The following is a 130781-nucleotide window of genomic DNA, read 5'->3' as shown; positions in this document are numbered from 1 at the left end:
CACTCAAGCAGCTACTGCATCATCATTATTTATCCCAGGGGTTTGGTTTGTACTTCATTCTCCTCAGAATAAAGCAATCTTCCTAATTGTACCATTCGCATGTCCATATCATATACCTGAAAAGGGGAATTCGAGGAAAATGGAGATTTTCTGAAAAATTCCTTTTTCAAAAGTTTAGGCCTCTGTGGACCGTCCGGGGGAGGAGGGAGAAAAAGGAGTAAAGAAGCGATAATATGTGTGTACTCTTATGGTCATGTCGTCGACATATATAGAAAAAACATATGTGTTCTTGAATTCCATAAAACCTTTTAGACAGCATTTGCCAGAGAACAAAATAGGTCTTTTGCGTTGTACTCTTGAAGGTCAAACGGATGACGTTATGACCTCCACCAAATTGGCGGGCTCCTTCTCAAACCACATGTGACCTGTTGCGCAATGCATGTACGAATGAATAATAAAAAAATTCCAGCAGTAATAGATGTTAAATGAGCATTTTAAAACAATACTTACGTATGGTATATATTAGGGATGGCCATTTCCGGAAAAAGAGTTTTCCGGTTTCCGGAAATCACATTTTCCGTTTTCCGTTGTTCCGGAAAATTTTCCGTCTTCCGATTTTCCGGAAAATTTTCCGTTTCCGTTTTTTCCGGAAAATTTTCCGTCTTCTGTTTTCCGGAAAATTTTCCGTTTTCCGGAAAATTTTCCGTTTCCGTTTTTCCGGAAAATTTTCCGTTTTCCGTTTTTCCGGAAAATTTTCCGTTTTCCGATTTTCCGAAAAATTTTCCGTTTCCGTTTTTCCGGAAAATTTTCCGTTTTCGTTTATCCGGAAAATTTTCCGTCTTCCGTTTTCCGGAAAATTTTCCGTTTTCGTTTTTCCGGAAAATTTTCCGTCTTTCCTTTCTAATTATCCAGTTTCGGGAAGAATTATATTTCGTTTTCCCTGAAAATGTGGTCATCCCTAGTCTGTAGGAAGTTTAACCTTTTAAAGAGTTCTGGTATATTTATATACAATGGCGTACTATCGTCTTTGACCGCTTATTTAGGTTCTATAACAGGTATTTAAGCCGGGATTTTTTAAATTATTATTTTTCAAGTCAAGGATAGACCAAAGAACACCGCAGATGCGTTTTGGAACCGGATGGTCAACTTGGCGGCGCCAAGTGGTGCGAAGGGACGTGACTTTTTTTCTTAAGGCAAATTTCAAAATTTTTTCACGCCTTTAGTTTTCAAGATATCAGATTGAAACTTGCATAAGGATTGTGTGTAGACCTACCTTTGGATATTTATCATTTTTTTTTAGATTCCTACGTGAAACCGGGGACGGGCCCGAGGGGCCCAAGTGTTACGAAGGGGTGATTTTTTCAGAAAAATTCCTTTTTTTTCGATTTTCCGGTTAAGGTTTATGATACCGACACGTGGTACCGTTGGTAAGTATGCCCTATCGTGAGAAAAACGAGGTATGAACCATGATCCTACGATAAATAGTAAGGAAGCAGTAGCTGCTTGAGTGAAAGTCTAAAATTTTGGACATCCTTAAAGGGTTAAACTTCTTGCAATCTGACGTCTTTGCTACATTTCTATCTGATAATACATTGTTAAGAGCTCTTCTTTGTTCTATCAATCTCTCAAGCTTTTCATGTATGCTGTTCCACCGAGTTTTAACTTGCTGTATAAGGAAATGTACTTCCAATCCTAATAACCTTTACTGTTTTTCCAGTTCTGACGTTGCCAACGTACTATATTTAAAGTGGAAAACAATCCGACTAACAACACTTAATATTTTCTCGATTTTGTCTATCGCAATCCCTTATTTATAGAGAGTTGTAGGGTCTGAGCAAAACAACATATGCTTGCATATGGAAGTTATCGTACTGCACTTGTGATATTACTAGCATTGTCATAGACAATTGCATGTATTTTATCTAAAATGTTCCACTACTCTGCAACATGTGCTAAGTGCTGAGTTGGGTTTACCCTTGTGTGCCTCACTTCTATTTCAATTATTTGAAGGACTGAACTTATTGAACTTAGATGGAAGCATATAGTGGGCTGTGATTGTAATATAACTTACCGTAGCCTGCGAAGCCCAGCTATCTGTTGTCAAATCAATCGATTCCGCAGCCACACTTCTCCTTAGACAACAAGGCCTCAATATGGCGAGTTACAGTTTGCCTGGATGGTGAGTGGTAACTTGGTTCTACTTCATTCATAAATTCAAGAAACCGAATTGCTTCAACGAAAGGCAAAGGAAGAAGATCCTTTGGTACCATATTACTTATTTTACTATGAAGCATCTCTGCTCTTGCGGAAGAACAAGGTTTAGGGTCTCTGAGATAATACAGAATTCTTTTCTGTTTCTTACGTACTACTATGTTCCCTTATTTGTAAAACATTTTTTCTGGGATCTTTCTGTTACTTTAGATGCATTTGAGCGTGCGCCAGGTGAAGCGATAATCTGAGATATAGAAGTAGCAGCACCTAGATTATCATCTACGTTTATGAAATAATAATAATAATAATAATAATAATAATAATAATAATAATAATAATAATAATAATAATAATAATAATAATAATAATAATAATAATAAAACACTTTGATTGCATTAGGAGTTCACAATTTAGTAACAAAACATGAATGTAGAATAATAAGTAGAGCAACCCACATTATGCTTTATTTTTTTCAAATTATGCTTTATTATGCTTTATTATTAATTTCAATCATCGTTTTACATTAATCGTGTTTAACGTATAATATTTACTATACATTAAATATTCTAAATATCTTGATCTATTTATTAATATTTTATGCAACCAGTTTCTTTCATATTTAATAAACTTTCTACCTAATGCACTGTAAAGAGAGGCTTTACTCGAGTCAGTTTTTTTTAATCACTTGTGTGCGCCTTAGAGGTGCATATATACAGAAAGGGAAAGTAAAAGATGCCACCAATAAGTATAGAAAGTGCTCGACTTCAAGAGGTACAGATAACAGTATAGTGTGGAGTTCTTGTGTACTATTCATTGTTGGTGGAAGTTTTCTTCTTTTTGCCCTTTATTCTTTTCTCCACGTTAAAAGATTAGACCAAAAAGTTTACAAAAATAAAAATAAGCTTTTCATTGTTGCATTGTTATGTTCTCAATGATTTTGCATTGTAAATATTGTTTCTTAAAAATATTAATACAGTATGTTAAACTTGAAGTTAAAGAGATTTTTTAAAGAATTGTGCTATATCTTTTAAATTATGCTTTATGCTTTATTTTCTAAAGTTATGCTTTTAAAATTAGTTTCTTCTGGACCCTTAGACAGCCACAAGCATGTTCAAGGTACCAACCATATGTGTAAATAGCTATTATGCTTTTTATGCTTTGTATGCTTTTGGGTTGCTCTACTAATAAGTAAAACTTTCAAGTGCATACAGAAACATAGATAATAAGTCAGCATTGAGAACTGAATTGATGTATCGATAACTAGGTGGAATCGTCCTTCAGTTTAAGAGAAATTAGAGGAAAAAGTTACGAAGAGAATTATGTGGAATAGATCATTATATGAATAGCTGGCGCTAGTTTCAAGTAGTGCTACATACTATGGTATTTATAGTCAATAGTACCGGTATTTGGAATTCGTGACGCTTATAGTTGCAAGATGGTAACACTAGGGTAAAGTGTAAAATTGAATTACATCAGTAGAATTGAATTTATCTTACAGTTAAAAGTCTATGGCACAGGTCGGATGTAACTGAGTAATAAACTTACAACAACAACAACAACAACAACAAATCGGGACGATAGGGTGCTCGAATCGAACATCGGCCTTCTGAATGTTAATCCGATGTTCTAACGCCTGAGCTCAGTTGGAATACGTAGTGTACTCCCGCCAATACCAAAGTGGCCAGAACTTTTACTTTCAAAAACGGGACGCATAGGAATCGGCGACGGGGGGGGGGGGTAACTTCCACATTGCATTTTGGGACTCAGTAGTGTTTTCACTTTACAAAATACACAAGTAAGAATGATAACACAACGTTTCTAACTTAAGTACTACCCAAAAATACTTTTAACTACTTCAACTCTCAGAATTACCACTCGATTCCCACTTGAACCACAGAATACTCAATTCTCATTTGAATATTCAGAAGTTCTAGGCACGGCTGAACCTTCCCAATGAGTGTCGGTACAGAAGAGCGTAGAATTTGGATTGACCATTTATATTTTGAATAATAATTACGGGACATCTGGTTCATTTTTGCTTAAAAACGGGACATTTAGGCGTCCCGTTTGAGAATCAGAAAGAAACGAGACAACGGTTGAAAATAAGGGACTGTCCCGGCTAAAACGGGACGTCTGGTCACTTTGGCCAATACTACTGCGTGTGGATTCTATAGAATCAATCTAGGGCGCCGATTTCTCTGTAACTTTGGGGATCCATTCAGATGCAGAAGGTATATATGAGGGTTTTAAGACAAACTGAATTCAAATTGTGCAAAATATTGTATATTTATAAATAGATTGCGGGGTCCATATGAACTTTGAGGGGGCTGCCCACGGCTCCCCAGGATCTGTGACCTTGACAGGTCACCGTGATCACGATAAGCAATGAAGAAATGGTTGGAATATAAACATACAAGTTGTATTAATAGCACACTGCCAGCTCTACTGCCAGAGTTCTGCCCTCAGGTACACGCGTAATCGGGGATTCCCCGAAACACACGCGTGATGGGAATTTCCCGGTGCAAACGAATGATCTGCAAGCCCTCACGCAAACAAAAAAAGTACATGATTAAGCAAGTGTACAAATAGATGTAGGAGGAAGGAATCTTTCGTCGCTGATTTACTCGATCTTTTCTCTCCTGTCCAATGTTAAGTTTGAGTTGCGTTTCTTTAGCACTAGATGGTGAAGAGCATTGCCTCATTTACAGGTTGTTTTCGCGTAGCATTTTTCGTTATATTTCTTAATGTAAGACGACCAATGTCACTATTCCAAGTGAACATTTTCATTTTCCGGAAAATTTTCCGTCTTCCGTTTTCCGGAAAATTTCCGTTTCCGTTTTTCCGGAAAATTTTCCGTTTCCGTTTTTCCGGAAAATTTTCCGTTTCCGTTTTTCCGGAAAATTTTCCGCCTTCCGATTTTCCGGAAAATTTTCCGTTTCCGATTTTCCGGAAAATTTTCCGTTTTCCGATTTTCCGGAAAATTTTCCGTTTTCCGATTTTCCGGAAAATTTTCCGTTTTCCGTTTTTAATTTTCCGCTTTCCGGAAAAAATATTTTCCGTTTTCCGTTTTTCCGGAAAATGTGGCCATCCCTAGTATATATACCAAAATAAATGCCGAAAGGGTTAAGGGTTAATGAATTATTTTAGAGTTTTTAAACTTGTATAGGAAAAAGTGAAACGTCAGATGAAATTGTTCTTTTTAATGGTTAAATCTTGTCGTACGTAAATGACTGGGATTTTGTACTTGTGCCGCAATACTAACTAGACCTCTGCAATGTTGTACAGACGCTTAAATCTCGCGACAATACAATATTTTCAGAGCTTATTGTTTAAAAATATAATAAGTTGTTACTCTACTAACTATATATCCTATTCTATTAGGCAACCAAAAATGCTCTTGAGTTGGCATGTACAGAATAAAATCTTGGAGATCGTGAGGATCTTTTTAAAATTGTATCTCTCTCTCTCTCTCTCTCTCTCTAATTGTGAAACTATATGATAGACTTCAAGAACTGATTGAATATGGAAAGTTTTATATAAAAAAAGTAATAACTATTAAAAAATAAAATAAAACACGACGTTTTTTAACATACACTAAAAAGAAAATTTTGGTGGGATAGGATGAATTTGAAGTAATGCTGAAACCACTGGTGCGATTTAATATTTAAGTATTTTCTTTAGTATGCATAAAAACTTTAGCCACATGGCACTTCTTCATTTTACCACACCATACACACATACAAAATATTTCCTCCTTTCCTAGTGCATTTGCAGTTTTACTTCAGTTAGCCTATTATTTACGTTCTGATTGTTCGAGATCAAATTCAACCAACAGTGTTCGTCATACGAAAAATTGTTTTTTTTTTTTTAATAAATTCTTTGAACAATTATGGTAATAATTCTTGGTTCGAACATCTTTTGTGATCTATTCGCATGTGAAATTATTCGTATTTTGTAACTATATATTATTAAAGGGATATCGGAACCACGACTAAAATTTGGTAGCCTCCAATCAGTAGCAAAACTGCATTCTTCCTCCTACATGTCATATTATAAACAACTTCGTGACCTCAGTGGCTCAGAGATAGAGTGCTCACCTTTGATGCGTTGGGTCTCTGATTCGATCCTTGCTCACGCTAAGTAAGCTTAGTGCTGGACAAACACTGTGTACGTGGGTTTTCCCGAGGTTCTCCGGTTTCCTTCCATTTTGTCTTTAAATCATTTCATTCATTCTCATCGCCATTATCTCCCTTAGCCTCGGTGCATAATTGTGCGACGTAAAACTAGAAATGTTGTTTCATTTCATTTCGTAACAAAAATATTAATTTGAATTCAGGTTTTTCGTACGTAGAAGGGTCTTAATTTTCTCTACGTTAATGAAGAATTGCACTCATAATGAATAATTTTATTTGAAATACACATTTCTTGGAATAATTCTATTTAGTATGTTTTCTTTGCAATTCTTTGATTCGTGCACCAAAAGATGATTAAAAACATATTCATTTCACTTTTACAATATTCGTTATTAGATTGTTTTATTTATTTATTTATTTATTTATTTATTTTTGTTATATTCAGTGTCTTATCGTTTACTGTAAAACTGTTGTTCTCAACTAACTACCTGTATATCCTAGTCCGTTATGCAACCAAAAATTCTCTGTAGTTGGTGCAGGTATTATAGGCTACATCCAAGATATCCATTTCAAGAATGCTTAAATTTGAAAACACGTACAACAAAAGTAAAAGAAAATAACGATAAGAAGACTTCTATAAACAATGTATTTTATAAAAGGCGTAAATAAGAAGAAAATATCTGTTTAAGAAAGAAATGGGACCAACATTAAAGAAGAATTGGGCGATGGATTATAGCGAATCACTTAGAACGCTCAACATTTTTATAGTTTTAGTCTCACTTCTTGATTTTACTCCAGAAAAAATCTTTTTTATACATTTCATAAAAACATTGCCTTTAAAGTATTAACTTTCTTTCTTTTCTTTTCTTTTTTTTAAGGTTATTATTTCTAAATTATGTACTTGCAATTACTTGAGTATTCATTGATAACGTAGAAATGCAAACACTTTTGGAAGAGAAGTATTATAAATGAACCATTCCCGAATTGAATGTATAGAATTTGTTTTAAAATATGAGTTGTTCCATAGCATTTTAGTCTTGTCTTGTTGAAATAGTCTATCCAAAGCAGGTACTAATTCAAGTTACCCAACTTGCAGAAACTAGTAATGTCAAGAGAACCGGGGTACTTATTATGGCTAACTCTTTGCCTTATCGTTCAAAAATATTAGGAATATCATGTATACAAAAACTGAGTAGTTATGGCTTTATTGCACAGATATTCATTTTCACAATTCAATTAAAATTCTTTTGATGTAAAGCACTCTGATTTGTTTGAAATAAATGCAGGTGTAAAGAGACTTTCTGGCCACCTTGTAGTTGTGCAAATATTCAAATCAATATGGATAAGTAATTGGTTATTTGTAAATTGATGTAAATAGATTTGGATCACAACTTATCACAAATGACAATATTTCTTTAATATTCTGATGGAGTATAAAATAACAGTTACATAAGAAAAGTTACGGTACTATAGTTTTAAACAGGTAAAATTACAATAGTGATTATTAACAATTATGAAAGTATGCCTTGAAACGGTATCAAATTCAACCTCAAAAACAAATTACAGAGTTTGACACTAGGGATGCAGGCCGGTAGCCAGTTCAAAAATGTAGGGGGTGCCCGATCCAACCATATTATAGTTCTTTTCCAAGCCTATCGTGAAAATTTTAGGGAGGCAGTAAAAATTTAGGGGACTGACCCCCTTAGATCCCCTTGGTTACGGGCCTGTAGGGAAGTAGAAAAGAAAGACTGCAAAAATACAAATGAGTTTATTTACTCAACTCTATATAAAATACTCATTGAACTGACGAGTGAGTGATATAAAAGAATACTGAAGTACCTTTATAATAACAAAGAATATGTTTGTACAAATTATCGGGAGATTGACTATGATCGCTTGGATTACCAATAGATATATTAATATTTTTAATGTATCATATACTTTACAATTTCAGCTAAATTTACTAAGGTTGTGGACTGTCTTCAAATCTTCAAGTTAACATTTTAACGGTCTATGCTCAATGTTGTTTCCATTTTTCTGCTGTCGTCCTGGAAACGAAGAGTGGATTTAAAATTCATATACAAATTGAGATTGTGATCTGGATAACTTCTCCGAAATTCTTAGAGCTTATATACTGTATTTTCGATTTTAGGCCTGTCTTGATCTTGCTTATAGTTTTCCATAAACAAAAAAATACTGAACTTATTATTTCTCTTGCTTTTCTGTTTTTAACTGCGTCACTAAGTAAACTATGAAATATTTTTCCACCTGTATGTTTTTCTTTCCATTATTATTTTATTTTCCTGCTAAATTTTAGCTGAGAGCAAGCTTTAAGTGATTAATTAAAATTTTTCTTTTTCGTTATTTAAAACCCTAGATTACAAAGCCTTCGTAAATTTTACGACGCGCCATTTGCAAAAACGATAGAACTTAAAAACCACATTTCCGAGCATTGCCATTTCCCCAGTACCTTCCTACCATAGTCGATAGATCTCATTTCAAGTTTGGCAGTCGCGTAGATCGGATGTATGTGTCTCATTTCAGCAGTGCGTCGTAAAATTTACTAAGGCTTTGTGATTACGTTACTTTTTTATTTTACGTTAGAATTTTACTCTACAAGTTGTTCTAATTGTAGTTAGTACATAGTGGTGGCTCTTTGGGTTGATATATATTGTCAATGTCATGGCAGATGCAGAAGAGCGGGAAAAAGACCGCATAAGACAGTTATTGAATGAGGATTTGTCAGATTATGATGACAACGAAGATGACAACGACATCAAGCATTATTTGTTGAAAGTGATGAAGGAGAGGAACATGAAGTAGAGCAAGATAAAGTAGAAGATGACGAAGTAGAAGATATGGATGACACAATCGCCGACCCTGATTATACATTAGATGGTAGTGAAAGTGCATTGGATTCTAAAGAGTCTTGAAAACTCGCTTGCAAACACCGTCACTGCTGAGAAACTTACGTACTATGATCTCCGAGAATCTGGGAATACCTGTAAATGCGAATGGTCGCTGCCCCGCAGGTGCAAGGAAAATCTGTTCCTTTTGTCCTTCTGCCAAGAGAAGAATGACTACCAATTACTGCAACCATTGTTACAATGCAATTTGTGGGGAACATAAGAGCATTGTGCTGTGTAAACTGCTATACAGACTAAAGATATGCAAATGCTCATGGTCGGAATAGTGTTATTTGAACAATATTATGTGAACAGTTTTATATGAACATTGTAATCAAACTGAAAAAAAACTTTCTTAACTTTTACTGTGAAATATTTAAAATTTTCCGTTTTTCAGTGTTGAAACCTCACAATATTTACGGTTCCACCTAAACATGTTTTCTTGCTCCATACTCAAGTGTAATATTTTTTAATTTTACCTTATATATTCTAGTTTACAAAATATAGTTAGAAAGTAAAAAAAAAAAAGTTCATATTCATTATTTTCTCCCCCATCTCCAGGCATCATATTTTTTAAATTTCCAAATACACATGTGGCGAAAATATTTTTTTATTTTCCCCGTACTGGACGTAAACAAACAATTTATATATATTTGTGATATAGACATACAACTGAATCCTAGATAATTTTTAAATTTTAAAAATATACAAAAATCAAGTAGATATATATAAGAAACCATTGCGTCGTAAAAATTACGAAGGCTTTGTGACGACGTGACAAAAAATGAGGCTTTGTAATCTAGGGTTAATATTAGAGTTGCCAAGTTTTGCAAGCATAAGATGGAGTTGATATTTTGCAATTCTATAGACCCTAATGTGATTATTTATTTATTTATTTGTAAAACAAGAGTATCAACCATGTAGCAGCAGAAGATATTTTCTTAAAATATTCTTGCTGCTAACTGATATATTCAAATTTATCCGGATATATTAGTCTTTTATCTTTTCCGGCTTCTATCTGTGTTCACAAGTGCACTGGCATCTATTCTATCCTATAACTGTTGGAATTACTAGTTAAACTCGGTAGATGGCTCTACAGGTAATACATTGATACTGAAATTCACAACTAGTCCGTTAGATGTCACTGTAAGTCTACAGTTAGGCTAGTTTTATACGGAAGCATTTATCGTAGCATTTCTCGTAAATGTACTGCCAAAAATCTCGTATAATATTCTATGGCATCAAAAGTATATGGCGCTTTTACACGGTAGCATTTTGATAAGCATCTTATCGTGACGTAACAAACATATCACTGGAGAAGAGCGCAATTATGGCCCCGAAACTAAAAACAGAATTCAGTCGCTATTTCCTCTAAAGCCCTTTGTCGCATATGATACAAAAGACTTTTAACTTTGTACAAACAAGGACGCTCCTCATAATTTTCAATCAGCATAATAATAGCATCCCTACTCCAACTTATTTTTCTTTACTACAATTCAATTTCCCATACAAAACAAACAGCATGGATATTTGGCACAAAATATTTCGCTTCCTTTTAAAACACCACGGCGCTGCAATTGGACCAGAAATGCTGGGGAAATGCTACGAAATAGAGCAGGATCTATCGACAAGAAATGCCATAGGATATGCCATGACATGGGAAATGCTATAGCATTTGCTACTTTACACGCAGGATATCGATGATACGATTTTTGCTACGAGAAATCTACGATAAATGCTTCGGTCTGAAACTAGTCTAAGAGTTCCATTTCTTACTGTAATTAACAAATCCCACAGGACCGTGACCAATACTACCATTTTGTGTCCCCTTCGCAGCCGCAAACCTTTCTTTCCCGCTTCACATATCTGAATTTGTGTAACTGAATGATAAATTAATGTTTTCTAAACAAGAAGTAATATTTTTAAGTTCAAAAATTTAAGAAAAACGTACAGTAATGATACAATTCCCATTGATTCCCTTCGGCCTGAAATATTCCAATGTAAGTTTATGATAGATTAGTAACGTTTTCTGAGTTACCATTTCTTTATACTTTATTTCTAGATATTTAAATTATACGTTAACTTTGATTTTAATTTGGTACTCTCGAATTTCTGGCCTGCATCACGACAGGGACGAAAACTTAAAAATACTGAAATTTCATTGTACTTTCATTCGGAGTTCGAACCAAGCTTTTCACGAGGGGGGAAAGTTTTCGATATATATATATATATATATATATATCCTTTTCCTTTACTGAGTGGTGTAATATACATTAAATGGGGGAAATATTTCCCTGGCAAGTAAGATTATCTTTGACGAACAGGGAAATTACTTGACAAGAGAGGAAAGTCTTTCTCATCATATCGTTGATTCAAACTCTATATATATGTTATCTAGGAATGCGCACGAGGCAAGAATTGAAAGTCCCTCGTATCGAAATTATGTCATAGCTATGGGCGGAGGCTAAGGGAGACGGTGACAATAAGATGGATGATGAAGGTAGAATGAAATACGTGAAAGAAAATGGGAAAACCTGTATCAAACCACGCACATGGTGTCTGAGCATTACAAAGCTCACTTGGCGCGAGCTGGAATCCAACCATGGACTCTATGCACCAGAGATGATTGCTGTACCACTTAGCCACCGCGTCCCTCTCGCGAAAGTTATGATTTGTCCCGAAAATACATCTGTATCTGTTGGAAGAACTGTGTCTCGTCTTGGAACCCTAATATTATCTGTGTAAAGAAGGTGTGTTCGTGTTCATTTTAATCCACCACAACAGTTTTTCTCCTTTGCAATTATTTTTATTTCATATTTAATTGACAACAATTATTAGTATTTTTAAAAATTTCAATAATCGTCACACTAAAAATACTTTTCCATTTAATTCATAGTGTTTGGTTTGAATTAAACAGATTTGTCCATTATTGAGCAGATTTGTTTTGTCTTTCGAAATTAGCCTAAATTTCCGATTTTATCGATTGACAAATTCAGCAATACGTCATAAATGAAATTTTTAAAATAATATCAGAAAACAAAAGAAATATAAGTATTTAAATGTGGCTTTAAACAAATTAAAGTTGTGAGTGTTTTAATCCACTTAAAACCATGACAACCAGTTAATTTGATATTATTATTATTATTATTATTATTATTATTATTATTATTATTATTATTATTATTATTATTATTATTATTACTATTATTATTATTATTATTATTATTATTATTATTATTATTAACAATAATAATAATAATATTTACGAATTCCGTTGAAAATTAAGAGAATTTTCCCAATTTTTCAAATAAATAAATATATTATCAAAACCGTAAGCTGAATTATTCTTGTTTTGAATTTTTTATCCCGAAAATACATCTGTGTCTATTGGAAAAAATGTGTGTTGCCTCGAGAATCTAATGCTATCTATATGTAAAAAGCTGTGTCCGTGTTCCTGTATATCCATAGCAACAGCTTCCCCCCTTTGCAATTATTTTTATTTCATATTTAATTGACAACAATTATTATTTAAAAAAATGTTTCAATAATCGTCACACTACAAACTTTTCCATTTTATTTATAGAGCTTGATTTGAATTGAGCCAATTTGTTTATTAGTTTTGCTTTTTAGTGTTTACTTTTAGTTTCGTTTACATTTTACTGGCAACTATGAAACTTTTTGCACGAAATCCTATACTATTATATAACAGCATAGTATAATATAATAGCATAATATCCAGTGGTAAAATGCATTTTCCACCATTAATCTATTACTTATCATTGCTTTTGTTCTCATTTGTTAGCACATCACCCTAATAGGGGATATTTAAATGTATTTACCTCTTCTAAATTTATTTGATTACAATAAATACGTACTACACTGAAAACATTAATTAAAAGATATTTCTAATTAAATTTAAGACTTACTGATAATTTTAGTCATTTTTTTCTAATTAACCATAGTGTGTACTCCCCTCTTGCTAATGTTTATAATGAAAGGCTTGATAGAGTATGTTTAGTAGTACCAATCAAACCTTTAAGGTGACGTTCTATAAAGTATGTTTTTATTATTGGCCACAAACGATATATATCGCCGCGATGGCTCAGTGGTAGAGCGTTCACCTCTGGTCCTCGGAGTCCCGGGTTAGATCCCAGCCCCCGCCACGTGAACTTTGTGGTGGACAAACACTGTGTGCGTGGGTTTCCTCGGGGTTTTCCTTTTTCCTCCCACTTTTTTCATTCCACCATTTCATTCATTACTCATCATCACCGTCTCCTTTAGCCTAACCGGCATAACCGTGGGACTTTAACGATTTTATATAGATATATATTTAGTACTACAAAAATTCGTTTTTGTCGATTTTCTCGAAAATCGTGCATGAGGGTTTACCTTCAAGGAATGTGATTTTGTTCAGCCCAATGGAATCTATCAATTGACATGTCAAACCTTAAGATTTTTCTTTTTTATGTTTTCTTTTTCTTTTTTTTCTTTTTTTACATATCATTATACTAAAACTATCGTACAATTTATGACATGTTCATTAATTTTGTGCCGGTTTCCCATCATAAACTTTACCTTGTCTATATTACTCCCAGACCCATTTTCTTACATCTAGCGCCATAAATACTGAGAGAGGCTGGCTATTCGTAACAGTGGACTGCCCGCCAGACAACCGAGAAAATGCCCTGTCCTCTCTCTTTTTATGGCACATCCCAAATATCTACTTAATAAACGAACATAAAATGAATAAATTATTGTGAAATATTTACATTATTTTTCTGGAATGATACTAAAAGACAATAATAATAATTCGAATATTTTGTGAATTTTTGTTGGCAATAACTTTTGAAGACGTGTGGAAGGTTGACTAAATGGCCCGATATCTGTAATCCTTTTCATCGAACCATTTTACTCTAGGCCACTCGCGTTTTCTTGTACTGCTCTAAATAGTTTCTTTTTTAAGACCACATTGTCCATGTGCACAAGTATATTTCAAAGATACTGATTATTCATGACAATTGGAAAATTTCAAATTACATATATTGCAATTTTGCAGTAATTTTTAAATGTACGTATTTCAAACAAGGGGAGTGTTTCATTTAATCTATTGCTGTATTTCGTCATTATCGTATGACATCTTTTTCAGAACTTACTTTTAAAATATCAATTCTGTAATTTTAGACCCACAACCTATATTAGAATGCCAGTTTTATAGGCCACATCACTATTTTAATCTTCCTTTGTTGCATTTTACTTTCAGTTTCCGTGATTCATAATTAGCCTACGTTTTAAACAAGAAATTACTTTGTATTATGCAAATTAGCTATGTTCTTTATGGGAATCACGGAAAACTTGAATATATCGACCATAGGCCTATTTAAAAGGAAAGTTTTTATTTATTTATTTATTCCATCCCGGTAGAGCACATACGCCTGTCTTGTATCATCGTTTAAAGGCATTAGCATGTGTGCTTGACATTATGCTATCGTCAAATATAAAATAAAAAAAAATACATATATCTAAAAGTGGGAAAATTTCTCTAGATGAAGTAGGATATTCAGACATTCAAATATAAGGGCGAATAAAGTTAGTAAAGTTTCAAGTACATACTTAACGAAAATCAGAACACTACACAGTTATACCTTCAAATCCAAACTTAATCCGTTATAGAAGCCGGTTCGAATTTAAAGACATTTTTTCCCCTTTAAACTCACAGAAACTGGATTAATTCTTTCCTAGGTCTACGAACTCCATTTTCAAAATAATTTTAACAGTAATTACACTGAATTTTAAGGTAAATTATTTAAAATAATAATGATAATATTTGAATAAACATGTAAATTTATAAAAAAATAAAACTATAAAAGTAGCAGAGAAAATCACAAGAAATGATTTCACAATAGTTTCCGACGACGAACTGAATGTCAAAGCGTATGAGTGGCCCAAAGGCTAGAAAAACGCACACGAACAAGATGCTGGAGTTCGGACACCAACCCACATTTCGAGTTCCAAAGGAGAGTTCGGATTCCAACGCAGCGTGCAGATTCCGGATTAAAACATCTTGAATTTTTTCGTTTTTATTTCAAGTAGATCGATTTCTAGATGTGTTCGGATTTTGGAGGCATTACAGTATTGTAATTACACTTCACATTAAAAATAATTTCTTTAACGTTTGTTTGAATGAATGTTTGCTTAGATTTGAAAAGTAATACTTCATTAAATTAAACTAAACTAAATGTTAGCGATATGATTCTTTAAACCTAAAAATACATAATAATAATAATAATAATAATAATAATAATAATAATAATAATAATAATAATAATAATAATAATAATAATAATAATATAGAAGAAATGATTAATTAAAAGCGACATAGCCTAGTCATGGGAAATTACTAATTTGTGTTACTATTATATTTATTTGTTTACTTCTAGATAGGTCCAACTTGCTATTTTATATTGGAAACATTAACAGTGGAAATGGAAGAAAAATTTGGAGGAACTTGATCAGGGTATACATATTACAGGTACAATTCCGACATTCTGCTAGTTAAAATAAGGAAAAGCAAATAAAAAATGACAGGACCAAACATTTGAACTTCGGACTACCCGATTACCAGACAAAAACGCAATAATAATAATAATAATAATAATAATAATAATAATAATAATAATAATAATAATAATAATAATAATAATAATAATAATAATAGATTGCTAAGAGGTTTACCGTCCCGTTTAGCAGCGAAGTTATATGAGATCGTGGACCTATATATTAATGGAGGATCTGAACCAAATGGGCTCCTGTCGGAAATCAAACCCAGTTCTCCCGCAGCAAAGACGCGTACGCTAACCATATAACAATAACAATAATACTGTATATTGTAAGCTGTACGGACTGTACAAAAACGTGTCCGTACCCCCTTCTTATATTCATCTACTCACATTATATATTCCTGGGTTATTTTAGTAAGGAAGACCAATAACCAGTATACAGTTTTTCTGTTCACATTATTTATTCCTGAGCATAATACACATACACAATATGTCGTAAGTTATCGTGCAAGAAACCAAGTTAAATAAAGGTTTTAATGAGACGATATTTCAATAGTAGGAAGAAAAATAAGGTGAAAATGTATGTCCATCTGGCTCACTTGATTTTTGAACGCGCTACTGGATCTATTTTATGGATTTTGTGAACTTTTATGTTTCCTGAAATGTGTTTTCTTCAAAGGTTCCTTCGGTAGCCTATTATACTGCACGTTCGTATATAAAGAAAAAAGAAGAACCATAGAAATTTTGGAAAAGTACTAAGAAACATCTTTGTCCAGAGGTTGTTGTTTTTCTGGAAATCTCCCGAAAAGAGGTACCGAACGAAGAAATCAATAGAAAACGTATACAATAGCATTGAAAGATGAGTGGTATACAAAAAGCTTTTCCCCCTGTTGTTCCAAGAGGTCTCATGACACCTGTGTCTAATGAACTCGACCGACGAAGTACTTTTCCACGGTTCAATCCGGTTTAGGTCAGATTATGCATTGATGTGTGTAGAAGCTTATTGTAGACCTCGGTGGGGAAGGAGACCTTGTGTTGTAAATCTTTTTGTTGTTAAAGGAAAAGAAAAGGAAAGTTTTGTAGGCTCCTATTGTCGATTCCTATCTGGGGTTCCTTTTTCTTGGTTGAAGGATTCAGGTAGTTGAAGCAGTGTGAAGCCAGGTGGCAAAATCACGGATTTGCGTCGCCTTTTCGATTCTAACAACTCTAATGAAGACGTATTTTATCCTTGTTCCAGTTTTTTTTTCTTTTTTTTTAGGTGTACACAAACGATTTCTCCATCGTTCTCTTTTCAATAGCACCTTAAAATTAAGCAAACCAGGCACGATTTATATTTAGTTACTCCCCCTTTAAAATTAATTCCCATATAACAAAACATAATACACAGTATAGGAATGGCTAATTATAGCTTGTAGAACTATGTCCAAAAATCAAACATATCTCAATCCATAGATGTAATTGTGATGAACAAAATGATGTAGGGTGAGTTTGTCACATCCTTCTCATGTCTTAAAAGATGTTTTCTTTTAAGTGTTTTCTTTTAAATGATGAATAAAGTGACTCACTAAAATGTTAAGTTATTGAGCTACATTGAACTAAGTTATATGCATTTCAATACAATGGAGTCACTGAAAATAATGTTTGTTTCTACACTCTGTTTAAGTGTTTACCCTCAAATAAAATAGAAAATTCTCTGAAACTGAAAAAGAAATGCCAAAAGCAGAATGAGCAAAACAAATAATTAGGAATAAAACTTAGACAAGATTCATTTTAGTTATGGATATGTGTATTACATCTCGCAAAAGATATGAGCTGGAAAACGTAATGTAACGCGTTATAATTAATGAAATTGATTTTTTTTTCTGAAACTCCGAAAGTTGGAAAAGTTTAAATTCAGCATGGATTCTGCTAGTATGGAGTCTCTAGCCTTCGCATTAAATGTTCGCTGCCCTACAAATTTTACCGATGGAAAGATAACTACTCATTTAGTTTGTACGTACGTATTTATATTATTCAAAATTCGGTTCTTGAACACGTAAAAGTTCATTCTATCTTTCAGCAGATAACAAAAGACTCCTGTAAGATCCACTCTTGGTATGCCAAGAAAAAAATATCTACATGGAGAGCAGAATATTTGAAACACAGATGAGGATTACAATAATTACCCCCAGTCTTCTTTGTGTTTTAACAGAAGCTCATCGTAGGAAGATAACATCACAAAAGAACGAAAGAAAGAAAGAAACTTCTGAATCTGATCTAGCAGTGAATCAAACCTGAACATGTGCTTTAGTTGATCGTATCTTTCTCTTGGGTTGTTGAAGTTGCATGAATATGCTGGTAGGATTATGTTACCTATTTTCATCCATACATGATACACAGGTCTGATATAAATATGTTATCAAACTTGATAGACACAATAGCAACTGGCATATGATGATCATTACATCGCCACTCAGCACACTCAAGAGCTTCGACAGATGTTGTTGAGGCACGCACAGAGGAAATACTATCACAAAAGGACCATTAAAAGGAAGGAAATCAATCATTTCAATACATATTTATATCAAAATATAGTATGAACTATGACACTCTGATGGCGTGTCTCGTCTGGGCGCATGTAACTTTCATTCGGAAAAAAATTTACTGACACCAAAATATTGCTGAAAACGATGTTGGAAGCATTGATACTTCAGAGGCAACCATAAAAAGGAGGGAGGAGGAAATAAATCACAGCTGTTTGTTACTATTACGGTACTAGTAATGGTACCAACACCTTAGTCAAATTCGAATACTGCTTCTTGCAAGATTAGCGAAGTGAAGCTGATATGCTGACCACACATCACGCAGAAGGCTTGAGTGTCCCATACCTTCTAGTAGATCCTGACTCCTAAGGATTGTTGCCCCAGTTTATTTTTGCAATAACAATAGAGTAATTGTTGGACTATTTGAAGTTCTGGAAGGTCGGACGCTAATAATCACTCTTTACTTATCATCTCCAACTTTCTGTTTGGCTACTTTGGCTTGAATATCAATGAAACGTGACTTCTCTTACAACCTTTCTATAAAGAAATGTAATTATATGTATACGCTGAGTAATAATCCAAAAGAATCATATATTTTGTTTGTAGCATTATTCAACATGTAAAAAGTTATTCAAGTAACACTAAAAAAAAATAAAATCTGGAATGATTTAGATGTAGAACGAAATCTGTGCACGCTTATGGAATCAATTTTTTGCAAGAGTTAAAAGAAATAAAGATATATATACACACACATATTTTCCAGACCCTTAAAGATTTTTAAAATAATCTTAACTTCAAAACGTATGCTAACTATTAGTAAGTATCGTAACGTAACGTAAATATCACGTTACAAGTAACAAGTTAGTTTTATGAAATAGCTTTTCTTACGTTTGTGTTACTTTCAACGTTACCTTTTAGAGTTTGAACTGCGGACAAAGAGGAGAAGATTTCCTTCGGAAGAATAATAGTCGTTTCTCAGAACTTACCCGAGTCTTCCAAGATTAATTATTTGTTGATGAAATGCCAGTCATATTTTCTGTTTTTTAAGTTGATATATAAGCATTAGATATATACTATGAAATTCTTGCTGTTTCAGAGAATTTGTCATCAATTTAAGACTAACGTTTATAGAAACAGACAGATTTAGAAACATATGCACTTTCTGAGACAAGATAGAATTTTCACGATGACATCTTTTCGAAAGGAGACAGTTTCCACTCTTGCCTTTGTAGGCATGGTCCTTTCAGAACATTTTGCCCGGGAAGAATCAAAATCAAAATGTGAAGGACTGTACTTGTACAGCACTCGCTAAATGACGTATCCTGTACATGAGTTACATGCAATCGTAACTTCTCTTAGTTCCAGGCGGCTGTTGACCAATTTCTTGGGTGAACCGCCGATCGGAACTATACTCTGTTCAAAATAAGAACCGAATTGACATTTAGAGAAAAACTGTTATTCTGTTGCCACATCATGAGTATGCCGCTAAGGCATCCTCTATAACTCTACCCTCTCTAATGAAAAAGAGTTATACAGGACACTTCAGCGGTATACTCATTATGTGGCAGCAGAGTAATAGTTTTTGTCTAAATGTCAATTCGTTTCTTATTTTGAACAGAGTATAATATAAAGCTCTTCGCCCCAGAAGTATGCCAGGAAGAAACACTGCTCGTAGGCAATCTTATTCATACCATAGAGTACAATATCCCCCAAAACAATTTCCTTTTCTCCCCAAATGGAGTTCGTCTGTTATATATGAAGAACAAAAATTTTAGAAATGATTAAAAAATGCATAAAATGATCGCGATATTGACCATTAATTAGTTTTTAGATCAGAGGCCACAAAATTTTTGAACGGTCCCTAAATTGAGTTTTCGTACTTTTTACGGAATAAGCACGTCATACTGAGTTAAATGATAGTTTGGGTTTGGCTACACTTTGTGTAGTTTTCCAGATATAGAGCTTACAAGAAAATTTTTGATTGAAATATATTGGATCTTTTACTCCAAAAATATTTTTTTTTAATAAAATACGTGCTAAACTACGTCACCATGTTATAATAATTAAAACAACTAAAATTAATCATCCACTTCGTACTCTCCTTTGCCTAATTGAATGCGCACAATTACGAATTTCTTAATATAATATTGCATAACAGTATCTGCATTTGATCTTAGCCCTCCCTTCTGGCTTAGTGGTTAGCGTATGTGTCTTTGGTCCCGAGCGTGATTTCGGTGGGAGAGCACAAAGTAATTAATTTCATGATCATTCACTTTCATTAATCATCCATTAACGTAAAAGGGATAACCGTGGGACGTTGAAATATATATATATATATATATATATATATATATATATATATATATATATATATATATATATATATATATATATATATATATATATTCTTTTTTAATCATTTATTCCGATATGAACGAAATTAAACAAATAAATGTCCATAAACAAGTGCATTTAATTGAATTTGTGATTCTAGTTTCGCGCTTTCTCAAATTTAGACTTATATAATAATAATAATAATAATAATAATAATAATAATAATAATAATAATAATAATAATAATAATAATAATAATAATAATAATAATAATAATATACGCATGTTTGTGTGTAATGTGTATGTATGTATGTTGGATTATATTCTGCTAGAAGACTTTTAATTTGGTTTTAATATACAAAAAGATACATACTCCTGAAAAAGTCATGTCTCCCTATCGCAACTTTCTGCCTATACCATTGAATTTACCCAAGGTTAGGACAAGAGTGATCAAAATAAAGGCGTATACATGTTGAATTTATTTTATAACATAACTGTACGTACCTATGATATTTCAACCACTCGATCAAATAATTATAAATATTTAAAGCCTCTCACAATATATATGTATAGAACTGTTTGAAATGAAATATTGTAGATGACGGTTGAATTCTGTTTTTGGAGTCACTGAAGAATTTCTCGTTGCAAATGCACGTGTTTAAGTATGTTGTTTATTTTATTTATTCCCATGTTCGTTTCAACACCCTGCATCATTCGTCTAAAATACGAACCAGAACAAAAACAAGTATAAAGAGATAGATCTTCCAGCCAACTGGTCTGTTGAGTTGTCAGAGAAGTAAGGTAGAAAATGGAACCTGCTTCTTTTCCTATCGCGCGTTCATCTCTTCCAGAATTGGCCCAACCCAAAGAGAACCATCTCTTCACTAGACGACGCTTGTCGGCTCTTTTGGGCATATGAAGTTGTGAAAGAAAACAATGAAGGCGTCTTTTTCTCCCCTTTGTTTCACTACTACTGTTTATTATTATACAAGCTTACTTTTGTTTTTTTCTCTTTCTAATTTTTATTTTCACTCTTATCAAATTGCGACAGACAAATACTGTTGAGGAACAAGTTGTGTGCTATTTACTCATTCTGCGATGAAGACAAATCAATACAGGAGACAAATTTTACAGCTAAAATTAAACCACTTCGTAGAATATTAATGAACTCTTACAAACTCTCAGCGTTTAAAGATTCAGAAAAATTAAGACAGTAAGTATGTGCGTATCTCATTTATATTCCGAGGGTTTCTGTACCAAAGTTTTTCTTACATGTTTCTTAAATAAACAACTTTTTTCTTGCAAGGTTTAATCATAGTTCTAATATAATGTACATCGTGTGTCACGTCTTTACACTAGTTTAGGATTAAGATATCCTGAGAAATATAGTAGAGAAAATTTTTAATTTATTTTTTCTGCTCCTGTAATTCAGAATATTTATTCGAAAAAACCGAATTTTTGATCGTTCTGTTGTGTCACAGAAAAGCGCTCTGTGATATTTTAATATATCGATCAATCGATCAACATTTCCAAGTATCAAACTATTGATATAAAAAGATAACTAATCAATATCGGTATTTCGACATTTTTCAGTACTTCAGTATTCACTTTCTCCACAATTTTCGATATTCTATTTGATACTCAAATTTTTAATATTTCAAGTTTTCGATATTTTCTAATATTTCGATGTTTTTCTATGTGTCAATATATCTATCCAATTTCGATGTTTAATCGATACTGATTTACGCTATCCAAATCTGAGTACTGCATGGCATTATAAATATATAGCTTTTAATCAAGTAAATTATGTACAATCTGCAACAAAATAACACAATGTAACATTTTATATAGCTGTATATAAAATATTCTACTTTGTTATGTCAATGACTGTATCATGACTTCATAAGACTTGTCTTACCACTAGACAGACCACATGAAGTTGAATAAAAAGACAGCAAGAGGATGAATTTTCATGCGTAGTTTTCGGGAACATCCACACTGAGAAAAAAAATTGTAGGTGACATACTTAAAAAGATAGGTTACATGCATAATTCCTGTAGTTTTTGGACTTAACGTACAGCAGACGTATAACTGAAAACGCATGTTTTATAATACTTTCTGTATAAGTGTTCCATCAATACGTACTTTCCGTATGAAACAATATAGACGGTCAGCATCTCACATACAAATATACGTATATAACATACAGCTGAGGAATGTAACATAAGTATATGCATGTGAACTACGGAAAACTGTTACATGTCAGACATCCTGCAACCGCATCATGTAACATCGAAGGGCAGTGCCTATGTAGCATATGGATAACGTGTGCTCCGTACTGATTTCTGTAGTAAGCAAGAGGATAACGTATATTTGTACAATATACCGCTGTCCGGAGAACGGATTTTTCTCTGTGCATACAAACAAATTTTTATTGGATTAAAAGTTGCCATTTGCTGTCAGCCTGTGCAGTAAATAATATTTTATTTTATTGTAATATATTATCAGACGTACCTTAAAGGGGATATTGGTGATCAGAAGCCTGAGGTAGTTTAGAACTAAATCGTGATTTTTTTTTTTTTTTTTTTTTTTGAGAACATGCAGCTACAGTTAAAAGAAGGTGCATCATAGACTTTGAGAGGAGTGTGCAATTCTGAAATAGGGGGCAACAAAATAAACAAAATTTCCTATATGGCGCACAAAGAATGTATCAAGTATCGATATTAATGTAGGATTTATAATTATGATAGCAAATGCTTTACTTAAGATTAAACAGCTTAAAACAGGAAGACGGAAAATTAGTTTCCACCATATTTCTTCATCATCCATAATTTTCATCAATTCTCACATAAAAATTACAATATTACAAAATAATTATGGACGATATTACAATGGATATCTGGGATCTGGATCTGTACCTGAAGATGTTAAACTTCAATCGAAGTCAGGAACAAACAAACCAAAAAAAAAAAAATGAGTTGGGAGATGCATTCTTTCTGTTGTAAAGTAATTACGATATACATGTTGATTCAAGAATTTAGGCAATAAATAACACTACACAAGTAGAAACCAACTGTAAGGTTATTTTAACTAATCATGCTTATGAGATTATGGAATATACGGTATTTGATGGAAATGCAATAAATCTGAATTATTAAATACGGGTAAATCTGTTAAGGAAAGAGGTTGGTTGACCACAGTTGCTTGATACATGAACTCTGATATGCTTTAATACTCTCTATAGCAGGCGCACACCCAGGAATTTTTGTTGGGGGTCCAAGCTTTGGAGGTATCTAATACTACAAACCATTATATCTACGCATTATTGAACGGGTATTTTTCTGCACCCGGAAAGACAATAAGTAATTGTAAAATACTTCTACCTATATTTTCAGGGGAAAAAATGATAGAACTAGAATGTTTTTGTAAGAGAACGAGTACAGATGAAGTGTAAGATCAAATTTTCATGCTACGTCAACCATTTCTCTGTTAAACAATTATAGTTTTATTGAAAAAGTGTACAAACGAACGTTGAGCTAGGAACTTATGGGAGGGGGTCCGGAACTGATGGATACCCCGTAGGTGCGCCCCTCCTCCATAGGAACAATTAAGATATTATGACGTTATTTAGTTTATTGGCTTATCATGCGATCGTAAGGGGCTAAGATAAAACACTACTGTAGTACCATAGATAATAGCGAAACATTTTACAGCTATAGAAAATAATAATTCGTCACTGACAGTAGCGTACGCAGAAATTCATCAATGGGGAGGAGGTTCAAGGTCACAGTTCAAATCGTTTCAAGATTTTTGTATGTAAATCTTAATATGGTAAATGTTTATTTTTACATAATATCTTGTTCAAGGGAGTTCAAGCCCTAAGTCCTTGTGCGTACACCGCTGATCACTGAAGATACTAACTTCACTTGAAATAGAGTTGAGTTGATTTTAGTTTAGCGTCCCTTTCAGCAGCGAGACTATATGAGACGTGGACCTGCTGATTAACGTGGAATGCGAACCACATGAGTTCCCGCCAGGAATCGAACCAGGGTCTCCCACACCAAAGGCGTGTATGCTAAACGCTTAGCCACGAAGGAGCTCTCCACTGTAAATAGAATAAATCGAAATTGAAAAAAAAAAAAAATAAGTTTCATGTTAGTACCAAACTCCTGATACATTCCCATCTTGTAGCAATATTTTCTTCTTCTTCTTCTTCTTCTTCTTATTATTATTATTATTATTATTATTATTATTATTATTATTATTATTATTATTATTATTATTATTATTATTATTATTATTATTACAAGGAGGATATTACTAATATTTTTTTAAGAGCTTGCTAATCTTCTACTTGGAAGGCTATATAATGAACTCAGCTGTTGTCATTACTTGTTTTTCACTCCCATCAACCACTTAGCGTAATGCTAAATAAACGAAATTTTCAGTTCACGCACCTCTTGCTACTGTTTTACTCTTTCTGTGCTAATGTGTAAATAAACATCAAATATACACACTTCAGTTATTCTAAAACAATATTTCTAAGACTTTTTCTTTCAAATGGAGCTCAAAACGTTCTACGGATTATTCTATTCTTGTCTCTCTCGAAAGCAAATTAATTATTATTATTATATTAATGTTTTAAGCATGGGCGGCGATTAGGGGGGGCAAAGGGGGGCAGTTGCCCCCGCACTTTTTTTAAGTAACCAATTAATGTATATAGTTTCATTTGGAAATGTAACGATTTTGTATGTGTTACTGATTAATAGGAAAAAATGCTGCCATATAATATTTGCTGTTGCGTGAATACGTATTGGTTGTCTTTCCGTGGAGTAAAGAAAGCTACAGTAATTGCGTTTTAATCGCCACAGAAAATAACCCCAAAAAATAACCTATTGGAGCACAATTTCAGCATACTTTCATTTCTTCTTACAAGGGCTCGATATGTTAGTGAGCCGCTTTGAAGCTAATCGAAAGAACATTATGCAAAAAAGTAGGGCCTATTTCACAAGTTATTCTTTAATTGCACGAAAATTGACAGTTCCTAAAATGTCTTTTCTTCTTTCTAAAGTAAGGAATATCGATTAAAAAGAGCGTGATAAGAAACAACTTCTACCTTTTCCATTGTTTTGTAGTGTAATATACAGTAGAAATGGAGCGACTTCTACACTTGAATAGCTTTTATTGCCCTCTTAATTGCTTTTATTGCTTTTATGACTGTGTAGATTTGATGTCAATATGGCCGTGTCGGCCTTGGGGAGACCGGCCCCGGGCTTGGGGAGGTTTCTGGGGGAAGTGGTTTTATTACTTGTGCAATAGAGGTTGTTTGGAAAAGTGGAATGACCTTCTTTCTTGTTGAAACACGCTCCTATACGATTCTTGAATCGAAATTATAATCAAATTAGAATTAAAACCATGATTTTGATAATTAGAGCATTGGTATACGTCATTGAACGCGATCCTTAGCTTCAAACATGAAACAACACGATATTTGATTGAGGATACGGCTTTGAACGCTGTTTCTAGCTTCAAACATGATTTAATACGTTTATTGAATCGAAATTATAATCAAATTAGAATTAAAACTACGATTTAGATAATTAGAGCAATGGTATACGGCTTTGAATGCGATCCAACACGATTTTGATTGCGGATACGGCTTTGAACGCTGTTCCTAGCTTTAAACATGATTTAATACGTTTATTGAATCGAAATTATAATTAAATTAGAATTAAAACTATGATTTAGATAATTAGAGCAATGGTATACGTTATTGAACGCGTTCCTTAGCTCCCACAAGTTTTTTCCCCATTAATTTAATTATGATCTGACTTGTAAAGCTCGTAACTAATTGAACACCCTTATTTGAACTAGAAAATTATGAATAATGAATATGATTACACCCTTTAAGCTCCAATGTTTAGCAACGATTTTTAATGGTGCGTTGTTTTACGGAGTAAAGTATTAAGATGGGAGGGAAAAAGGAAGGATAGGAAGAAATATTTATTTATTTTCATCTATTTTTTCTTGTTGCGAACTGCACTTCTTTCGTTTAGCTTGCTTGGCTCTTAAATGACAGACTTAACTCTGCTATTTTTCAGCGTTGCTCAGTACGAAATTCGCAGATACGCAAGGTTCTGTGTTCTCTCCAAGCGTCATTGTAATACTGAGGGTGAAGATTGAAGTTCAGTTTCTCACACCCTATGCAAACAACCTTGCGATATGATTGGCCAGGAAAAAACCAGTTTGCTCCGCCTGCAATGTTTAACCATGGGGACCAATCACTCCCTCTAGTTTGAGTGAACGGGAGAACCAACCCTTCCCCCGCTTCTCTTTCCATCATCAATGTCTTGTGTGAACAAGTTTCTACCCGCTCCCCACCCTTCCCCCGCATCTCTTGACCGCATTCTGTGTGATCAGGTTTCTACCCTGCGACAAGTGACACACATTTTTCCCCACCCCTCACTGCCACTCTTTGGCTGCATCCTGTGTGAACATGCTTATACCTTCTCTCCCCCCAACGGCGATAACTGACACATTTTTCCTCACAAAGGGTGTTTTTCAAACCAGTTCTGGTGGATGGTTTGCGGACAACAACCTCTTCCCCGCCCACTAACCTGATGGACAAACAAGTAGGATGTCCTTGTGCTCATTGCCAATAACCTGATGAATAAATGGTTGTCCTTCATTTTGACATTGCAAAACAACACACACACACAAAAAAGAACCTGTAGAATTACAACATACAATAATTATGCTGTTCTTTTCGGCAAGATACAAGTTATTGAAACAGTTGTTGAAATGATAGCTATATAGCTTACTGAATAAAGCCGGAATTTTAAAATTTAGGAACATTGTTGCCTGAACCCAACTAACGAATTTTATTGCTTGGTAAACAACTATTTGCTGTGAAAAATACGACAATTTGGCGTCTTTAAGGTATGAATTGAGACATGATGGCGATGTTTTTCAAACTTTAGGCATTGTGTGAAAATTCCTTGGTATTACCTCTATAGAAAAGAAATATTTGCTTCGATTCGGCAAGAGACCGACAAAGGAATTCTTTTTGATTCTTTGCAGAGCGAGGCAATGCTGTATTACAAGGCAAATTCATTTACTTTATTTTTTCTCCCCCTATTCCATTCCCCTTATGTTAATGAATAAATAAAAAAATATATTATATAAATGGAGTACACATTTCCTGTATTAACAATTTTGCTCGTGAAGTCTTCTGCCTTGCTTCTGCATTGTTTCTTTAAAGTGATTTTCTGGATTTTTTGTGTTTGTTCAAAGAAGAAGATAATATATTCAAGTAAGTTTTATATCATTATAATTGATTAGATATATTTGCATAAGTATCGAATGGTGGGACTCCTCCTAGAAAATTAACACATATTGTTTTTTCTTATGAAAATAATTAACACGGTGTAGAAACGAGCTATGAGTTTGCCAATATGTTTCAACTTGTGGGGAGCATAGCCCCCCAAACCTGAGGGAACCGCGTTTGACTTATAACAGCTTCTGTGTTTGCCAAACAGGGGAAACCATACATGGGGGCATAGCCCCCCAAACCTGAGGGAACCGCGTGTGACTTATAACAGCTTCTGTGTTTACCGAAAACCGAGGGGAAGCATACATGGGTGCATAGCCCCCCAAACCTTAGGGATCCGCGTGTGACTTATAACAGCTTCTGTGTTTACCGAAAACCGAGGGGAAGCATACATGGGTGCATAGCCCCCCAAACCTTAGGGATCCGCGTGTGACTTATAACGCCTTATGTGTTTACCGAAAACCGAGGGGAAGCATACATGGGTGCATAACCCCCCAAACCTTAGGGATCCGCGTGTGACTTATAACGCCTTATGTGTTTATCGAAAACCGAGGGGAAGCATACATGGGTGCATAGCCCCCCAAACCTGAGGGAACCGCGTTTGACTTATATTGCTTTTCGTGTTTACCAAACAGTGGGTTTACCAACACCGGAAAAGCTAGCTTCCTGAACGGTCAGCACGAAGGAACGAAATATTTTTATTTTTTATTTTTTTTTTAAATTGTTTGAAGACTATGTTTGAGTTTTGATTCCGTTTTGGTTGTGTTTTTGGACAAGTTAACCACAGGAAAGAGTGAAGAATGGAACTAGCATTATTATCATAGTTAAGAATATGTGGGGACAGGAAAAATATCTTGGCAGTGTTAATCTTTTTAGAGAAAAAATGCGTGGTGACATCCCTTAAGAAAACGCCAATGACGGATGGACTTATAGTTTTAGAAATGCGTGGTGACATCCCTTAAGAACCGCCAATGACGGTTGGACTTATAGTTTTATAAATGCGTGGTGACATCCGTTAAGACCTGCCACTGACGGACTTTATAGTTTTAGAAAATGCGTGGTGACGTCCCTTAAGAACCGCCAATGACGGTTGGACTTATAGTTTTAGAAATGTATGGTGATGTCCCTTAAGACCCGTCAATGAGATACTTTACATAATAGCTGGTATTTTAGAAATGTTTGACAATCTACCTTAAGACCCGCCACTGATGGACTTTACGGCAAAATCAAGTGTGCAATTTCTTTGAATCTTTATAACTGAAATTGTGATTAAACAGAATTGCGTACTGTCCAATATTTTTGATGGTAGATTTTATATAAATACATTGTGTCTGAATGATTTGTCATGAATCTGTATTCATATTGGGATGTCTATTCGGAAAATAAGCAATTTACACATAAAGAACACTTTTAGAACACATACATATTCAATATTTACTACAGATAATGTTCAAAATATATTGTTTAGTGTAAAATAATTAAGTTCAACAGAAAAGATAGACATTTGTCTTGCTTGTATCCCTAATATTTAGAAAATCAGTCAGTATTAAGTGTACAGATGTATTCACAAAGTGTTCAGAAGTGAACAAAAAGTGTTTAGATCCGCGAAAAAGTGTTTTAATGTGTTTTCACACTGAAAAATGTACTTATATAAAGAGTTCTTAGTTGTAGTGGATGCAATTTCCAAGATACATGTGAATATTACAATTTTTACGTAAATGTGTAGACTTTTCTTTCCCACAGTTAGACTCGAAAGAAAAGAACTACGTTCATTGATTCATTTTTCCCTTTGAATTCGTGTTAGAATAGCTTGTTTATCACGAAACGTAGTGAATACTCAAACGGTTCTCTTTTCCAAGACATGACAAATGAAAGAATGTAATTAAGTGAGAGAAATTTAAGCTAGATGTTCTTTTATTTCTGAATAAGTCTTGGGAATATATTTGAAAAATATATAAAATATGAACTTGCGTATTTAAACATGTGATACAGTATTCAGAATCTTAATCATATGGTACTCACATGGTTTTTGTACATACTAACTTTATATTAAGCAAGGTAATGAGTGAGAAAAATGAAATGAAATACGAAATATTTTGTTAGGGGTTGCAGAAAGAGAATCCAATGCAGTGTGAACGCGCTCGTTTGCGTGGAGGAAGAGGGACTATACCTGGAGTGAATTCCCCCTCATAACTTTTCCAATTACTGAATGCACTCTTTTGCGTTGGGGAATAGGGGGCACTATGGCCGGACTGAATTCCCCCTCATAACTTTTAATTACTGAATGCACTCTTTTTTGCGTAGAGAAAAGGGGGTATACCAGTCTTTAAGAGTAATGCCTCCCTTTACTGAATGTTACTTGTTTTATATATGGATTTCGCAGTGAGGCACTAGGATTTCAATGTAAATGTATGCAGCAGTACTAGTAGAGGGGGTTATCCCCCTGAAATGATGAGGTAGTGATCCCTCACTGAAAGACTGGGGGTCATATCCCAGAAATGATGAGGTACTGCACCACTTAAGTAAATATTTGCTCTGTCACTGAAAGACATGGGTTTATATTCCTTATTTAACCCAATAGTTTTACTTATACTTGCTTGATCTTCAATACTTTGATAGAATATTAAGACCAACAGAATATACAAGCATGTGCAATGGTTTATTACACAATGAAAACATATATACTATACTCACCTGAGAAATATACGGAACTTTGTCGCACACGCGTCAGCACTGCGGGACTTTCAACGCACAACTAATCTTTAATTATGACTTTTGCCGATAGGTGTCACTAGTAGTAGTGGTTGTGCAATACATGATAGGACACGATATAACATGCATTTGGTGTGTAGGGGTATCATTTCCTTTCACGGCAGCGTACGTGTAAGATCAAGGACAAGCTTTAGCACATCTTAATTAATTAACTATATAGTTTTAATACTATTAAATAAAGTATAAAGAAATTGATTCAAGCCTATTGTATTCCAGACATTGAAGCTTTGCCGAACCTTGAGTGGTGGTAGCAGCACAAATAGAACACCCAAACATTTTTGTTTAGCCTTACAGCGACGCAGAGTCGACATTTTTCTTCTATTTCTGGTGTTGTGAACGAACAACTGAGGCTTGAAAGGTGTGTATTTCTTCACTTATTGTTTTTAAAAGAAAGAAATTATACATATTTGAGCTGTATTTAACCAATATTAATGAACAGAGAGAGACTTATTGTGTCTGGATATTTTAAAAGAATAGATTACAACTCAATATTTTTTTATTGATTTTTTTTTCATAAATTGAACAAATTGTTTTCTATTTACATATCATTATTTGACTATAGATTGAAAATAAGTGTTTGCTTTTTATGTACATATTATTAAAATATAACTATAGGTTGAAAGTAATTGAATGTGCTCTCTCTCTCTTTTATATTCAAGTGATATATTAACGTCAACTTGATAACTCAAAATAGTTTTTTCTTTGTCTTATTTCTTTCAGATGGATTTCTTCTGCCCATCCGAAGAATTGAATATGGTTGATGAAATTTATCTCCAGGAATTGGTGCGCGGTTTCAACGAGTACCCGAGGGTCTTCAGTACCTGGAAAGCCATCATGGAATTGAACAGGCTGGGATATCGGGGCTCGGGGAGATGCGATGCACTCCTACGCGCCCTTCGTGCCTTCGAAGGTAATGATACATTACTTCTCCAGCACTGCGTAAGCAGTGCTGATATATTAGATTTATTTTTGTATGGATTTTTCCGTACATGTGATACTTACGAATCGGCGCAGTCAAAACTCTTTTATTTATTATCATGTGGGGAAGGTCAGGTGGATAGGATAAAAGATACAGAGTTATCTGACTTTTTTGATTTTGGCACGCGCTTTGTTTCGGAACCGTGCTTAATCCCATCCACAAATAATGCCATAGTCATGCCCCCTCAAGAAAATCATAACTTGAGTCCTAATAATCTATATCAATTAACAAGTGAAGATTTAGCTTTCTTGGATGAAGTAAATGGGATTGGCACTCAAAATTCCGATGAAATACCAGCTGAAGAAATGAGGAGTTTGGTTCAAAACGAGGACAATGCTGTGGATATACCCACGCAACAAGTCCAGGGAGAAAATCCTGTATACAATCCGCCTGAATACTGTGTACAGGATAATCATGACTATGGGGACCAAATGATTTTTACTCCTCAGCCTAACCTGTCATATGCCAATGTTCCAGCAATGGTTGGACATGGTAACATAAACAACAATAGTACAACTGGTACTACTAGTAGTCCTAATAGTGGTAGTACAGGTGGTAGTGGTAGTGATAATAATAATGGCGGGGATAATCAAAGAAATAGTAATTTCGAAGTTGTAAGAGAAAGCAGACAAAGGTTTCGTAAGTTCCATCTTACGGGACATGAAATTGCCGTCAGACCTGTGGGTGATGAAAGGAATATTAATAACCCAGAGGCTTATATCGAAAGCTTAGTTAATTTTGCGTTGGAACATGTGATCTCCAATGCACGCCCCTCGGACTACATTGGCTTATACATAGAGAGTAGTAATAGTACCAACAACAAACCAGTGTACGTTCCGTTTAGAAGAAAGGGCAATTTCACTGCTAGGACAGTCCTCACTTCAATCGAACGTGTATTAAATTCGAATGAAGTGTTCCTTTTGGGGCAAGAACTATTGTTTCGATTCCATATCGCTGAGAGTATGCACGGCCAGGGAAGAAATAATGCAACGAGTGCCGTTGACAAATATGCAAAATATCAAGATTACTTAGAAAAACGATTAATTCGTATTGAAAATAGAAATATTTACTGTCTCCCTATGGCCATTGTATACTGGATAACCAAGCATACATCAAGCAGTCAGACTTTGTGTAATTTAAGAACAAGAAACCATGATACATGGCTTCTTAAAGCAGAAGTTCTCTGCGAGATGGCAGGGGTTAACGTTGAAAGTAAACAAGGTTGTGACTTTTCCGATCTGATCCTCTTTCAAGCATATTTGAAAGGGGAATATCAAATCGTAGTTTATGAGGAGCATGAAAAGAATAACCGGGAATATATAGTACGTTACCCGGGAGAACCGGCAGAAAATAAGATTTTTATCCTTTATCGAAGAGGTAACACTATTGGTCATTTCGAACCTATTCGTAACATTAGAACTTTCCTCAAGGCACGAAAGTATTGTTATTATTGTTTGGAAGCTTATGATGAAAGGTCACGTGCACACAAGTGTAAAACTCGTTGTACTTTTTGCGAACATACTCACGAACGGGACTATACTGCAAACAAAATTAAATGCAATGCATGCAATAGAGAGTTTGCTGAAGGTGAATGCTTTAATAACCATCTGACATGTAATAAATCGGCTAGATCTGTATGTGATAATGTAAAGCTCTGCATCAATTGTGGCGTCATCTTTGATAAGAGAAGTCGAAAATCTGATCACATGTGTGGTGAACATTTTTGTTCAACGTGCCGAGCCTATGTTGATACAAACCATACATGTTTTGTTCAGAGACAGCGACCTGTTCATACGAAAAGGTTTATGTACATCACCTATGATGTAGAGACGATGTTGAAGGCACCGAATGATCGCGGTGAAAGGGAACACGAAGTTGTACTGGTGTGCTGTCGTCATGTTTGTCACGCCTGTATAAGAAAAGGTATCGATGAGCCTTGTAAAACGTGCGGTGACAATGTTGGAAATCGTTCGTTTTCTTTTAAGACAATGACGGCTTTTATTAACCATGTGTTAGTAGAGCGTCCTGTCTTTCAGAAAATCGTGGCAATCGCCCATAATGGTAGTCGCTACGATGGTCTCTTCTGTCTTAGAACTCTAATAGAAGACCAGCATATTGTACCCAGTGTCCTTATTCAGGGTCAAAAGATTTTTAATATCAGCATAGGTAATCGTATCTTTTTCCGCGACTCTTACCTTTATATTGGCGTCAAATTATCCAAATTACCAAAAACGTTAGGCCTTAGTCAAAATTTAAAGAAGGGAGATTTCCCATATTTATTCAATACTGAAGAAAATCAAAATTATGTTGGTCCCTACCCTCCGATTGAGTACTATGACCCTGAAGGGCGAAGCACAGAAGAAAGAAAACAACTGGAAGCCTGGCACCAAGAACGTGCGGAAAGTGGCGAGGAGTTTAACCTGCAGAGGGATATGCTGGCATATTGTGAGAATGATGTTAGAATTCTAACAGAAGCGGTCATTAAGTTTAGCGCTATCATCGAAGAGAAAACGGAGGGTTTGCAATGTTTCATAACATCATCTACCATTGCAAGTCTTGCGATGCGGACATATCGTACCTTGCACTTACCGGAGAATACTATTCCTATCATTCCCGCGTTGGGATTTCATCATAAGACCAAGTATAGTACAAAAGCTATGCAATGGCTTATGTATATGGAAGACCAATTAGGGATAGAAATCCAGCATGCTAGGAGAGGTGGGGAAAAGTATATTGGTAGGTACAAGGTCGATGGATGGCACGAAGGACTCAACGCTGCCTTCGACTTTTACGGGTGTTATTTCCATGCCTGCCGCCTTTGCTTCCCCTTTAACCGTGACGCGGTTTTGCACGATGCCCAGGACTCGTACAATACGATGGAGAAACGATATGAGCAAACCATGCGCCGCCGTAGGTACCTGAAAAGTATAGGTGTAAACCTATACGAAATATGGGAATGTTCTTGGGACAATAAGGTAAAGATGGATAAGGAAGTGCAAAAGTTTGTTCAAGAACGTTGTACTAATCTACCTGATTTTCTTATTCCTAAGAACTGTTACAACGGTGGTCGCACGGAGGTCTTTCGTTCCTACGTCAATTGTGCGAGTGATGAGCGAATTTCCTACGCCGATGTAACATCGTTATACCCTTGGGTGATGGCACGTAAACCTATGCCGGTTAAATCACCTAAGATTCACACGGGACCGGACTTTCCAGATGTGGAAAGTATTCACGGTGTAGTCAAATGCACAATCGTCCCTCCAAAGGACCTCTACTTTCCGATCTTACCATACGTTGCGGGAGATCGATTACTTTTCGGCCTCTGCCGCACATGCATGGAAGAAGAAAACACTAACGAATGTACCCATAGCGATGCTGAGTGTGCTCTCACAGGAACATTTTGTACACCAGAGTTACACCTTGCTCTTAAAAAAGGTTACAAAATAATCGATATACATGAGATATGGGAATTTGAACTTTTAGATCCTGAAGAGGGGAATTCAGGAGGGCTGTTCGGGACCTACGTGAATTCCTTCCTTCAGATGAAGCAGGAAGCCTCTGGTTTTCCTGCTTACTGTACCACTGAAGAAGACAAACAAAAATATATCGATGAATATTATGCCCATGAAGGCATACGATTAAATTATGACAATATAAGGATGAACCCGGGATTGAGGCAATGTGCAAAGCTATACCTCAATTCATTGTATGGTAAGTGGGGGCAACGCACAGACATGTCGCAGAGTATAATCGTTAGTGATGAGGTTACCTTTCTTAGGTATTTAACTACGGCAAGGTATGAAATTCAAAGTGTGGTGCCAATTGATGATGACCATCTCATTCTCACGTACAGAGACATTGAAAATGAAAACGTTCCGTTGGAGTTTTCCAATGTGATACTAGCCGCATTTATTACTTCGTGGGCTAGACTTAGACTTTACGAACTACTGACGACTGTAGGACCTGACAGAGTAATCTACTGTGACACTGACAGTATCATGTACTTACAGAAAAAAGATGAGGAACCCTTGTTACCGCTCGGAAACTATTTGGGTGATCTAACGAATGAAATTCCTGAAGGTTGGGAGTTTACAACCTTTATTGGTCTTGGCTGTAAAAATTATGCTATGCGGCTAACAAATGCCCAAGGGGATGTTCGGCATATATACAAAATTAGGGGGATAACACTAAATGATAGGACCTCTCAGAAAATTAACTTTGAGAGTTTCTATAAATTAGTGTCTGGACAATTAGAGTCCACAGTAATAGAAAACCCAAATAGCATCGTTCGTAGACCGGGGTTCCGTATCTTTAGCTGTAGAGAGACAAAGACACACCGTGAGGTCAACAAAAAACGAAAACGGATTGACGAACCTGACATAACCGACGATGAACCAATACGAAAACGTGCAAGTGTACCTTACGGTTATAGGCCCACGAATGAGTGAATGTGACTTGTATGAATGTCTCTTTCATGTAATAAAACCCCGAACCATCATCATATGTGAAAATATTTATTCTTAATTTATTCCTAATTTATTTAATTTATTCTTAATTTATTTAATTTATTCTTAATTTATTTAATTTATTCTTAATTTATTTTATTCTTTTTTATATTTTCGTTTGCTGTGCAAACAATGTATAAACTAGTCACTTCAGCTTTAATCTTATATCCCAGTGATTTTTTTATCCATTTCATTACTATGTATACTCCGAACAATCAATGATTGTGAAAATATTAAAATTCAATGTGTGAGTGTGAGTGTGTATATAAAGCAGAGTCTCTATTGTATGCATTCATTTGATTACAAGATGTTAAAGTTTCAACATCCCTCTACTATTTTAATCGCTGGTCCTTCAAGGGCTGGTAAAACTTGTTTTGTAAATCGTTTACTTAATGAACATGATCAAATGTTTAGTATAAAGTTTAATGATATTGTTTGGTGTTATGGTGCAGTAATACCAAAATTAGATGCAAATGCAAAAATACGTTTTGTAGAGGGAATACCTGACATGAATAATTTTGAAATCAAAGAAAATTCATTATTAATACTTGATGATTTAATGTCAGAAACTAATGGTGATGTTGCTAATTTATTTACAAAGTATGCACATCACAAAAAGTTAACTGTAATATTTATTATTCAAAATTTATTTCCAAAAGGAAAACATGCACGTGATATTAGTTTAAATGCACATTATATTATAGTATTTAAAAATCCACGTGATAAATTACAAATACAATATTTAGCAAGGCAAATTATGCCTCGGTATAGTAAAGAAGTCGTGAGTGTGTTCGAAGAAGTAACACGAGAGCCTCACACTTATTTATTATTTGACTTGACACAAAAAACAAACGATGCATTGCGAATACGTACAAATATTTTTCCGAATGAAATCATGTATGTGTACGCTAACGTAAAAGACATGCATACAGAAATTTTTGTTTAGTCTGCATCAAGATGTTGAAGGTGAAACAACACTACAGCACGCTCCGTGCGCTGTGCAAATGCAAGAATACGAAACGAAAACAAATTTTACAAAATGCTTCAGGGGATTTAATAAGAACAATATCTCAAGTAGCTAAGAACACAATAAAAGGAAACATCCCTTTAAATTCTCGTCAGAAGCAACGTTTACGTAGACATAAAAAGATCTTACGTGCTCTATCTCAGCAACGTACTGCATTGAATAAAAAGAAAAAGTTGTTACTACAGAAAGGTGGTGCTCTTTTACCGTTAATCTTGGGACCACTTCTTGCAGCAGTGGGAAGCAGTATTTTTAGTCGTTAAATATGTCAGAATTACGTAAAATGATTTTAGTTCCTGAAAATGCTGTACATGAAATTCAATCGAATCTTAAATCCATAGATTCACATCAGTCACGTTTAGATGAAGAAATGAATAACATCTTAAAACGTCGTGATCTTAGTGTACAACAAAAGTGGAAATTATATCAACAAGCTTTGCATCGTTATTTACAGTATACATCTTCTTCACATAAACCTATTACTTTACCTATCATTCAAGAAGAAGAAGAAAAATCATCATCATCAACAACTTCCAAACAAGATAGCAATACTTCTATTTTACCATTTGTATCAGACATTTTACAATCAGTACCGAAAACACTTCGTAGGAAAACAGATCTATTATTAAAACAGTTGACAAGTTGTAATAAAATTCAGTGGGATAAGTCTGGTACAGTACGTATTCATGAAAAAACAATACCAGGTTCAAATATTATAGATTTAGTAAATGATGTTGTTCGTACAAGAAAATATTCAAGAAATCCTATAGGTATTCATGAATTTAAAAATTTATTAGAAGATCTTAATGTTCCTAAAGAATTTATTGGTACACCTATTAGCACGCCAGCATCAAAAGTGAAAAGTAGTAGTAGTAGTAGTAGACAACGTATTCGTAAAGTAAGAAAATCTCCTAGTCCTGCAGTAGTAGCTAATTTATTTAAACATTGGAAAGAATATAGTATGTAAAATGACAAAATTATCAAAAATATATTATGATTATTCAAATCCTGATTCTTTATCAAGTATACAAACATTACAACGCAAAACAAAGTTATCTAAAAAGAAAATTAAAAAATGGTTAGCTTCTCAAGATGCTTATACATTACATGCACCAGCTCGTAAAGTTTTTGAACGTAAAAAGTATTATGTTAGTGCACCAAATGAAACATTACAAATGGATTTAGCAGATATGCAAAATATTGCAAAGTATAATAATAATTATAAATATATATTATGTTGTATTGACATTTTTTCACGTTATGCATATTGTGTTCCGTTAAAAACAAAGAAAGGTCCTGAAATGGTAAAAGCAATAACAAAAATTTTTAAAAATTTCAAGTTACCTGTGTTTAACGTACAAACAGATTTAGGTGGTGAATTTTATAATCGGCATGTAAAACAATTGTTTAAAGAATATGAAATTAATCATTATAGTGTTCATTCCGAAATTAAGTGTGCGTTAGCAGAACGCTTTATACGTACATTAAAAGAAAGATTGTATCGTTATTTTACTGCAAAGAATACTTATCGTTATATTAATGTATTAGATCAAATTGTAAAAAATTATAATCATTCATACCATTCAAGTATTAAAATGGCACCTGCACAAGTAAATGATTCCAATGTGAATCAAGTGTGGGAAACATTATACGGAAATAAAAAGAATAAGAAAAATATAACTTGTAAATTTAGTTCGGGTGATTATGTTCGTGTTAGTAAGTATAAACATAAATTAGAAAAAGGATATTTACCTAAATGGTCACAAGAAATATTTATTGTTGACAAATGTATAAAGTCAGATCCTGTCACTTACAAATTAAAAGATTGGAACGGTGAAGAAATTAAAGGAATATTTTATGCAGAAGAATTACAAAAAGTAATTATAAATTCAAAGAAAACATATCTTATTGAAAAAGTATTGAAACGTAAAAATGGGTGGATGTATGTAAAATGGTTAGGATATCCATCAAGTATGAATTCGTGGATTAGATCAGATTCTATTCAGTCTGCAAAATGAATTCGAACTTTACACACGACTTTTACGTTACTCTTCCTTCAAATGCAAGTAGCAATCTTTTTGATAATAATACAACATCATCATTTCGAGTTAAATTGGCACAACCTATTGATTTACGTGATGGGGAATGGGGTGTTGCATTAACACAAATTAATATTCCGTGGAGTTTTTACAATGTTGGTGAAAATGAAGAAATTATAATTACTAGTGTTATCGATGGTAAAGTTGAACGCCACCATGTTCCAATTACACCTGGATATTATTCATCAATTGAATCTATTCTACAATTAATTCCTGAAAATGCTCGTATGTTACACTATTTAAAAAATAAAAATCAAATTGTTATTAAACATTCTTTGAAATTAGAAGATCAATGTATGATTGGTGTTACACCAGGATTACAACACATTTTTGGATTTATTAATGAAAATACGTATGATGTTAAAAAAGTTATATACACAAAAGTTAGAAATGTTGATTTAATATTAGCACGTGGAAAATTTCCATGTGATTTAGATTATAATATTCCCAATACAATTAATGTTTGCATTGATATTGTAAAACAACAACAAAATATAGGACCATTAGTTCGAAAACTTAGTGTATATAATGTACAACACGGTCATGTAAAATCTTTTGTGTTTCACTCACCACATTATGTTAAAGTTGAAAAGAAATATTTTGATACGATAGAAGTAAACTTAAAAGATGAACACGGGTTAAAATTACCATTTCGTTTTGGAACTTCAAACCTAACACTTCACTTTAAACGAAAATGATTTCTGAAAGTATTGATGATAGTTTTTACATTACACTAGTTTCAAATGCTAGTACAGATGTATATCCTACAAATAGTCCAACACATTTTATTAATCAATTAAAAAATAATATTCGTTTATCAGAATCCGATTGGTATGTAGGATTAAGTGAAGTACATATTCCATTAACATGTTATAATGTTACCGATGGTGAAAATGTTATATGGTACAAATTTAAAAATGCAGAACCTATGAAAAGTAAAATTCTTGTTGGATATTATCCATCCATTCATCATTTACTAGAGGAATTAAACGCAATATCAAGTTTTATAAAATTTAGTTTTTCAAATGTTGTGCATGTTGAATGTGATGAACGTGTAGAATCAGTGACATTGTCGCCTACATTAGCTTTACAATTAGGTTTTTCTGAAAAATCAGATCTTGTTAAAGAATCTCGTGGATTCAAACAACCATATGTAGATATCGGATATCCACATCAAATTTTTATATATACAGATATTATACAATATCAATTTTTAGGTGATACAAAAGCACCATTATTACGTATAGCAACAATCTCTGATATTAAATACGGAAAAGTTCAAACAATTACCTTTGAAGATATTCATTATATGCCACTTGCAAAATTTTGTTTTAACACAATTGAAATACTATTAAAAGATCATGCAGGGCGAAATTTGCCATTTCGTTCTGGGACACTGACCGTAACACTACATTTTAAACGCTCTCCTGCATCTGCTAAATAATAATTATAGAAAAAAAAAGATGAGAGCAAGACGTGTTACTTATCACCGTGGGCGCGGAATACCATATTTTTCAGGACCTGTATATCAAAGGGGACATGGTATAGGTAGTTTCTTTAAAGGATTATTTCGTTTTGCTTTACCATTTCTTAAACAAGGTGCAAAAACTGTAGGGCGTCAAGCATTACAAACCGGTATGCAAGTTGCGGGTGATGTATTAGAAAATCGACCATTTAAAGAATCTGTTCGTGCGCGTGTAAAAGAAGCTGGTAATAGTTTAAAGACAAAAGCAATTAATAAAGTTGGGCAGTTGCTAACTGGTAACGGCAAGAGACGGTCACGCAAGAGGAAAGCTCCTGCAATTGTAAAGTTTGGACCACCAACAAAACGTAAACATATACACGACATCTTTTCATAATGGCGCTCCTAAATTCAAGTAGTTTTGAATGTTGTACCAATGAATTTGATTTCTTTTCTATACCAATGACACAAACAGCTATTGAAGCAACTACAAATGCTGAATATCGTCCTATTTCCACATTAACCTCAGAAGGACCTATTGAATTTGTTATTCCAGGAGAAACAGGGGAATTTATTCATCCTGCATATCTATATCTTTATGTACGTTGTAAAATTACTAAAGCTGATGGTACAACTTTAGCTAATGATGATACTGTTGCACCAGTAAATAATTTCTTACATTCTTTATTTAGTCAAATTGATATTTCGTTAAATGATAAATTAATTAGTTCTTCATCAGGATCTTATCCTTATCGTGCATACATTGAAACATTATTAAATTATTCTTATGATGCTTCTCAAACACATTTAGCATGTGGGTTGTGGCATAAAGATACTGCAAAAAATTTTAATAAATTAGATAATACAAATGCTGGTTTTCAAAAACGTGCTAATAAGGTGAAAAATAGTAAATCTTTTGAAATGTATGGACGTCTTCATACTGATATTGTAAGTTTAGATCGTATGCTTCCTAACAAAGTAAGTTTACGTGTAAAACTACATCGTAGTAAAGATAATTTTTGCTTAATGTCTCCTGAAAATACAAGTTATAAAGTTGCACTTGAGGAAGTTATTCTTCATGTACGACGTATTGATGTAGCTGCAGATTTAGCTATGCAATTAAATACACGAATGGGTTCGGAAACGGCCAAGTTACCTCTGACGAGAGTGGAGACAAGATCTTATACTATACCTGCACAAGTAAAGTCTTACAACATTGATAATCTTTTCCTGGGTAATGTTCCTAAAGGCCTGGTTATTGGTTTCATCTCCAACACAGCCTTCAATGGGAAATCACATCTTAATCCCTTTGAATTTCGAAACTTTAACGTTAACAAACTGCAATTACAAGTCGGCTCAAAATCATTTCCTCCCAACCCCCTCACTCCTGATTTTAATAACAATTTATATCTTCTAAGTTACTATACTTTGATTTCAGGTACTGGTATATATTATCAAAATTATTCACATACTGTTACTCTTGATGAGTATCCAAACGGATATGCTCTGTATGCTTTTATTCTATCTCCAACAGGAACTTTAGACGACAACACGTGGGATGTGGTACGCGATTCCCCTGTAAATTTAAAAGTATCATTTTCAGAAACTTTAACTGAACCTGTTACATGCATTGTGTATGCACAATTCGATTCTTTAGCACAAGTAGACAAAGATAGAAATATTTATACTGATAACACCTTCTAATTTATTCAGTTGAGTAGGATGAGGGTTGTTGTACACTTCTCGGCGTATCATGATAACGAAGATGACTTTATTGTAAAAGAATTAGCCATTGTAAATCCTGACGTTCCCTTTTTCCAAAATTGGATTTTTAAACCACCATTTCCTTTAAATAAGTTAGCTGAGCCGATCGTAAGTACAAACAAATATCTAGGTGAGAATGTGTATGGCATTACCTGGCACGAAGGCGATGTAGAATATTCCCATCTTAAGGAAATACTTCAATCATATTGTTCAAATACTACAACAATATACACCTACGGAATAAATAGAAAGTGTTTTCTTCAAGAAATTCTTCAAAGAGAAGTTACAAATTTAGAAGAAATAAACTGTCCAAAGTATACTGCATTAAGTTTTCACGTTCATCGGTGTGCACATAATAAGCATCGTTTCGGACAATATAGGTGCAGTGTTCATGAAGCATTACTGTATAGTGAATATGTAAAAGTGTATGACTATGTCTTACATGTGAATAACAGTGATAGTTACATACCTACTACAATTAAAAATAATAATCTTCATCATGTATAGTGACGAATTGTTAAAAGTGTTACTAAGTGATAAAGTGACTGGTGCAAGTGTTACTGGAATTTACCCTATTGACAGACTTCCTGTAACGGTAGAACCTCCTGCTGCACTTGTGATTAATCTTGATACATCTGATTCTGCTGGTTCCCACTGGGTCGCAGTGTACATCAATAAGAAAAAACATGGGTACTACTTTGACAGTCTTGCTATGGACATTCCCAAAGAAATAAAAAACTTTTTGTCGAAAAATACTAAAATGTACTTTACGAATAATCATCAATATCAACATGATAATTCTGTGTTGTGCGGGTATTTTGTGTTGTTCTTTTTGCATCATATTATCCGCACTCAATCATTTCAAAAGTGTTTAAAAATGTTTAACAAGAAAAATTTGAAAAAGAATGATGATATCGTTTATAAACATGTGAACAAATTTTTTAAAAAAAGAAAACAGAAATAATTTTTTTTTAATTTTTTTATTTTTTCTTATTATATGTTTACAATTTTTTTATTTTTTTTATCATATATACAATTTTTTTTCTTAAATTTTCAATAAAAAATTTTTTGTTTAAAACTTACATCCCTGCATTTTATTTACAATTCCTAAGAAAACATTACAATCTTGATAATGCATTAGTTAATGCTGTTGATCTTTCATATTTCCACCAATAATTCAACTGTTGTGCATTACGATATGCACATCCTGATTTCTTTACAATATTTGTATGAAAATTACAATAATCATTAAATGTGTTTGCACATAATTCACTTAATGGTGGACAATGTTTTGTTTCTAAATCAATGACATTATCTAATGCAAATATTCTTTTAATCCAAAGAGATTTCTCTAAACCTTTACAATAAAAGGATGAATTCTTTGAACATAATTGATATACAAGGTTTCGTATGCATGATACAGTATATCCAGTTTTGCTATTCCATTTCAAACCATGTAAATTTAAAGTTAACCAATCAATTTGTTTTTGACATCCTAATGATAATAAATTATAATCTATTGGTGATTTTACCAAGCAATGGAAATTTACTGTATCATCGCATGCAGTTAAACAAAACTCACGAATGATAAATTCATTATCAGACATTTTAAAACCTTGAATATCGATAATATATTGATTTACACATGGTGAAATTTCATTTGTGTGATAAATGAAAAACGGAATAATCTGTCCAACAAATTCTGTATTTTTTAAAAGATCACAAATTTTACGCATAAACCATATAAATGAGATTTCACTATGTTCTTGTTCAAAAACTTCAAAAAGTTCACTAAGAGTTTTATCAAGAGATAAGTACTTCGTTGCAAATGTTCCAGTATTATGAAGATGAGTACAATCATGAGGAAGATTTAACTTGCATTCCATGCATTCAATTGGATTGGTGTTACGTAAGTATACTTTTATAGTTTTTAATACACAGTTCACATTAATGTTTTCATCACTGCATAACACACATGAAACACTAACTCTATTCGAATACATTTTCTCAATCTGAAATATTCGCTTTCCGTTTGTCTTTTCTTATGAAAATGTCCAGTAATTCCGGAAGATAGTCTGTATCACTTAATAATTCCACATACGTTTCATAGAATTTTTCTCTTGTTAATATTCCAATAATATGGGTGTTTGCATACAAGTAAAACACATCTTCTTCAACACTAGGACTTGCAATAATACTCCATGCACGGGTTTCCAATGACTCTGGGTGTACATTCATACAATCATGCGCAAAATCGTGAGGGGATCCTTCTCTACATCCATCGCATATTAATGTATCGTTGAAATCCCATTTTTCAATAGCCTTCTTTATACATTCACGGTCCACCTTTTGACTATTACAACAACAATCTAAACCCCAAAATCGTGATGTTCTTGATAATACTGCTGGAGATGACGGTGGTGTTGGTGAAACTGTTGTTAGCACTGGTGAATCTATTGCATCAAAATCATATTCATCATCTGACGATGATTCGTATATTTCTGTTTCAGCATCGGATATTGCTTCAGTGTTAACCTCGTAGCGTTCTTCTTTCTCAAAGAGATGCATGGTGTCTCTATATATATTTTCCGCTATGACTCGTATTTAAAGTATTTTCATACCCACAAGGCAATCACGTGTTCATCATTCGCCGCGCAAAACTTCTTTTCTATTACCAATTAGCATAGGGGCATGATTCAACATGTTTACCTGCCACAACCTCAATCCTCTTTGTATTCTTCGCCGACAATGTCTTGTATTCACCTACCCTGGTGCCAAACTTGTTTTTATTACTCTGTCGGCACTCTGTGATGTGTACTAAACGTGTCGTCGGTTTTCCTTTGTATTTGTCTTCATGTTTTAACACGCACCTGTTACCCAACAACGCCATCTTTCCCTCTTGCACAACGAGTTTCCAAAAAGCGCGCAAAAGTTCAGTTCGTGTCTTAAGTTCACCAGCGAAAGACGTACAAGAACCACGCTCTGTATATGTACCAGTAATGCTTATCGTACCGCAGTATACATATTCTATACACGAAATTTCTAGTATGCTCACACAGTGTTCGAGAAAATAAAGATACAATCCGTCAAATTAAGAAGTCCCGCATGAATAAAGTTTATTCCCTCCACCATTTTAATATGATCACAATCAAATTTAACAACGAGTATTATTATAAATAATACGAAAGAACAAAAAAAAAAATACAAGTTGCTATGCAAATGATCGAATTAATTAATATATAATCACAATCAAATTTAACAACAAGCGTTTCTAGTATGCACACATATTGTTCGAACATAATATTTTTATAATGAGCTTCTAATGAGGCGATCCAATAAATAAGGAGTTTGTAGGGCAAGCAATCCAATAGAAATTGTTCCGATTAATTTATTAAAAGAATTAATTAATATAATCACAATCAAATTTAACAATGTGTATGCTTTAGCATACGATTTGGGAAAAAGCGATCTAATAAATAAACAGAGTATGCTTTAGCATACGTTCCAATAAATAAGGAGCTTGCTCAGCAAGCGAACCAGTACAATTGTTCCAATTAATTTATTAAGAAAATACAAATAAAAGAATAATTAATTTGATCATAGCATAGCTGTTAGAAACAACCCTATCAAAATCACGTGATACATGTCCTTCAACCTCTTTTCTAGAAACTACTCCATCCCTCCTAACACTCAACCTTTTCCAGGAACCCGTCTAACCACCTAACAAACAGGGTAATAAAACCACCTCCCCCTAAAACCTCCCCAAGGCCGACACGGCCATATTGACATCAAATCTACACAGTCATAAAAGCAATAAAAGCAATTAAGAGGGCAATAAAAGCTATTCAAGTGTAGAAGTCGCTCCATTTCTACTATATACGAGTGAAGTGTTGTGTTTAAGGATGTACGAGTGTATATACAATAAAATTTAGTAAATTGAACATAATTCTAGGTTTTAAGTTTATTTTGTATAACTGAAGTGTGGATTGTAAGTATTGTTGTGTTTTGATGTGTTCAAAGAAAGTGAAATCTACACCTAATGGCAACGAACATATTTCAAGAAGTTGCAAAAGCAAATATTTCTTTAAATGTCGTAGCATATGCTTGTAGTATTTACTGTCTTTCATTTTCTAAGAGTAATAACATACATTTAATAGCATGTGTGGAATTAAATATTAAGTTTTTCATTAATCCTCAGTTTCAATATAACTTTTGCAAAACAAGCATCATTATTCATTACTATGATTAATATTATCCTTTCTATTTATTTGTTTTGCAAATTTATTAAATAATCTGATCACACAATTTTCCAGACAGAATTTTAAGATGTTCATGAGCAAGGAATCAAATCTCTTCTTACACTTTCGTTGTTTAAGAGTACAAAGGGCTAGTATCTACTTGCGTTGTTCTTCTCAATTTACTTAATAAACTATTATATACGGTATTTTAACTGAAAATATAGTATCCTATTAGTTATACAACCTTTCGTCAAACAAAATGTTAGAAACAACCAGGAAAACTAACATTTATATACAAATATTCAGATCATGTCTTGCCCCCTCACTTTTAACGTCCAACCGCCGCCACTGGTTTTAAGTATATACTACTAAAATGTAAAGATAGCATTAATTAAAATATCTTTAATTTTACATTATTATTTTTACATTTTACATTTGCTTTATCTTACCAATATTTACGTTCGTTTCAAAATACAAATAAAATACAGAGAACTCGAGTATTTTTTGTCGTCTTTTCGTAATGTCGTACACGTTTCTGCTACGTACAGTGCACTATTCTTCATCTGAGATCCTTTTGTAACTCTTCATTCAATGACTAACATCATTATCATTATCATCATAATCAACATAATTTTCACCATTTATCCCGTCCCTTTCTATTTAAATTTCACATGTCATACCTTCGTTATAATGCTACCTAGGTATTCAAAAATACGCTCTACTTTCTTTCTCCGACGTCTATGATTGTCAGCCTCAATCATCCCAGCCACCATTGCTTATTGATATGTGTTCTTCTACCTCCTATAATAAACGTGTTTCCCTACTCTCCCCAAGAGTCAATATTGTTTCTAGGAGCAACAATTTTTGTCGGAAACTTCTGCCAGTGTCACCGTCCTATATCATTTCCTGTATTCCAACTTTAAATCCTTGGTTCATTTTTAAGTTTCTTCCGAGTCTTTGATCTTTTATCACAAACTTCTTTAGTATCTTTATAATTATCAAGGTAAAGCAATTAAAATCTTTATAAAATCAACGAACACTGAAAACGCTTCCTTTGTCTGAAAAGCTTTCACATAATTTCCTCGATGGAAGTTAATTACATTTTTGTACTGTATCTCCTTCCGTAGTGTTAGTAGTACTTGGACAGGGAGATGATCATAGTTAAGCGTGATCAATTGTGTGTCTGCACTCTCATGACGATGCCAGCGAAATCCTATTGCACAGTTGAGTGTCTTCGAACTTAGCCATAGCCTTATACTGAGACGAAAAGAGGACGGGTGGTTGTTCCACTGAACTGACGCTAATCGTGACGTCTCAACGATCCATCTGTGGTATACATGATGAGAGACTGAGCGATCTCACAACCAATGTGCTCCCACGACATAACAAAAAGAATCATTCGGGCTGTTAACTGACAAAACGGTGACCGACAGTACAATCAGAGCTACTATGGTTCTGCAAGTGAACAGACAAACACCAAACAATCGATTGTTGAAAACTGATATACAATCCCGAGTTCCTTTTACATGATTTGTCCTGACTCCTACTCATCACCAAGAATATTTTCGGTGACATCGGTGGGGACTGCGGTGACAATGGGAATGAAAGATGATGGTGTTCATTGATGAGAGTAGCTTCTATCTTAGACACAGTGACGACCCAATGACCGTGTTTAAACTTATAAGAAGCGGGAAAAATACATGTGTTCGCATTTGCCAAATAGGATTTACACTTGATTTTTTGGTATTTGGTAACAGAGAGGACGTTAAAATAAGCTACATATTTGCCTTCGTTCAGAGGAATAGCACTAGTACGTCGTATCTTCGTGGTGTTGTTAATCCTATCCTCCGAGTTTATGTGAACACTTATCTTCAGCAGCATAACGCGTGTCCCTATACTACTAGGCAAACTCATCATGCTCTACCCAGAATACACCTTCCAACGTGGCTTATTAGGTCTTCAGACCAAAGCACCTGACTCACCTTGTCAACGACCATCGCCCTCTGTCTGAAAAGCTGCTTGCGTGGCTGCTCAGGATAGTTACACGTGCCATTGAGGCAAATGTTTTTGAACACTATATAACATGTTCAGGAGATATTCTATGGGTGCCATGTTGGGAACAGTGCTATCTTCCATCCGTTTCTCTTTGTGTACAACATTTATAAAATCAACGAACTCAGTGTTCAACTTAGTTATTTCAACTCAGTGTTCTTAAACTCATTTCCACCAGTATAGTCCTTATACTCTGTTATTTTTTAGTTAATAAACTTTAACCCTCTATAAGCAGTCTTACAATGACTCTCTTCATTTGATTCCACATTAAGAATAGTTCTTATTTTCCTCTTTCTCCTGTATTCTTAATAAGCTTAATAGGTGATATATTAATGATTTTTTCATTCTTCATTTCACTATATCTTTTTAAACCTATTCCTCAGCATTGCAATTTTTTTACCTTTCTCATTTACTTCGTTTTCTGATGTAATGCCTAAAATACTGTGCTGGTATATAGCTTCTCAATGCACACTTATCGTCTTCCTCAAGCTGCGATTCGATCCCTGAAGGCTGATTTCCATCTTTATATCTTAAGTTTCTATACTGCCACAGTAGTTCTTTCGTGCTACCTGTCTACTTCCATGGAGTTTTCCTTTATACATATTGTTCAAATTTCCCTATTATTTTTAATTCTACCCATCACCTTTGCATCTATAGTATTTTTCTTGTCTTTGTAGATTCTCCTTTCTAATTCTCATATCAACTTTCTATACATTCTTCTCCCTTTTCCAGTCTTCTTTCGTCATGGAATCCAGTTGTTTCGTTGAGCGATGACAGAAGTGTGTGGTTGCACCCGAATTACTTTCACTAGCCGGAAATTGTAATGTTCTTTTTTCTTCTTAATACGTAACAATACATGTTACTTGTTCTGCACATTTCTTTACTTCTTCCATGTAGATCTAGTAGTTTGAGCATAGTTCCATTTCATCTCCTACATAAAATATTGGGGAGATGTGTCCTCCTGTTCCCCCGATAGAGACGCAGATACTACATGTAACACTGACTTTCTCCGTTGGTTGATTGATTGATATAGAGTTGAGTGTTACTCTCACCAGTCAGTACCGAGGCTATACGAGACATCGACCTACAGCTTAACATGGGATCTAAACCACATAAGCTACCCCGGGAATCGAACTCGAGTATCCTATGATGAATCGAGTACGATATGCTAACTATATAGCCATGGGAGAGTTCTATTTTCTCCGTTGAAAAACCATTATCACATAGGCTATAGGAATGCTCACAAGATTTTCTCCAACGGGGTTCGCAAAGATCGACACAATAAATAGCACGTGAGATGAAATTAGTGTGTTTCGATATGTATTTCCAAGAACTGAATACCCTTCGAAAATTTAGGGGTGACGGCCAGGAACGGCCATGACCGTATATACTAATGTTACACACCACAAAGTTAGTTCTACTCATTGAAGACAAAAATAATAATCCTAAAGAAGACATAAATAGCTTGAAAACAGAGCATAAAACACGTTTGTTTCTGAGAGGAAAACGAAACATAATCTTCCACACTTTTCTCTTGTAAATAATACTTTTTTTTTTTTCAAAACGAATTATTTTGCTTTTTGTGTAAGGTATATCGGCACTTCTTTTGAAGCTTTAGTAGTAAAGATATTAAACACTATAATACCCACACATTTTTCACACATCTCCGCAGTCGTAAATCTTACTTAAACTTAATATTCGTAGCTGTCAGGAAGTTTCTGTGAGGGACGTATGGTGAGGAAAATTAAGCAAACACCAAAATGATTTATTGAGACGAATCCTCCTTCTTTCTTTCTTTTGTTTTGGCGTGTCAATGTTAACACATATGACTTCTCCTACGTGTCAGCGCACACAACGTGAGCTATTAAAAACGCTCTTGGCTGGAATAATAATAATAATAACAGCAAAACTTCAGAGGTTAGCGTCACCTTAGAAAATATTTTCAAAGAGAAAATCGCTGAAGAAATGTGATTGGTCTTTCAGAATGATGTTTACAGACGTTTACACCTAGTAAGAAGTCTCGCTACTTTTTTTTTTTTTCCCACCAACATTCGTAAAATACGTTTGCAGGAACTCTTAACTAACCATCTGTTAAAATTTAAGATTCGGCTAAGCTAAACGGATTAGCAGGTTCTGGTTTAGTACTAATATTTTAGACTTTGATGAAAAAGACCAAACGCTATATATATTTCGTTCGAAATACAGGTTTGCCCATTAGTTCGTCCATTAGATGTAATTATTAGTCAGATCAAACATATCGCAGCATCACCTAATTACTTGCAATAATTCACAATTCTACATAGGAAAACACTAGGAGAGCTACAATGTTTCTCGTTATTGTTGTCTGCCATTTATCAAAAGTGATATCACATCCACAAATGAATAACGTACAAGACATCCGATAGTAAATGCACATATGTTTTTTTTTCTGCTATTCAAACAGTTTATTGCTTATTTGTTTTATGTCGGTTTTGCTTTCATGAAACCCAACATGTAATGTTGAAACCTATGAGTACGACGTGTCTCAAAACTCACGACAAAGTGCAAAGTCATGATGTTGTCTTTACTCCTGATAGTTAGTAACAATGAGTTATTGTCTTTCCACGTTTTCCATAATTTGTTCAACAGTAATAAAAGCCACTAAACATGCAATAATCTGACAGAGTGATTATTATTATTATTTCAATATAATGTTATGCACTGTTTGGAACACTGTCACCTTCGTGTCACTGACGTTTCATGTATCCGTTCACTAATTATAAACACAGTACCTTGCTCAATATATTACATATCACTATTCTGCCCCAATTTTGAATTGTACTTATCATTTTCAAAAGTCAATAGTGCATCGCAATGGACAACTTATTTACCTCGAAAATGACGCTGCAGTCGCACAAATGTTATTGACAAAACTTAATCAGTTTGATCCAACGAATACACCCTCAAGCTGTTTAACATGTTGTCCGGGACAACTTGTATATACATAAATAAAAGAGAAAACATTTCAAAGAATTATCTATTAAGAGGTCTCTATTTTTATTCAAAGGTAGTATTTTTATTAAAAAAATATTATTTATTTAAACAATAAAGGTAAAGAAGAAAGCTATGTCGCTTTTTGTGGAGGTCTGTGTTTAATTGGCCCTCACACCGTGAGTTGAATACGAATGGGGATAAGGCAAAGATCAGAAGTTGGTGTGGGGGTATATCCAACATACTACCTAGTTATGGTAGTTCAGTTACACCGTGAACTTGCGTAAAGACAGAGTGAACATGGGACCTCCACAGAGTGCCATAAAGGCGTGTATGATGTACAAGGTCCTCATATCCTGGGATCAAATGCCGCTGCAGCGGGTCGAAAGATAGACGTACCACGCCTTTGGTAAGGGTGTCATGACTACGCGAACAGTACAGCGGTGGTTTAACAAGTTTAAGGACGGTGGCGAAACACTCGAAGACGCACCACGTTCCGGAAGAGCAACACATGTACACAATGAAGATCTTCAGGCAGCAATTGAGGCGAACAGTGGCCACCCAGACATGTGAGGAACTGGGACTACAATTCAATGTGAGTGGAGAAACCATTCAGCAGCTCCTCCATCAACTTGGGAAGCACACTATAAGTTGGGTCGATGATTTGACTCCGGGCCAGAAGGCAACGCGAGCAGATATCTGTGTTTCTTTGCTGTCTTGTCTGAGGAAAGAGCCATTTCTGGACAGGGTATTAACATGTGATGAGAAGTGAGTCCTGTACGAAGCTCCAAGGATCCATCATCATTGATTAGCATCCCATGAACAGGTTCCAAAACAGCCAAAACCAGCACTGCACCAGAAGAAGGTCCTCCTATATGTTTGGTGACCTGCTCGCGGCATCGTTCATCGGGAACGTTACCAGCTGGTCAAAGCAGCATCAATGCAACAGTGTAGTGTCAGCAGTTGAGGCACGCCAGGATGCCAGTTCAAATTCCTAGTACAGATACAAAATGCACTTGATACCTTCTTCGATTGACGGCCCATCAACTTCTACCGCAATGGAATCCATGGCTTTCCAGAACGTTGGCAGAAGGTCGTCGATGCTGATGGGGACTATTTTTGATCTTCCAGGTGTGTTTTAGGTGACATATCGATGTTCGAAAGTGGTGGGTGGATAAAGGAGAGAACTTTCTTGGTTACCTTTATATAGACTAGAGAAAAAGAGTCTTCGGGATCAGTTTTAATTCAGTAAGTGACATGATTCTTGTATATACAATATCAGTTTTTAGGTTTACAAAAGAATTCATTTTCCGTCATTTTCCCGAAAACTACGCATGACATTTTACACTCACGCACATCTTCAACTCAATATGGTACATGTTTCATCTTTGTACTTTAAAAAAATGTTAATAATATAGGAGAATTCGTATAGTTCCAGATACAGCACGTTGGATGCTTTACCTTTAAACATTTAAGAATAGTATTATCAAACTATAATTATAAAATGAAATTTAGTATTTCAGTTTAACGCCCCACGATTATACCCATTAGGCTAAGGGAGATAATGATTAAGGCAAGTGAATGATGATGGAAGAATTGGTGGTATGAGAAAGTAGGAGGAAACGGGAGTACTCGAGAAAACCCACGGACACGATGTTGTCCACCATAAATTTACTTGACCGGGAATCGAACCAGGGACCCCATGCAAGAAAGGTGAGCGTTTAGACTATATTTAAAATGCAGTATATAACAACAGAATATCAACATAGTAGTATTTTTTTTAATTTTACATAATAATATCTACGAGGGCGAATCAAAAATTATCTACACTTTTGTCATAAGTTTGCTTACATTGCGCACTTTGTCTTCTATCCTCACATATCTTATTGTTATACTGTTGTGGTAATGCTGTGAAAGTGTGATCTTAATTCGTTCATTTTTCTTCCTTCTGTTGCAGATATATCATGGCTGCTCCATTAGAAGTTTGCACTAAAGAGGAACAACGAGCAGTGATCCGATTTCTCTGGTCGGAGGGTGTTAAAGGGTCAGACATTCATCGCAGACTATCGTCGCAATATAGGAGAAGTGCACTATGACGTAAAATTGTGTTTTTGTGGCTCGAGAAGTGTAACAAGTCGAACAAGTGGTCGAACAAGTGTAACACATGCAGATGGAGTAGGACGGCCATCAACCTCCACTACAGATGACAGCATTCAGTAAGCTCGAGAGATGGTTCTGGCAAATAGGCGGATCACTATCGATGAGGTAGCAGTTGCTTTGAACATCAGTCATGGCTCTGCCCATCAAATCGTCCACGACGAGCTCGGTTTTCATAAAGTCTGTGCACATGCAAAATGCGATGCAAAAGTGGCTTCAGGACCAACCGAAAACCTTTTATTTGGAAGGAATACGTAAGCTCGTTGACCGTTGGGCCAAGTGCATTGATAAGGAGGGAGATTACATAGAAAAATGATGTGCATAGTTTAACCCTAGCTTCATGTAAATAAACTGTAGAATGAAAAGTGTAGATAATTTTTGACTTACCTTCGTATATACAGTTTAATTGTGTACAATCGGAAAATTCTCTCAAGTGTAAAAAAACATCTATATGACAAATGAATATCTGTTGAATTCCCAGATTGTGGATTATTACAAGTTTAGATTTCAAACAAAGAATAAACTTGAGAATTGTATCCTGTTTCTAAGTCCTATTTTAGTGACATCCCAAATAAGATTGAAATAGAGATGTACACTCATGTCCAAAATTATTGTCGCATGTCTATAATTATGTTGTTGTAGGAATATAATTTGATAACGAATTTGCCAAGTATTTCTTATAATGTTAGTATGTGTATAATCGGCAAAGACATGTTTGTGACAAATTTCATGTGAAAAGAGCAGTAAATAAGAACAATAAAATGAAAATAAAACTTTCTTATTCATTTAGCAACATTTCGTTCTACCCATTCTAATTTTCGTGTTTATAATTATTTTCTTATAAAATTCACCATAAATATACATTTCCCGATTATACACATAGTATCAGTATTAAAAGTACGCTGCAGAATTATTATCAAACTATATTCTTACAAGAAGACAGTTATAAATATGCGACAATCATTTTGGACATGAGTGTACCTTTAGATCTACCAACTAATTTAAATTGTGTTTTGAGAGACGCCTCCTCATTTACAGTATATTTATTTTATTAGTGTTACCTACGCTGTAACCTTTCTTCGAATTTAACTTCTTTGTTCTATTTCTTCACATTTAATTTAAGTTTTTAACTTTCATAAACTTGGTTTCTTTAATTTTAACTTAATAATCATTTACTATATTCATATTTGGACCAGATAGCAACAAAAGTATGCTCCTAACAAAATTCCGGATTGGATGGCGCCCAAGAAAACTTTAATGCATTACAAAGTGCAGCATACAAAAAATCATACTTTTATATATTTAGCAACGTAGTATACATTAATTTAATTTTATTAGAAATTCTTACATAGTCATAGGTGATACAAAATTTGATATGCAGAAGGAAATATAAATAAATAAAAGCTTTGTGCATAGTATTGAGACATAGGAAAGCAAATTAAAACTACTGCAAAAGAACTGCAGAGTTTCACGAAAATCAAGCTGATTATGAAGAAATTGCTTTTGTTTAGGAAATGAAAGCAAATTTTTAAAAGTTGTAAGAATTAAAACCATTCCTGCAGTAACACTTTGAGTTTCATTTATGAATACACAAACTCTCGAAGACAAATATCCAAACATAACAACACGATAAACAATATTCTTCCCTTATCGGTTGCCGTTGAATCCTGTAAAATAAAATTTTAAAACATTTTTATTATTATTATTAATACTACTATTTCGTAAGCTGGCAAGAAAATAAGCAAACATCCTCAAAATGCTTTCTTCCAGAAAATGTTGTCCTGGAGAACAAACTTAAAATTTGAGGAAACTGCACTTTGGAACTTACTACTATTTCGTAAGCTGGCAAGAAAATAAGCAAACATCCTCAAAATGCTTTCTTCCAGAAAATGTTGTCCTGGAGAACAAACTTAAAATTTGAGGAAACTGCACTTTGGAACTATTTGATGAAGGATCTACTCTACACAAGAGTTACATATAATTACAGTTTCATTTATCTTAGATACGAAAAGAGGTGGTTGGCTATCTCTGAGGGGTAAGCAAACCCCTTTCGAAATCTACCTGGTAGAAACACAGATCCCTACTGATATAATAAAGAAATAGGTTGTTTGAAAGGGTGGGGGTGGGGGGAACTCGCAAAATGAAATTTTCAATATTTTTATTCTCTTTCAAGGTATTCGGTGATTTTTTTTTACTTGTTAGTATACTCTGGGTTCTGAGCCAATGTCAAATATTATGAGGAAGAAAATTGATATTAAACAGAGTTTGATGGAAATATTTCTATTAAACCCTCAATTTATTTATTTACCTGAAAGTGGTAAACGACTATTTTCGAGGTTAATGCTGGATTCCGAAATGTATTAGAGCAATGGGATTATAGGATCTGAATATGGAGATTTTAATGATTTGTCGAAGAGTTTTGCCTGCTCAAAAGTTTGCAGATACATTTTATTACAGATAAATGAACAAGTAAAGAAGAGTAAACAAACATCTTTCCGACTCATCCTGTAGAAAAGAACAACAGTACCCATGATTGCGTTAAACAGATGCATGCATACAGCACTAATCCAATACTTGTAAACTAAGAAGTGAGAACTAGAACAAAATACTTTAGTTACGTATAACAAATGAATAACCACGAATAGTAAACATGAACTAGTAAAAGAACATGCCGTGTGCAGAGAAGTAATATATTCTTTGTTACTAAAAGAAAAATAGTGTTGTAAAAAAGAAAGAGAGAGAGAATTTTTAAATGAGTCATCATGTCTTGTATTATATGTTATGGAATGAAACAAGACGTGTTGATTGGAGTGCTGATTATAGACGCCATTACTTTCAAAAAGCATTGTTACTCGTGCATGCAAAAGAGGAAAAGGGAGGGCAACCAAGAAGTTCGATAATACATTCAATTCAAGGCCATCGTATTAAGAAATGTGCAGGAGAAAGGGAGGTAGAGGCTGTAGCAATAGTCTATCCATAGAATAATTCTTTTTGCAACGACGAAACTTGAAAAGTTTGTTCTAGTTAGCAAGGCAATATGCAATACACACCTGTACGGAGAAAGATGGTCACTATAATAAAACTTCTTCAATTGGAACAACTATTATTACTATTATTATTATTATTATTATTATTATTATTATTATTATTATTATTATTATTATTATTATTAGGCTCTATTATTATTATTATTATTATTGATGTTTTTAAAATTCACTCCATCCAATCATAGTGCAACTAGCAACTGTCTTGAATTGTGGAAAATGTCCATACGGCTAAAGATTTTGTAATACCATCTTTTGCTGGGGTAGGGGTTAAAATGAAGATGGAAAAATGAAATCTAATATTTCAATTTTGCGTCCCACGGTTGTGACCTTTAGGCTAAAGGAAACGGACTTTGAATGAAAGTGAATGATTATAAGAATTGATGGAATGAGGTTGTGACAAGAAACGGAAGTACACGTAGCAAATCAACACGACATTGCCAAGGGTGCCGATTTCTCTTTAAATTTGGGGGGCCCACTCAGACGCAGAAGGTATATATATGAGGGTGTTAAACAAATTTTATTCAAATTATGCCAAATAGCCTATTGTATATCCATAAATACACTAGGGGGCCCACATGAGCTTTGGGATGGCCCGTGCCTCCCAGGATCGGCGCCCTTGTGCGTTGCCCACCACAAATTCGTTTGGCGTGGGATCAAACCAGGGCCCTCTGTCAGAAAAGGTGAGCGTTCTACCACTAAGTTATCGTGGTCTCTAAATTAAAATAAAATTTCCGCAGGACTGTAAGGAGACTTTTGAACTTTCCAGGTTGTTTTCCTTGCTTTGTTTCTTTATATTAAGCATTTTGTTGTAATTTTCCTATAAACTCGGTGTGGTGTAGATAAAATAATAATAATAATAATAATAATAATAATAATAATAATAATAATAATAATAATAATAATAATAATAATAATAAGCATAACCGGAATGGATATGTGTACAGTATATTCATTTGTTGAAATGGCAACACTGAGCAATGCATACTGAAAAACCATTAATTTCTTTGAATACATATGAGTGTAGTAAGTATGTGCGTGTATTTCCAAAAGCTACAACCCAGGAACCGAGGCGCCAAAAGCCACAAATGACTCCCGCCTCACATTCATCGTCACCTGGTTGGCTGACTCTTTACGAGATCATGCCCGTCGAGTCAAGCGAGACTCGCTCGTTGTTAACACCTTTATCAAAACATGTTCCGGATCAGTTCCGGGGCCAGACATTATTCTAGTGACCACACCCCATTGCCACGAAATGTTGACAGCTGGTAGAAGTCGAGAATAAAACCTCAACGAACTACATTCCAAAAGCCCTCGTTCACGTATGTCACATAATCCATCGAGATACACTTTCTTTATAGTCTACAAGTTGAAGACTTAGCAGCTTTAAGACTTGTTAAAAAAAAAAAAAAAATCGAGAAGGATTGATGATAGAACAACACACAGAATAAAGAGCAGTTATTACCACCTATTTTTCGTAGTTTAGATTATTTCAAGGATAGTATACCAACAACTAGGTATAAGTAAACGCCTAACGTTCTCGCTTGACAATCCAGAAGCTCCGTGTTCGAATTTCATTTATAAGAAAGATTTTCAATTTTTTCCCTCTTACTCCGATCTGTTGAATGTTAGATGGGTACCTTCAAATATAAGTCCCGATTAACTTTCTTCCAAAATTCATTCCCATGTTTTATTTTCACTATTTATAGTATACGTTGAATCTGACACTTCATTAGTAAATAAATAAAATTGACGAACTTCGCTTTTAGTCATGTTCTAATACATAGGGCTAACCGTAAGCCAAACGGAATTATGGTATGTTTAAAGAAGCACAATTATCTTCTAAATGGCAGTACGTATTCCCTATCTTTAAAATGTATTTTTTTAATAGAAAGACAATATTCAAAAATATTTCAATCAAATTCAAGAGATCAATATTGAAACTTTGTTTGAAAACAAATTGATTCATTAATCATGGACAAATACGTGCAGTCTCCATGGTCCCATCACGGCAAAATTAAAATGCCGCTAATTTTACAGTAATTATGTGATATCTTCAAATAGATAAAATATAATCGAAAAGTGGAACTAGAGCTTCTTAGACAATATTTTACATGATATACCGTTATCACGATTTACTTATCTGCTTTCCATTTCCACCCACTTAGAAACTCGGCATTTATTTTCGCGTTTATAAATGGCTGCAAACGAAAAGCTACTAGCTGACTCGTGATATCGGTACCTCACGCAAAATAATATTGTCTAGGGTGCTCTTGTTCCACATTTTGATGAGCTTTTATCTATTTAAAGATATCACATAATTACTGTAAAATTAGCGGTATTTTAATTTCGCAGTGATTAGGTCTCTTAATTATTTTGTTTCTTTTCTTCGTGGGAAGATAATTTCGTTATTGGAAGCACATTTCTAAAGAGTAAAATAAAGTGTTCTCAACAATGAATAAAAATAATTAATTGATTCGATTTGTTTTTTGAACAGTTTCAATATTGATCTCTTGAATTTGATTGAATTATTTTTGAATATTCTCTCTCCGTACAAAATACATTGGAAAAATAGTAAATACGTGTTGCCATCTATTGGCAATAATCAAATATTTATATTTTATTACTAGTGTTGCCCACTACGCGAGATGAAACTAGAAATAAGGTTTTCTCGTAAATTTTTGTCGAATTATTATTTCGTCTCCACTCTTGAGGAATTCTTTCTAGTCTCGTGTTAATTCTCGGAACCTCTTTTCTCGTCTCGTCTCATTTCGTAAATTTAGGCCTATGTACAAAATTTATGCCCTGACTTTCTTCTTGATTTATTATTGAAATACTGTATAGGTTTTGTAATGCTTGCCTATCATAAAAAGTTGATAAATGCTCTTCATTGTTTGTACCTAGGTACAATCACTTTATGAATTTATAATTTTTATATTATGGATCCTTTAACTCTAAAACTCTAGAACAGTCTTTGAGATGAAAAAGTTCTCTCAACTGTTATTTGTCGAAACATTTCTCGTCTCGAGAACGAGGTAAGAACCGTCATGTATCTCTTCTCGTCTCGAATTTGAAAGTTTACTTCTTGTCTTTCGACTCTCGTCTTGTTGTCAACATTAAGACTCACCTTCAATGAATAGTTTTTATTCGAGGTATTGCTTATTGCTTAAGAATATATTTATCTCTAACTTATTTGCGTCATAAACAGATAAGGCACATATTCCAGCATAATAAATAATAATAATAATAATAATAATAATAATAATAATAATAATAATAATAATAATAATAATAATAATAATAATAATAATAATAATAATAATAATAATAATAATTGTGATTCAGCCGTTTGGTTCTATATGTTAACTGTTAAATTTTTTGGGGTGTTTATTTGGCTTTATCCTTCTTCCTTCTTCTTTTTCTTTTTGTTTGTTTGTTTAAATCAAGTATAGCAGGGCATTTTTAAGCTACCTTTTTGTATCCAAATGGATACCAGTCCCAGCACTTGGATACCCAGGCCCAGCAGTTTGGATACCCAGTGCACTCCATAATCTTTAAATTACTGGAAGAGTACTTGAACAATAAAGGGGCTATTCGGTTCTAATGATGTAAACAGACCTTGGGGGAGATGGCAGAAATTCAGCTTAAATGTGGAAGAGACTATGCAGATTCTAATTCGAAAAGCAAATTGTCCTAAAATGGATGGAACATACTCAAAAACAGCATGGAACATTAACATTAATGTCAATGGAAAATCTACGAAAAATAAATAATTCCTCCACTTATCTCAAAAACCAAAACAGGGAGATGGCTGATATTAAGCTCAAATGTAGAAGGGACTACGCAGATTCTATATTCTTAAAACAAATTGTCCTAAAATGGAAGAAACATAGTCAAAGAGCACGAAACATTAACATTAATGTCAGGGAAAAATCAATGCAAAACAAGTATTTCCTTCACTTATCTCAAAAACCTAAAGAGGGAGATGGCTGAAAATTAGATTAAATATTGAACAAACTATGCAGATTCTACATTCAAAACAAGAAATTGTCCTAAAATGGAAGGAACATTGTCAAAAAAAGATCACGAAACATGGAAAAGTCAAGTAAATGAAAACCAGTGAAAAAAAATCAAGTTGTCCACATATCTCAAAAACTGAAATAAGGATATGGCTAATAGAAAGCTTATTACAAAGACATAGTGAAGAGCTTATAAATGCACATAGCACATAGTGTAAATACTGATAGGACATTGTCAAAAGTCAAGTTGTTTGAGTAAAATCAATAATAATGATAAAGTATATGTATCTTCTTCGAATTACCCAGGTTACCCCACGCGGGGGTTACGTGCTTGAAATATCTCACATCTAGTGATGGGCAGTGGGAATATTCCCGGTGGGAAGGAAAATAAAAATTGGGAATATTCCCGGTTTTTCCCCTGGTATATAAATTCCCGGGAAGAAATGTATTTTCATTTCTTTATTTTATTTTCTAAATTATAAGAATTATATGACCAAAAATATTGAAATTTGTTGACTGTACTTTTTATAATAGTTAATAATATGATTTTTAAATTTCCATTTCCATTTGTACTATAATGTAGCAAAACACAAATTTATAAATGAAAAGGAACAACTCAATAAAGTAATCTAGAAATTCTGTGGAGGTAGAGTTGAAGTTCTATCAGTACACCCCGAATCACCGTTAGTAATAGACGTGTCTGTTTGCTGTCTGACTCAGAGCTTCTGAATAGGTTCTCAGGCTTCTCTTACATGTAAATTAATGACGCATTAAATTTCGAGATATGGGTAGGAAGAAAGGTCGTGTGTGGCAATGTCACGTCCAAAATTCTAAAAATAAGTCAGTATCTTGCAAATATTGTGGACAAATATGTATGCGCAAATGTTGATAAAATGGTGAGACATGTGTTTTCTGGTAGTTGCCTAACTTAATTTGTTTATAACATTTAAAAATTTAATACATTTATAATATCAGTAGTAGGGTCAACTTTAGAAAATCCACTTACATATAAATATAAACTGTTTAGTGGTGTAAAATTATGTGGACTTCCTATACCAAATGTTTTTGAACATATTTACTCCCATAAAATATATTGTAAGTAAATATACATTTGTGAGTACCCTCTAAACATAATAAAATAACATAATACCGTTCAGAATATACATTTTAAAGAATCCTCTGGAGACAACAGTAATAAATATACTATGATTAAAAAAGGAATTTGATTTTTAAATCAATATAGTAATAGAATGCAAGTTTCTTTCGTTTACACATGAATTCCCGGAATATTCCCATTTTTGGGAATCTTTCCGGGAATTTTCCCTGGGAACATTCCCAAAAAATATATTCCCGGGAATTTACCCATCACTACTCACATCTTGATTTGGAATCTCCAGGCTCGATTTAGTCTGCAACGTGACTTTTGACCTGATCACGTGACAGTCTGGCGCTTATGGCAAACCGGATAGGCTCAGTTGAATTACTTGGTTCGCTTTCCAGAGATTCTCAAATCTCATTATCGCCCAATTCCAGTCTTCTCAAAGATTGTTCTCTTTAACGTATCCTGGCCTAACATTTTCTGGCAACCAAACATTTCATGTCTGCTATGGGCAATATCCATAATTGAGATTTGTTCAGACAATTTTTCTGACATAATTAATAGATGGCACAAACTTGTTAGAAAGTAAGAGATTGTCCATTAAGTACAACGCGCTATTTTTAACATTTTTTGACCCTCTTTGTTGCACAGTTACCTTCAGTGGCGGAGAGGCTGAGCTCCAAAATTTTACGATTTCTATAGAAAACGAATCAAATGTTACTCATAATCTTCAAGCCCCTTCTCCCAAAATTTTGGGATTCCTATACACGAAATATTCCTAGGAGAAATCTCTACCAAAGTATCTTTATAAATCTGTCGAATACTGAGTCACTGTACTTTCCGTTTTTTCTTCAGTGCGAGTTTTCTTAAATATTACCAGAAAAAAAAATCCTTTTCTGTGGTAATCAGTCAGTTCCATTTATTCGGTGATAGTAGATCATGTTTAAATTCCGTGACAGTAATATGGGTATTTAGACTGCTACTGATATTAACGGCTGCGTGAAACCTATGGTAACTAGATGAGAAACTCAATTATATTCTAAACATGTAAGAAACCAAACAATGCAATTGAAGTGTGAAAATAATACTAGAAATTAACCAGTTACAAGTGGAATAACAAGCTTTAAAACAGAAGAGATTTAAACCATAAAGATAAATTTTTGATTACATTGTTTCTTAAAAAATTAAATATTGGTAGTAATATTTAGTATTGAATACATACGTATACACCTAAAATGATTTCGTTAGGGAAACGTTCAGTCAGGTTCACATATTGTTATTTCTTTGTTGAGTGGTTTGTGTCTTGTATTGTGTGATTTTTGTCCTCTCCATCTCTACTAGTCACGTTTCTTTGTCCTTGTCCTGTCTATATCCAACTTAAAAATATGGATATAAAAATAAATAAATAAATAAATGAAGGAAAATATCCAATCATGATAACACAGTATGGTTTATCTTTAAATACCGACCTGAGGGCGGATTTGAGCCAAAATGTAAGAAAAGAACATGCCCGCTCCTGTATTAATGGTGATGTGTTAAATCGGAAATGAAACGGCTAGCAGAAGTCTGACAAATACGTCATTTTGTATGTCATTATTTTAAAAGTGTACATTATACAAAACTGCGCTTTAAAAACTCTGTGCGTTTGAATTTGCTATGTGTGTATAAAGGGCCTTTTTATGCCTGGATACCCAGTATCGATTTCTTAAAAAATGCACTGAAGTATAGTACTTTTAATGTGATCTACTAAATTTATTCGATCTTGACTAAAGTTGGCATGGAAGCAGATCCTGAACTTGATTAGTATGTATGAGAAATATTTTCCTTTGCATAGATCTTTGGATCCTTATTTATTGCACATCTAACTTGATGTTTGGACTTCAGTCAAATTTTCGCCCAAATTTGAATTTAGTGAAAAATAAAATCAGTAATTGTGTTTTAGAACATTACATGGGAACAAATATGAAATAAACCTCTTAAACGTTAATCTGAGGTGAAGAATTAAAGTTTTAAACGTTCAGGAAATGCAATGTGTGCTTACTGTAAAGATTTCCTAAAATCAATTAAAGACGATATCTTTTCTCTCAATCGTTTAACTGTCTTTAGTGAAAAAAGCTAAACCAAAACCATGCTTCCGAGAGCAACAATCAACGAAGAGCTTTGTCCACCTGGAGCTGTCTATTTCATTGTTTCCTCTTCCGAGGAGATCATGTTATTTGTCAACTCAGTATAACTAACTTATAGGTGCTGATCAGTCCTAACGTCACTTTTTTTTTTTTTTTTTTTTAATATTGCAGAGGTTGAAGAGGAATACTGAAATTTATCTGCATAATTGTATACTAAATTTAGAATACTGCTGGGTATAAATAAACTAGTCATTGTATAGAGATAATAATCATTCTTGCCAAATTCGTTATCGAAGCATATAGCGTAATTTATTTTAAATCGTGTTCTTTCACCATGGACAACATATGGACGCTTATATTTCACTACATCGAGTCCTCTGGTGCAGTAAGCAAGCGTACGAGACTTGGATGTACAGTGTCCTGGAAGTGCTGCTCGAAGAGAGAGCGTTGGAAGCATTTTGATGGTTCGAATACCACATTAAACCGTATTTCCAAGTATCAGACTCGGTGCTGTTCAGAGGGATTCGAACCCCCAAATAAGTTTCATTTCATGATTCTCAGCCTAGCGCCTCAGACTGCTTGACATACTACACTAACACACTTAACATTCACTGGACCAGCGGAAAGGACAAATTTAGTCATAGACACTCATGATAGTCACTATAACGTGATAGTCGTAATAGTCCTTGTAAGAGCTGAGGTTACTCAATGTTATCACCTTGTGAGGATACAAACCGTCAGTAGTGAGCGAGGAAAAGCCGTTAGGCAGAAAGTGCTCTATATGACACAACATAAACGTTGAAAGAACAAATAAAGGTACGAAACTCAATCATGACTCACTGTAATATTGTATAGAAAATTGTCCTTTGTGTATTTTTTTTTTCAATCAGAAATGACTACAGGATAGTTAATGGAATCGGTATTTGTAAAATTTGAACGAAATAATATCTGAGTCAGTTTTGAGAAAATTGTAGACAACAAATACGAGTAAAAAATAAAATAAAATCGAATAAATTACCCCATGTATACGTGTTTTTCAGGAGGATGGATTTATGCCATGTTGTAGGGCTGTTAACGAAGAAAATAGAGGACTCGTTCATCGGTCTCCGAGTAACATAGGGCTATATCTCTTCTAGAATCTCCAAGAAAATTTACTTATCATACCTTATTACAGAGATGTTAGCTAAATATTGATTGATAAATTATAAGCAAAATTGTTGGGCCTGTTTTTAACCCTTAAAATGCCGGAAAATAATGCTGACAAACTGCCAACATAGTCTTGGGGTCCATTGGACCCCACCGGGAGTCCTAGGGTTAAGAAAATAGTGCATCGTAATATACACCCTCCAGTAAGCTTCATTTTGAGGGGTAGAAGAAAACTCAAAATTCGTACCTAGATAATTTTTCTTCAACCTTAAGCTTAAAATTTGGTTTGGCTATATTGACTTTTTTAAAGGGGTATGTGAACGTATATCGGGACGAATGAACTACAAAAGTAACTTTTCCGGTGTGTAGGATCTATGAAACGTGTAAATTCATCGAATACTGAATTATTATTTTTTCTTATGATTATCATATTTTCTTCTCTCCTATCCTTATTCTTCGAACGTAATGAAAAGAGAGGAAATACTTTTTTATAGTGACTGATCTTATTGAAATCATTTTTATTGTTTCTTACTTTTTATATGTATACTATATCTTCTCCGTAAGAAATTCAATTAGTGAAAGATGAAACTTCGTCTGTTTCAACAGTTACAAGGTATCATTCACTTTGAGACGATCGAAATATTTTCTGGGTTGTCTTCCATACTAATTCATATATATATCTGACATTTCTATATATTGTCATCAAGTACCACATGATACTATCTAAAAATGTATATATGGACAGTCAAGACAGCTTTACATATTTGGTTTTCGTTAACGATGAAACTCTAGAGATTCCAGAAAGCACTCTTGATTATTTCTACCCGTTGACATTGTCATTATAGAAACTTCAATCAACATTGGTTGTAGAATTGCATTGACATCACAACGATAGATAACAATCATAAAAGAGTTTGAAAGGCACGTTTGACAAGCAAACATGACGGATTTTAATGTAATGATGCGATTCTTTATTATCTCTTAGGGAATCGAACATTTATCAATTACTTTAAAAAAAACTATTTGGATCTGAATTGGATGAATATTTTGGTAGTTTATGTCCCATGCAGCGCCGAAGTTACATGGGACATGAACCTACATTTAACTGAAGGCTCTAAACAGCATAAGCATCCACAGAAGGTCTTACCCGTTTGATTAATTACCATAATCTCCTTATCTCCGCCAAACAAAAAATGCTTGCCTCAATGTTGATTACACATATTAATCTCCACTGTGGTATTATAACAAACTTGTGAAATAAAGTCCGAAATGACACATTTTTGTAAGTATTCAACTATATGAGATTTCATTTCCGAGCTCAGTATTCAGCTGTGTTCAGCTGCCCAGAGAAACGATACGATTCAGCAATTTGCACACTAAAAGTTAAGGCATATAGTGATCTGTACACACGTTTCGACTCATTTGAGATATAATATAATTTCACCAAGGATCCCACAAAAATAGTTCAATGGTTTGCACACAAGAATAGAGAAAATGAAATTTCTAATTTTACGTCAGATGATTATGCTCTGTATGTTAAAGGAGACTGGCGATCAATGATAGCGAACAATAATGAAGTAATGGTGGAATGAGAATATGGGAGGAAGTGGGAAAACCCACGGACACGACGTTGTTTACCAGAGTCTCACATGACCTGGGCTCGAACCAGAGACCCGTCCCATCCCAGGTGAGCACTTTACTCTGGACAACTCGGACATAGGTCTCCTTAGTCATCGCTTAATCTTGTTTCTACTTAATCCAAACAGGACAAGGATATGAATACAGAAACTTTAAGGACAGCTAAAAATCCGATCACAATAATCTACATAGGAACTCTAAGGCCAAATCCACAGAGTCACCTCGTCCCCCGGTAACAGTAGACTATGAGAAACTAGGCGGTCGAAGTGGGCCAGGATTGCAATATCTTTTCCGAAATGAAAGGGTAATGAATCGATTCTAGGTTCTGTAAGGTGTTCCCACGGGAGATCATTAAAACTAAGAACATGTTAGGAAGAAATTAACTCAGAGTGATTCACATAAGTTTTAATTAAGACCATAACTTTGGGAACGAAGAACTGAATTCAGAAGTCTTAAGCAAATATAAAACCAGATAATTGTTGCTTTTGCGGGGCTGTATGTCAGAATAATGAATAATTTAGAAGGTGAAAATTATGGCCCATGAATGATAGGTGTCCTGCCTTGATGGGATTTTGCTACATCAGAACAATTCTATTTTCCAATATTTATAATTATTCATTTTAAATCTTTTTTACCAATCATAATTTTACTTCTATCCATTGCACAGTAAGTAAGGCTACTGGTTATCTTTCTCAGTAATTTTGAACAATTTCTTGAATATTTATTTATCATTTTACCTATGACAAGACTCGAATTATAAAGAGGAATGATGTGCTTTGTAGGATATTATGTATACAAGGTTAACAAATTATCAATTTTATGACTAACTAGCTGTTCTCACATAGTATTTAACGAGTAAAAACATAGTTTTGCTATCACCTATAATTTTCTGCCAAGTTTAAAATCATTATTGCCACTATTTAGCCATTTGTCTGTAGCGATGTCAAACAAAACCTCTTTAAAAATATGAATAAAATAAATTAAAATGTGACTTTCTTCTGGTTGTAATAGACCTTCTTATATTCCTACAAGCTGAAATACCAGTTCTTCGCACGGGAGAATAGGTTTCTGGGAAGTATTTCCATCTTCTTCCCCTTTAAAGAATATTTATTTCAATCGAAGTGTAATGATATAATGATAAAAATAAAGAAGATACTCTATTTTGACATAAATATTTGAAACACACTACCCCACAGAATACGCCTTTAATCAAATTGATATAATTAAAAACCTAGTTTGAAGTGGGTACTATCTTCCAAAATTCATTTCAAAGAGGTATGGCGTTTTTCCTTTTCCAAAAACTATGAATTCAACACAAATCTTAGTAATTTTTGCCATCTTATTTCGAACTTTCCTCTCCTCTGTCGATGCGGATCAACTTGATCTTAAGACACCCCATCAGAGCAACTGAAATACGCTAATTTTCAAGTAATTATACAGGGTGAGTCAAAAGTCTTTAGACACCTGTATAAGTTTGAAAATCGACGGGAAAAGTAAAAAGTGACGGGAACAGAGGTTTGATGAGGGGCCGCAACTTTTGGAGTGTATGTCATTCATGGCCTCCATCTTGAAATCCACCATTTTGGATTCAAGTCAATTTTTTTAAATGGGAAGGGGGGTGTATGACACATCAAATAACACTAGCTTGAGCTCAGGAATTTAGTAGTGTATTTTTTTTCTCTATCTTGTACAGTGTAGAAGTTATTAATGTTCAAATGTGGGAATACTGAATGCTACAACACATGTTCTACGTGTTGTCTATTCCGTGCAATGCACAATTGTAGTCGCCGCAACCACTCTGACTGCACACGGAGGAGAATGTCTCCTGAAATTTGGTCACAGGCTTGTTGGATGCATTCCTCCAGGTGTCTCAAATCACGGATTGTCTCAGCATACACTATCTACTTAAGATGTCCCCATAGATAAAAATCAAGGGGCGTTAAGTCAGGGGATCTGGGGGGCCACTCCAAGGAACCACGGCGACCAATCCACTTCCCTGGCGGTTGTTCATCCAACCATTCACGGACACCAAGTCCATAGTGTGGAGGGGCTCCATCGTGCTGAAAATAAGATGGGAAAATGCCGTCAGCGTTCAGTGTGGCAGGGAACACAAGGTCCTGCAGCTGTATCAGATACTGTGGTGCAGTTAAGGTGTTGTAAATGAAAAATGGCTCAATGATGCGGGTGTCCCATATGCCACACCACACCATCACCTTCGCTGGACTATGTTCTCGACTCGGGTCAACCCAGTTCGGATTTGCGTCACACCAGTATCGACAATTATGTCGATTAACCTCCCCGTTCAAACTGAAATACGCCTTGTCGCTGAACAGTATGCCCTTGGCAAACGCAGGATCCAGTTCGTGTTGTTCAGTAGCCCACATGCAGAACTCCAACCAGCGATCAGGGTCATCCTCGTTCAGTTTATGTTGCATATGCAGCTTGTAAGGATGCCACTGATTGGCGGGCAATATTCGGACAACGGAGGATCGGCTTATTGCACATGCTAGGGACACACGACGGGTACTTCGTTTAGGACTTTTCACAAACGACGCAACAACCGCCGTTGCAGTTTCCTCATTGGTGGCAGTCTTTGGTCGCCCACTACGTGCCCTATCTTGAACAGAGCCCGTCTCCCGGAATTTGGTGATCACTTGAGCCACCGTGCTGTGCGATACCGGTTCTCTGTCTGGGTGCCGGCTGTTGTAGTCAGCTGCTATTGTTCGGTAGCTGCGTTCCCCTGATATAAGGATGATTTCGATCACGTGTCAGACCGATTTTAGATCACCTGGAACAAAGAGAGAACTGGGTCAGTATCAAGGTAATTTCCCACCTTTGAACATTAATAACTTCTACACTGTACAAGATAGAAAGAAACAAATTACACCACTAAATTCCTGAGCTCAAGCTAGTGTTACTTGATGTGTCACACACACCCTTCCTATTTAAAAAAATGACTTGAATCCAAAATGGCGGATTTCAAGTTGGCGGCCATGAATAACATACACTCCAAAAGTTGCGACCACTCATCAAACCTCTGTTCCCATCACCACTTTTTACTTTTCCCGACGATTTTCAAACTTATGCAGGTGTTTAAGGACTTTTGACTCACCCTGTATATCTTCAAATAGATAAAAGGTAAGCGAAATGTGAAACAAGTGTGCCATGGACAATATTATTTTACATGAGATACCGTTATCACGAATCATTTATCTGCTTTCGATTTTCAGCCATTTTGAAAATTAGCATTTATTTTCGCGTTTCTAAATGGCTGCAAACGGAAAGCTATTAGGTGACTTGTGATAACGGTACGTCATGCAAAATAATATTGTATATGGCGCTCTTGTTCCATATTTCGATTATCTTTTATCTATTTGAAGATCACATAATTACTGTAAAATTAACGGTATGTTAATTTCGAAGTGACTACGTCCCTTAAACGAAACTGGCAGCGTCAGTATTAATTTCAGCGACCCCGAAAACTATGGACCCAACATTAATATCGGTCATTTTCAATATTTTTACGTCGTCATCCCCCCTCCCCTTCCCCCCGGGTGCTAATGACAGGTTAAATCGGACTTAAAGGGTATCAGGGATGTCACTATTTACCTAAAATGATCCCGAAAACTATGAATTCGACACTAATATAAGTCATTTTTAATTATTTTTAGACGTCACCCCCTCAGGAGTACTAATAGGGTCTGAATTTGGGTTGAAAGAGCATCGCAAGTGTCATTGTTCATCTCAGCGATCCTAAAAACTATGCAGTAGACATCGGTCGTTTTTGAACACTTTTACATGTCACTTCTTCTTCTTCTCCCCTACATGTGCTAAGGTGTCTTACCTTCACTGGGAATCTGAATTTGGACTTAAAGGGCACCAAAGCTGTCACCAATCTGCTCATTTACCTCGAAAACTATGGATTCAACATTAACATCTCGATTATTTTGTCCCCCACCCCATTCCCCTCGTATGTGTGATAGGGACGTTTTATCCCAACGGTACTCTTTTCCAGACCGTGAGTAATATGTCCCGCTGACATGACATGATGTAACGCCAAATTATGATTTTGAACATTTCACCTCCCAATAGCTAATTTCAGCAGGTGGTTAAATTGCATATTAATGTTTTCAAGGTATTTTTTGACTAGGGCTGTGTACTTTTAGTGTTATCCTAGGCCAATAATAAACCGATATATAGCCAACATTACCATAAGAAATGGGAACGGAGGAAACGATGTTTAGAGGATGTTCAGAATCTCTGGTTTCGCAACTGTAAATACTTTGAATGTGAATAAGGGTTAATGTGTTTGGTTTGAGAACGTGAAGAATATTACGATGATCTTCAGACAAGTACAGGAAAATTACGAAATGTTCTGATTGCTTTATTGTTAAATTCTGTTAGTTACATATTTAGCCATAATTTTAGAAGAGTTTAGCCAATTTTAGTTATATTCTATAAACCATTAAGCTACTTTCTGGCGGCTCCTGTTGGCAGCCTTATATGCAGATCGTTACAAATGCTCCGCTTCCTATGTAATTCTTAGCGTGTTAAGTTTGTAGTACATAGAGCAGTGAGATTCAAAATAATGAGAAGATATGCTTGCCTTTATAATTTATTGCTGCTATTAGCTGAGGGAAAGACTGCATCGGCAATTGAATGTGTATGAAAATGCCACTAATTATACATTTCTTTTGTAAAGTACAGGCTGAAAAGTCCTTGACATGTACGGCATATTTTGCAGCATTTTCACCATCAAATGTCTGTTCGATGTTACGTTATTTTCTACGTTTCTTAATTAAGTAATCAGTACAAAAGTAATTACTTTGTTACCGGATGTACAAAAATAATGACGTTAATTGCTTTGTAACGTTTCTTTATCCATGGAACATGCAAATGATTTGAAGAAAAGGTGGTGTCAGGCGAACACGAAAACTTACATTGCACGTGAAACCTTCTGACATCTTCAGTGACGGCAGAGGCTGGACGAAACACAATTGAGCTTTTGTATTATATAAAATACACGTGTATTTTACAGATGATGCTTATATCTAAAAAGATAATATAAAATTGCATACAGGTAAAATTACTAACTATGTTTGTAATGGGAATACATGATCCAACGTACATCTTTACCAATTTTGGCACTTTAATTATTTCTGGTATAATTATTTCCGTTACTGTAATAGGTTTATAGAGGAAAATACAGGAAATATATATATACAGGGGCGGATCCAGGATATGATCAAGGGAGGGGCTAAACCATATTTTGCCGTTTTATCCAGTGTAAAGGTGGATTGAAGCCCATTTTATCTAGTGTATACCTGAAAGTCAAGGGGGGGCTATAGCCCCCATAGCCCTCCCCTTGGATCCGCCACTATATATATATATATATATATATATATATATATATATATATATATATATTAAGGTAGCTATTGCATTATAAGAGAAATATACATACCACCCCCAAGAGTGACACACATTCTCCTGACATATAATCCTAACAATGATGCATAAACTACTTGTCAGGGACGTCTGCAGAGGTGGAATTTGAGAGTCCATGCCCCCGAAATCCCTACTTTTCCGTAAATTCAGTCTAATTTCAGAGATGATTGTACAAAATTTTATTATAATTTATCCTCATATTAAATTTGACCCCCCCTCCCGCCAAGTGAACTTTGTGGTGGACAAACACCGTGTGCGTGGGTTTTCTCGGGGTTCTCCCGTTTCCTCCCACTTTCTTCATTCCACCATTTCATTCATTACTCATTATCACCGTCTCCTTTAGCCTAACCGGCATAACCGTGGGACGTAAAACTCAAAATTTCATTTCATTTCATTTCTTGACCCCCCCCTCCCGAAACAACTTCCTGTGTACTTTCCTGCTACTTGTAATAACAACAATTAACTGTTATTTATTTCCGTATCAAGCGTATTCCTTGTCCTCATACTACGTTTAATTGAAATTTAACTATAATATTAAGCCGACTTATTTGCCAATGACTTGTTATATTTGATTTGATCTTAGTTTAGTTCAGCGTCCCTTTGAGCAGAGAGGTTATGTGAGGTGTGGAACTACAGCTTAACGTAGGTCCGAATCACATGAGCTCCCGCCGGGAATCGAACCCGAGTCTTCAACATCAAAAATGTGTACGCTAACCGCTTAGCTACGAATGAGCTCATTGATATAGAACTGAAAAATTAATAGAGACCATTAGTGTTGTAAATAGAAAAAAAAACGGTTCGTATTTTTTCAGAAATGTACGGTTTTTTAGAAAAAAAAACATTGCCTCTCGTTTTTTCTAAATTTCGTTTTTTTTTTCAAATAGTCATTTGTAATGCATCTTACGTCTATTTAAGTATGAAATATTTTTATGTAGGTGTAATCACCGTAAAATGCAACATAAATTAAACGTTAGGTACTGATACGCTACAAATATTTTACAATTTACATGAATACCATACCTATTAACAATTCGGGTTTCAGCAGTTTTCATCAATATCAACTAAGAAATAAAAATAGAAATGAAATTTGTTTTTTTCGTGAAAGCAGGCCTTTAATAAGTACGAAAATAATGTCACGAAGAGTAAAAAATTCCAATAACTTGTCTAAAGATAAAAACTAATACTAATTTGCCTAATAGTATTTTTCTAAATTCCATATATGTATAAATAATTTGTCGACTAGATATGTATGATATGCAGAGCCGGCTCTACCATATATGCAACACGTGCATTTGCTTGGAGCGGCAAGCTTGGATGGTCCGGCAAAATCTGTCATAAGTATATTATTTAAATTAAATATTTCTTGTTGGAAACAGACTTCATGATGGTGGTAGTTACATTTACTAAGCTGACCTTCTATTTGAATACTACATTCATAAATTATGTTTAGGTTGCATTAGTTTAAGGTCACATGGACAATGCTAAAGCAAATGGTCGAATAAATCCGAGCACAAATTGCTTGATTGTTGTCAAATGCAAGAATTCAGTTCTCGAATAGTAGTGAATATCTCTTCCATTTAGTAAGTTATCACAGTTTTGATATGAAACTAGTCTTGTTTTTGTCAGAAACAAGTTCCTTATCATTGAGCATAGAAGCAAGTTTTTTTTAAATGTTAGATGTAGAAGAAAAATCAAGAAATAAAAATAAAAGACCTAGTTGCACTGGAATTGCAAACTGATACATTGAGATTGAAGCTCCATAGTGAATTCTATAAAAAGGATTACCATCTTTCCTCTGCAGGTGTGTTTGCTTTATCTTTCACTAACATAATAGATTAATATTTAAAGAAAAAAGCAGACACAACGGGATTGCATTTTTAGTAAGTGTTTAAGCCTTTCTGAGTGCGACTGCACTTACCCTCACCTTTGTTGTTCATGCTGGAGTAGCATACGTAAAATCATGACTTTTAAGATTTGTCCTTTCTGGAGAAAGGGGAAGGCGGCAAATTACGCCATTGCACGAGGCGACAAATTGACTAGGACTGGCCCTGATGATATGTATATAAAAGACATTAATATAGGATGACTCAATTTGGAGTAATGCAGGGTGTTTCAAAATTAATATTAATATTAACTTTGTAGTATCTATTACAATTAACTTACAATTATAAATATTGTATCAAATGAAAGAGCAACTCAGTTTTGTACGCACGCATGTAAACGCATTGTTTCTTCTGTCTGCTGTTAGAAAGAGCAAGTAGCAAAGATGGAGAGTAGAGAGCAGAAAGCTTTTTGTGTTTTAATAAAGACTGAATCTGTACAGTGCTGCCGTCTGTGTGAAGAATATTAAGGAGACTTGCAATTACGTCTTTATCGTTTGCAGTTATTACAGGTCTAAAGCCTACAGACTACGGTTTACGTGCCAATTTCACAAGTGAAATATTCCTGCATAACAATGAAGATTTTCTGGATCGTGTCGTCTTCAGTGATAAATCGACCTTTCGAAGAGGACACTCATAATGTTTGCATCTGGCCGTCAGCAAATTCTCAGGAGACGGTACAGTTGAAACGAGACTCCCCTAAATTGAATGTGTTTTGTGCCATATGGCGGAAAGTTTATGGGCCTTTCTCGCCTAGCGACTAGATGTGTGCCTTGTGACGAATGAATTTCACATTGAACACTTGTAGCAAAGACTGTTTGAGATGCTCTTTTACTTGATGCATTGCTTATAATTGTACGTAAAATGTAATAGGTACTACGAAGACTTAAAACCCCAAAATTTATTTTGAAACACCCTGCATTTCTCACTAACAGTGTTGGAAATAAGATGTAAAAAAGAGAGAAAATTTTCCTTATAAAGTTATTGTTTACAACTTTATTATTATTAGTCGAGACTATAACTACAGCAACAACACGAGTTAGTAGTCAAAAAAAAATGTAATCAAATGTATACACGGTGGCCCAGATGGTCAAAGTGGCATACACGGGTGTGTCACTTGTTTAATCCGCTCCTGTGTGGACATTAGTTAAGATATCGTGATATTATTTTTGCAAAATATGGTTGGACTATAGTTTATCATATTAATTTCTTTTTCTTCTGGTGTCGAATTTCCTTCTCAAATTTCATCCCAGTCAAAAATTCGAGAATTTTTGAATTTCGAATTTTCTTTACTTCTTTTTTCCCTGTAGCTTCCTTCGTTGTAGAAAGACATCCTTGAGACTTGCCAGGTAGATACCTCGGATGGATACCTAACTGTTGACATCAATTGTACGGACCAGCGCGCAGTGTTGCCAATTAGGGAAATTAAAATTCTCCTATATTTGGGCAAAAAATTAGAAATTTTTGTTTATAAATCCGTACCTATACGTCCGAGTGCAAGTCAACTTACGCCAATCGAACCTTTTTCCTTACTTAACAAACGCAAGTACAGATCGTTACAATGGAGTAATTAGGGGGCGCACGTAAAATTCGTATTTAGGTTCCAACTCTTGATTTTTCTAGTTTTTCTTTACTTTTCTGTTACCGTAATATATTTTTGGTAATTAGAAGCTTTGTTCCTTAAATATCACCATAATACTTGTAGAATATATTAGTGGTGTACCAGTGTTTAATTTAAGATAGTTTGCGTCTGTCTTGTAGCAGTGTTGCCAGCTACATAAAATTTTAATTCCAGATTTTAGGGAGAAATTTTGGAAAAAATATATGTTTTGTCTCTATTATTTCCCTCTTGTTGGCTATATCGGAACAAACGTACCAGTATCTGGAAGTCTCGTCTTTGCTCTACACAACGCACTATAGAAAAGTTTCAATAGGACAATTAGGAGAAGTACAGTTGAGGTTTACAGTAGACATTGTTCTCTAATTGGAAAGATAGCTGTGATTTTTTTAAAGGTAGAATGAGATGTTTTTTATTGACATGCTTACTTTATTAGATATCGTCACAATACTTGTAGGATATATTAGAAGGATACCAAAGCTTATTTTAAGATAGTTTGTGTGTGTCTGATAGTACTGTTGCCAGCTACAGAAAATTTTAATTCCAGATTTTAAGGGCAAATTTTGGAAAGATCCCCCTTTTTATTTCTATTATTTCCTTCTTCTTGGCTATATTCGAACAAACATACCAGTGTCTAACAGCCTCATTCTTAGCCTACACAGCGCACCATAAAAAGTTTCACTAGAATAATAAGGGGAAGTACAGTTGAGGTTTATAATAAACCATGTTCTGGAAATGGTAAGAAAATGGTGAATTTCTCAGGTAGAATGAGATTTTTTTTTTTTTAATTTCTTGTTTGCTTTGTTATATATCGCCATGATACTTGTAGGATATATTCTTGGAGTACTACGGTTTATTTTCAGATAGTTTTCGTCTGTCTGATGGCAGCGTTTTGAGCCAAAACAATTAATTCCCGCTATTAGGTGAAAAATTTGGAAACTTTCCCTTTTCCCCTCTATTATTACCCTCTTACTAGCTACATTGAAACAAACGTACCACTACATGAAAGCTTCCTCTTTGCCCTACAGAACACACCATAAAAAGTTTCAATAGGATAATTAGAGAAGCTGTAGCCCCGGCATATTTGATTTTTGCTTCTGAGGCGTAAAAAGTATCAAAATTTCATGTGTATGACAATTTTTTCTTTCCCTCTTTGAATGGAAGCCAGCGACTTTAGGATTTCACTGTACCTTGTCAACACACCAAAGATTTGTTTAGGTGAATTGAACCCATATAGCAGCAGTGGTGCTAGATACAAAAAATTTTGAAATTCGGTTAGGGATTTTTTGTAAATTTTCACCCCTACATTTCCCTCAATAATTTCCCACCCGTTGGCAACACTGCAATGCAACTTACACCAAAAAATAGCCACATCCATTTTCTAAAAACAAGGCCTTAACCATATAAATCGAATGAATAGTTTTTGAGCAATAAGTCACTAACTGGAAATGTAGGAAAACGCCAAAAATGACCTGGGGCCGAAAGGAATAATCACACAATTTTGCTCGTATAGGTACAAAAAAACAAACGTTTTGTAAGTTACGAGGGCTTCGACTCAAGTTCTGTTGATTATTTCAATAATCTGCAACATAAATCAATAAATAATAGTTGCCAGAAAAAAAAACAGACATTTGAAAAAAAACATGAAAAAGAACGATGTTTTTTATTGAAAAAAAAACTTCACAGAAAAAAAACGTTTTTTACAACACTAGAGACCATCTTTTTCTACTTGGTCATGTGGGCTCTCTGCAAGGGTGCCCATGTTGTGGTTTCCAAGGGGGGCAAGCATGAGAAACATTTCAAATGTAATCTCAAATTTTGGGGTAACTATTCTAAAATATCTATTGGGTTTTCGATTTTCCGAAGCACATTTTCCTCTAAAGGGCGGGGGGAGGGGCGAGCGCCCCACCTTTCCCCCCTCCTGATGGACGCCCTTGGCGCTGTGCAATAAGTACCGGACCGGAAAGTGCTGTAGTAATTCCCCAAAAGAGCAATGTGGTAAGGATGAGCAAAAGATCAAACTAGCAAATAGCGCGAACAACATCATGATAAATATTTTGTTGGAACTGAACCGCAATACGTGCAATTTGTTTCGTGTTTGATAGCTTTTTTTTTTTTTTCATTTTATCATGCTATTGGTCGAATGTGTGGCTCGATTAAGGTCTGTAGGTGCTAACATAATTTACCACCACGTAATCATTAACAAACTTGTCTCGTAAGACATTCTCAGGGATTGGCAGTGTAGCCTTCATTATACTGTTATTCCTGAGAAAACCCACGGACATGATGTTGTCTACCACAAACTTATTTGGACGGGGATCGAACCAGGGACCTCATGCACACTACCACTGTGTCACCGTTCCCCCAAAATTTAATAATAATGGAGACATTTCCTTGTTTCAGGTCATTCTCGGTGTGAAAGCTCGTGGACAACTATTTTCCTATTTGCTTTTTACTTTGGGATTTATTTAAACACATCTTAATTAACCTAACTTTTCCAGTATTCCAAATTAGGTAAGAATGTTGTAGAATGTTACCCTCCTAACAGAGTCGTATGTCTTTCTGAAATCAGTACCCCCATTTCTTTTCGAGTATCTGTCAAATGGTAAATATTTGGTCGATAGTTGGTCGATTTCGTCTAAATCCGTACTGACAATCTCCAACAATTTCCATTTAGCAAATGGGTTCAATCTTTCTAACATAATGTTTGAGAGGATTTTATACGACATTGTCAAAAGAGAGATACTCCGATAATTACTATTATAATTATTACAATCAGTTTTGTCACCTTTCCTGTGAATTGGAACATTCATTGATTCTTTCTACTCTTGTAGCAATTCCTCCTTACTTCGGATGAGGAGAATGAGTAATGAGTTTGTGTGTCTTGTTCTGCAATTTTTCCCCTCCAGCTAAAATTAACTCAGCAAGAATTTCGTCTACACCTGGAGATTTATTATTATTATTATTATTTTAATAGCAATTTTTATTCCTGTTGGATTAGACTTCGGAATATACGGTTATGTGTATACATTTCACTTTCTCCGCGTACAATAATATTTTTATGTATTCCCATGCCAGTTTTAGTTCCAAGCAGATATATTGTTTTAAAAATGCTTCATATAAAAATATATAAATTAAGAAAAACTTGATCGCTAAATACTATTTACCTTCAGTTACACTATTGACAGACCCTAACCAAGTTGATCTCCCAGTCGCTGACTGTCATATCGTTACCAAACCAATACCTATTGCCCTCCGCTCATGGCCACAAACGGAAGAAAAATCTGCATTACTATGTTCGGCAGTCTTATTCTTTTGTTGAGTGACAAATATATATTTTAAAATAGGCTTGAACACTTTCCTTAAGGGAAGTTTAATTAGTATTAAACAGAATTAGTGATTAACAAAAAATTACTATTTCATTCATCTATCGTATATTCATGGAATATCTTTGGTCGATTCATTAGTTTGATACCCATTATTAGCTCTAAGGATATATAAAACAAGATCTAGTGCTTAAAAAAGGATGTGAATCACTACTCAAGTTCGTATCTGATACAAGCACTCCCATCGTTGATCAAACGCTCAACAGTATACAGGAGGCATGCACGTTTTAAATTTCCTATCTTGTGTGTTTTAAAACGGCAGGAAAGGCTACTAAAAGTTACAAAAGAGTGAAGATAGTGAAAATAAAGATGCCTCTTTCCCTCTCTTGTGATATATACAACATCAAATGATTGGTATAAGTTCAACATGTTCAGAGTAGTATGCATATGGCTTTAGCACAGGTGCTCATGGGTATATTGTTGATGACAGATGGTATATTAGAATGTGTTATGTAAAGGGGTAATAAACAAAATGTAAATTGTATGACATGGAACAATTTAGAAACACGTTAAAAAATAACGCGTTTAACAGAAGTCATATCAAAGAAATGTAATGGTAAGTTACGATTAACACAAAAACTGTTATATTTGCAAGTGAATAACGAATAGTCTTTAAAAAACAGTCCTTCATTTGAGTTTTTTCTGTTGAAAAATGACCTTTAATTGCTACTCACACAGTTTTTATTAATTTTTTCTATCCAGGACTGACCTTTAATTGTTATTTATTCCTTTCATTTATTATTAGGAACACGAAACCTATACACCGTAAAAATTCACACATTTCTATAGCAGGTCAAGGTCAAGTTTGGTCCCGATTGGGTGAGTTCAGTATATGACTTTTTTATGTCGAAAATATGACTTAAATTTTGACCGTCGATAACTTGGAAACCGAAAGATTGCATAAAATAGCATTTCACAGCTCTATCAAAGCAGATCAAGATCTACCACCATACCATGTATGTTCCCGATCGAATGAGTTCGGTATATGACCATTTGGTGTCAAAAATATGACTCAAGATTTGACTGTCGATAACTCGGGAAGCGAAAGCCTGCATAACGTAGTATTTCACACTCTTTCAAAGCAAGTCAAGATCTACCACCATACCATGTTTGTTCCCTATCGGATGAGTTCGGTATGACTTTTTAATGTCGAAAATATAATTCAAAATTTGACAGTCGATAACTCGGAAACCGAAAGTCTGTATAACATACTATTTCCCATTCTTTCAAAGCAGGCCAAGATCTATCACCATAACAAGTTTGTTTCCGATGGGATGAGTTCAGTATATCTTCTTTTTTTAATGTCGGAAACATGACTCAAAATTTGACCGTCGGTAATTCACGAACCGAAAGCCTGCACAGCATAATAGTTCACATGCTTATACGGGAAGTCAAGGTTATCACCACGCCAAATTTGTTCTCGATCGGATGAGTTCGGTATATGACTTTTTGATGGAGAAAATATGATTTAAATTTTGACCGTTGATAACTTGGAAACCGAAAGAATGCATAACATAATATTTCACATTCTTTCAAAGCAGGTTAAGATCTATCACCATACTAAGTTTGTTCCCGATTGATGAGTTCGGTTGAATTTGTATGAAATATAGTGACCATGATTTTCCAGGAAAGAATTAAATAAAGTATTTAAACTTAAAACTATACATGAACTTTTTTTTATAGTAAAAGGATCGCAGGGTGGTCCAAAGAAGGTATACACCCCTACATTGATCAAGTATAACATTCTAGTTTATGGGTTTATTTGCTTCGTCTCTTCCGAGCTTAAGATGTGACTAAAAACACATTAAGAACAAATAATAAAGAAACTAAGTCTGCCTGATGCATAACAATAAGAAATGATATAAAATGTAGTATGGTACTGTATATCTACTTTTGGGCAACCCTGTATAACGCATAGTATTACCAAAGCTTCATTAGTTAAGTTACTGTCACAGTATTATAATATAAAGTGCTCCATCATCGTGAATAGTAATTACCATGTATCAACATTACGAAGCCAATCGTATGAAGCGAAATGACACAAACAATTTGATTGTAGAAATAGTAGTAAATGAACTTTGTAGAAATATTATATTCGTTATTGCCAAGATCTGTCCCATTTAGGGTTTCCAATAGCTTGTATTTTTTTTCAAAGTAGGGAATTTTCTTACTTAAAATGGGAAAAGGAAGATCGAAGTAGCAAATATTGTAAATTAGCTTATATCTTGTACTCAATATAAATAGCATATACAGAAGCTTATAGAACTTCTTGGTATGTAACTTTGAAGAAATTGGCGCGAATGTGTTGTGAAGAAATTTGTCAAAATGAATTTAAAATGAAGATTATTGTGTTAGAGATTGAGGAACTTACGACAGTGTACTTGGATTTAACTTTGAAAAGTGTAAGGTTATGTTTTAACAAACACTAGTCTCAAACTTATTATTATTATTATTATTATTATTATTATTATTATTATTATTATTATTATTATTATTATTATTATTATTATTGATTGATTGATTGATTGATTGATTGATTGGTTGGTTGGTTGGTTGTTTCTTTTTAATTTGACTGCTTTTGACTTTTGAAGTTTTAAGAGTTTTGTTTCATTTTACTTTTAAAATGTTCAAAATTTTGGAATAGTGTATAAAAATTATTCCTTTTTCAAACACTTTTTGGGTTTTAGCTTTTTCTACAGTTGACGTATTAGTAGATGTCGATATTTTATTAGGTAATAAAATATTGACTTGCTATCTAATAATAAAATACATTTCCTTCTTGTGATTTTTTATTATTATGTTGATTGTATAAGACAATTATTGAATACATTATATAAATCGTTATGTAAATTGTAATGAGAATAATATATAGAAAATAATACATAAAAATTTAGAATAATGTATAGAAAATATCTTTTCAAATGTATTATTGATGATTTACAATATATCATCTGCCAGCATCGGTAAAAATATAAATACTAAGGAGTGTTTAGTTTTTACATGTTTTCATTGAATATATAATAAAATATGCTCTCTGTTTCATACATGCTTAGTAAATCCATTGGAATTCTTAGAAGAAATGAAGATTTGCAACGTGCAGAGGTGGTGTTCGCTAGAACTATTCCGCATATAACAGGGTCGTAAGAGCTGTAATTACTAATTCTCAATTTATAATAATCAATATATCACCTTTGCAAAATGTACACGGTGTACTAGACCAATCAAGTGATTAGCATTTCCATCAATAACTGTATACAAGTAGAACTATCTAACAGTTGGTAGAATTGGTTTGTGAAAAATGTTTTTTGAGGGCAACGTTGATGTTATTACCTTTTCCTGATTCAGTTCTGAATAAGATTTTTAAGCAATATTGAGGGATTAACTATTGAGCATTCAAAAGAGGATTACCATGTTACTTTGTTTGTACACTCAACTTTGCCTTAATGTCATACCTAATATTGACTACACATCAGAAGCCATCAAATATAGTGGAAGTTTAATTTAAAGAAAAATAAACTCCGTCAGATATTTTGGAAGAATGTATTTCTTGTAATCCTATAAGCAGATGGTGACTACGAAGAAAAAAAATTATTTCACTTTCTATTTGTAGAAAAGCATATATTAATTATACGAAGGAATATTAAAACAAAACACCCAGCCAAAACAATATTTTGCATTCTACTCTAAATTAATGTAAAAAATTTGGTGTTTGTAAGCCGTATAAAATGAAAATTATTTGTACAAAATAATAATAATATAAAATATTTTCTTGACTTCATATCACTATTCGTATAACTTCTGATGCGACTGACGACTTTTAAGACTATTCAAAACGATAAAAATAAAAGTTTATACGTAAAACTATTTTTAAGAAATCTACTAATAACAAGAGATGAACTCTACTGGGTCTACTGAAGACATCAGGAATATGGGAAACAGAGCCGTAGCTAAGAGGGGGCCAGCGGGTCGCCGGCCCCGGGTGCTGATAGCAAGGGGGCGCCGAACGAGCAAGGAGAAAGAAAGAGTGGTGTTCTACATGAGTAAGAGATGAATCGCCCCCAGAAAGTATTGGCGCCCTATTAGATTAATATTGCTGTCGGTTAGTAATGACATATGTAGATTTCTTAAAAATTTTCTTGCTCGTTTCGCTCGCAATTCATGAGTTTAAACAAGTCACAACAAGTTTTTACTTATTACTTACAGAGTTATTATAGATGATTTCTTAATGACATCTGGTATGCAAGGGCCGAATAATGATTTATAGTGTACCCAGGAGCATTTTCAAAATCAGTAATGAGCAAAGTCGTGCTCGGCGTTTTGCTCAGTTCGAAACGTTCTACCCAATCGGATTAATCACGACGCACAGTGGGGCCAAAGCACTGAATTCTTGGCAAAAATAAGAATTCGCAATATGAAGCAGAAAATTGAAAGAAAACCAATTAGTTCGATGTGTGCAGTGGCTACAATAATGTTATTTCGACATTATTTCATCAAAAACAGAGTTTTACATCATAAAAGGAAATATTGCTTATATCGCGCCTAAATTATATAACATTACATGATTGTCATAAACAAACGCGTGTGCAATATGCTTTGATTTGTCAATTTACGATTGGCTTACATTCTTACACATGAAAGGAAAAAGTCTACTTATTCATTTTACAACTGAAGAGTAATAAAATTGAAGAAAAGTTCTTGCTCCTCAAAATTATTTCAAAGTTGTTGAGGATTCGTTATGACAATGAAGATGCAAGGACGCTTCAATATAAAAGTTATCTCATCACAAGTTCTCAATATGAATATATTATCAGATATATTAAACATATTATGATTTACAAGCATCAGTAACCTGTTCAGGTTCTTTCATATATTGCATCGTGCATTACATGAGCTCATTTCAGGGCTTGATTGGAACACTGAGCTAGAGCGAGCGGAGGTTCATTACAGTTGATTCCAAAGTCACTTCTGTGCACGCGTCACAAAAACACAATACTGAATTGATCAACACCATTTTTAATATGGTTCTACTTTATGGTCCATAGATTGTTTAGCAAACATTGGCGTTTCAAAATGTCGCCACCATTAATCAAATATGTTTGACAAGAGTTTAGTTCTGTTGGTGAATGCCAGAGAAGTATGACTAAATATTGGAAACGAGATGGGATGGGTTCTGGGGACGAAGCCCCCAACGAGGCCTGGGGACAAAATTCACAGAATCGACCTATATTCAACTTTGTCACTGCGTGCATGGGGATCACACGTCTAAGAACCTAACAGTTGTTCTCACATTCATCCCAGCTCAATTCAAAAGCAGCATTGCATCCAGAATGCGGTTTTCCTCGAACATTTTCATGCGCTATATTCCCCAAAAGTGCAAATATGTGCAGGCTTTCTCTTTGCATACAGTAAGAACAATGTTTCCGCTACGACATATTAAAAAATCAGACATATTATGCTATATTTTCTACTAAAATGCCATTCTATCATTTGACCATAGTTTATATGTTTTCAGTACCACAGCATTTTCCAAATATGATATTAAGTAGGGGATTATCATAGGGATATAATAATGATATTAGGATAATTCCAAATATGATTATTGACTACACATCATATCAACATTCTAAATATACAAAACGATACATACATGTCGGTCGTGTCACCATGTTCATCAGCCACTCAATATCTAAACGCAATGTAGGAATAGTCACATTCAAAGTCAATGTCCTATCTTCTGTCATTAAGCACCGCCTCTCCGACTTCGGCGGATAACCAAATTTATACGTCCCATGACTTCATTGTAAATTGCTATCACTTCTTTTCCTGCACACTATCTTATGTGTACACTATTAAGGTTTCATTATAACAAATTATATCGAGTCAATCTTTTACTTCATTTTTCGAATTTTTGCTAAGAATTGCCTGGTTTGGCCCCACTGTTCGACGGTGAGAATGAAGGTATGAAAGTGAGAAGAGTGAAGAAACACATTCAAGCTGCTATTTGCGCGGGAATATTAAAAATAAAAATAAACGAGGGGAACAATAACATTTTCGAACTTCAAGCAGTTGTAGAATAGGGGCTTAAGGGATCAGAACTTAGCCCAATGAAGTTCGACTTTTTCAGACACTAATCACTACCAATGATTTACTTTTAAATTGCATTGACATATTAAATGGAATTCCAATTTGGAGGAATTTATTGGGGCCATTTTTCATCAACTTTTTGTACCGCCAGCATATTATTTTGTGCATACGTGTCTAGTTGTGTGATGTTTTTATCTATCTACATACGTACAAAACATAAGTACACACAATCTTTAAATATGTAGGTGTTAGTGCATTTTAGTATGTTGATAAATAATAAGTATCTTAAATTGGAAACTTTCATTCATTAAGAAATTAAGTAATTACTATAATTTCAGACATATGTAGTAGCCAAAGTATATTTTGGATTTTAAGTGCAAACATTGAACACATTCTTCATCTCCATCGATCAATATTTAGAAATTCACAAAGAAAGCTCCTTCTGAATTTCCATTACATTTCACCAAATATTTCTTACCGTAAAAAAAATCTAAATTAAAATGTTATTGATGTGGTCACATACAGAATAAAATTTAAAAATTTTACAATTATTACTGGAAATTAATGCTGTCATCCATCTCGAACAATTTAAAAGTACATAGTTTTTAATGTATTGAAATTTTATTTCTTATCGATAGTATGAAACGTAAACAGTTGTAACTTTCCGTGACTGTTCTCCTAGTGCGTCTGTATACAACCAAAGGTGGTTTTGTCAAGTTTAACAAAAAGTCCAAAATAAGACTCTTGAAAACCGCTCTTATTTGAAAAAAGATACATAATGATCGTTTTTGGTTGTTGCAATGGTCTTCCATTCTACTTCGCCCCGGGCGCCGAAGTCTCTAGCTACGGCTTTGATGGGAAATCACATCCCTTTTGATTTAATTAATTACATACAGAAGCGTCATCCCAATAAAACTTTATACTCATACTGTACGCAGGTCTCATAAAAATAAGGTAATTAATCGGCTGTTAGGAAGGTCCTAGTATATTTTGAAATGATAATTTGAGTTTCTTGTTGTTTTTAATTAATGACCAATCATTAGTGAAGCGTGACGCCATTATTAGAAATGACTATTTCATTTTCCAAATCTTCCCAGTTTGCGTTACGTTGTAAGTCTAGGTTAGACTACCAATAGATGTAGATGTCAGACTACCACAGGCAGGTAATTATGTTTTCCGCTTTGATAGTTTATCCTCTTCTCTTAAAAAAAAATGTTTACCTTAAATGTTTTTCGATTTGTCATGCTAAGAAAATAGTTAAAAAGAAACCAACTCTTGTGTGTACTTTGAAAAAAAGAAGAAAAAAGCGACAAAGAAATTAAAATTTTAAAGATGCTTAAATGCTTAAACTTGCTATTGCACCTTAACAATAGCAAAATGGTAGTCACTATCATAAATCACCTGCTAAGAAAAAAGACAAATCAGAACGTCAGAACAAAAATATAAAATCTAATGAAAAGTTTGCTTCGTTTGAAATTAAAAGATTTTTTTCCGTACCTTCTCCAAGAAACTCTGATGCTATTATTTATGACTTGTGTTTCCTGCGCTATACACTTATCTCAGATTGTACCAACGATTGTCGTTTTTATATACATAAACTTATTTTTATCTTGATACAAGGTTTTTTTTTTAAAGAAAAAAGACAGGTCAATTTAAAACAAGAACCGTTTATGCTTTACATTTGTGCTTCACTAAGCTTTCAGAAAGACGTTTAAAAATTTTTAGTTGCAAGGTAAGGAATGACTTTAGATTTCTCTTCAGGACATTCGTAGTTTCTGTTTGACGTTAAAAAGAAATTAGAAATGCTTTTGCTATTATTACATTGTGCCATAAGATGGTACGATCTTTTTTTTTTTTTTTAAAAAAAAAAAAGAACAATTACCCCAAAAAGAAACAAAAATAACTTATCTTTCTTCGTTAACTTATTGAAAAAGAAAATTTCTTGGCACGTCACGTTCCCTTGTTCACAACTCTTTATAATCATATTTCTCTTTCCTCTCCAACCTGCTTTGAGAAATAACAGTTCTGTTGACACTTCGAATAATAGGAGATTGTAGTAGTGTAATGGTTCTTTCTGACAACAGACAACATCTAGTCTACTATAATTACGAATGACAACCAACGAAACATTTTAAATCTAGATTGTAGAAGTTGATTCTTAAGATTCTCGAATTCCGGTTTAATATCTCGACTTTATCTCCAAGACGAAACAAAATCCAATTTAAAATGTGAAAACTTTAGTTTTTTAATCGTTTAAGATTATTCTCTATTCAGAAAATATTTTAGAAATATTTCTTTTCAAGGTTTAATGACGACCATATTATGGAGGTTGATCCACACAAGACTTTATCGCGTGGGGGGCGCGGTGGCTCAGTGGTAGAACGTTCACCTCTGGTGCTTGGGGTCCCGGGTTCGATCCCAGCCCCGCCAAGTGAATTTTGTGGTGGACAAACACCGTGCTCGTGGGTTTTCTCGGGGTTCTCCTGTTTCCTCCCACTTTCTTCATTTCACTCATCTCTCATCATCACCGTCTTCTTTAGCCTAACCGGCATAACTGTGGGACGTAAAACTTAAAGATTTCATTTCATTTTTTTTTCAAGTCTTTATCGCATTGTCACTGTTGTGTAGTCAAATTCAGCGGATTACTACCTGTCATCTATCGTCGATTCAGCGGAGGTACTCCAGTCTGAATCACTATTTAAGCGACAAACACAAATGGGACTAAATGTAATAAATAGAGGATCAAAAGCTACAACTATTTTTCCGAAGATTACTTTTGCTTTAATTTTAAAGTAGGACAAAAGCAATAATTCATCATAGAAACAAAAGCGAGCCAATTAATTTTTAGAAAAGATCTGTCGTAAGAAGAAATAAGAAAATAGGTGAATATTTAAGATACTAAAGGGACCACTCAAAATTAAAAACTTAATATTCTTCCTACTAGACTAGAAACAAACCACTCTATGCGTATCGTTCTCAAAATAGACAATTTGAAGTTGTCAGAAATAGTTTATTTTTAAATCACATAATAAACAAGTTACAGTTAAGTATTTTCATTGTTAAATAAGTAATTTAGTATATATATCTTCACATTCATACTTCCCAATACCTATTCTAACTTCCGAACGTTGAATCCATTAGAAAATATTCGTCTCTGGTTGCATATTATTTCCAAATTCGATTTATAGTTTGACCTTGCTTCACGACCTTAGCTCTTCTTTTCTGGTATAAGAACTTCTGTATTTGAATGGTTGATAGCAAAAAACGACTAATATATTACCAAGATTCACACTCATTTCCAGCAGCCTGAATTAGACAAACAGATTTAAAAACAAGAATTTTAGGAATGATTAAAAAATGCATCAAAAGATTGCGATCTTGGCCAATAATTAGTTTCTGGTTTAGGGGCCACAAAATTTTTGAAATCCTAAATCGAGTTTTCGTAATTTTTTAATGGAATAAACACATGATACTGAGTTAAGTGATAATTTGGGTTTGACTACACAATATATGTAGTTTTCCAGATATAAGGCCTACAAGAAAATTTTTGATTGAAATGTATTGGATCTTTTGATCCAAAAATACGATACTGTTTACAATAATAAACTACAAGAATCCATCGGTTAATTTTTTTCAATACCTTATTCATACCTTCTTACCTCAGTATTAATATCATTTTATCTTAATATAAATTGGATTAGTGTGCTCCAAAATTCAAAGTTCACTAATTGATGTTAGTTGTTGGAAATTAATTTAAAGAAAGAAGACACACACGAAAAATGTTCATCAAAACAACTTTATTAACATTTGTTGCTGTAAAACAACTAAGGAACTAACTTTCTGTTCTAACTGATGAGTGTGTAAATACTAGAATGTAGTTTCCATTGACAAACTAGTTTTTTATAAGTACAACAAAATTATCCTGGGAATGGAACAACACATATCTTAATGACAGAAAAATACACGTACTAATTAACTTCAGAGGTTCGACTTTTTAATTTTTTTTCTTTTTTAAAACCAAAGAAAGAAAGCTTTGAACACATGTCCTTTGAGTGTACGTGCTCATGTATTTGCGTGTTATATAATAAAACTTATACGATTATGTTAAAAAAGAAAATAAAACAGAAGAATCTTAAAACTTAACTTGATAACATTATAAGCGACATGTACCACTGAACGATAAAGCTTTCAAAGAAAGTTTTTTTTTTCAAATAAGAAAAAGAAAAAAACGAAAAAGGAAAAGAATATATGCATGCAACGTGATCCGAAAATTAACAGAATATAATGGTGAAGGAAACAAAAGCAAGGCGGGGACGGGGATGGAAAAAGAAAAGAAATATCAACAATAGAATTACTATTTTGACAAAAAAAATAATAATAAAATCTTGAAAATGCTTAGTCCGTTTAGAAAACCTTTTAGCACCTTATTTTCCTGTTCCTACCACTCTTGTAAGTACAAATTGCTGAACATGGCGTGGAATTTTGCTTTTGGCCTATAAGTAATAGTAACCGTGTAGATGGCTTCTTTTATTATTATTATTATTATTACTATTATTTTTAAGAAAGAAATAAAAAAAAACTCCTTTTGTCATTCTCGTTTTCTTGTTATAAAAATTTTGTTTGCATGGCAGCAGTCAATGTGTCTGTCCATCTATCCGTAGCTGTTTATACCATTTGACCAGAGAAGAAACCTAACAAAATGCTTGAGGGGGCAGCAAAAAGAAATAAACAGCCGTTGCTTAAAGATTTTTATAGCGAGTATCCTTTTAGTAAGTCCCAGTTTTACATGACTGTGTAATGAAGTTCTTTCCATCATACGAGTCACGCTACACGAATAACTAAAAACAAAAAGAAAAAAAAAGTTTCACAAGACTATCAAATTGCAATTAGCAGCTGTAAGTGGTTGGTATATTATAGTAGTTGTAGAATTTTGTCGAACGAGCCCTAATTTGAGATCGTGTATCTCTTAACAGTACCAAAAGCAACAACTGCTGCAATAGTCAACATGCTGCATAAACTTAACATTTTAAGTTATTGAAAGACAAAACGCAATTTATTTTAATGTTTTTCAAATTTTTACAGAATGTTCGCTGCAACTTATAGTTTTACCGTAAAATTAATTATGTTATTAATTATATGGGATATACACCGTTAATCACCGTTATCCATTAAAAATATTAACGGATTGGCTAACAAACTCGATCGAGATAATCGCTCTAGCTATCAATTGCAAAATGCAGAATTCAAAATTTCGCTTACATGTATGGGATATAGGCTATAGATAGCAACCGTTAAATTTGCTGTTATCCGTTAATACATTAACGGATTTAGAGCCACCGTTAAATTCCTAGTTATCCGTTAATGTGTTAACGGATTGACTCCATTAACAAACTTGGCTGAGATAATCGCTCTAGCTATCAATTGCAAAAAATATAATTCAAAATTTTGCTTACACATATGGGATATGGGCTATAGATAGCAACTTTTAAAGTTGGTGTTATCTGTTAATACGTTAACGGAATGAGAGCCACCATTAAAGTCGTCGTTATTTATTAATTCTTTAACAGATTGACTCCATTAAGAAACTCGATCGAGATAATGGCACTAGCTATAAATGGCAAAATACAGAACTCAAAATTTATCTTGCATGTATGGGATATGGGCTATAGATAGCAACCGTTAAAGTTGGTGTTATCCGTTAATATGTTAACGAATTGACAGCCACCGTTAAATTCCTAGTTATCTGTTAATGTGTTAACGATTGACTCCATTAACGAAGTTGACCGAGATAATTGCTCTAGGTATTAATTGCAAAACACAGAATTCAAAATTTTGCTTACACATATGGGATATTGGCTATAGATAGCAACTTTTAAAGTTGGTGTTATCCGTTAATACGTTAACGGAATGATAGCCACGATTAAAGTCGTCGTTATTCATTAATGCGTTAACGGATTGACTCCATTAACGAACTTGGCCGAGATAATCGCTCTAGCTATCAAGTGTAAAGTGCAGAACTCAAAATTTCGCTTACATGTATGGGATGTGTGCTATATAGCAATTGTTAATACGTTAACGTTGCTGTTATGCGTTAATACAGACTCCATTAACCATGACTCCATTAACGAACTCGGCCGAGGTAATCTAGCAGCTGCAGCTACTAATTGCAAAATACAAAATTAAACATGTAAGTCACAATTTACAGTGTAAAATTACAGTTGACTTCTAAACTATGAAAATTCAATATCAATACTCAAACTTCAAGTAGTACATTTATAACTACTGGTTGCAAGATTAGTAACATTAAAGATAGAACCTATTCCTCGAATATTGAACCCATATCAGAAATTTATTACTCGCTATGTCTTACTATTTTTGTTCTATGGCGATAAAGATTGAAACTAGATATCATTAATTTTGAACCACTTCCGGTTTGAATACATGGATAAAGGAGGAGAAGGAACATACTCTTTGGAAGCTGAGTCGATTGCTATGTCTTACCGTTCTTGCTGTACGGAAATCGGTATTGAAACCCGAATTACTACCACTTCTGGTTTTGCTTACGGGTTGTGATGATGTTTTCTCTTGACACTCTGAATCAACTGCAGAAAACAGCTTGTCTCTATATATTACCATTTTTGTCTATAGTGATAAATGTTGAAACCAGAAATGATTTATTCTCACCACTTCCGGTTTGAATAGTGGGTTAATGGAGCAAATAAAACCTATTCTTGGGATGTTGAATCAATTGCAAAAAAACACATCTCGATATCTCTTACCGTTTTTGTTCTATAGAAATCAGTATTGAAACCGGAATTAGTAGTTAATTTCAACTACTTTCAGTTTTCATACAGTGTTTAGCACTGCCATGATACGTTGCTTTGAGACACTGAATTGTTTGCAAAAAAACTGCTTATCCCAGATAGCAATTTTAACTTTTTGCAAGGTTGCCTTTGCAGGTCAATTGACTTGCCGCAAGCTGTACTATGCAAGCCAATTTGCTTGCTGCAAGCTTGTGAATGGTTAGTTAGTTACATCAGGGCAAGGTTTGCGGTAAGATTGTTTTCACAAGCGAAACAGAAGTCAAATTATTCCAAACGCAAACCAAGTATAAGCGTAACTCATCAATGTCAAGCCTTATTAAGCTTACTGCAAGCGAAAGACACGCTAAATAAGCCATATGCAAGCTTATGGGAAGCGAATTTAGATAAAACAGTAAGAAATCCGTATATATCGATCGTCTGACTAAATCCATTCTACAATCCTTCAGAACATCAAAAATATCTATGACATATAACTATTAACTGACTTTTCCAATTATAGAAGCAAATGCATAGCCGTAAAAGCATCTTCGTCCCCGATCTATTTCTATAAAACGTCAAAATAATCATAACAATTTTGTTGTGTTAAGCAACTTCAGACTTGTCTTGGCGTTGGTCTCCTTGGTAGAAGTTTCGGGCTTGAGCACATGCCTTCCACTTCTGTTTTAGCTTGGCGTGGTTGGTGTTAGGTGTATCTGTGTTGCTAGGGTCGCAACTGTCGCGCTCCCTCTCTTGGTCGTCATCTGTTGGGCGGAGTTAGGGTTTCTTCATGGAGGGCGTGGCATTTTGTGGCAGTGTCTTCTGGGGTTGGAGTGACTTAAAGGTACGATTTCGGGGTTGGTGGAGATGGTGGTGTTCCTCCAGAAGTTGGTTGCTTGTCTTGTTCTCACCTCCTGGAGCATTGGCAGGGAAAGATCTTCATGGATTTGTGTGATTCTGGTGTCTTTGGAATGACCCGTGATTACTCTGGCGGCTTTGTTCTGGATCGTTTCTAATGGTCGTAGGTGGGTTTTGGCTGGGTGCTGCCACGCATTGTGAGCGTACAGCATGATGGGACGGAGGCAAGTGATATAGATGTGCCTCTTCGTTTCCAGAGGTAGCGAAGGGGACAATAACAGTGGTAGTAGAGCCTGGAATCTTTGTAGTCCTCGCCGCGTCACTGCCTGGAGGTGTAGGGCAAAAGTTACTCTTCGGTCGAGGATGACTCCCAGGTATTTTGCTTCTTCCTTGAGGGTCAGGGCTGTCCCATCCATTGCGAAGCGGATGTTCTCCTTGCGTTTTGTCCTCGTGAAGTCTACTACTGCTGTCTTTGTAAGGTTATTTTTATTTTCCAGCTCAACGTCCAGTCGTGTAGAAGCTGGATGTGCCTTTGGAATTGGAGCGTGGCGTATCGCAGTGGACGGGCGAACACTGCGGTGTCGTCGGTGAAGGTGGCCATGATAGTGTTTGGGGTGGTTGGAATGTCGGCTGTGTATACTCCATACAGGAGAGGTGATATGCAGGAGCCTTGGGGAACACCTGCATTTGCTCTTCTAGGTGGTGTGACGTAGCCTGCGTGTGCGACTCGGAAGATCCTGTCGGCTAGGTAGGATTTGATGATTCGGATCTGGTATTGAGAAAATTCCCGTTCAAGAAGTTTGTGGATGAGGCCTTCGTGCCACACCTTGTCAAAAACTTTCTCTATATCGAGGAAGAGTCCCAAGGTGTGGCCTCCGTCGTTGAATCTGGTGGTGATGATTTCTGCTGCCCTCACTGGCTGGTGTTCTGCACAATGTCCGGGGCGAAACCCAAACTGGTGGTCAGGGATGATGCTATGCTCTTCTGTGTGCTGTTGGAGTCTTCTGTGAAGAATTCTCTCAAACACCTTGCTAGTGTGGGAGAGTAGACTGATTGGTGAGTCTTCTGGAGAGTGTTAGCTTATACTCGTCCCAGTCGGTGGGAAGCCGGGAAGCTGGGAGGATATGACGAACTGAGAGAGTTTGTAGCACCGGGACATGATCTGACGCTAGTGCTTGGATGGAGTGGGATCCATCTAGAATTGCGATGTTGCTGGTGAGGATCATGTCCAGTACGTCGGGTGCGCCTCCATTGGTGGGGTAGTGCGTGGGCTCTGGGGGAGCCGATGGTGTGAAGTCAATTCGTTGCAGGGCCTAGTGGAGTGCGTTGCCGCCGGCGTTGGACACTCGAGTTCCAAGTCGGGTGTTTGCAGTTTAAGTCCCCGCCGATGAGGATGCTGTGTCCCAGTTGTCGAAGATCTCGGAGATCTTGAGGTTTGAGCGCTGTAGCTGGTGGCCTGTAAGCCGCTATCACTTGGATGGGTGCGTCCGGTGAGTGGATGGTAATTCCCGTGGCCTCGAGGGATTGGAGTTGAGGGAGGGGAAGAGTGTCGTGAGCTGTTTGATTTGATGAGAATTGCAGTGCCTTCTCGGGGTCTTTGGTTGTCTGTACGGATGCAGGTGTAGTTGCGGATGCGGAAGGAATGTATGGTTTGAGGAATGTCTCGGTGAGGAGTGCGACGTCGATTTGTTCGCGCCGTAGGAAATCTTCTAGGTTTGGTTTTTGGGAGCTGACTCCAGCTGCGTTCCAATGGATAACCCTGAGGTCACGGGAGAGTAGACTTTGAGTCGGAGCCATTATCGAGTAGACTGGCGACAACTTCAATCATGGAGGTGAACTTAGATGCGGAGTCCGTAGCTGCTTAGACTTTGCTGAGCCCGACTTGGAGTTTTTGCAGAAAGCTTGTCAGGTTCAGCCCTTGGATGAGTGTCATGACTTCTTTCAATGTATCGGCGATGCTCCCTGCTGGTGGCTGGTTTGTAGATATCTCGTCTGTGGTTTGGCGGTTCTTGAGGGTCTTATTCGGGGCGGAGGTCCTTCCTGTGGTCTGATCTTGTCGGTGGGGTGGGTCACTGTCTTGTGTCACTGCTGCGTAGCTGTTGGTGGGAGGAGGTGCTCCAGGGGGTTGATGGGCTTGGGCGGTTGCGTGTCAGCCGGTACCTTGTTGCGAGGTTGTGGAAATCTTTTTGCTTTGGCTGCCTTGAGCACAGGGCATCCCAGGTAGTTGGCGGGATGGGTTGCTTCACAGTTGACGCACTTGGCTCCGGTGTCCCTGGTCTGCTTTGGGCACCCACTGGTGAGGTGGTGCCCGGCACACTTGACGCAGCGTGGAAGAGCACGGCACATTCTTTTGGTGTGCCCGACTCTTTAGCAGGTGAACACTAAAGATCTTCCTGTCTACGGTAGTTTTCGACTGTGACATAGTAGCTGAGTAGATTTTTGACGTTGAAGATTTCGTGATTCATGGTCTGTGTAGGGCAATCAAGAAGAGCGGAAACAGTGAGCGCTCTCCGTTTGCGTCGCGGCGGCCTTTCATTTGGGACACTGATTTCACCGGGAACTTACGGTGTTAGGTCGTCGTAGATGTCTTGAGTAGGGGTGTCCATAGGTAGTTTGCGTATAACTACTTTCATGGGCCTGGAGGGCTTTGGTACTTCTGATGCGTACTGATATTCTTGTTGAATGCAGAATGTTTCAATTTTTTGGTAGTCCGCCATTGATTGGCAGCGCATGGTCACACTGTCCTTGTATGGAAACACTTTGGGGGGTTGTTTGCACGTGGCACTCACACTTTTGACAAATGCATGCACTTTCTAGAGTCCGTAGACATGCAACGGGGGCACGTTCCTCGGAATGGGTTTCTTCTTGGGTGGGGGGGTCGTCTGCTGAGTCCTTGTCTTGGTTGTCGGGTAAGTTTTTGAGGGACGAGTATTTGTTTTTAAACTCTATTAGTGATTCAATGTTCTGGGTGCGAGTGCGCTTTGCTCGCTTCTTGGGCTGCCGAAAGCCTCCCTCCGGTGTTTAATCATCTTGAGTGTCATAGTCCCTGGCGGACTCTATTTCTGTCATTTCTACAGCGTTGGCTGATGTAGCAAAGGTGTTGGTTTGTTCTATCAGTGGTGTTTCTTGTTCTTTAGGTTTAGAGGAGGGGGAGGTGAGCTCCTGCAGGTCCTAGTAGCTTAGGGGTACTTGTAGTTGCTTGGAGCATGAGGGACGGCGGCGCTGTACAGCTCCCAAGCTTATGAATTTGAGTTTTTTTTAGCTGATCACTCAGGGTGCCTACTTGTTCAGGGGTGGCCTTCTCACCGGGAGGGGTACTCTTCTGTCGTTGAGCTGCGGGCTTGAGGAAGCTTCATTGCCACAGTATTCACTTAACCGATTTTTTCAGTTAATTGTCTTGAAATACACTGTGGCCCTAGTAAGGACCGCTTGTGGTGCACTGAACGTGGCTCTCGAAAGGGCCAATGTCTGTTCGGTTATGCACTGGAAGGTACTTCGGTTGTTAATGGGAGATCGGACTGGAACTTATTGGGCTTGCTCCCGCCAGGCCAATTTTTCTTTTTGCCGTTCTTGTATCTTGACTGAGCTCAGCTCAGCTCAGCTTGAAAGTGTGGTTTTGTGCCGAGTATCGGACAAACGTCCCTGACTCGATGACAGCTATAGAAAACAAAATAATTAGACCCTTGGGGGTGAGTCAGAATATGAGATACGCCGACGTCATGTGACCTTCAGCTGCAACTGTCGCATTGAGGGGGAGAGTGTGGGTAAAGAGTTATGCTACAACCATGGCGTCCTGTAAGTTCGTCGGTGTGTATGCGCTGTGCCAATGGCTGCTATAGCGGGGTTGACGTGGCGAGGGAGGTTGGCCCAAAAACGAGTATGGTGTTGATGTAATACGTCCCGGATAGGATATATGTTTAAGTCCTCTAAAAGTTGACGATTACGCGTATATCGGTCATGGCCTGTTATTATACGAGCTGCCCTGGTTTGCACACTCTCGACCGTGCGCAAGTGACTGAGTGCCGCATGTTGCCATGCTGGACATGCGTAGGTGATTGTGGACAAAATTACCATTTTAAAAACGTGGAGTCTTGTTTCATGACTTAAGGCACTGCAACGCAGAATAGTATAGAGGGCAGACAATTTTCGAAGGGCTCGCTGTTTAATGTCCCTGATATGAAGACCAAAAGTAAGGCCTCGATCTAATATAACTCCCAAGTATTTTGCATGCAGACGGTGTGGAACTTCAATGTTGTCATAGTATAAACGATGGATGGCTCTGCTGCGTCTTTTGCTATAACAGACTGCAACGCTCTTATCCGCGTTGATTTTTAGGCGCCAGATGGTAGCCCAATATTGAAAGACATTGAGTTGCCGCTGCATGTAGTAGTAGGAAAGACGAAGATTGCTGCTGTTCGTGAAGAAAGCAATGTCATCGGCGTATGTTGCAGGAAAACAGTGTGGCACAATGGGCAAGTCTGCGGTGTATAAGGTGTAAAGCAGAGGTGAAAGAACCGCACCTTGAGGTACACCAGCAGCCTATGACGACAGCAGCCTTGGACGCAGGATCCGTGGCTTCCCGAAGTCTAGTAAATCCTTTCTTGAGATGAGAGATAATACGGCCAAAGTTAAGAGTAGTTATTGCATTCTGTCCAAGTTCGCTATTGCCATTTAAATCCATGGTAATCTATTTTCGCTCTAATTCTCTTATCATGTGAGATATCGTTGTGCTCTTTTTTTTGTTAGATAGATTAAATTGTATGTAACAGTTGTCTGTAGTTCTTTCCTCCAATAAGCATGGTAAAATAACTTTAATTAATAAAAGTATTAATAAAATATCGAATTGACAGCTTGTCTATCAATTACTCTTCAACAGAGAAACAAATTGTTGCGTAAAAGAAAAAGTAAAAACAGGGATTTGTAGATTGTACCTTTTGCTAAACGTTCCTGAAATCAAAATCTATTTTGAATGCATATTAGTTAAACTATTACGTAAAAAAGAAAATGGTACGTTTAAAAAAATCTAGCCAGCATAGGCGGCGTTTGCTGCAAGCATAGACCCACCCACTCTCTGACGTCAGCGCGGAGTGATACTATTCCTTGCAGTCTGCCTCACTCAACTTCTTGGAGGCGCGAAATACGAGTTCAGTTCGTTCGAAATCGGCTGCTTATGTCACGTTCGGGAATCCTTTCCTCTGTTGGTAGGTTTGTAATCTCCGAATTCCAGGGCGAACGCATAGTGTGTTTTTGTTTTGCTTCCGCACTGTGTTTGTGCAGCTTTGAAGAAAGTAATCGTTAGGAAAATGCCATCTCAGAAAAGGAAGAAGAGCGGCCTTTATCTTTCTGCAAGAAGGAAGAAAAATCGAGGCGAAAATTTAGCTGCCTGGTGGGAACGGACAAAGTTAAATGTCATTTGCAAATTTTGAAACTATTGACAAAATTTTCTTCTTAATTTTTCATTCATTACTTGGGTAGATTTTTAATTAAATTTTTAGATAAGTTGTTAGTTTAAGATTTTGATTTGTAATTTAGTGCACCGAATACCCTAAATGTTGATGGCTTTTCTATCAACTGGACGTCTTCAGCATAAAAATTCTGTCTTTCTTTTATCAAGTATATAACTGTTATGTTTATCACTCATCAGTAAAGACTATAAGTATTTTGATACTTTGCCTATGCGAAAGAAGAAGTAAAGAGCTTGAAAGCAATGTAAAGTAGGCGGGGGTGGTCGCATAATTCACAATCAGTAGCGTACCGTACGTAGGAATTTATTTCGGGGAGGGGGGTCCAAACTCAAAATGAGGGTATTTTATATCAAAATTCCTAAAATTGCCCCTAAACTTAGGCTAAATTTATACAAAAGTCGAAATTTCGGGGGGATCCGGACCCCCAGGACCCACCCCTGCGTACGTCCCTGTTCACAATCCTTATCAGAAGGGCATTCTTGTTTTATAAATATTCTCGGTTCTGTGGTAAAGTAGCGACCGAAATCACTGAGGGAAAATCAAAGGAAAAACACTTTACTGATTAGAAAATCAGGTGGTCTAAAGAAGGTTACGAGAAATTCAGAAAGTTGGAGTCATTATCCTTTCTAGGACCTCACAAATAGGCTATAATTTTGAGTACATTTTGTTGGTGTGCTGCAGATACATTCTTGGTATTGTCTCACCTATTACTGCTATTTGACTTCGGTTTCTCTTCCCGAACATCATTTCACAAACCGGGCTAGTATTTAGTCAACGGACATTGCTAATATTAAATGATAAGTTACAGTACCATGCCAGTGATAATAGAGTTACCCTGACAACAAATACTAAAAACTTTTTTTTTTTTTTTTTTTTTGCAAATACCACGCACCTAACATTACACGTGCCTGCAGCTATTTATTTCTTTTCTTTTCTTTTCTTTTCTTTCTTTCTTTTTTTTTTGTTTGTTTGTTTTTGGTGAATGTCTCACTTTACTTGTACGTATTGTAAGGTGAGGTTACTAGCGTAAAAAAAAAAAAAAAAAAAAAGTTGCACTTGAAGTGATGTAGAAAGAAAACGGAACTTAAAAAATGAAGACAACTAACGATGTACACTCATGTCCAAAATTATTGTCGCATGTCTATAACTGTCTTCTTGTAAGAATATAATTTGATAATGATTTTGCGGGGTACTTTTAATACTGATACTATGTGTATAATCGGGAAATGTATATTTGTGGTAAATTTCATAGGAAAAGAATTATAAATACGAAAATTAGAGTGAGTAAAACAAAATGTTGCTAAATGGACAAGAAAATTTTATTTTCGTTTTATTGTTCTTATTTACTGCTCTTTTGACATGAAATTTACCACATACATGTCTTTGCTGATTATACACGTACTAACATTATAAGAAATACCGGGAGAATTCGTTATCAAATTATATTCCTACAACAACATATTTATAGACATGCGACAATACTTTTGGACATGAGTGTACATTATATGATGATGAGTGTTCTGCCCGAAAGTAGGTCTTTAACCCGAATATCTCTTGGCAAGGTAAGCCCATGGTGGTTTGCCATTATCTTCTATGGGATTATGATGACGTCCAAAGGACGGGATCTATAGTTTAACGTGAGACACGAGCCACTTGTGTCCCACAGGGAATTGAACCCAAGCACTGATTAGAATGCGACGAGCGTAACTACTCATTCCACCAGGGTCACTGTATAGTATGTAATTGACTTGAATTTTGCATATTTTTAGTGTTATATATTTTACTATGAAACATGCTAATATAAGGCAGAGGTAATATTATCAATGATTATAATTCTGCTAGAGTAAAGCAGAAATATTAGGGCAGCAACAGTCCCTATTGGCGAAACTTTCCATTTCTCTCTGAAAAACCATATTTGCTCATCTCCTGTTAATGATGATAAGTAATCATATTCCATATAATAAAATTTTCACAAATGAGAATGAAAGTTCAATTAGCTTCAAATCATAATAGGCCAAAATTGTAATAATGGGTATGATAAAAAATAACAACGTATGGAGTTTGCCCCAGAAACTCCCTGATTTGACATCCGTTTCACCGTTCCAGGTTTCTAGGGGTGGCCACTGATTTATCAATGAAGACTGTAATACTTAGGGATGGGCACGAGCGAGTTTTCTTTGAAACTCGACTCAACTTGAAACAGATATCTTTGAGCTCGACTCGAAAACTCGGCTCGAAATATTTCTTCCAACTCGACTCGAATTTGGGTCAAGTTTCGAGTCGAGTCGAGCCAAAACGAGCCATTTTTAGCTAAACCCTGTGTAGTTCCAAGTACTCTCTTCAAATATCCTACATAGACAGTATAATTATCAATGATGATGATGATGATTATATTACTACTACTACTACTACTACTACTACTGCTGCTTATTATTATTATTATTATTATTATTATTATTATTATTATTATTATTATTATTATTATTATTATTATTATTATTATTATTAACACTGTGTATAACCATGAAAGGTCGGCGGTTTGGATTGAAATACTTAAAACTAGTTGACTGTCGATCTCGGTCTTCGAGGAGTCTTCAGGAGGGAAGGACATCGGTCACGAGGTTCTGGGTCTCAGTTCCGGAGGAACAAGTTATCGAGCTTGAGCCAAAAATTGTTAAAACTCATAGAGCGACGGCCAAACATGTTCATAGCTGCTCGGCCCGAGTTTAGGGTTGTCAACGGCTCGATGATTAGCATTAGATTTTTTGAAAAAGAAATCATACAATTTGGGTGGACTTCAGCCTGAAAGTCTCAAACTACGTAAATCTTCCACTAATTACGGTTGGGATGATATTCTTGGGTATAAGGAATAACCCACGCAAATCAGTTCACGGGGATTTTTTTCTGTTCCTGAGTTGGCATTTATGTGGGACATATGCTGAACTATTAGAATGTAGTCCCTGTGCCGGTACCAGAAAATACATAATTTTCTTCACAAATATTGGTAATTCATACTTAGTATCGATACCAGTACCCTCGTTCTCATATCAATATTTGTAAACTGTATGCACTTTTATGTAGAAAGTAAAATGTATAAATTCTGAAGGGAAAACATTGCACAGAAACGTTATATTCGTATGTTAACATACTTTTGTGTATGTTGTGTAAAGTGACCCCAACTATGGGGTTACTTTTCACCAAAGTTTATATTTCAGTAACTATGGTCATACCTAATGTTTACTAATGAACTTATACGAATGTTTTCCACACATATCTAGCTATAATATGTTTAAAATACAGTGTTCTAAATCATTACGTTTCTAAGTTACATGCGATTTTCTTTAAAATTCCTTAAATCGTGTGCAAAGTAACCGTGTCTTACGGTACCTTCAAAAGAGAGAGGGGATGGGAAAATAAACAGAATCAAAACGTAAGTTATTCAGTGTATGGTTAATATGTAAATATAACCAATTTGAGCATGTGTCTTATTTTTTTCATCTTGTTGTTTACTATGTAGTCATTTAAGGGAAATAGTGGACCCAATACAAAGTGTCTGTTTCTGTGATATGAGACTTTTTATTGTATGCAAGTTCAGTATATAAGCACTTTATTCAAAAATATACAAATTTTCTTACCTAATTTCGTTTTGATCTTCAGAAGACGACTATATGTACAGTGGCGTCACTAGGCCTTATTTGGGGGGTTAAAGCCCAGAAATTTCTTCCAAGCTCCCCTCCCAAATCTCACACTGAAAGTACGTTATATACTGAGAAATTTATTTCAAAAGTAAGATTCTAACACGCCATCAGTAGACTCATGATATATTGGGTTGTCTTCTTTTTGCTTCAACAAACAGCGACGCGTTCTGTATAGAGTTCTCAATGTGAAGTTCAGTCTTCGGCGAGCGACTACAGATACTTGTTGATGTGTTAGATTTAGCTGAGAAAAGCGATAGCTATTATGATTATGACGTAATCAGTGGCGTATTTAGGGGGACTTCCGGGCTTAACCTCCGCCCCGAAATCTTACTATAATAAATTAACTGAAATATCTTGCAGAATTTTCACATTTCCAGGCAAAGCTCCCCCACCCGAAAGTTAGGAAAGCCCCTTCCGAAACAAAATCGTAAATACGCCACTGGACGTAATTTGCTTTTCTATCGTATTTCTCACTTGGAAATACTATGTGAACTGAACTTCTCATTCCTTTACTTCTTAGTTTCCGCAAGGTGAGGTATCAACTATAAACTATCTCATGCGGCAAATTTTAGATGGATAACTTTTAAGAAATTTTATGTTATTTATTATTGCCTATTTTTATCTTATTGTATTACTATTTCAGGCAGGTCAGAAGTGAATATAAATATAAGATTGCTGAGAAAGAAGTTTTTCATGAAGTATTTTTAAGAAAAATAACTATCAAGGAAAGAAAGGAATAAAAAAAGAAAAAATTGCGTGATTGTAATCGATGAAGTACAAGAATGTGCATTTCCGCAACGATAAAAGTGAAAAAAATAAACATGACTATGATAACAAAAATATGAAAGCGTAGAGCAGCAACAATATTCTCTCCCCCCTTCCCTCTCCCAAAAGCGAATTTCATTGTGTCCTTGATTGAAGATGATTCTAAAATACTAAACGGAGTTTTTGGGTTGTTGGGGAGTATGCCCCCCAAAAGATTTTCAGCCCCCAAACAAAATATTTTAGTGACGCCACTGTATTAGCATTTTTTGCGTGTGAAGTATTGTGATGTACGTTTCTGAAATTGCATAGGGCATATGCTTTCTTACAATGGGTGACTAAAAAACAAATCTTCAGGGAACGCAACACAGCAGTTCTCATTACGAAGTCCCTTCATCTTTTTGACAAACTGAAAGGTCTCCTCCACAGCTGGAAACCGTGTCAATGGACAATGGAGTGCGGGAATAATTTTACTATCTGTCCGGCAGGTATCAAAAGTCTGCGCGCGCGTTTCTAAGAACCTGTGTTTACACGTTGTGAGTGTGTGTGTGTGTATTTGTGTGTGTGTGGTATGTCGCTTATTCATATCTCTAGCGCTGTTGCAGAGCACAGGGCAGTTTCGAAGTCGACTACAATGCAACTTCATTGCCATTCAAGCATCGCGGAAGTATTGCAGTAAACTGTCCCAGAAGTATAGGATTCATCGTTTATACTGAGATTAGTGTCTGTAGGAATGTCAGGAAGGTTCACTATGATGTTTTCAAGCAGTGAAAAGTTTTAAAGAAAACTTATAACCGTAAAGAAAACTTATAACCGAAATTTACACGTTTTATTGATGAGAACTATTTTGGGCGGAATTTCAAGGTTACCATATTTGATATGAAAGAATTGTCTAAAGGAAAAAAATAATTCGAAAAGAATGTTAACGTTCTGTACGAAATCTGCAAGAAGAACAGTAAGAAATTTGTAGTATCTTTTGTGTGAATACGTCACCTATGAGAATGTGGTAGAATTTTCCTAACAAATGACAAAACAAGAGGAAAATGTGTAAGTACCGATAACGATATTTAATGCAAAGTGGAAACACTACAGGACGAGTTCGACTGACAGACGAATGGCCACACCTACACTACCCTTCTCCCCGCTCCCAGAACACTGAAATCTGACATGTTCGAGAAGTAGTGAGGGCTCTTAAAGGTTTTGATGTAAGTGAGAAGTGAATGGAGATTAAAGTCATTGGCGGATGGTGTAGACGCACTATCTGGTGTGGTGGACGGAGAGGGAGCATCCTGATTTGGTGGTGGAGGACGATCGCTGCGAGGTGCCTTATTATCCAGTTAAGCTGATACATTAGGACTGGAGCTACGGCCAGAAGAAGTTGATTTCTTGAGAGCATCTGAGTAGGAGCGAAAGACGGGACAACCGCGATAATTGGCTGGATGGTCCCCTCCACAGTTTGCACAGGTTGCTGGCGTGGATGCATCTGGTTTGGCACAGGCTTTCGTAAAATGACTCTGCCCACACTTGACACACTTAGGTTGAGCTTTGCAAGTGTTTTGTGAATGACCAAGGCGTTGGCAGCGGTAACACTGCAGAACACTCGGCGGTCGATACGGCTCAAATGTAACTTTATAATGAAGCAATGCTGTTATGTTGTAGATCTCCTGTATGTTTGGAGTTTTCTCGAGGGAGATGAGAAAAAGGGGCATGAGAACCCTATCTCCACCAGTGGGACCCCGACGAGACATTTGATGAATCGTGAGTGGCTTAAAGCCTAAGGTGAATAATTCAGACTGAAGACCAACGACGTCTGTATCAATTGGTAATTTGCGAACGACAGCCTTTAGGGGTCGGTCACTTTTGGCGATGCCAGTAGCGTATTCAGTTTTCGTCTGTTCGCAGTAGTTTTTTAAGTCGTCCCTAGAAGATACCTGAATCACGATTCGTTCTTTCTTATGCCGAACCTGAGGCGATTCTCTGAGGGTCTTGGAAAGCCTTTTAGTAAAATTGTAAGTCTTTTGGATGCCGTAAATGTAAATAGGAGGTGGTTTAATCTCTTTGGTGGATTTGGGTCGTGGCTCTATCACAGGAGACCCGTCAGCTGTGAGAGTAGAGAGAGGCTCAAATCTGTTGCTCATTGGTAAAGCAGGGAAGTCTGATGAATGTTGTTGGCTCAGTGTGGACTCCAATGACGAGCGACGTCGCTTGGGTGTAGTAATCAGGGTAAAGTCCATGGCATTGTCGTCCTGCGGTGGAGCAAGGGATGGAACGTCAGTCGCTGACCGGTTAGTCGAGGATGATCGTGGCTTGGCAGTAGCGCCTGAGGTGGTGGGCTGCCCCAGCGGGACAAGAAAGTCCTCAGGCCGGTATTGAGATCTGCTGACTATCTTCGTTGGTATCTTAGTCTTCTTTTTCGAGATGACTGGGTTGGACGTAGCAATCATAGGAGCTGAAATGAAGAGTGAAGAAAATATGCCAAAAATATAAGCTACCCTCCGTAAAGGAGAGTAACAATAAATCGTTTAGCCAAGAAAAACAGCAAGGTCGTCAACGGATAATATCAATGTGATGTGCCAACCTCCGTAGAGGTGTAATAATATTTCGACAGTTGTTTCATTCACCTCGATGAGGTAAGTAATCCAACCGTATAAGATGTTCGCGACTAAATTCAACCAATGGGGATGGAACATCTAAATGACTCACTTACTTTTCTTCACCAGCTACGGATACCCTATTTTTTTAACCTGGTTAGAGCTCCAGGTGGCCAGCTCGCTTGACTGAGCGATTTTTTTTTTTTTAAGGTTAACCCGATCAAAGGGTTACGCCCTTTCTTCGGTAGGAGGAAAAACTAGGTATAGGGTTTTACTTTTATTGATAGTTGGGCATTGAGAGTTTGAGGAGCATTTATTTATTTTATTCTTTTGTGGTCATCATTTTTTTTTTTCTTCTTCTTCTTCTTTCTTCAAAAAAGGCTTTGGAGGCATCAATTTCCATAGGGAAGGCATCAGTATACGTAGGGTTATTTATTATTCACTATTGCATTTAGTAGGCCGGGCTATGGTTGTGAAATGAGAGATGAGGTGAAGTGCTGATAGACGCCACAACAAAACACAGGGATATGGTTAGTGTAGACAAATGAATGGTTATCTTCTGCCCTGGGGCGTCACAGGGCTGATGATGACAGATGAAGCCCGCTGCTAACAACATTGATGAAAACACTAGTGCAGAGATGGATAAATGCATGGACTAAGGTGAGGTGGACGGTATATAGCAAAATCGGCCTTGTGGGGGTCATTATCGTCTAAAGTCGTATGGTAAAGAGTAAGAAGATGTTGAAGAGGTGTGGCTTGATGTTGAGGAGGGGTATCATGAATGATGTCCTGGTGAAAGGTTTGACTGAGCGACGTTGTTTCTTGCCAATATCCAATATCTTGCTATATTAGCCACGAGTACTTGAAATTTCTACCTTCTTATATAACAACACAGAAAAATGTTTATACTTTAAACACAGCATTCAGATAAAGTTTATAATGTATGTTAAACTTTAAGTTTATATTAAAATATCTACAACAGGTCTGTATTCTTTCGCGAAATAAGTAGGCTCAAATCTGCTGCCATCTATTTTCACATTTGTGATTTATACATAAATACCACAATTCGTTATGCCTCATGGTTTCCAAAATATGAGGAAATAAAGAGCGACATTATAGGTACGTGAGCTAGAGTGCCAGACGGTACAATTTAAAAAATAATTAAGTTTTGTTCTTTATTCAAGGTGAATGCTAAATAGACACTAACAACGCGAACACTACCTTGTCGCCGAAAGTTAAGAGGTCAGCGTCACGTGGTTTTTGAGAACAACGGAAAATCGAACGTGCGCTGGCTTTTTACTTCAATTTAAAGAAAAGTGTCGGCAAGTGAAGCTTGGGTTGCCCTCACTAAAGCTTGCGATAAGCAAAAATAAGCTTTTGTGTATAAGCTGAAGCGAAATAAAATCAAATAAAAGCGACAGGCAAGCTTGCGGCAAGCAAGCATGCTGTCTGGGATCGCTATCTGTTATAATTTTTGTTTTATCGCTATTAAGGTTGAAACCGGAAGTTACTAATGGAACCGGAAGAGAGAAGAAAATTGAACCTATTCTTGGAACACTGAATCGGTTGCAAAAACCGCATCTTGATACCTCTTACAGTTTTTGCTCTGATAGCTGTCGACAGACGGACGGACAGACAAAGCCGTTCTATAACTATAAGACTGCCGATACTGATGCATAGCACAGTTTGGAAGTCTAAAAATAGCAGCCGTTCAAGAATGCGGAGTACCAGACGAACGGAGTAACAACACCTTATTGTGAGTCTCACCGAGAGATCCTAATAATAAATGAGTTCCGTTCCATAGTATGAAAGTAGAATAAATTCCGAACTATACGAATTCGATCGTGAAACTGGAAATGGTACATATGTAACTACTGGTTGCAATACAGGAGTCAGATCAAAGACAGAACCTGTTTGTGGGAAGCTGAATGAATATCGAAAAGCCATAATTCGCTCGTCTTCTACCGAGATTGATACCAGAAAAAAATGTGGGTGAAAATAGTATTTTTTTTCAAAGCAGAAACCAGGGCCGTGCCTTGGGGGGGCGAGCGGCGCGATGGCCCCGGGCACCGAAGTAAGGGGGCGAAAAATTCGGGAGAAAAAACTAAAATAGATAGGAAAAATTGCTTGGAATATATGTATGGGGGCGCCGTCGTATACTCTTGCCCCGGGCGCTGATTTTCCACGGCACGGCCCTGAAAGAAACTGTGCTTATCACTATTTGTTGCCATATTTGTTCAATCGCTCTCAACACTGAAACCGGAAGTTATTCATTATTACCATTTTTGGTTTCAATAGAGGTCAACGCAGAAGACAGAACCTGTGGTTGTGACGCTGGACACATTCCAAAAATCTGTTTGTAGCTACATTTTACCATCATTTACACATATCTTTATGCATAAATTGTATTTTGTACTAGATGTGCTGTGGTAGTCATAAAGTTAGATTGCTTTAGTGATACATGTGTGTCGTATCCTTGGGCAATATTTTAGTTAAATACAAAATAAAGTTTAAGAGTTAATCATAATTTTAGGCTAGATTCCATTAACCATTCTACGAATTGTCATCATGTTAGTCTCATAATAAGGAGCTTTATGAGAGTATATTTCAGTTTTTGTTTCACCTTAATAGATGGCATGGTTTTCGTTCAGCATCAATTTTTGGGGTAACAACATAATTTATTTTTCTTAATTTTCTCAAAAACTACCCTTGAGCTTTTATATCAATGCATATGATTTGATTCTACTTACTGAGATCTATCAATTGGCATGCCCTATCTATATACACTTCTTCTCCGTTAATTCTACTTACTGAGATCTATCAATTCGCATGTCCTCTCTGTATACTCTTCTTCTCCGTTAATTCTACTTACTGAGATCTATCAATTGGCATGTCCTATCTGTATACGCTTCTTCTCCGTTAATTCTACTTACTGAGATCTATCAATTGGCATGTCCTATCTGTATACACTTCTTCTCCGTTAATTCTACTTATTGAGATCTATCAATTGGCATGTCCTATCTGTATACGCTTCTTCTCCGTTAATTCTACATTCTGAAAAAAAAATAAATGAGAAGTTCAACAATCAAGGATAATCGATCACTCACAAGAAGAAAAAAGGCAAGTATATTAACCCTTTGGGGACTTTTAGTACAGATCTGAACCATGGCGTCGACCTTCGGAATTTGATTTTTAAATCTCTAGTAAAGCTTTTCACAGCGTGTTTTTGCATTCATTCAAGCAGGGAAGCATCGAAGAATGTGTTTCATGGGCATTTTGCAGTCACGCTTGTGATACCTGGGGGCAGTGACGTCACAGACATGGACGAATGAAGAAAGAAAAGGATAAATTTTAGAGATAAATCCTAACACATCGCTATTAATCCTAGGATCATGATCCACACCTAGTTGTGTTCGTAATAAAGAAATGTTTCCAACTGTACCACTCAAATTTCCCTATTATGTACCAGAAGCGGGAATATCCCGCCCAAAATGGAAAAAGGGGATTTTTTCAGATCTTTTTCCTTTTTCGGGAATTCCTCCTCTCAGGGACATGTGAGTGGTACCGTTTCAAACCTACCACCATTCCAAACAAAACAAGGTACAAACCATGGTCGTAGGGTAAATAATGATTTACTACTTTACTATTCCCGGTCATTCCTATTTGTCGTAGAATCATGGTCTTACCTCATTTTGTTCGTAATGATGCAGCGTTTCCAACGGTACCACTACCATTGCGCTGCCATATACCTGAGGAGATAAATTTCCGAGAAAGTTAATTTTTGAAAATTTGAATTTCCCGCTTTTCTTTATACATTTTGGGCGGGAATTTCTACCCTCAGGTACATGATATGGACATGCAAGTGATACGATTTAAAGCGCTGGTATCATACAAAAAGGTACAAACCACAATCCTAGAATAAATAGTCTTGGTGCTAGAGCTGATTTACTAAATTTCCCTCCCCATTTTTGGGTAATAGTTACTAATGTATTGTTATTCAATAAGCTCTAGCGTCAAGAGTGTTCATTGTAAGACCATGGTTCGTACCTCATTCTGTTTGTCATGAAGTAATGTTTCGAACTGTACTACTGCCGTGGCGCTAGCACGTATCTGGGGGAAGAAATTCTCAAAAAGATTTTTTCCTGACAAGAATATCTTTTTCCCAATTTGAGCGGGATTTTTTCACTTCTGGTACATAATGGGGAAATTTGAATGGCACAGTTGGAAACATTCCTTCATTACAAATACAAAGAGTTACGAACCATGATCCTACGATAAAGAGTCTGGATACTAGAGCTTGTTGAATAACAATAGTAGATATTAGAAAAAAATAGTATAAATTAATTTTAGCACCTAGACTATTTACCCCAGTATCATGATTCATACCTCGTTTTGTTTGGAGTGAAGCAAAGGTTTTTTTTGGGGGGGGGCATAACATTCGCATTTCCATGTTGTGTACCGGAGGGAAGAAATTCGCAGAAAATTGAGACTTTAAAAAAAAAAGAATCCTTTTTCCCAATTTGGACAGGAATTGTATTGCCTTAGGTACATATTAGAGAAATTTACCAATTAGGAAAACACTGTTTCCTTCCGAATAAAACGGGGTATGAACCATGATTCTACGATAAATAGTCTCGACGTAATAGCTGCTTGACTGAAAGTCTAAAATTCACCTAAAAAAGTGGAAATCTCAAAAGGGTTAATGTATAGGGTTTTCTAGTTCGAATGAATTGTTTGTACAGTTCTTCGAATAATGTTTAACGACAAAAAAAAAAAAAAGTTTTAGTGAAAAGTTTGTGGTGGGAACAATAACTATATTATATAGTGGTTTAAGGTCTCGAAAAAACTGTTTTTTTTAAACGAATATCTTTTCCATGCTTTTTTGGCTCAGGATTTTGTTCTTTTAATATTTCATATTTAGTGAAGAAACAACAGTGTGTTCCAGCTTTCTTTTCCCATCATAGTCTAACTTAAAAAAAAAAAAAAAAAGTAATCTGAAGAAAAATAAAAGGCAAGAGCCACCGCACTAAGCTTTGTTGCTCCAGTTCCTTACACTAAATCATATTATGCTGCTGCTATTAGTGAAACATTTTCTTCTGAAACATGGACAAAATTATGAAGCCTTTTCGGCTCTAATATTAGGTATTGAAGAGTATCTGAAACAATAGTGTTTCTGGAATAGCGGTGATACTTTTTTCTTGTCTGCCAGTTTGACTTTAAGCAACCCAAACAACACATTTCAAGACGTATAAATTTCAAGAACTTGATATCATGGTTAGACAACCATCGTGGGACTTATGAGATGCTAGTTGTGTCAAAAGAGCGAAAATTTCCGTTTTCTTTCCAAAAGGCGTTTTTTTCTTTTTTTTTTTAATGAAAATAAAACACGTCTCAAAAATCCGGCTATTTTGCATCTCTAGCCCGGTATATCAATACAAAGTGCAGTTCAAGCTATGTACTGAAACATTTGAAGATTAATGTGGTGTGAAAGTAAAATAAGAAAAAAGTGTGCGTGTAGATGTATTGTGAGAATCTGTTGATCACTTTAGAAAAAAAAATTGTGTTTGTGATATATCTTCAACCTATGACTACTGGAGAGTGAGAATGTGGCTCTAGTGCCGAACGTATACGGAACAATCATGTCATACTATTTAGTGATTAATTAATAGTAAACTGTACTTCATACGTATCCCAACGCAAATCAAATGAGATCTACTAGTTTTATTAATGTACAACTCTTCTGTTGAATGAATACATTGGGTGGGTGAAGAAGCTGTCTTTACTTCAAGTAAGTCTAATATTTTAATTTTTCAAATGTATAGCTGTTTTCGTAAATTACAATTATTTTCCCACACACACGAAAAAAAAATACATAGCAGTAATACTGCAAAGATTAATGGAAATTACACGCTGTGATGGGGGGCGGGGGGCGCTGTTGAGAGAGGGGCGCAACAAAAAGACTTGCCCCCTCCTATATTTGAAACGTTGTTACGCGGCTGTTCGTTGCCATTGGATACAGTTTTCATTTTCTTGGAATACATCAAAACTCAACAATACTTAGTCACTCCACATTCCAGTTATACAAAATAATCCTAAAACCTAGAACTATGTTGAATTTACTAAATTTAATTGTATAACAAAACTGTATATGTACACCCCTAAACTCGTATATTACACTGCGAAATTATATATTCCTTACTGAGCTCTTTCGTGGCTAAGCGGTTAACGTACGCATCTTTGACGTGGGAGACCTGGGTTCAATTCCCGGAGGGAGCTCACGTGGTTCGGACTCTACGTTAATCATTAAGTTCACGTCTCATATAGCTTCGCTGCTGAACAGGATGTTAAACTGAAAAAAATCAAATCAAAATATTCCTTACTATAAGAAAGAAGAAAAGAACTGTCAATTTTTCAAGAAAAGAACTGTTTTAGGAACTGTCAATTTTTGTGCAATTAAAGAATAACTTGTGAAGGACTTCTTTTCTTGCGAAATGATATCTCAATTAGATCCAGAGCGGCTTACTAACATATCGAGCCCTTGTAAGATGAAATGAAAGTACGCTCGAATTGTCTCGCTCCAACAGCTTAATTTTTGGGTCATTTTTTAGTGGCATTTTTAAAACGCAATTTCTGCAGCTTTCTTAACTTCACGGAAAGATAACCAATACGTACTCATGGAACGGCAAATATTTTATGGCACCATTTGTATTCTATGAACCAATAATACATACAAAACTTTATATTTTCAAATGAAACTATATACATTAATGGGTCATTTCAGAAAGTGGAGGGGCAACTGCCCCCCTTTGCCCCCCCCCCTAATCGCCGCCCGTGGTCCTAGGGTTAAAAGTGTATCCTTGTATGGATATTTAGATAGAGGAAATACTATTATAGTTCTTGCCGAATTTCTTTAACTACTTACGATATGTTTCATTATTTTTAAACTAGGGTTTAAAATGTGATTGGTTGCGTTTAGGGCGGCTTATAAAACTTGACACATGTTCATTAGAACGTTTTATTTTCATTTGATATAAAGAATTACCCAGCAAATTTTGGCATTTGAATTTTTTGACACCCTGTATTTACGATAGGAAATGAAGTTATGCAATGTGCATAAATAATTGCTGTTTTCCATGCAGTAGTATTTGCATTAAGGTGCGTGTAATTATTATTATTTAAAACTATATAAATTTTAAAATAACGCTGGCACATGAATTCACATCCATATATGAAAATCTCATAGGTGATATGGTAATGCTCTTAAGTCGTAATTAAATTGTACGTAATTACAGATGTACATGAAAAGTCAGAGTGTTAGAGCTGACGGTGATGAACAGAAGAGGAAGAAAAGAACACATTTCTTTCAACTTACCTAAGGGGTTTTAAAAGTGACATGACAATTGTGCAGGAAGTATAGCAGGATCTTTCAAGTGAAAAATTTTTGTTCTTTAGTCGTCAAAAGAGAGGGGATGGGATAGATGATTTGAGTACGAAACTACATTTATACATATAAACTAGTTCTCTCTTTGGTTAACCCTAGCACACTGATAAGCATCAAATATTTTCTGGGCGCTAAGTATACGATATTATACGTGGGCGCTAAATCTACGGGCGCTAAGTGCACTCCACGGCGGGTTCGATGCCAGCCCCCGCCAAGTGAACTTTGTGGTGGACAAACACCGTGTGAGTGGATTTCCTTGAGGTTCTACCACTTTCTTCATTCCACCATTTCCTTCCTTACTCATCATCACCGTCTCCTTTAGCCTAACTAGTATATCCGTGGGACGTAAAACTCAAAGATTTCATTTCCTTTTAATTTCCTCTGCGTGGTGTATATTGTGACGTTGCACTTGTTTTATTGATGTACCTTATTTTTATACCAAAGCTATCTGAACGAAGATTCTATAAAATATTTGAATCCTGTACATTGATGTTCAAACAGCGTTCTTCCTTGCGATTTATCTATAAAATACTGCATTAACAACTAAAATTCCGTGTTAGCAGCCAATACAGGAAATTTCGGGAGAAAGCACTCACCTGCAGAGAAAGTAAGCATGCCATTTGATGAACCAATTCATGCTGATTACAACAAGCTAATAAAATTCCTGTAGGGTTGAGAACGGTTCGAGAGATTCAACTTGGGAGTTTATATGAAAAAATGAGTACGCGCATTTAAACGCTTTAAAAGCGACATTATTGGCATACGAATTGAAATCTATCGCAGGTAACAGAAAAAACTGTTTCGCAATAACTAACGGGTTTGTGAGTCATTATAATGTTCATAATAATGATAGGTTAGATATGAAAATGGATCACTGTTGTTGTTCTGTTGTATGAAGAAAGACGCAGGCAAAATACTTCCTTGCACCATGAACATTTTATATGTGCAATTGCGTTGCATCCATCAAGGAAACAGTTTGCATAACCAAAGCGAATAGCAAATTCGACAGGTGATTTAAAAGGTATACAATTTGTTCGGTAACCTGCTTTGTCGAACGCAAACTGAAACAATCCAATGTATTGCGGTGATTGCAACTGAATCATTAGCATAGACACGTACTTTATTTGATTGTTCCGTTGGTACATCATAACGTCCGGATGAAGTAGTTTCACACTATGCATATACAAATTTCCTGCCATAATCTTTGATTGTTCGGAATCAAATGGTTGTACAAATCGTATGCAGTTCTTTGGTATATTCTCAACCATTAAGTCTTTGCCATCCGTCATCCAACTTGCAATGGACAATTTTGTCTGTGAATGGACTCCAGCGATCACGCAACAGCAAGTTCAGACCATCAAAACTGCATTCGTGCATTTAACGTTGAATCTCTCGAAAAGTTCTCAACCGTACAGGAATTTTATTAGTTTTTTGTAATCAACAAGAATTGGTGTTCAAAATAGCATGCTTATTTTCTCTGCAGACGAGTGCTTTCTCCCGAACTTCCCTTGTAAGGTTTAATGAGTTTCAAGAAAGATTCATTTCTTCAAATGCCATAATCATTAGGATTGTCAAGAAAAGCATATATTGTAATTTTGTGTAATTGACAACCGAGAGTACCTTATACTCTAGTGCGGAGCCCGATTCGAAGCAACCAGTTTAATATATATATATATATATATATATATATATATATATATATATATATATATATATATATATATATATATATATATATATATATATATATATATATATAACTTTTGAGTCCCGCACGTTTCACTAACTTCTCACTGGACTTATATACATATTGTATTTATAATAGAATTAAAAGCTACATAAAGATTATTTAAGAATTTATGTTGCAATGACAGAATATAAGAAGGTTTAACTTCGTATTTATTCTGGTAAGGTTTCTAAATTTTAGTTCTTTAATTCTATTTTTGTTGTTGTTTCATGAATGCTGTATAAAATCAAAGACAGCAGTTAATTGACTATGCAAAAGTCCTAATTGAGACATCAAAATAATTATAGCACACAATGAAGAATCCATTAGAATAAATATATGCATCTATTTCATATCATTAAAGTTGTAAAGAATGTAAATGAAAAAAAAAAAGGCATATATATCTAATTTGGCAACTTTATAGCTTTCTCCTAGAACAGAGTTATTTCTTTCTTCGATAAGCAATGACATTTTCATTATTCACATCGTTAAAAGAAATAAACCGTGACTGAATTGCTTTCCATGAGACAGCAAAATAATGCAATTATATCAAGTGGTCTGTTTGTCTACTTGTCTGTTCAAAACAACAAAGAGTATTTTATGCAAGTAAACTTTTGGTTACCCACAACTAAACTATACCTAACCACATCCTTTGTAAGCATGTAGGTATATGTGTGTGTGAGAGAGAGAGAATGCGAGAGTACTACAAGACAACCTCAAGTACTTATAATGAGAAATTTATGGTCTGGTCAAATAACGACTTGCGTAGAAGTGTGGGTATATGTATGTATACTATATATATATAGGTACGGGCGAGATGCCACTGCATTTAAATTGTGTCGATGAACAATGTTACAAATGGGATAGTTGTTGTTGAGTAGGATGACTGGAGGTTGCAAAGCAACGTTAGATGACGAATAAGATAACACGCAAGGTTTCAAGAGGGGCGTGTTTTGTCTTCCCCCCTAAAAACGCAACAGTTCTAATCTCAGATGGGGACTATAATAGTACAGTTCGTTAAAAAAAACTATACAAGATTGTCGATTTTTTTTCTTACTTGCTCTTTTTTGTTCCTCACGTTTCGTGTTGAGCGTCACACCTTTTCTTACATCGCCCTCCTTCCTTCTCCCCCGCACCGTACCGCGCGTCAATGCTTTGAACTTAATATTTTCTCTTGCTTTCTCTCTCTTTACTCCGTAATGGTCTTCGAATAGGAGGAGTCAACGCTTCACTCTGGCTCCCACCTCGCACATAATTTACATTCTCTCACTTTTGTTGTTGTAAGTACATAAAAAAAACTGATTCTTTTTAATATATCTAAATTTCATACCTTCCCTTCTTTCCGTATTGGAAGTATTATTGTATAATGTAATCTGTTGAAGTGCTTTGATAGAGTTTCTATCTGGCAACACTGCCAGACAATTACAGGTTTCGGCGCATTCAGCGGGTGGGGATTTGGAAGGGGGAGGACGCAATCGTGCAGAGCAACGCAGATGAGGTACAAAAAGCCCTCGAGGCCCTTTGGCCATAAAAACGCTTGACAGCTACAGCTACGTCTTTATTGTGCAGACGAAAATCTTTTCTTTTCCTCGGTCTCTTTTCTTCCCTTTTTTTATGCTGTGCCACTAGGCTTAACCACATGGCTCCATATCATAGTCCTTAACCAGTGTTGCCACGAAATTACGAAAGGAAAATTTTCAAAACTGAATTTTATTTATTGTGTTTCAGATCTAGTTTTACAAGTATCGCTAGACCATTTTGCAGGAGTGAAGTTTGGATGTTCTATAAAGTTTTGGACTCCCAGACAATTCGATGGAAATTCAAAATTGAAAAATAACAAAAAGAAAATTTAGATTTTTTTTTCACGGATCTCTCCACAATTCTCGGATGTTGCTTTCCTTATGGACGACCCTTGTGTCATTCCCCCATGGTTAATAACGGATCCTTCTTTTAAGTTCTGATGTTTCTAAGAGCGAAACATTAATAGTTTTGACTCAAGCGTACTTTCCTTGGGTGGATTATATAGATTTCTATACAATTTGAGATAAGGAATCGTTTTGGCTCAATAGTAAAGCGTTCACCTCTGGTGCATGGGGTCCTTGGTTCGATTCCAACTCGCGCTTAGTGAGTTTTGTGATGGACAAACACCGTGTGCGTGGGTTTTCTCGGTGTTCTCCCGTTTCCTCCCACTTTCTTCATTTCATTCATTTTTCATCATTATCGTCTTCTTTAGCCCATCGGTCATAATTGTGGGACGTAAAAACTTTAAAATAAAAAAATATTTCTATACAAATTGTTAGTATGTTACCAGTTCAAATATTTAAACTAATTTTGGACTATCTAAATGATTCAATTTGCATAATGTGTCCTCCAATATTTGTGAGCAATCCGTCTTCCAGAAATTTTGTATGGGAAGAGGAATCAAAACATGAGCACCCACGTATTCTGGAAGAGTGATTTTAACTCTCAATCACCAACAATAATTGAAGTAATATTTTCTCGGACTAACCATTATCAACCTATAAGATATAGCGTTCTCTATTCAAATTTCTTGCAGATGTGAGGGTTATTTATGTGATATACTATATATATATATATATATATATATATATATATATATATATATATATATTTGGTCTAGGAATTAATTCGTGCGGGTGGACAAGAGATGGCGCAACGAACGGAGCGTTCAACAGTTCCGTGTATCCGCACATGTGTTGCAAACCCCTGTCATCGCGTATCGTTCGTAGTATAGCGCAGTGGATTAAAGCGTCAACAACACCAGTTTGTAGTTAAGTGAACATGGCGCAATTTGTGCCTGATAAAGTGTTTTTGCGGGGTGTCCTGCTGCATTACTTTAACATGCAGAAAAGTGCGACTGAAAGTCATCGTATTTTGGTGGAAGTGTATGGTGACCATGCTCTAGCTGAGCGAACGTGTCAGAAGTGGTTTGCACGGTTTAGAAGTGGTGATTTCGGCTTGGCAGACCAAGAGCGAGCTGGACAGCCAAAAAAATTTCAAGACGAAGAATTGACAGCATTGCTCGAGCAGGATTCGTGTCAAACGCAGGAACAACTTGCAGCAGCATTAGGCGTTGATCAAACAACAGTCTCCAAACGCTTGAAAGCCATGGGAATGATTCAAAAGATGTCACATTGGGTTCCACATGAATTGAAAGACAGAGACGTTGAAAGACGAAAAACCATTTGCGAATTGCTGCTTCAACGACAGAGCAGAAAGGGTTTCTGCATCGAATTATTACGGGTGATGAGAAGTGGATCCATTACGAGAACCCTAAACGAAAAAAGGCCTGGGTGAAACCAGGTGAACCAGGTCCATCACAACCAAAACGAGATATTCACTGTGCAAAGGTTATGCTGTGCATATGGTGGGATATGAAAGGTGTGGTGTACTATGAGCTGCTGCAACCGGGTGAAGCTATGAATGGAGAACGTTATCGACGACAATTAATGCGTTTGAAGCAAGCTCTGGCCAGAACACGACCAGAATGGGAGAACAGACATGATAAACTTATTGCTCAACATGATAACGCTCGCCCACATGTCGCAAAACCGGTCAAAACCTATTTAGAAAATGTCGGATGGGAAGTTTTACCCCACCCGCCGTATTCACCAGACGTTGCTCCTTCGGACTACTACTTGTTCGATTGCATGAACAACGATTTGATTGGACAGCGGTTTACTTCTTCAGAAGATATCGAAACATGGGTCTCTGACTGGATCGTTTCCAAGGATGAGGACTTCTTTCGCCACGGAATCTGTACATTGCCTGACAGATGGGCGAAAGTGGTGGCTAGCGATGGACAATATTTTTCTTAAGGTATTTATGTATTTTGTGTTTGTACTACAGCTTCAATGTGTGCGTACCAACCGCACGAATTAATTCCTAGACCAAATATATATATATATATATATATATATATATATATATATATATATATATATATATAGGGTCTATATATTAAGATGTGAAGGACTGGACTAGGACACTATTTGCTGAAGAAAAATATCCACTTCTAAGTGGCACGCAACTGCAATTTAATTTTTTCGGGGATGGAGTTGAGTTGAGTTGATTTTAGTTTAGCGTCCCTTTCAGCATCGAGGCTATATGAGACGTGGACCTACTGATTAACGTGTAATCCGAACCACATGAGCTCCCGCCGGGAATCGAACCCGGGTCTTCCACGCCAAAGGCGTGTACGCTCCCCACGGAGGAGCTCTTTTCGGGGATGGAATCAGCTGGCTAATTGCGTCTAGGAAGTATGTCCAAAAGAGCAAAGGGGTTCTGAATAGATACGTGGCCGTCACACAAATTTTCTCTGATCCTCCCCCTCTGGGAAACCAAGTGTAACCAACAGTCAGATAGCGGTACGTTTGTTTCAATGTAGCCAGAAAGAGGGAGACAAATGGGAAATTTTCCGAAAATTTCACCTAAAATCGGGAATTTTTGTTTGGAAACACTGCCACCAGACAGATGCAAACTATCTGAAAATAAATCTTGGTACTCCCTAATATGTCCTACAAGTATCATCCATCTAACAAAGTAAGCATGAAATAAAAAAAAAAAAACTTCATTCTACCTCAGAAATTAACCATTTTCTTACCTCTTAGAGAACATGGTTCATTATAAACATCCACTGTACTTCCCCTAATTATCCTACTGAAACGTTTTATGTGTTGTGCATTGTGTGGGCTAAGGACGAGACTTTCAGACAGTGGTACGTTTGTTCGAATGTAGGCAACATAAGGGAAATAGAGAGAAAAGAGAAATTTTTCCAAAATTTTCCCTTAAAATAGGGGATTAAATTTTTCTGTAGCTGGCAACACTGCTACCAGACAGACGCAAACTATCTTAAAACAAACATTGATATACCACTAATGTACCCTACAAGTATCATGGCGATGTTTAAGAAACAAAACCTCTAACTACAAAAAATAAAATAGATTACGGTAAACAGAAAAATAGGGAAAAATAGAAAAATCAAGTGTTAGAACCTAAATACGAATTTTTCGTGCGCCCCATAATTACCCCATTGTAACAATCTCTACCTGCTTTTGTTCAGTTGACTTGCGATCGGACTTATAGGTACGGATTTACAAACAAAAATTTCCAATTTTTGCTCAAATTTAGGGAAATTTTAATTTCATTAGTTGGCAGCACTGCGCACGGGCCGGTCAATTGCTGTCAACAATTAGATATCTATCCGAGGTATCTACCTGATGTCTTAAGATCTCCCTACAACGAAGAGTAGGGAAGAAAGGTAAAAATAAAATTCGAAAAGTCTCTAATACTTTGGGTTGAAATTTGAGAAGGAAATTCGACACGTAAAAGAAAAAGAAACTAATGTGGTAAACTATAGCCCAACCATATTTGGCCAAAAATTATCCCGATATCTTAATTAGTGTCCAGACAGGAGCGGATTAAAAAAGTGATACATCCTTGTGACACGAAGGTTATTAAATAGTTTATGGACAAAATATCTGGAAACACTATTAATTTATTTAATAGTGTTTTGTAGATTTTTTTCTTTACTTTTCAAATTTTTAATAAGATTTATTTCTTTTAAGTTAATCAACATTTAAATCAGGGCCGGACTCAAGCTGATTGGACTATTTAGTTGGTTGGAATCGGGCGTGTGCCTAAAGGGGTTCCCACGCTACAGAGTTAGGCTACAATCGGTTGTCAAATATACAATTACATTATAATATACTTTTTGTTGGCAATACCAATGACTGTGGCATCTGGAGAAAGGAAGTTTTCCAAGTTGAAACTGTTCAAGACTAAACTGAAGACTCGTTGTAGAAAACTATGTAAGTGTCACCTTAAAATTATTTGTTTCACTTATTTTATTTTTAACACGTTTATGCCTTAGTTAAATTTTCATACTTCGTTATATGCTAGGTTTGTATTTCTAAGCAAAAATATTTTCTATTTTGTGACGCTTGGGCACAATTCATATTATTTTCTTTTGTTGCTACTGTTACAGTAACTATTGTTTTTGGCACTTACATTGTTTTCTACAGCGAGTCTTCCATTGAGATAATCAGCGCAGCAAGCATATTTTGACAAGTAGGACAATTTTGTCCATTAAATCTGAAATTAGCAAGAGTTTGAATGTAGACAAAATTCCAAAATACTTTGCAGAGAAAGAAAAGCACAATTTTAATAAAAATGAATAATAATATGATACATTTGTAGTTTATGAATGTTAGTACTTTCTAAAAATTCAAAGAAATATTTATTTCCAACAATGCAATTTTCATTTTTCCTCAAGATTTTTTTTGGTATTTTTTTCTTGCAATAAGTGGTTTGAGTCACTAAAAAAAAAGTTGTAACGTAACTAGATATCTACCTTTTCAGAGGGCCGCGGTGGCTCAGTGGGTTTCTTCGGGGTTCTCCCACTTTCTTCATTTTACCATTTCATTTGTTTCTTATCATCACTGTCTCCTTTAGCCTAGTAAAACAAAGATTTCATTTCATTTTAACCTTTTCAGAGGTATTAATTACTTTAATTACCGGTACTTTAGTTTAGGCTTACATATATGCAGTTTTATATTAAAATGCAGGTTACATTTGTTTGATTAGCTCATTCGCATGTGGTATGTATATGGGTCCCCAAAAATTGTTTCCAATTGAGCCCTGCACCTTGTAAAGCCGGCTCTAAGCATTGTACGTAACAACAAATAATGGACAAATTAATTATATTATCTGTTCATCTACCTTCCTATCTATCTGTCTACTGATCTCTTATCTGTACTGTATAATACCGTATATATTTCAAATTTAATCTCCGCTAGGTAATTTCCTTAATGTTAATTTAGTATTATGATTATTAAGAATATTACGTCACTGTTAGGAGTAGGAGAGTATCATAGTTAAGAGGCCTAATCTTGCGAAATTAAAATACAGTTAATTTTACAGTAATTATGTGATATCTTCAAATAGATAGAAACAGTGGTGCTATTCAGCCGGTTCGCACCGGTTCACTAGAACCGGTTGTTAAAATATTTCGAGTTCGCAGAACCGTTTGTTGCATCTCCAGCAACTCCCTACTTTCTTGACCGCTGAGTAGTAGAGTCGATTTGGGTATGTAGAGAACCGATAGGCTCTGTTGGTCACTAATACGTTGGTCTTGATGTCACAAAGTTAGGTGTGGCAAACAGAAGTCGGAAAACCGATCGATGGTCCCGACAGTGTTGTGGTCACTTCTCGGGTCACCATGCACCACTTGGGAGGCTTCCGGTGGAGATCTTAGGGTCTCTACTCATCTCTTGACTTTCCTGCGTAATTCTATACCGCACACTACCCATCAAAGCACAGAAATTCTGCAGAGTTCCGACAAGAAATGAAAACCGGCTCAGAATCACGGATTGTTTACTTGTGTGAACGCGTATGTCCGGCAACTGACGGATCCCTCGGGCAATGTAGTAGGTATGGGGAAAACGAGCAAATACGATTGTTTCCTAATATAGATATCTCAAGCAAGCTCAGGAATGGGTTCCAACTGAAACCAAACCAAGCTCAGCTCACACTCTTAAAAATTCCCTTGCTCAGAAATGAGAAAAATGCATGTTCAAAACCAATGGAGTATTTACAATTTTGTTTCGGGAGGGGCTTTCCCTCTTTCGGAAGGGGGGGGTGCCTGAAAATGAGAAAATTCTGCAAGATATTTCATATACTTTACTATAGTAAATAAGATTTCGGGGGGGCTTAAGCCCGGAAGCCCCCCCCTAAATACGCCACTGTTCAAAAAATAAGTAATTTTTGCTCATCTTTGAAACAAAATACCTCATTATTTTCAAACGTGCTTTCATTTGTGAGCTCAAGGCAAATTTTCAGGTTCCCATTTATGAGATTTTCTCATTTCTTAAAATGAAATTAGTAACATATATTCTACATGAACGACTTTAACCATTACCTTTTCAATGAGATAACACGACGCCAGTCTTGGGAAGTAACGTAACGCAAGTAACGCGTTACTTGTAACGCGTTACTTTTTAAGTAACGTTTCCTAATAACGCGTTACTTTTTCCAAAGTAACTGTAACGGTAACGCTTTACAAATTTTTAAGTAACGTACCTAGTTTGCGTTACTTTTTTAGCGTTACATTTCGGATGAGTAACTACAATACATATATATTTTTTCGGAAACAAATGTTTCTTTCCAGTGAAGTGAATTTCTCAGAATGGAACAATGTTCGCCTTTTCCCGTTTCGCCTTATGACCTCTAGCAATGAAATTTGCATATAAAACCTGTTATCACTTTTCATCTTAATGTAAGACGGAACGGGAAATCTCGATGTGCATTTTCCCGTTTCGCCGTACGAACTTTATGTTGTAGGCTTGCAAATACATTCATAGATACAATTTGATTTGTTTATTTATATAACAAAATATAGCCACTTGCTGTTTTTTGAAGATGAGGACAGTCTCAGGAAAATCACATGTACTGATTGCAAGCACCTGGAAGATTTTGACAGCTCTAAATCAATACATTCAGTGAGTGAACTACGAGTGCAATGGTAGTCTTCTTTACTTTGATTGACGTTGTTTTTATAAAGATGGAGAACGAAAATATTTTATCGTTCGAACATTTGAAAGAATACTTTTTCTTAAAAGCTGAAGATGATGGTGAACAGAATTTGAAAGTAAAGTGGTGCCCCGGCGGGAAATATTTATCAACAACTAGGGTACCATAATTAACGACATACAGTAAGGGGTTAATATGAATAAACTGTGTTCTGATGAGCAGGTCTACTTTATTGATGTAATGTTGATGGTATGTATTATTAGAGTTCTTTTAGATCAATTTGCGTATTCTAAAGTCCCGTTGATTATAGAGTTTGGAACAACTAGCTTTAAAAAGCATGTATCGATTTTAGAGTTATTGGCAAGTTTTGATTCACTCCCAGTTCATGTGTTCTCATTTTGTCAGTTGTAGTGTAATGTTTCTCTATATTCTGTATTTTTAATTTTACATAACAACATTGCTATTATTATATAATTAGTTTAGCAGAATAATAATAAGCAATTTTTTCTACTTCATAGGGACGGGCACGAGTCAAGTTAAAACTCGACTCGAATCCAAGTCGAGTTTCGAGTCGAGTCAAAAGTAATATTCTCGAGTCGAGTTCCGAGCCGATTCACTGTTTTTGGCGTTGAGTTTCGAGTCGAGTCGAGTTTTATAAATGGCTCGCTCGTTTTAACTCGTTTTGAAATCATGGCCTGATTACACTAGAAAGCGAAAGCCATGAGAAATGTAAGCTAAGCAGTGATATGGAATACTTTTAGTATTGCTCACGAGAGGGGACACTGCTCGCATCTCATCTCGTCTCGATAGCAAGACTACAAGAGATTTTTTTAAAAACAAGCTTAGCTTGGATCGGCTTAACTGAGCCGCTGACTCGAGCCGGCTCGCTTGGGGTGAACCATCGGCTCGAGCTGGCTTGGTTGGGATGAGTCATCTGCTCGGTTCGACTCAACTGAGCGAAGGGCTCTAGCCGACTCGGTTGGGTGAGTTGTTGGCTCGGCTCACTTCTCGGTTTGGGTCGATAGTGAATGAGCTGTGAGCCGAGCTGCTCGAGTCCTTGACAATTCTAAACCCGGGCCGAGCAGTTTTGAAGATATTTGGCCAGTGCCCTATATACTCCTAACAATGTTTGGCTCGAACCCGAATTCTCAACCTAGACTCTCAACCCAAATTCAGAAGCTCGTGAACAATGTCCTTGACTGCTAGACTTCACGGCTACCGAGCTTGGCAATCAACTAGTTTTTTTAGTATTTAGATATAAACCGCCTATCATTCATGTTTTATACACACTGTTGCTACAATAATAATAATAATAATAATAATAATAATAATAATAATAATAATAATAATAATAATAATAATAATAATAATAACGGTAGTAATAGTCGTACGGAAAAATGAATTAATAAGATTTTTTCATATATTCAAAATTTCGGATCTGAAAGTAACGCGTTACTTTCGAAGTAAAGTAACAGTTACTTTTCTGAGGCAAGTAACGCGTTAGTAACGCGTTACATTTTAAGAGAAAGTAAAGTAACTTGTAACGCATTACATTTTTACAAGTAACTTACCCAACACTGCACGACGCACACCTTCTGTCAAAAATTGACTCCAATTACCACTGAGTTATTCATTTTTCTTATAATTTCCTTATTTCACGTAAAAATGTTGGTTAGCAACCTTCTAACAAATATCATATGCCATTATGTACATATTGAATTGTTACGAATTGTTATGTATTATACTCTGTTTTGGTCTATATCTTCAGAACTATTTAACATATTTTAACGAAATAATGCTCAAACTGGACTGCAAGGACTTCTTTCATCGCGGTCACAAACCAGGGCCCCTATGGTTTACAGGAAGCTCCTTATTCTCTTCCATGTTTGGTACTACTTCACTGTTTTTGCAAAATAACGCATATTTCATTGCATTACCCTACAGTGACACACCACTATGTTGCTTGCATATGACACCCGAGGATCAAATATGTGTATTTTTAAGTAACACAAAGAGAAACTACCCTAATTATAGCAAACTTTTATATTTTTCTGAAATCGAAGTGACATCTTGTCTTCTGCAATTGTTAATTTTGCAGCACCTTTTATATATATTTTCGATGTCAGAACAAAATATGCTGTTCTCATATACTACAAATCAGGATAGATATGAAAGGCACAAATTAGCATAAAAATCTTAAAATGATGAACTTAATAACATATATTCTACATGAACGACTTTAAGCCTTACCTTTTTAATGATTTAACACGACGCACACCTCCTGTCAAAAATTGACTCCAATTACCACTGAGTTATTCATTTTTCTTTTAATTTTCTTATTTGACGTAAAAATGTTGGTTAGCAACCTTCTAACAATATATCATGTGTCATTATGTACATATTGAATTGTTACGAATTGTTATGTATTATACTCTGTTTTGGTCTATATCTTCAGAACTATTTAACATATTTTAACGAAATAAAGCTAAAACTGGAGTGCAAGGACTTTTTTCATCGCGGTCACAAACCAATGCCCCTATGGTTCAGACGAAGTTCCTTATTGTCTACCATGTTTGATACTGCTTCATTGTTTTGGCAAAATAACGCATAATTCATTGCACTACGCCTCCACTGACACACTTCTATGTTGCTTGCATATGACACTCGTAGAGATGCAAGGGCTCGGAAAAAAAAACGTCTTTTTTGAAAAAAAACTCGGTTTTTTCTGCTTCGCTTTTTTGCTTTGGAAATTTTGGGCTTTTTTTTTTTTTCAAAATTCTACTTTAAATTGATAAAGCAGACTTTGTTTCGCTTCTCTATAACACAAAAAGCCATTAAAATTAGTGGTTGATGCCGATAATAATATAAAATCTCGAAAATAAACCATGAATTTCTAAAAGATATTTCAAACAATTTTATTTCAACATATTTACATTATGAATTCCAAAGGATTAACCAATGTATATAATAAAAAATTTTTAACCTCGTATATACAAAAGTAAGCAGACTTGGTAAGAAACATGGTTGTTTTTGAAAATGCCTAAAACCCGTTTTTTTGGGGGGGAGTTTAAACCAGGTTTTTTGGGTTTAAACCAGTTTTTTTTTTTTACTTAGATATTTTGCTTTATGTATTTATATTACATATTCACAGAAATAAGTTTGTTTCGCCTTGGTGTTATTATGCAACAACGGAGTTATGCTGGAAGAGGTTCCATAAGCTTAAACAAGTCCGGTCAGTAAATTTCTTAAATTGAGAAACTCCAGCTCTAGCCATCGGGAAAATCCCGTCATTACTTTAAATGTAAAACAATAACGGGAAAATCCTGTTATTGCTTTGCATATAAAATTTGAAGGTCAACGTATCATAATCAGTACGCTAAAACTGAGGTAATAAATTACAAATTTAGTATGTAGATATTGAAAGTCCAATCCAAGCTGATGTTGGAAGCTACGTAGGCAATCGATAAATTTTGCCAATTTGTATCAATATATTTAAGCAACCTTGGCTTCTTTATAAGACAACAGGCATTCAGGCATGCAGAAATATATAATTTGGTTTCGTTTCGTATGTTTAGGCTTAACATCCTTACGTAATACCGAGGTTATCAAGGAGAAGACTTTCGCTTAAAGTGACATCCGAACCGCTACTTTGTTGTAGTTCGACTGAGGGTTGTGGTACAACAAAGAAGTGTTGTGGTTCGACCGAGAATTGAACATGGGACACCTTGATTAAAATGTGAAAAGGAAATAAAACTAATGGAGATGGTCTGATATGTGGAAACGTCACCATGAAGTTCACACGATTCGTATTTTTCGTTCATTTTAATTTTTTGGTTTAAACCAGTTATTAAAAAAAAGCTGTGTAAACGAGCCAACCCTAAAAGTAAACACTTCTCTTTAAAAAAATATAAATAACTAGCAAAATTGTATGTAGTATTTTTACTTCAAAATATTCCATACCCTCTTTTTGAAACAAAATATTAAAATAAACATAAGAGAAATACTTAGATTTATGTGATACACTTAAAGGCTGCACATCTTGAACTTTTAGTTATGTATATTCTTAAAATTCTACAGTTAAGTTTTTTATAACCACCATCATGGTTTACCCAATCCTCAAGTTTTCAGAATTTTTAACAAGAGTGATTCAACATATCATTACGGACCCCCCCCCCCCAAAAAAAAATAAAAGAACTACGGAATATTTTTAAGTTAAGCTAAATACAACTGCACAACAAACATAACTGAGTGGTTAGCTTTTGCGCTTCTCTCCTGAAGTCCGGGATTCAACCCAGCATTCGATCATTCTGACAAAGCTTTTCTTCATTCCATCTGTGAATATAGCAATAGTGCGTGTACTGTGAGTTGACCGATTTCCTTTCTTATTATTTTTAAGTCGTTATTGTTACTAATTACCAGCAGTGACGGTTTAGGGGGTCGGTCTTTCGGACTAGAGCCTGTTCCTGAAAGTTGCGGAATGTCTAAAACAAACGAAATATCTATTAGTTATGCCTTTACTCATAAACTTTAAGCTCCTGTCAAATAAAAATTACGAATGTTTAGAAAAACTAAACATTAGTAAGAAAAACCCCTCCCAAAATAATTTTCTAAATTCGCCACTAATTCTCAGTATAAAATGATCTTCAAGGTTGTATCCGGAAGATTATTGCTAAACATATAAACGAAACGAAATATTAGTTACGCCTGTACTCATAAACTTCAAGCACCTCCCAAATAAAATTAGGACTTTTTAGAAAACGAAACAATCAGAGAAAACCCTCCCAAAGTATTTTTCTAAATCCGCTACTGATTATTTGTATAAATTGGTATTCAAGGTTGTATCCGGAAAATTATTGCTAAATCATTGCACTACTACAGTATAACAGAAATGTGGAAGTACGGTTTGACGGACATATTGAAAAACGTACGCTTTGACGGATATATAGAAAAACGTAAGTTTAACTTTTGTACTAGAAGCTCGAGTACTAAGCTCTTAGAAATGAAACACGGATGACAAACAAAAACGATGTAGAGAAAAAAAATATCGATAACTCAAAAGTTAAAATAAAGTTAAATAGCCTGTAAAATTGCCCTCAAATACTACATTCTTCAAGTTAGCTTTAATTCGTAAAACATGTGCTCCATCCATCTTGATGGTGAATTTCACAGCGAAATATGGCATTTAGGTCATGGAATTCTTATCTAACTATAGAATATACTATAAGAAAGCTATTTAGATAGAAAAATCATGAAAATGAAAAAAGCCAAAATTTCCAAAATTCTCGTTTTTTTAAAAAAAGCCAGCTTTTTATGTGAAAAAAACCATCGATTCAAAAAAGCCGGCTTTTTTGCATCTCTAGACACCCGAGGATCAAATATGTGTATTTTCAAGTAACACAAAGAGAAATTACCCTAACTATAGCAAACTTTTATATTTTTCTGAAATCGAAGTAACATCTTGTCTTCTGCAAGGGTTAATTTTGCAGCACCTTGTATATATACTTTCGATGTCAGAACAAAATATGCTGTTGTCATATTCTACACATCAGGATAGATATGAAAGCTCCAAATTAGCATAAAAAGCTTAAAATGATTAACTTAGTAACATATATTCTATATGAACGACTTTAACCCTTACCTTTTTAATGAGATCACATGACGCACACCTGTAAAAAAATTATTCCAATTACCACTGAGTTATTCATTTTTTTATAATTTCCTTATTTCACGTAAAAATGTTGGTTAGCAACCTTCTAACAATATATCATATGCCATTATGTACATATTGAAGTGTTACGAATTGTTATGTATTATTCTCTGTTTTGGTCTATATCTTCAGAACTATTTAACATATTTTAACAAAATAAAGCTCAAACTGGAGTGCAAGAACATTTTTCATCGCGGTCACAAACCATGGCCCCTATGGTTTACAGGAAGCTCCTTATTGTCTACCATGTTTGATACTACTTCATTGTTTTTGCAAAATAACGCATATTTCATTGCCCTACCCTACAGTGACATACCACTATGTTGCTTCCATATGACACCCGAGGATCAAATACGTATATTTTTAAGTAACACAAAGAGAAACTACCCTAATTATAGCAAACTTTTATATTTTTCTGAAATCGAAGTGACATCTTGTCTTCTGCAATTGTTAATTTTGCAGTGCCTTTTATATATATTTCCGATGTCAGAACAAAATATGCTGTTCTCATATTCTACAAATCAGGATAGATATGAAAGGCACAAATTAGCATAAAAAGCTTAAAAATGAAAATGAAATAGTGCGTGATTTGTAATATAATAGATGACTGAAAAATAACTGTAACAATCTTACCGAAATAATATTACCGTTTTACTAGGGTGTAATATTGCTAGGGCTTAATTAGTATACAGGAAACGAGATAAAAGATTTCAGTTGTAGTAGGGTGCGAATGGATATGAGTACCCAGTATGGTGACGCGGCTGAGGTGAATACACCATATTATTACGAGAGTCGAGGTAGTAAACAACATGTGAAAATAAACATATAGATTTGATTAGACAAGATTCATGGAAGTTATTACCTGTGTTGTACGATTATTAAAATTACTATTGTAATGTAAGTAAGTTCATGTAGTTAATTGGTGGAACACTATTGTAGTAATTGAACCTTACAGTAAGAGTACAGGTAAAGAATAAGTGGATTGATTACTGTAAATATCCTTTCTCTTATGTAGTGATAAATAGAATGGAGAGCATGCCAATGTTTTACTCCCTTTCTCATTCGTTATAAGGGCAAAATAGCTTATGTGTGGAAACAAAGAACACATATGTCATCTGTGTAGTTAGAAACAGCGTTGAAAAGAGTGATTTATTATTATGGAATTGTAATGCAAAGGTAACTTGTACCGATAACCTAGCACATTCGCATCTCCCTCTTTCCTCACCGGTAATCTTTCTAATGACATACGTTTGCAGGTTATTTGTGGCATATAGTCACTGTGCGAATTGAATATTCCGTTCAGATTGATTATACGAATCCATAAGCCCAGATAGCACAGAAAAAATTTTAAAAATGTTTAAAAATTTGCAAAGGCAAACTAAAAAGTTTGCAAAAAACTTGCGTTTTCAAATGAGAAAATTTGCCGAAAGTTCAATGGAAATAACGAAGTTGACGCTGGCTGAGTTTGCAGCAAAGTTGCCTCAGAAAACGAAAACATCTGCCAATACAAACGAAATGTTTGCGACTGCACAGCAAGAAAGTTTGCCAGGACTTTGCTGCAAATATTTTGTGCAAATTTTCTTTGACAAAATTTCCGAAAATGAGCTTATGAATTCGGTGAAAATATTAAAAGGTTTGCAGCAACATTGCAGAAAGTGTTTTCACGATCGCAAGATCATG

The 130781-nt window shown here is 35.4% G+C and overlaps 1 long non-coding RNA gene across 1 annotated transcript; it reads right to left on the bottom strand.

The window, feature by feature from the left end:
- Positions 1-88511: 88511 nt before the first annotated feature.
- On the bottom strand, positions 88512-129135 carry LOC145679730 (uncharacterized). Its single transcript, XR_014130511.1, has 3 exons — positions 129033-129135; positions 108611-108731; positions 88512-88809 (listed from the first exon to the last, which is right to left on the bottom strand). It is a non-coding gene; the product is annotated as an uncharacterized LOC145679730 (long non-coding RNA).
- Between the last annotated feature and the right edge of the window lie 1646 nt (positions 129136-130781).

The sequence above is a fragment of the Thermobia domestica genome, chromosome 2 (assembly GCF_964235325.1).
Source record: "Thermobia domestica chromosome 2, izTheDome1.hap1.1, whole genome shotgun sequence".
Classification (NCBI taxonomy): Eukaryota; Metazoa; Arthropoda; class Insecta; order Zygentoma; family Lepismatidae; genus Thermobia; species Thermobia domestica.
Note: the sequence above shows the minus strand (reverse complement) of the source record. Positions and strands in the feature narration are given on the sequence as shown.